The sequence below is a fragment of the Mus musculus genome, chromosome 3 (assembly GCF_000001635.26).
Source record: "Mus musculus strain C57BL/6J chromosome 3, GRCm38.p6 C57BL/6J".
Lineage (NCBI taxonomy): Eukaryota > Metazoa > Chordata > Mammalia > Rodentia > Muridae > Mus > Mus musculus.
In genome coordinates, this window is record NC_000069.6 from 95944409 (window position 1) to 96069284 (window position 124876).

The 124876-nt window shown below is 44.7% G+C and overlaps 3 protein-coding genes, 1 long non-coding RNA gene and 1 pseudogene across 9 annotated transcripts in view; 3 read left to right on the forward strand and 2 right to left on the reverse strand.

Annotated features, from left to right (window-relative positions):
* The window catches only part of Anp32e (acidic (leucine-rich) nuclear phosphoprotein 32 family, member E), an 18143-nt gene extending 15164 nt beyond the window's left edge, over nucleotides 1-2979 (forward strand). For all 3 annotated transcript variants that reach the window (NM_023210.4, NM_001253757.1, NM_001253758.1), the window contains one exon: nucleotides 772-2979. In NM_023210.4, the coding sequence (NP_075699.3) occupies nucleotides 772-842 (71 nt within the window). In that variant the 3' untranslated portion in view covers nucleotides 843-2979. The remainder of the gene's footprint in view (nucleotides 1-771) is intronic.
* Gm4097 (predicted gene 4097) lies at nucleotides 38402-39196 on the forward strand (annotated as a pseudogene).
* Gm9054 (predicted gene 9054) lies at nucleotides 41102-42559 on the forward strand. The gene is made up of 3 exons (NR_045872.1): nucleotides 41102-41180; nucleotides 41596-41672; nucleotides 42009-42559. It is a non-coding gene; the product is annotated as a predicted gene 9054 (long non-coding RNA).
* A 1841-nt stretch (nucleotides 42560-44400) lies between these two features.
* Nucleotides 44401-54947, reverse strand: Plekho1 (pleckstrin homology domain containing, family O member 1). 3 transcript variants are annotated; one of them, XM_006501930.3, is made up of 6 exons: nucleotides 51363-54947; nucleotides 51114-51236; nucleotides 47730-47870; nucleotides 47036-47140; nucleotides 46393-46494; nucleotides 44401-45225 (listed from the first exon to the last, which is right to left on the reverse strand). In XM_006501930.3, the coding sequence occupies exons 1-6, from the start codon at nucleotides 51387-51389 to the stop codon at nucleotides 44521-44523; spliced, it is 1203 nt and encodes a 400-aa protein (XP_006501993.1). In that variant the 5' UTR covers nucleotides 51390-54947; the 3' UTR covers nucleotides 44401-44520. The 3 variants fall into 3 exon arrangements, with proteins under 3 accessions (XP_006501993.1, XP_011238508.1, NP_075809.1); NM_023320.2 differs by having other exon boundaries at nucleotides 44420-45225; nucleotides 51114-51260; nucleotides 51363-51431; XM_011240206.2 differs by lacking the exon at nucleotides 51363-54947 and having other exon boundaries at nucleotides 46393-46507; nucleotides 51114-51260.
* Nucleotides 54948-55423: 476 nt separating this feature from the next.
* On the reverse strand, nucleotides 55424-115253 carry Vps45 (vacuolar protein sorting 45). Of its 2 annotated transcripts, NM_013841.3 has the most exons (15): nucleotides 113274-114047; nucleotides 112572-112706; nucleotides 108631-108691; nucleotides 103900-103979; nucleotides 102839-102907; nucleotides 102590-102727; nucleotides 101944-102054; nucleotides 98386-98520; nucleotides 97901-98014; nucleotides 96930-97097; nucleotides 89257-89415; nucleotides 88371-88478; nucleotides 86598-86719; nucleotides 75201-75332; nucleotides 55424-55743 (listed from the first exon to the last, which is right to left on the reverse strand). In NM_013841.3, the coding sequence occupies exons 1-15, from the start codon at nucleotides 113364-113366 to the stop codon at nucleotides 55656-55658; spliced, it is 1713 nt and encodes a 570-aa protein (NP_038869.1). In that variant the 5' UTR covers nucleotides 113367-114047; the 3' UTR covers nucleotides 55424-55655. The 2 variants fall into 2 exon arrangements, with proteins under 2 accessions (NP_038869.1, XP_011238376.1); XM_011240074.2 differs by lacking the exons at nucleotides 55424-55743; nucleotides 75201-75332; nucleotides 86598-86719; nucleotides 88371-88478; nucleotides 89257-89415 and adding an exon at nucleotides 92326-96539 and having other exon boundaries at nucleotides 113274-115253.
* Nucleotides 115254-124876: the final 9623 nt, after the last annotated feature.

The window sequence follows — 124876 nt, forward strand, 5'->3', positions numbered from 1 at the left end:
GTCTGTGGTGGGATCGCCCTGGCCCTGGAGCCTTTAATTTTGTTGTTTAGTATAATGCGCCTAGACACATAGTCAAGTGATTTGAAAGACTAGTTTAATTCTGCCAAAACAACAACAAAAACAATTTATAATCTGTACTTAAAGACAGAAATGAGGGGCTGGAGAGATGGCTAAGCGGTTTAGAGCACTAGCTGCTCTTCCAGAGGACCTAGATTTAATTCCCAGCAACCACATGGAAAGCCAGGCATGGTGGTAATTCATGCCTTTGATCTCAGCATTTGGGAGGCAGAGGCAGGGGCGTCTCTGATTTTGAGGATAGCCAGGGTTACACAGAGAAACCGTCTCTTGAAATACACACACACACACACACACACACACACACACAGAGAGAGAGAGAGAGAGAGAGAGAGAGAGAGAGAGAGAGAGAGAGAGAGATGAAGTAAACGCTTATTTGTATTTCCTTGCACTCTGGAATCTCATTTGTAAAGCGTAAAGCCTCTGTGCAGAGAGGACCTTTAGAATAGTGTTTACCTAAGAGTCACGTTGTCACGCACTTGGTCTGTTGATTGACCAGCGAGTTGTGGTTTGTCCGTGAGCATGTCTCTTCTGTAGAGTCTGGTTCTCTGAAGTCCTTTATATTCTCGAACAAATTTCAGAGTGGAAACAACTTATATTTTCTCTTGATACTCATTTTCTACTAAGATTAAAAGCTTTGTAAAATAAGAAAAACTCAGTTGTTAAAGTCAAGTATCTTACATCCTTCCATTTTAGAGGAAGAGGGTCTTCGGGGAGAGAAGAGAAAGCGAGATGCTGAGGATGACGGGGAGGAAGACGACGATTAGACCTCCAGGACCAGGCCACCTGACACTCCTGGGCGCTGGAGAGCGATCACATTGTCTTTGTTTCTTTATGTATGATAGCTGTCCCAGTAGGAGATGATGTGTAACTTTTTATAGGAAAAGTGTGGTTTTACTATTTTGGCCTTACCATTCCGGTTAAGATTTGCTAGTCTGTTAATCATAATGTTCTTAGAAAAGAATTCTCATTCATCTTCCCATAGTGAAATTCTCTAGCACTGTATTTAGATTCTGGATTTTTATAATTCATGCTTAATGTATTAGACATTTTTAGCCCATAATTAAAACATTGTTGCTTTTACACAGGTGTAGTTTGGTGCATTTCATTCATAGTGTTTTAAAGTTATTTATAAATTAACCAATTACACTCAGCTGTAATATGAAATGGCAGTAGTCTTTTGAATGATAAAGCTGGTTTTTTTGTTTTTGGTTGATTTAGAGACGATCCGGCTGTCATTAGCTTGAAGGCATTTTTGGGGGTGGGGTTAGGGTATCTGAAGGCTTTCCTATCATGGTTTGGGAAGTAGAAGCAGAGCGAGAGGGTTCTCTTCAGAGGCAGGTCATGGACTCAGTTCTGCTCAGTGACAGTTCAGGGCCCTTTAAGGAGCCTGTCCCTTTCTAAGGCCAGACTTGCCGTGGAGCGGTCTCTGGGTGGCCGTGCCAGCAGGCTGTCGGTCGGGTCAGCTGTGTGTCCCCTCCCAGCTGCTCCAGAAGGTTCTGTCACCTTCATTGCTTCATTCCTGTTCCCATCCAAAAGAAAGCTGGCAAAAGCTGTAATGCCCCAGAGACTTCATCTGCACCTCAGCCATCTGTCTCGGTTTCAAACAAGTGGCATGGAAGAGATGGAGCATTCAAGTTACAGTACCGAGGGCTTCGTGTCAGAGGCAGGCGTTGCTGACGGCCCGAGTCTGCTAGGATAAGCAGCAGCGTCCTCTCGCAGAGGTCAGACTGATTGCCAGCTGAGAACTGATGAGACGTTCAGGGCTAGTTTCTAAGTTTTCCTAGTGATTTGGATACCAACTCTGTGAAGTATTTATTATGTTTCTGAGAGCAACCTTTAATTCTTCCTGTAGTTTTGAAAGCGTGATCAGTTGTAGCCTTTGATTGGAACATAGTGGCAATAGGAGACTGTTTGAAAATCAATCTTGAAGTGTTGGTATTTATTTCAAATGAATGTCTGAAAAATAGAAAAAACATTTGGGGTACGGGTATGTGTTTTCTCGTGGCTTCAAACATGAGCGGACAGGCCCCTCTCTCTCTCTCCCTTTGTCCCGGAAGCTCCATGCACAAGGCACTTGCTTTTTAAGTCTTGGTTGCCAGTTTTTGTTTTCCTTTTGTTTTATATACTTCAGGTGGGTTTTTGTTTTGTTTTGTCTTTTTCTTTCTTTTTAAACTTAGCATCAGCATACGTATTTTGCCTCTCTTCTGGGACACATCGAAATTGCAACAGTGGGGCTGCTGCTCTTTCAACTTCACATGTCTGACCTGGTTTTTAACATAGCAAGTATGAACTTATTTGTAGAGAAGCTAATAAAAGTTGCATGCCTGACTGAGATAAATGTGTACTGAGTTCAGCGCAAGTGCAGGGATCGCCAAAGGATTGGCTTTGTTTCCTTGTTTCAGTAATTGGAACTCCTGCTGTCAGTCTCTAAAGAATTCTCTTTGCAAACTATGCCAGGTTCAAAATAAATGCTTATTTTTAAAAATGAAATCTATATATTGACTTTTTATCAATCATCTATTGTGCAATCAAAATTAGAGTTCTTGAGTTTAAAAACAACGCATAGGGCCTCCAGATAACTATTAAGACTTATTTAGCTTAGTGGGTGGTATTTTCATGCAAATAAGCAAGGGTGGGTTTTCTATTCTGTAGAAGTTCTGGGTTCTGTTCTAACCCTCTCTGTACTGTGCGTGTGTATACCATATGTGAAGTCCTTAGAGACTTTGAGGTTGATTGATACTTTTGTGCAGCTGTGCTTTGACTAACGCCATCACAGTGTTAAACACGAGGACGGGCAGCGCTGATCATGGGGTTCTGACTATTTTGTTTTTTTTCCCTTACTGCTGTAACTTAAGTTTTTGAAACTGCATTGCTTTGAATAAATTGAAGCGTTATTAATAATGACTAGCTTCAGTGTGTGATTGTTCACTCTTCAGAATTACCATCTACTGTTTCAAAGGTCTTTAGAAACAGAAATGACTTTTGAAGGGTAGTCAGACTTGTGACAATAATAGGCACTAGAAAACTCATACTCCAACAGCAGTGGTGGTACACACCTCTAATCCCAGCACCTGGAGGCAGAGGCAGATGGATCTCTTGAGTTTGAGTCCAGCCAGTGCTACACAAAGAAACCCTGTCTGGAAAAATAAAAACAAAATTCCTTTCCCTCACCAAAATTCTGGATTGGCTCAAATTTCCCTTTGGAGTTGCAGGTTGGGCCAGGACTTTATTGCCTATAGTTCAGCAGGTATTTATAAAACAATCACAGGATTATATGGTTTTTCTAGAATGAGCTCAACTTCTCAGCATAGTATGTTAGTTCCCTACATGTGTATCTTGAAACAATAGATTTTTATAAATCCCTAGTTTTGGGTTTATATGATTTATTTCTGAAATGTCTTTTGTCAAGTTATGCTAATGTTCTAATGATTACAGTATAGGGAAAATATTAATTACTAAATTCTTTTTGAGAGGTGGAAGCATTGAGCTATTTTTAACTACAGGTATTCACTGAAATCTGTGGTTTTGTCCTTTTTTGAGGGGATGGGGCATTGCCATTATATTCCTGGCTGTGTAGGAACTCAATGTTTAGACCAGGGTGGCCTTGAACTCAAGATTTGTCCTCATCAAATTCCAAGTTCTCAGATTAAAGGCACTGCGGCAGCCACGCCTTTGTCTTTTTATGCTTGGTGTGCTGCCCCACACCTGTGATCCCAGTGTTAAGAGGCTGAGGCTGGACAATTAGCACAGTTCAAGAGCAGCGTGAGGCTGTCTAAAGACAGACATTACATAGTTTTCTCCTTTAAGGAAAACGACAGGATCAGAAGTTTTGGGTAAAATTATTCAATAATGAGTCAATTTAATGAGGTGGTGTGACTCAAAAGTATTCTTAAGTATGGTTTATTCTTTGTTCTGTTGGGTTTTGAATTACATTTTTTTCCTAGTTGCTGGAGATTTGTTTCCAGTGCTGTTGTGTGATTCAGTGATAGTCTGCAGCTATCCCTCAGACAGCATCCTACCACTGACTGCCGCATGCCTCCCCACATTCTGATCAGCCTGAGAGGAGACCAGAGTATGTCCTGGCCGGACAGCTGCATGCGTTTCTGTTCTATTTAATTGGACAACTCGACTTGAAGGAAAACATCATGTCCCAAAATGGAAATTGCAAAATGAACTCTTATCTCGGGGGAACCTCTAATAAGAAGACTATGTATCTCTAATAAAAATACATTTATTTAGAGACAGGTTCTCGTGAAGCCCTGGCTGGCCTGGAAGTCAGCAGATCACTTGTTTCTGCCTCCAGTGTGCTTCAATAAGGCTGCAGTGCCCAGCCCTGGTAAAATACGTTACAAAGACTTACTGACTGACTTTTAACTTAAGAGTATGTGTGAGCCTTCAGATCCCTTGGAACAAAGATTTTTTGGCTGTGTAAGCTGGTAACTCACCTGAGCCTCTGTAAGAGCAGCAAGTGCTCCTAACTGCAGAGCCACCTTCAGCTCAAGTTCAAGTTGTTCAAGTCTTAGGGCTTCTTAACCTGCTAAGACCCTATAGTAGGGTAACCGTGACTAAGAAAGACGAAGGAAAGTATGTATTTCAGTTAAGTTCTTGAATATTTCCCTGTGTGTGTGTGTGTGTGTGTGTGTGTGTGAGAGAGAGAGAGAGAGAGAGAGAGAGAGCATCATTTGGATGCCTCCTTAGAGAAATGTGCATCCACCATTAAATACATAGACTGTAAGAGGGCCATAATCTCAACCCTACGCACTGCCTATGACTGACTTCCTGGGCAGGGTCACTCCACAGGGCGGAGTGGGTTCTCCACCCAGAGAAAAGAGCATACAATCTTTGATAGCGACATATGATCGGTGTTGGCTTTTACAAACTTCACACTAGAGAACATGAAATCGAGGTTTTGTTTTGTTTTAAGCAAAAACAACCCTCAATGTTAATAAGGTTGGGATTTTATATTAGGGCACACGCTTAGCTACTTTTGGAAGCACCACGCCCATGCAGAGAGCTGTCAGGATTATTAGAATGAATAAAGACCTGTAAATGAAACTGCTTTAAAAGTTTTTTTTTGGGGGGGGGCGTGGTGGCACACCCCTTTAATCCCAGCACTGGGGAGGCAGAGGCAGGCAGATTTCTGAGTCCGAGGCCAGCCTGGTCTACAAAGTGAGTTCCAGGACAGCCAGGGCTACACAGAGAAGCCCTGTCTTGAAAAAACAAAACAAAACAAAACAAAAAACAACAACAACAACAAACGTTTTGTGAGGTAGGATCTTAGTCTAGCCTAGGCTAACCTCAAACAGTTTTGCTTTACCAGAGTGCTGGTATTACATGGCCGAGGAGCCAATGGACACCGTCCCACCTGCGGGCAAGCCACTATCCCACCAACCCCCCCCCCCCTTTTCTGAGAATATTGAGTTAAATCCATCTTTGCAGCTCTGAGAATTATTTGTAGATTAGATTATTTTTCTGGATAAGATTAACAATGAGAATTTTAAAAAATTCGAATTCCAAGTGATTTTACAGATTTTTTATTAGATATTTTCTTTATATACATTTCAAATGCTATCCCGAAAGTTCCCTATACCCTCACCCCGCCCTGCTTCCCTACCCACCCACTTCCAATTCTTGGCCCTGACATTCCCCTGTACTGGGGCATATAAAGTTTGCAATACCAAGGGGCCTCTCTTCCCAGTGTTGGCCGACTAAGCCATCTTCTGCTACATATGCAGCTAGAGACACGAGCTCTGGGGATACTGGTTAGTTCATATTGTTGTTCCACCTATTGTTGCAGACCCCTTCAGCTCCTTGGGTGCTTTCTCTAGCTTCTCTATTGGGGGCACTCACTGATAAGTGGATATTAGCCCAGAAACATAGGACACCCAAGATACAATTTGCAAAACACAAGAAAATCAAGAAGAGGGAAGACCAATGGGTGGATACTTCACTCTTCCTTAGAGTAGGGAACAAAATACCCATGAAAGGAGTTACAGAGACAAAGTTTGGAGCTAAGATGAAAGGATGGACTATCCAGAGACTACCCCACCAGGGGATCCATCCCATAATCAGCCACCAAACCCAGGCACTATTGCATATGCCAGCAAGATTTTGCTGAAGGGACCCTGGTATAGCTGTATGAGGCTATGCCAGTGCCTGGCAAATACAGAAGTGGATGTTCACAGTCATCTATAAGATTTTACAGATTTTATTTTGTAATAAAGCTGTATATATCGGAATATGGGGTTCCCGGGCTGCAGTTCGCAGGAGGTGCTGCGCTAGACGCCAACTTTTAAGGAGACTCTTCTAAGGTCGCGTTTCCCACCGCGATCCCCGGGTCGAGCCAGCGTGCTGCCACGTATCGGGTCTTGATAGGCTTGAACAGGTCATGCCATTTATCTAAATGCTTTTGGAAGTCAGTCCTCTGCCGCAGTCCCTGGGCATATCCCGAGCTTCCAATCTTTATTTTCCGTTTTCTAATTGCTGCTACTACAGCAGAGCGCCCTGCTGGGGTCCGCCAAGAACAGGACTTAGGACAGAACTGCAAATCGAGCACTCGTTCCGGAGCTAGCGAAGGCGGATGTGACGTCAGATCGACTACGTCGGATGCACCTGCCAGGCCTGGGCTCCTGGGAGTGAGACACGGTTGCCCCAGGGGCTAAGGGACAGACTCGACCTGACCGAATCCCATCACAAGGACGCCTTTCTAAACTCCACTGGGCCGCAGCTCTGGTCACGAGGCTCGGCCTCACTCCACCACCCCCCCAACCCCCGCCCCATCCCTTGTCAGAGCTCCCGTGCATGCGCAGTCGCGCCGGAAGCACGGCTCTGGAGTTTCCGCATCACGGACCTCAGGGATCCTCTACGCTGTTCATTGTCCTTCGGGTCTCGCAACGTTTGCCTAATGATTCCCAATTTCAGTGTTGCATCATTCTAAAGCCTGATGTTGAAGACTATCGCCCAACCCTGGTTAGCCAGTAATCGGAAACAGCAACGTTATGTGTCTTCTAAAGAAATGAGGGCTAGTTTTGTTTTGTTGTTTTTGGTTTTTTTTCGAGACAGGGTTTCTCTGTGTAGCCCTGGCTGTCCTGAAACTCACTCTGTAGACCAGGCTGGCCTCGAACTCAGAAATCCGCCTGCCTCTGCCTCCCAAGTGCTAGGATTAAAGGCGTGCGCCACCACTGCCCGGTGAGGGCTAGTTTTTTTGTTTGTTTGTTTGTTTTAATTTAGATTTTATGTGTATGAATGTCTTGTGTGTGTGTGTGTGTGTGTGTGTATCACTCGTGTGCCTGGTGCCCTCGGAGGTATCAGATGCTTGGGAGCCTCTGGGGATTGGTCCTCTGTAAGAGCAGCCAGTGCTGGAACTCACGCTGTAGACCAGGCTAGCCTCGAACTCAGAAATCCGCCTGCCTCTGCCTCCTGAGTGCTGGGATTAAAGGCGTGCGCCACCACTGTCCAGCTTGTTTGTACACATTTTTCACTGACCTTGTCCTCAGGAGCTAACCCTCCTATCTATCCATCCCCTTTCCCTACTCCTGGAACTGCTGCTAATTGATAAAACTTAAAACTACATCAGTCAAGTTGAGCAGGTGCTGGGAGAAAGCACTGAAGAAAACCGACTCCGAGACTACACATAAAACAGGAAGACAGCAGGGCTTGGTGGCGCACGCCTTTAATCCCAGCACTTGGGAGGCAGAGGTAGGCGATTTTCTGAGTTCGAGGCCAGCCTGGTCTACAAAGTAAGTTCCAGGACAGAGAAATCCTGCTTCGAAAAAACAAACAAACAAAAAACACGAAGGCTCTTTCTTTACCGAACGAGTGATTCCAACAGAGAGACTTTGTAAAGGTCCATTACAGAGAGAGTTAGGACTTATTTTTCCGTCTTTTAGTCAATCACAGCTGAAGGTAGTTTGTCAAAAGTATCAAAGTAAAATCATCCTTAAATCCTTTTTATTAGAACCAACGAACCACTTTAGAATGTTTGCATCAGTTTGTTTTGTACAGTAGAAGTTTCTTTGGAGGTCTGAGAAACATGGAAAAGGTCTTGGACTGCAGGCCATCCTAGGCCACATAGCCAGTCCTATCCTCAAACAGACAAGGATGGAGCAGAGTGTAGCACAAAGCTAGTGGTTTGGTCCCTGCTATTTGAAGAAGGAGAGGTGGTAAAACACTTGGATTTTTGCCCACTTTGTGACATTGTATCTCTGTATCCTTGGCTGTTCTGGAATTCAATCTGTAGACCAGGCTGGCCTGGAACTGGGATAGCCACTTGCCTCCCCAGGTGCTGAGATAAAGGTGTGCACCATTGCTGCAAGTTTTTAAATGTCTCTTTTCTATTGACTAACACCTCACTATTGGTGGATAAAGGAGATGATCTGTGGTGCCTGCCAGTTTACAGGGGGAGAATGGGCCGTCACCGGTACCCAGTCACTTCCTCCAAACTACATACGTATATGGTCTGTTCCTATAGCTTATTTCTGTAGCTCTTGTTTTTCATAACCCAGACTTCAAAATGCTATATGAGAGGCACAACAGATGAATTCTGTTCTTGGTGAGCAGGATTCAAAAGCTGAGACAGACCTCTGTTATCTTTTCAGTGAGTTTGATCATAAACACTAATTAGTGTATCCTTTTCTTAAGTTAGGCTTCAGTGCACTGGCCCCAGGATTCAAGGAAGGCAACAGCAGTGGGGGTGGGGTAGTCACAGCTGTCACTCTAATTTGCTTTCCTTTTAGTCTTTGTGTGTTCAGTCTTTGGGAGTCATTTGTGGTTCACAGATTAAAAAATGCCAAATTATGCACAGATCCAGCTATTGTTAAAGGCATCTTGTTTAACAAACATGGATACCTGTGCTTGAGGCACCTGCACAGTAGACAGCAAAGTGAATAATTCATGACTCCAGCCTTGCCAAACAAAGTCTGAGCAGACCCTTTGTGCCAGAGAGAAAGAGCAAGCAGGGAAATGGCTGCACTGACAGCTTGGACCCAGGAGGCTGACAGGACGCTAGAACTTCATTTGCTCATTTCAGGGAAGGTCTGATCGTCTGTTTTGCACCTCACCATGTTCCTGCAATGCCCACCCACTGTGACTCATGGGATGTGCTGGGGAGAGTTACTGGGGTCTACACCTGTGTGTTGATGTACTCATTTGTAGGGAGGTTGTACGTTTGCAATAGTTCTTGGTCTGTGTTCTAGATCAGCACTCTTGAAATGACATACAATGCTGGCTAGAATTCAAGCCACAGATGTTTTTAACATTTCCTGGCAGTCCTATTAAAAAGGAGGAAACAGGGGCTGGAGAGATGGCTCAGTGGTTAAGAGCACTCTGACTGCTCTTCCGGAGGTCCTGAGTTCAAATCCCAGCAACCACATGGTGGCTCACAACCATCTGTAATGAAATGGGATGCCCTCTTCTGGTGTGTCTGAAGACAGCTACAGTGTACTTACATATAATAAGTTAAAAAAAAAAAAAAAAAGGAGGAAACAGGTGGTGCTGGTGAGCGCCTTTAATCCCAGCACTTGGGAGGCAGAGGCAGGCAGATATTTGTGAGTTTGTGGCCAGCCTGGTCTACAGAGCTAGTTCCAAGACAGCCAGGACTACACAGAGAGACCCTGTCTTCAAAAGAAAACAACCCTCACCACTGACCCCCACCCCCAAAAAGAGGAAGAACCAATTTTGACAGTATGTTTTACTTAACCCAACAAATCCAAATATAATTTCAACATGTAAGCAATGCAAAAAATATTACTAAAATTTAGTTTTCATATAAGTCTTTATAGTTTGGGGTAGGTAGAGTTTTATGTCTCAATTTTAATTAGCCACATTTCAAGCACTCGGAGACTGGGTAGAGATCTAGCATGCTGTATGTCTGGGAAAAGGGAACTGAGAAGCAGAAGAAATGGTCTCGTGGCTCTCTGGCCATCATGGAGTCAGAGTCCCAGCTGATCTTGAGGACACTTTCTAGATTAATCTGACAAACTTATGCGTCTTTGATCCATTTTCCTTTAAAATATATTTATAGCTGGGCAGTGGTTGCGCACGCCTTTAATCCCAGCACTTGGGAGGTAGAGACAGGCAGATTTCTGAGTTCGAGGCCAGCCTGATCTACAAAGTGAGTTCCAGGACAGCCAAGGCTGTGGGAAGCCACATGTGCCGTTGCAGAGTGGCGCTGGCTTCCGCTGGCCACTACGCATACATAGACAGTAAAGTTTTTTGCCAAGATGAAGTTTTGAGAATTAACCAATCAGATGAGAGATAAGTTAGCCAATCAGATGAGAGAGAAGTTAACCAATCAGATGTAGGCATGCAAATGAGGTGGTAAGCATAACCCAAGCACAACCAATTTGGGTGCGAGACACGCCTCTCCTAGGGCTATATAAGCAGCACCAGTTCTGGGCTTGGGGTCTCTCCGCCTCTGCAATCAAGCTCTCCCAATAAACGTGTGCAGAAGGATCCTGTTGTAGCGTTGTTCTTGTTCTTGCTGGCGAGTCGGCCACAAGACAAGGCTATACAGAGAAACTCTGTTTCGAAAAAAAAACCAAACAAACAAACAAAAAAAGAAAGGAAGAAAGGAAGTTTCCAATTTAAACCAGCAGTGGTCATTGCTCAGTGTATATTGAAGCCACATTGGAACTGAGAGCCGAACAAGTATGCTGGTCTAAAGACTCCCAAATGGAGCTTTTTAGATTAGACCACAGACAGGTTAAGGGTGTGTCCTTTCCCACAGATAATTTGTGACCCATGGTAGGTATGGACTCAAAGATAAAAAAACAAAACAAAAACAAAACAGGGTTCAAATCCAGTAAGCAGAGGTAGCCCTTGGGTTTTGGATTGATCAAATAGTCCTGGAAAGCAGGAAAGGCGTCTCCAGGCTTGTACATTTCCAGACTCACTGAGCTGTGGAAAGTTTGCACGGAGCAAGTCTCTCAGTGAGATGGGGGTGGGGGTGGCACTTGAGAGTCCTCAAGAACTACTGGGTGCCTCCAGTTACTTTGCCCTCATGTTTTTGGTTGTGGTAAATTCATGGAACAACTCTTATCTGGAGGTCAGACTGTGTCAGAGAAAGACAGAAGTGAGAGGAGAGGAGACTGAGAGTGAAAGAAACAGCTGCCTGAGAGGGATGGCTGCCTGGCCCTGCCAGGCCCACACAGGTCTAGTCTGGGGATGCGAACACGGGAGGTCCATGTGCAGGGCTCGGGCCTCCAGTGGACATGAGATGCCCTGCCCAGGTTCAGCACCAAACTTTAGATTTCTGAGTCAGTGCAAAGGCGCAGAGGTAGGGAGAGCCTGACCTTCAACAGATGGGCACACAGCGAGGGCAGCCCGCTCCCTTGGGAAGTTGAGAGGGTCTCCCAAGTGAAAAAGCTGGCTGCCACCCCTCACAGGGGCATCATGAGGGGCTTGGGAATGAGGAGATTGCTGCAGCCATAAGATGCCATGTGTGTCTCCTGCAGTCTTTCGTTTTGAAATTGTTTACACAAGGTGAGACAGAGCACCTTAGAAGACAGGCTGTCCCAACAGATATTCCTGAGATCACCAATCACAAACTGGCTGAGCGAAGGACACCTGTAATCTCATCAGAACCCTGATGTACAACCGACGTACAACTGGCAGGATGCATGGGCCATTCACTCGCCATCAGGAGAGAGCTGGAAGTGCCCGGGGTGCACTGTGTTCAAATGCAGGAGTGACCTTGGTAATGCTCCTGAACTTGGATCCCCTCTCTCTAGGGAACTCAGTGGGGACACCAGACACCCCTGGTTGCCTGCTAGCTGCCTGTCAGAAGCAGGGCCATTCCTTGAGTAATCTTGTTTCTGCATAACCTCAAATTGTGCATCACCCCACACTAACCTGTTCTGTTACCAATGATTGATTTGTGATGTTTCCTTTTTAAAAGCGTATAATTACATTTTTATGGATTCTGCTTTACTTTTGTCTAATTATTTTAAAATAGTAACAGAGGGCACAGAGGAAGCCTTGAGTGACTGTAAAGAGTGGATGGCATTCTCAGTGAATGTGTATGGTTGATAGGGGCTTGGTCATGCCAAGGACCCATGGGTGTGGCAAAGCCTTCCTCCGGGGAGGCTCAGAGAGTCTGCAAACTCTTCCTCTAGTCTAAGTGACAAAGTTGACAGTGTGCAAGTTCTAGTGTATGCAAAGACTAGCAACCCATCTTCCTCTTCCTGGATGTTCTCAGAGACTTTTTGTTTAGAGAGACTGCCTACCAAGATTAGCTGACCCCTCCCCGATGTGCTGTACCTAATAATAAACACTTTAAGATGCCAGGTAGTTGGTGCCATTCCATCAGAGTGCACACAGCCCACCTGACCCCAGCTTTTCCATCTGTGTATCTTTCATTTCTTGAGTGTCTGTCCTTTATTCTCTCATGGCTCCTCATCAGGTCAAGGCACCAAGCCATGCTGGCTGTAATATACTAATATTAATACCAGGCCTTCAGTTTTATGCAGTTAAAACTAAGGGTCTAATCAGATCTGTAGAGAATATAAATGATATCATTTAATATAGAACTACTTCTTCTTCTTCTTCTTCTTCTTCTTCTTCTTCTTCTTCTTCTTCTTCTTCTTCTTCTTCTTCTTTCCTCCTCCTCCTCTTCCTCATCCTCCTCCTTCTCCTCCTCCCCCTTCCCCCTCCTCCTCCTTCTCCTTCTCCTTCTCTTCTTTCTCACCTCTCCCTATCCCCTCCCCCCCCTCCTCTTCCTCTTCTTTTTCTTTCTTGCCTTGCTTATTTTTTTGGAGACAGGCCATTCCAGAACACACTATGTAGAGATCAGGTTGGCCTAAACTCACAAGAGATCTGCAGGCCTCTGACTCCCAAGCTCTGGGATCAAAGGCAGGCACCACTAGGCCCAGATCAGATTACTATTCTTATTTCTGAGTTTTAAGTCCTACTTCTAATGTTAGTAGTCATATTAATACTGCATTTTCAGAGTCTGTGGAATCTAAATACTGTTTCCAAGAAAGACCAAACTGTCATCTATGTAAATTAAACTGTGAAAGAGTACGGTGGGAACTTCCTTTTAAATGTCACTCCAGTCAGTTGGCAGCCTCCCAATTCCTAGTCAGTCAGTAGGAGCCGTTATTTGTACTAAAAATGGAACACACTTGGAAGTACACTCTGTCTGGGGAAAGTGTTGGTAATGGAGTGTAGTGTGCATTCCTGGAAGGGCCCGTTATTAAAAATTTAATGACTAAAGGCTGCTCTCTTTCCTCCCCCTCCCCGTTCTCCCTCCCTCTCTTCCTTTCTTCTCCTCTGTCCTTCCCTCTCCTCTTTGTAAAATAGTCTCTCACTGCAGCTCAGGCTGATAAGGAATTATGATATTCTTGCCTCAGGTTCCCAAGTACTTGAACCCCCGGCTTCACATTCATTCTCTTCTTTTTCTCCTTCTTGAGACAGGCCCTTACTTTGTTGAGCTGAAATCCTCTCACACTACCCTGAAGTCCCTCTCTGGACAGAGTTGATAAGTGTGTGTGCTCGCGATTGCGTGTGTGTGTGTGTGTGTGTGTGTGTGTGTGTGTGTGGCATTGTAGTCTCACCCACCCCCCAATCCTGCAGCTGTAAGCCCAGGACCAAGACAACCTTGAACCCTAATTTATTTTATTCCATGCCTTCTCCTGCCTCATGACATCTGGCAAATGTGTCAGATGGAAAACCTGTAAGACCAAGGAGTGAATTCTCTTTGTTACAGAAGGTCTGTCTGTCTGTCATTCTCCCCTCAGAAGCCCATCACACTATCCAGACGTCTGTTTTTCCTAATGGCCCTCTGTTTGAACCTCAGGCTTGCTCTCTCCCTTCAGACTCAGGTCATGGCTGCCTCTGATGTGACATCTAACATTCCTGATAGAGCATATTTGGTCTCAGCCTCCTGTCTATGAGCCTGTAACCACTTTTAATATTTATAACACAAGTGTTGCCATTTTCCAGGGGGGGGGGACACATTTACTTAAATGGCTATAAAGCTGAATACTGAAATTTGTTTGCTACAATATTTGATTTCTCTTTTTGACTCATATTCTAGTATTGATATTGAAAATTCACACACAGGTGAAAGTGGACAAGCTGCTGACATCTGATTTTTATTTTTTAATTGAGCATTTGTAGATTTATTTATTTTGTTTCTATGAGTGTTTTGCCTGCAAGTATGCATGTTCCCAGTGCCCGTCGGAGGTCAGAGGGCACTGGGGCCTTCAGAACTGCACTATGGACAGCAGGAGGTTGTGAGGACCATGTGGGTGGGAGGGGCTGAACTCAGGTCCTCCAGCAGTGCAATGTTTTAGTTACTGTGAAAAGACACCATGACCAGGGCAACTTACAAAGGAAAGCGTTTCATTTGGGGGCTCACAATTCTAGAGAGCTGGAGTCCATGGCCATCGTGGCAGGGTGGGGTGGAGAGGATGGGAGCAGGCAGGCAGGTCTGGGGTAGAGCAGTAGCTAAAAGCCTATACTTTATTCACAGGCATAGCACACAAACATGCACGCACACACAGAGAGAGACAGACAGAGGGACAGAGACAGAGAGAGACAGAGAGAATTCTAATTGAGAATGGTGTAGGTTTTTGAAACCTAAAAGTCCTCTCCCTCTGTGACACACATCTTCCAAGAAGGCCCCATGTCCTCATCCTTCCTAAACAGTTCTATCAACTGGGGACCAAGCATCAAATAGATGAGCCGCTGGGCAATTGTATTGCAAGCCATCACAGTGCTCCAAAGTGCCGACAAACAAGATTTTAAGTTCCATAACTAAGAACCATCTGTAACTCCAGCCTGAGTAGTTCTGATGCCCTCTTCTGGCTTCTACAGGTACTGCACACATTTGATACATAGCCATACATTTAGGCAAACTATTCATATCCATTCGTCTTAGAGTTACTATTGCTGTGGTGAAACGCCACGTCCAAGAGCACCTTTGGGGAGGAAAGGGTTTGTTTGGCTTATGTATCCCAAGTTACAGTCCACTAAGGGAAGCCAAGGCAGGAACTCAAACAGGGCAGGAACCTGGAGGCAGGAGCTGATGCAGAAGCCATGGAGGGCTGCTGCTTACTGGCTTGCTCCTCATGGCTTGCTCAGCCTGCTTTCGTATAGAACCAGATATAGCATTGCCCACAGTGAGCTGGTCTCTCCCACAACAATTGCTAATTAAGAAATGCCAGTCAAGCTTGCCTACAGGCCAATCTATTGGAGGTCTTTTCTCAGTTGAGGTTCCCTCTTCCCAGATGACTCTAGCTTGTGTCAAGTTGACCAAAAACAAAACAAAACAAAACAAAAACAAAAACAAACAAAACACAAAACAAAACAAACAAAACCCCAAAACAAGCAAAAACTTACTAAATTTCTATCATAGCTTGGTGTTGATCTTAAAAGCATAAGTTAAAGAAATGGACTTCAAATTCATCCTGCTGGACTAACAAAACAACTGGAAGGAAGCTTATTACTGGAATAGCCTTCCTAAGAGGATCATATATGAGCATGGGGGTGTTATTGCAGGAGCTTACAACCATCTATAATGTGATCTAATGCCCTCTTCTGGCATGTAGGTGTACATGCAGATTGAACACTCATATGCATTAAATAAATTTTTAGGAAAGAAATGTATAGTGGCGCACACCTTTAATCTCAGCACTTGGGAGGCAGAGACAGGTGGATTTCTGAGTTAGAGACCAGCCTGGTCTACAAAGTGAGTTCCAGGACAGCCAGGGCTACACAGAGAAACCCTGTCTTGAAAAACCAAAAAAAAAAAAAAAAAAAAAAAAAAAAAAAAAAAAGTAAAAAAGTAAGTGCAGTGAAGGCCTCTGTGGGTTCTGAGTTGTGTGGGTAAACTGCTGCATTTGGAACTGGCAGTTGGCTGGACAGAGGTATTGCCATACGTCTTGTAGTGGGTGTCTGAAGAGGGGACCGCTTGTGATGGGCTCTACCTTTACCCTGTAGATTCTGCCTTACACTGGGTAGTTAGTTGGTGTCACAGCATACACAATGATGGACAACAATGACAATAATTACTCTGTGTGTCCCCTGGTGCCTCATGCATCTCTTGTCTTGAAAGTCACATTTTATGCTTTAGGTAACAGATGCCATAAAGTCACACCATGTGTCAGATCTCACGCTGGAGAAGTACTAGGGTGAGTGGAGGCATTGCCCACCCCCCACAAAAGGGCTCAGACAGTCTCTGACCTCCCCGTCTGAGAGATCATCTCTCCATTTGGAATCCCAATCTCCCTCCAGTCCGACAATGGTCTTGAATTCACCTGCACATCTAAACCCTATCTAAAGTCCTCAACTTCCCTTGTTATTTTCATGTCCCATACGAACAGTCCTCGGGAAAGATAGAACAAGCTAATCGCTCTTTAAAAATCACTCTTGTGAAACGCACCAGGACTTCACCTCTATTGGATGAAGCTCCGCACACCAACTCCTGTCCACCCCTACCAACATTGGAGATCAAGTCCTTCTCTCCCCTCTGGACCAACATCCCTCAGCCCTTTCTCCTGAATGGCAGGCCCCCTTTAAAGTAATTCTTGGGACCCCCCTCCCCCACAGCCGCTAAGCTTGAGGGATCCCCTCACTGGATTCACCAATCTCACCTCAAAGCCCCTTATTCCCCCACCTCAGGGTAACTTCCCTTCTTACATATCAACCCCAACAGGACCCTGCTCCCTCAGGGTTTGGAGGACACCAAGATCAGCCACCTTGTCCCCAGAAGAATGAGGCCTCACTTTGGCTGCCCTGCTTGACTCTCCTGGAGTGGACACCGATGTTTCCTCCTTTTCCTCTTGTCTGCTTCTTTCCAGGGTAACTCTTACACACGGAGATTCGAGGTTCAGGAAACCTTCACTTACAACAAACAGTTCCTTCAAATAGGGTCGGGAAATCGTTTCATAGCAGTTTGTCCTGTGAAGATCTTGATTTCAGATGTCAAGCCTTCAGAAATTTCTGGTGCTTTATGTCTGTGCTGTTTGGCTGTAGCTGTCCAGGGAAGGGCATGCCCCTTCTTTGTGCTCTTGTTCCTTCTATTTTGAGTTATCGTCCATCACTATTCACCAAGTCCCCCAGGCGAGCTATTTTAAGGCCCCTTCCCCTTGGTGCCCCTCTGTGTTGTCTGTGGGTTTAGGACCCCCTCTTCCCTTGGCGCCTCTCCGGGTTGTCCTTGGGTTGCCTGCCTGTAACTCTCTTGGGGGCAGGCTGTTACTTAGGGATTTTTTTTTTTCCTTGCTATTCAGAGAAAATTCCTACAGGGGAGGAATCATTATGCCTGTTCATAAGAACAGGGGGGAAGTAAGTAACAAGGCTTAGAGCAGCGGTTCTCAGTCTGTGGGGCGCAACCCCTTTGGGGGTCAAAGGACCCTTTCACGGGGGCTGCATACCAGGTACCCTGCATATCATATTATTTTTGCATTACAATTCATAATTGTAACAAAGTTACAGTTATGAGGTTGCGACGAAATAATTTTCTGGTTGTGTGTGTGGGGTGTCACCACAACATGAGGAACTGTATTAAAGGACCGCAGCGTCAGGAAGGTCTAGTGTTTTCTTCAGAAAGTTCCACGGGCTGAATGCAGAACAATGACCATGGCGGGTGCAGCGGGGAGGCCAGGTGCTCACTGTGGAGCTCAGGCTATCAGCCCAGTTATTTGAGGTGCAGCTTAGGAGAGTGTGGGCCATACCTCGCTAGGAGAATGCTTGTGATCACAGGAATTTGGGGGGCTGATGGGTGCTTGGGTACCGTACAGAGACCCAACATCACAGCAGCTTCCACACTGGTGACACGGTGCTGAAAGAGAAGGCCATGCTGTCAGGCATTTGTCTATATTAAGGAGCAAGGTCTACTTTCTATCCTTTATCAAGCTCAGCTGTTGCTACAGACTGCTACAGCTGTTGCTAACTGTGCATAAGAAAGTCTGCTCTACGCTAAAGTCGCATTAAGAAGGACTGTTAGTCTGGCGGGCATGGTGACGCATGCCTTTAATCCCAGCACTTAGGAGGCAGAGACAGGTGAATTTCTGAGTTCGAGGCCAGCCTGGTCTACAGAGTGAGTTCCAGGATAGCCAGGGCTACACAGAGAAACCCTGTCTCGGAAAAAAAAACAAACAAAACAAAAACAAAAGAAGCACTGTTAACACTTTTGAAGTCTTTTGAAGTCAGATTCTCCGTTCTGAATCCAATTTTAGCCTTCCCAAAGCCAGTATGGTTGGGTCCATAGACCTGTATTATCTCTTGTGGCCAGTGGCTACTTAAAATTGGCCACATATTTAAATGCATGTATTATGTTTGTCTTTTGATGCCAGATTGAGGATTTACTTATACATGCATTGATCTCTGGCTTACACTCTTAGAATGTGTGTGTGTATATATATATATATGTTTTAGGGGAAATATGGCAGTAATTAGCACTCAGAAAATACAGCATTTAAAAAACTTATTTTGTATTTTATTTTATGTGGATGGTGTCTTGTCTACAGGTATGTGTGTGTGTGCACCGAATGCATGCCTGGTGCCCAAGGAAGCCAGAAGAAGACACCATAGCCCCTGGAACCGGAGCTAAAGATGGCTGTGAGCTGCCTTGTGGATGCTGGGAACTGAATTCTGGTCCTCTGGATGAGCAGACAAAAAGCCTCTCTCCAGCTCTACACACGGAGTTTTACAACATGCATTGTTCAAATGCAGAAATTCTAACAGGATAAGGTGCTGAACACATGCCCAGCTGCCCCTAAAGCCACCCCCCACTGTTGCCGGAACAGATTCCCACAAACATCCTTTACAAAAACATGGATCAGTTTTACAGTTTTGGAGTCAAGACTGTTTTGAAATGGGCATTAGACTCCTAAATGGCAGATGCCTGCAGGGTTGTATTGCTTCTGGAGGGTTTAGGAGTGAACCTTTCCCTGCCTTTTCTAGGCACAGCTCACATTTCTAAGAGGACTGACCCCTGAGCCCCTGACCCCTGACCCCGTCCTCTTTGAAAGTAGCCATCTTACCCCTCTGGCCTTGGCTCCATCCCCTTGTTTCCTTTTCTGCCCTGACTTCCTGTCTCCCTCTGTCTCTCAAAAAGAGACCTGTGACGGCATTGGCCCCAGACTTAGCCCACCTTGAGCTCCTTAACCCCACCTGCAATCCTTTCAGTCCAGTATGGTAACACAGGGTCTGGGAGACTGTTCCTTAAGAGAGAGACCAAAGGAAAAGTGCTATGGAATTAGCAATGAATATATCAGCTGATTTCTAGTTATGTGCTTAAGACATCTTCCAGATGTTTTATGATAACATTTAAGAATAAGTTGAACAATAAATTGTTCTGTTTTGGATTGAGAGACAAGGTTTCTCTGTGTAGCCCTCCCTGAAACTTGCTAGGTAGACCAGGCTGGCCTTGCGTTTACATAGCTCCACCTGCTGGAAGCCCGGGATTAAAGGTGTGCACCATCACAGGCCAGCAGCTTCGACTTTTATTTTATTTTATTTTTTTACTGCTCCAGTCAATGGAAGGGGACTTTATTTAGTCCAGGTCACTGGCCTGGAACAGGCTCCAGCTTTATTTGACCTTCTCTTGGGGCTCAGGTTGTTGGTATGGCCATACTTCTTGCGGCAGTTGACTGGGGGTGGGAGGTACAGGCATGCATAGCACCTATTGCAGATCATCTTGTCTTTTTTGTACTTCTGGGCAAGCTGATGGACAGCTAAATGATGCCACCGCACAGGCGCAGCATCAGGTGCAAGGTTCTGGAAGGTTTCTGGAAGTTGGACAGGGTGCGACCATCCTCTAGCTGTTATCAGCCCCTGCAGGTCAGGTGGAATGCCTTCCTTGTCTTGGATCTTGGCCTTGACATTCTCGGTGGCGTCACTGGGCTCGACCTCAAGAGTGATGGTCTTGGCCGTCGGGGTCTTCATGAAGATCTGCACGTTGGCGTCTGCTGCTCAGCCACCTCATTGAAGACAGAGAAGACAGCCCAGCTTGGACTTTAACATAGCTGGGAAAAGGTCCCGATGTCTCCAGTCAGAGCATGGCCTTCCACATTTCATTTTTGTTTATTTTTTTTATTTTTCCTTTTTAATGTGTTTGGGTGTTTTGCCTACGTGTTTGTCTGGAGAGGGCATTGGATCCCCAGGGACTGGAGTTACAAATGGTTGTAAGCCACTATGTGGCTACTGGCAGTCAAACCCAGGTCCTCGGTAAGAGCAGCCGCAGTGTTCTTAATAGCCTAGCCACAGTGGGGTGGTGGTGGCGCATGCCTTTAATCCTAGTAGCACTTGGGAGGCAAAGGCAGGGAGATCTCCGAGTTCAAGGCCAGCCTGGTCTACAGAGTGAGTTCCAGGACAGCCAGAGCTACACAAGAAACCTTGTCTCAGATGCCCCCCGCCAAAACAAAAACAAACAAACAAACAAACAAACACCCCCAAAAAACCAAAAAAACAGTCATCTTTCCAGTCCCCTTCTTCTTTTTTTTTTTACTCTAGCCAAGCCACGCACATTTCTAAGTTTGAGTTTTAAATGTATGTCCTAAACCAGCCCTTTAAAAGATAAAAGTCTAAAGACTGTGATTTGCTCTATAGTGTGTTCAGAAGATTGTCTAGTTGCATTTAATTAGAGAGAGAGAGAGAGGTAAGGCCAATAGAGACAGCCAGTAAAGCAACAGCTTCCGAAGTGGAGGCAGGGGGTGATCACAGCTGCTGGCCTGGCTAACTGACTCCATTTCAAGGTCCTGTGAACAGGAGCTTGCACCTGTACAACCACACCACTGAGTGACAGAGCACAAAATAGCGTTACATATGTGCACAGGGCACATAGCCTGTAATCCCAGCAAAGGAAGGCAGACAGGGAGATGAAGAATTTAAGGGTAGCCTTGGCTACATAGTGAGTCTGAGGCCAGCCTGAGCTACACGGGACCCTGCTTTAAAAAAAAAGAAGAGGTGGACGGTGCTGGAGAGATGTTCCTCCCAAAGGTTAAGAGCTTTGATGGCTCTTGCAGAGGATCCATGGTCAGTTTCTAGGACCTGTGCTAGAGCTCACAGCCGGCTGTAATTCCATTTTCAGAAGATTCAGCACTCCCTTCTTGTACACAGACACACATGCAGGCCATACACCTATATACATAAAAAAATTTAAAAACAAAAGAAGCCATGTATCTGCATAACATACATGAGTCACCCCTTCCCCATCTCTGCTACTCATATTTGGCCAGAAGAGCAAGCCACTTCCTAACCAGTGGTTTCCCAGGGTGACTTACTCCCTGGGGACCGTTAGTGATATGTCTCTTGATATTTTGGTTGTCACACCTGGCCTCAGTGGCACTGCACCTGGGAGGTAGATACCAGAGTTGCTGCTAAACATCCCACAACGGACAAGACTGCCTGTGGCATCATCAAGTCCTAAATGTCAGCTCTGTGAAGCTGGGGTGGGGGTGGGGGATGGGTTAGGAAGATGTGATTTGATTTTGGCAGACTTTCTCTTTGCTTTGATATTAGATAAAGGCGGGGGGGGGGGTAGCATTTAAGTTTTTATTATTAAAGTACAACACTAGAGGGCACTGCCTGCTCAAAAGTTGCAATTTTCTGTGCTGGTGGTGGGGTCTTAGCAGAAAACATGACTGACCCACCGGGAAATGGTTAAAGAGCTATGAAAAAGATGTAACTCCACAACAGTCTTAACAGGTACTGCATCTGAAGCCAGGAGGGGCAGAGCACCTTGTTTTTTGTTTTTGTTTTTTCTTTTTCCCTTTCTTCCTCTAATGATATCTTGGGAGCTTTTGCCAAAGGAAGGGGGAGGATCTCGCTGGATTTCACACACAGGAACACCCACGTCATTGGCACCTCCTCTGAGCAGGTGGTGGGAGGCACTGTTCCTGGGCTATCTGCATCCCTGGCAAAACTGCGAAGTCACATCTGGAGCAGGAGCCAGTTGGGCAGGCAGAGCTCAAGGCTGGTGAATAAAAACCTTTTTCAGAGGATCCAAGTTTGGTTTCCAGCAAGCAGACTGTCTCACAATTATCTGTTAACTCCAGCTCCAGGGCATCCCATGCAGTCTTCTGACCTCTGTGGTTTCTTCTAAGCACACATGCAGTGCACACAGACATACAGGCAGGCAAAACACTCATACACATAAAAAGTTAAAATCAATCTAAACCAGTTTGTCGCTTGAAGCCCTTCACTGTAAGAGGGTGCCCAGCAGGTCCTCTTGAGGTTCCGTCCAACTTTAAAAAATAAAACAATTGCTTTTTCTTTTCTTTCTTTCTTTTTTTTTTTTTGGTTTTTCGAGACAGGGTTTCTCTGTGTAGCCCTGGCTGTCCTGGAACTCCCTTTGTAGACCAGGCTGGCCTCGAACTCAGAAATCCGCCTGCCTCTGCCTCCCAAGTGCTAGGATTAAAGGCGTGCGCCACCACCGCCCGGCACACAGCTTTTTCTTTTAGTATCAGGTCCATAACTGAACAGGAAAGATTTTTCTTTTTCTCTTTTGAGACAGGATAGGCTTGGATTTATAAATTACAAATCAGTCTCTCGGGTTGACAAGATAGCTCAGCAGGTAAAGATGCTGGCTGATGAGCCTGACCACCTGAGCTCAATCCTAGGACCACAATGGAAGGAGAGATGGAGGGTCCCCCTGCAGGTTGTCCTCTGACCTTCTCAAGGGCACTGAAGCACAAGGCATCCATCCCAAATTAATAAACACAAAAACCCGTTCTTCCTCACATTAACTATATATTTCCTTTTATTTATTATTAAATACTTAAGACGTGGTACCAGATTCTGAGGATGGATTCCCATAAGTTGACATTCAACTTAACCTCTCAGCAACCCGATGGAAGCCCCTTATCTCCTAACCTCTGTGCCTCAGTTTCCCCTTCTCCGGTAGCATGGCACTTTTCTTGTCACCTGCTGCTGTGGTCCGCAGATTGACGGGTTTGGTGTGGAACATTTCCATGTGAGTTTTTCTACGTGTAGTTTGTATGTTAAATATACACAGTAGCAAAGAATTTGTGCATATTTTAAAACCTTACATAAGTGGCCTCATACTTGTTCTGTAATGTGAGTCCCCTTAGTCTTTGGCTTGTAAGATTTACCTGTGTTGATACACATAGCTTTGCTAATTGCATACCACCATTTTTGGTATTTGCATAATTGCTACTATGCAAATATGTCTAGGCCTAGGTGTCTTTTACATTTCTGAATAGCTTTTAAAAAAACAGTATTTTTTTGTGTGTGTGATATAAAACTAGTATTGGAGCAGAGACTGAAGGAAGGACCATCCAGAGACTCCCCCACTTGGGGATCTATCCCATAAACAACCACCAAACCCAGACACTATGGCAGATGCCAACAAGAGCTTGCTGACAGGAGCCTGATATAGCTGTCTCCTGAGAGGCTCTGCCAGTGCTTGGAAAATACAGAAGAGGATGCTCACAGTCATCCATTGGACTGAGCACAAGGTCCCCAATGAAGGAGCTAGAGAAAGTACCCAAGGAGCTGAAGGGGTTTGCAGCCTTATAGGAGGAACAGCAATATGAACTAGCCAGTACCCCTAGAGCTCCCTGGGACTAAACCACCAAAGAAAACACGTGGTAGGACTGGTGGCTCTAGCTTTATATGTAGCAGAGGATGGCCTTGTCGGTCATCAATGGAAGGAGAGGCCCTTGGTCCTGTGAAGGTTCTATGCCCCAATACAGGGGAATGCCAAGACCAAGAATGGGAGTGGGTGGGTTGGAGAGCAAGGGGAGGGGGATAGGGGATTTTTGGAGGGGAAACTAGGAAAGGGGATAACATTTTAAATATAAATAAAGAAAAAATCTAATAAAAAACTAGTATTGGGGCATGAAATACTATTCTTAATATTTTGATACAAAAATTCAAATTTCAGTGTCCAAATAAACAAGATGCTGCTGGGTGGGTAGTTCCACGGGTGTTTGGGCCTTGTGGGTTATTGCCACAGAGCAGGTGACCCATAGGACCCTTCAGAGCTCAGGCTAGCTCTCCTGATCTACACATAGGAATGTGATTGCTGGATTGCCCATTTTTTTTATTCCTGTCTTATCAACTGAGTCTGAATTTAAAAATACAAAGTCCTGGGCTAGAGAGACTAGAGATGGCTCAGCAGTTAAGAGCACAGACTGCTCTTCCAGAGGTCCCGAGTTCAATTCCCAGCAACTATATGGTGGCTCACAACTATCTGTAATGGGGATCTGATGCCCCCTTCTGGTGTGTCTGAAGATAGCAACAGTGTACTAAAATAAAAATAAATAAATCTTTAAAAAACTATTTTCAAAAAATGCAAAATCCTATAATCTACAGCATCAAAGGTTTTTTTTTTATTTAAAAACTATTGAACACACGTAAAAATAATCTTCTGAATCTTAGCTTAAATCTTGAATCATTTGATTCAAGAGATGAGCATTAAAAGTCTTTGATGTGGCTCCCCTGTGCCCCTAGGTGGGCATTGGTTGCTGCAGTACCAACAGAGATGTGTTAGGCGTGTTAGGCTTCTCTCTTCTGGAAAGAATGCCTGGAGTGGGAGAGACAGCGGGCAAAGAATGGGCTACCATGAATCCTTGTCTTACTTTAAAGGCCATGCATGCCTGCAATCAGCAGAGGCTGGCCCGAGAGCTCCAGGGTAGCCTCTGGGCACACTGAACTGCAGGCTAGCGTGCCAGGGCTTCGTAGAAACTGATAACTATGTTGACCACTGTCTTTCTTTCTCCTAGAACATGGCACAGAGGATGGTATATTCTAACTTCTCTTTATACAGTGCCTGTCTCTAGCATGTAATGGAAGCTCAAGGTCGAATGCTTAGAACATTATTAGATGTTCTGTAGGTGCTTAGATGCTCACTAGGGTGAAAGTTTGAAATTCACTGAACTTCTTGGATATTGACATAATTTCATAGTAAGTAATGCTATACATAACATGTGCTGTTTTTGTCTAAGCATTTTATACAATAAACAGTCAGTGGCTTTGCTGGCATGCTTGGTGATAATGAAACTGTCATGACTTCACAGGCAGGCGCTAGGCAGTAAGTGGCCTGTGTAGACTCATTTACTCATGTGACTCTCACTGAGGGCAGTCCTGGTATTCATTCCATTTTCACCAAAGGGAAAACTTGTTTAAGTGAGTTGCCAAGGCCACAAGACTAGTCATGGCAGAGCAGAGATTTAAACCCAAGCTGTTTGGAAGGAATCTGTTCTTTAAACCTATGAGTTCTTCCAGTCTGACCTTTTTAAAATGCACATTTCTAGCCTGGTGGTGTTCATGCATGCATTTAATCCCAACACTAGGGAAGCAGAGAATATGTGGATCTCTGTGAGGTTGAGGCCAGCCTGGCCTATAGAAAGAATTCTGTGACAGGCAAGGCTAAACAGAGAAACTGTGTCTTGAAAAAAAAAAAAAAACTTGCCTCCACCCCATCCCCGTGTGTGTGCATGTGTGTGTTCGTGTTTGTGTGGGTGTGCACATCTATGGAAACCACAGGACAACTTTTGGGAGCTGGCCTTCTCCTTCCAGTATGACAGTCTGGAGCTTGGGCTTAGATGTTAGGCATGGTGAGTGACACCTTTTCCAGCTGACCCAGCTTGCTGGCCCCAGTCAGGTGGGCTTCTCTCCACTTTGCTCTTCAGTTCCTTCCTTCCTTCCTTCCTTCCTTCCTTCCTTCCTTCCTTCCTTCCTCCTCCTCCTCCTCCTCCTCCTCCTTTTTCAGTTCTGTACTCATTGAGCTGAACAGCCATTGAGCCCCAGGGACCTGCCTGTCTGCACCTCCCTAGTGCTGGGATTACAGCAGGCTTCTATACTGGGTGTTTTCTTTTCATTTCACTTTTATGTGTAAGGGTGTTTTGTTGCATGTATGTATGTATGCATGCATGCATGCATGTATGTGTGTGTGTGTATGTATGTATGTATGTATGTATGTATGTATATGCACCCACATACATGTTTGGTGCCCACAGAGGTTAGAAGACAGCATTGAATGCCCTGGAACTGGAGTTCCAAATGGTTGTGAATCACCATGTATGTGTTGGAAATCAAATCTGGATCCTCTGCAAGAGCAACAAGTATTCTTAGCCAGGGAGCCATCTCTCCAGCTGCCCATACTGGGTTTTTTATGGAGGTGCTGGGGATTCAAACTTTGATCCACATGTTTGCACTACAAACACTTTGCTAATTAAGCCATCTTTTTTTTTTTTTAAAAGATTTATTTATTTATTTATTATATGTAAGTACACTGTAGCTGTCCTCAGACACTCCAGAAGAGGGCGTCAGATCTCGTTACGGATGGTTGTGAGCCACCATGTGGTTGCTGGGATTTGAACTTCGGACCTTTGGAAGAGCAGTCGGGTGCTCTTACCCACTGAGCCATCTCACCAGCCCTAATTAAGCCATCTTGCCAGCCCCATGTAAAAAAATTTAATAGCCACATGTAAGAAATGTTTTAGAAGAGCCGGTAGTTTGGCTCAGTAGGTAAATGTACTCCTGTCCAGGTAATTCTGTAATCTGAATTTGACCTTCAAGACCCTCGTGGTGGAAGGTGAGACTGACTCCTGCACACCTCTAACCCAGCACTCCTTCACTTGCAGGAATCAGACCTGAGGAGGAAACTCTTGAATATGAAATAGTTTTTGAAGAAAGACAGGTACTGAAGCAGCAGATATGAGGAAATGGATGGTATAAAGTTGGGGAATATTAAACAAATTACGACACCATTATGGCCATGTAGGCATTTTAAGTAATTGTGAGCATTTAAAACAAATGCCCATTGTTTTAAGAGAAAAAAAATCAAAGTAAATAACTATATTCCACGATCACAAATATATTTTAAGTGATTTTGAAAGAATTGGAAGGAGATACACAGGAAGGGTTGTCTTAGTCTGAGGGTATAGCACGGTGGGTAGAGTGCTTACCTCAGATCTGTGAGGCTTCAGGTTTCCTCCTCAGCTCCGAGAGCAATAGTTGTCTTTAGGATTGTGGATCAAGTTTTGCTGTTGTTGTGTTGCTTTGCTTTGCTTGGTTTTTGGAGACAGGGTTTCTCTGTGTAGCCCTGGCTGTCCTGGAACTCACTCTGCAGACCAGACTGGCCTTGAACTCACAGAGTTCACCTGCCTCTGCCTCCCGAGTGCTGGAGTAAGGGCAGGCACCACCACACGCAAGGATGCTGTTTTTCTTTTTAAAGATTAATCTTTATTTAGGTGTCTGTGCCTGTATGTGTCTGTGCATGTAAGAGCTCTCTCCCTAGGAGGCCAGAAGAAGGTGTTGGGTCCCCAGGTCACTGTGAGGCTCTCTGTGGGTGCTGGGAACTCAACCTGAGTCCTCCGAAAAGGTAGTATATGCTCTTAACCACTGAACCATCCTTCTAGCCTCAATACAGTTTTTAATGTGTCTTAGTAAATTGCTTGATAGAAGATTGTACATTCTTATTTAAACTCTTACCACAGTGCATAGCCAAGTCCATTTCCTGGTTGTCACACTTAGTTAGAAAGCTAAATTGAATGCAAAAGATATTGTTTTATGATAAAGTATGTGGTTATTATAATTATTATTAAGGATGAGCACGTTCTCATTTTATGATAATCTATTTGATTATTTTTATATCACATTTTAGGACTAAGCTTAATTTTTTTTTTCACTAAATCATTAGAATTCATCAAACTATTACTTTTTTCTTCTTTCTTAAAGGAACAGTGCTAGCCAGAACTGGTATTGTGTGCCTGTGACTCCCGAGGGTCGTGGGTTCCGACCATCCTCAGTTACAAAGTAAGGTAGAGCCAGCTTGGGTTACATGAACGTGACTGTCATACCGCACCGCCCCCATCTCCCCAAACAAACAAACAAACAAACAAACAAAAAACCAACGTTGGCATGCTTTTAAAATAACATCCCCTAAGGTGCTTATTTTCAACAGTCAAGTCTAATTTTTGAAACTTGTTGTTTGTGGAAAACATTGAGTTTCAGTTCTTCTTAGGCGTGCTGACGTCTTCCGGGTGTGCTCGCCCGGGCCAAGCTGTTCTTACCAAGCCGTTAAAGGAAGCATGGAGATACATTCTCTGTAAAAACTATGTGGGGTACGCTCAAGAAGTGTAGTAAAACAAGAAAAAAAAAGACCCTCAAAAAACAAACAAACAACAACAACAACAAAACAAATTTTGGGGAAACTGCATGTAGAGATATTTGTCAGTCTGGATCATTTTGGGTAGTAATGTCAACAGACTTGGTTAAAGGTGAAAAGATTTAAAGAAATTAAGTTGTTGAGGTGAAATTCACCCTCTAAAAGATTCCTATTTTTAAATTTTGGAAAGGGCGGGTAGACCACAGGCGCTTCTTATTTGGTTTTGAAGTTTTTGGTGCTTCTAGGCTCTGGGGAGCATCCTACTGATTTCCAGTGCTGAGACCTGGCTTAGCTTTTCCTTTCTCCCTCTTAATTAGTCCTGGTTTCTCTGAGGGGCGAGGCTTTCTCCAACAGCCGCAAGCGGGAACCTGGGGCACTTTAGACTTTTTCTTTCCTTGCGGTTTTACAGGGCCCCTCATTTGCCGCCGCCTCCGTCTGTCACCGCGAGCATCCAAGCGCAGAAAGGAAATGCGAAGCGAGACAGCTGTACGGGAGGCTTCGCCTTCTAAAGAAGTTGACAGACAAATGGCACAGGGGTCCCTGCTCTTGCCAGCTGAGGGCTTAGCTTCCAGAAAGCGCCCCTCTAGGGGAACAAGCGAGGCAGTGTGGGGCTGCTGAAAGGCCTCATTGAGGCCACAGCCCGAGGCTCTTGTAGCTCATTGTCTGGTATGCGGCGCCCTTCCGAAACCGCTCTCCACAGTTCTGCACCCCCCCAACACCCCCTAATCTCAGAAATCATCCCCCGCCCTCCGTTACACTTGGTGCTTCAAACGAAATTCTCAAAAGGTATTTGCTTTTGTTTGTTTCTGTTTTCTTGCGCCTTTGGGGGTCAAGCGATGGTTCCCACGCTCACTGGACTTAACTGCATGGAAGCTGGGGTCCCCGACGCTGCGCTTGTGAGAACCGATGTCTGGGCCGAGGCAGCAGTGGAGGGGAAGGCAACGCTTTAAAACCAATTCTGCTGGTTCCTTGGTTTTCTTGAAGATTCGTCTGGAGAGATTTAAATCTACACCAAAGACCAGCTTTCCCAAGATTTAAAGTTATTAACTTGGCATCAGTGCAGTGCTGAGCCATCCAGAGGCTCCGAGACTGTCTTCCTAGGGAATACACAGTGATCTGATAAAGGCTGGGGAAGCACAGTTACCTCTCGGGCATTAGTAGAGATTTTAGGATGTGTCAGACTTGAGAAACAATGTGGCCTGAGGCCCTGTGCTTTGAATTCAGAGCCTGGGAACACACTGACGAGTACTGAGCCTTACGCTAAAGCACAGGTTCTCAACCTGTGGGTCGCAGGGAAGACAGAGTAGTCAAACCTCCGAAAACCAAACTTTCCTATCTTCTCTGTCCTCTAGACTCTTTATCTTCTGATCTCCAGGTCTTCTCTCTCTCAGAACCCAGTCGCTGAAAAATGGCCTTCGGGGTTGAGACACTACTCAGCCGCAAAATTACAGTTAAGGGGTAGCAAGGAAAATAAGGTTATGGTTGGGGGTCACAGCAGCACGAGGAGCTGTGTTAAAGGGTCGCAGCAGTAGGAAGGCTGAGAACCACTGCTCTAAAGGGAGCTCCAAGTCCGGGAAGAGCACTTACTCCAGGTTACATAGAGCATTAGACTCTAAAAGGAGAGCCAGTCATTGGTGGTATTTGACTGGTTGAAGTTGCCTTGTGGCTGATAGAGGAAAATTCAAGCAAATACGTATGTGTTATGACCTGGACCAGCAAGCCTTCCTTCAGTGACACAGTTCTGAGAGAGAGGATCAGGAGATCAGAGGACAGAGGAGATAGAAAGCTTGGGACTGGGAGGTCTCGCACAAGTTGTCTTACACCAAACACGTTCCTGGTTTTAGATAGGGAGCTTCCTTCCCTCTCCATAAATCAGGGCATCGGGGAGCCTCATTTGTCAGTCCAGCTCTCAACAGTGTTAAATGAATAGTCAGTAGCCACTGCTCATGGGGAGAGCTCATTTGCCGGCAAGTACGGCAGAGTTTCAAGAGAGGATGGTTTGGACATTACAAGATAACTTGATCTCTGGTCTTTATTATTTGTGGATATATATATATATATTAGCATCCTTCAGTCCAGGTATGAAGAAGGCTTTAAATGAGATGCATCAGATCAGAGCGTGTGTCTGGGGTGTATCACTGTCAAGCATCCTAGGCTGTGAATGAGGGACATTGTCATACGGGTTCATTGCTGTGAAGAAACATTATGAGCATGGCAACATTTTTGTTTGTTTTCCAAGACAGGGTTTGTCTGTGTAGCCCTGGCTGTCCTGGAACTCCCTTTGCAAACCATGCTGTCCTTAAACTCAGAGATTCACCTGCCTTTGCCTCCTGGGATTAAAGGTGTGCGCCACCACTGCCTGGCTACCATGGCAACTGTTACAAAGGAAAACATTTAATTTGGGTTGGCTTATAGTTCAGAGGTTTAGTCCATTATTATCTTGGCATTGCAGCTCGCAGGTAGATGTGGTGCTGTAGTGGTAGTTGAGAGTTTTACATCTGGATCCGTAGGCAGCAGGAAGAGAGAGAGAGAGAGAGAGAGATCCTGGGCCTGGCTTGAGCTTCTGAAACCACCATGCTCGCTCCCAGTAACACATTTCCTCCAACAAAGCCATATGTACCTACTCCAACAAGGCCACTTCTCCGAATACTGCCACTCCCTATGGGCCTATCGGGACATTTTTGTTCAAACTAAGACAGGCACATCATGCTGAAAAGCCTACTCTTTCCTATTTACAACGAAAGCCACCAGTGCTAGGGATTTAGGGTGGGAGAAGCGGAGCACAAATGTTCCAAGGTTTCTCATTTTGGGGTGTGTGTGTGTGCATGAGAGCATGCACACATGCACAGGCTTGTGTGGGGCCCACAGAGGCCAGGAGGGGCATTGGATCCCTTGGAAATGGAGTTACAGGAGCCATCAACTGAAGACTGTCTAGGAGAGGAAGCTGTCTCAGATGGGGAGACCACACAGCCCTCAGTAGAAATGCATTCTTTCTTATGCCTGGACATCGCTGTGTCATATCCAAAGTTGACCTGTTAGCTCTGTTTCTGTGCGTAGCCTTGCCATAAAATGAAACATGAAGTATGGGGCTGGAGAAATAGCTCAGCACTGGCTGCTCTTCCAAAAGACTCGGGTTCAAATCCCAGCACCCACATGGTAACTCCTGACTGTCTGTAACTCCAATTCCAGGGATCTGACCCCCTTGTACAGACATATATGAAGGCAGAACATAGCATCAGTGTAAATAAAATTTAAAAAAAACATGAAAAAAAAAGAAAAAAAAACAAAAAGAAAAAAAGAAAAAAAACATGAAGTATTTTTAAAACACACATATACATACAAAATAGATTTGGGAACACAAGCCCTTTGTTTGAGGACATCTCCCAGGAGTTTCCAGGATGTACACGTGACCTATGTACATAACGTCTCTCCCTGTTAATGACGGAAGGATTGGTTTTAGATGTAGCAGTTGGGTAATCTTGGGTACCATCGACAAGTAATTCCCAGTTGGCTCAAGTGTTAGAGAGACTTAATGAGTCAATGGATGGGAAAGGACCTGTTTCATTTTACTTTCTTGGAAAGCCTTGCCAGAATGGAATTTAGAAAGGCACATGCTATTAAGCCAAAGATGGTAGATGCAAACGCATCCTATTCTTTCCCAGAGTGTGGCTCCTGCATCAGCCTCTCGCTGAACATCCCTGAAAAGGGATATCCTTTAGGGAGTTCATGTTGTTTCTGTTTTTGAAAAAATGATGTGTGTGTGTGTGTGTGTGTGTGTGTGTGTGTGTGTGTATTTGGAAGCCAGAGGTCAACCTTGGTCACCTCAAAATGATGCTGTTTTTCAGTCACTGTCCACCTTATCAAATGAAACAGGGACTTTCATTGGCTTAGAGCTGCAGAATAAGCTAGGCCAGGCTGGCCAGTGAGCTCCCGGGCATCCACCCACGTCATTGGCTTCTGCTTCATCAGTATGCCAATCATTTAACAACTGACCTATCTCCTTTTCCCCAGATTTCTGTATATTATACAGCTCTTCATGGTTGGCAAACAAACCTTAGCCACATTTTATTCTCATGTAAGACAACAGAGACCAGTACAAGGGATCAAGTCTCAGGGGAGACAAACATTAAGTAGCAGAGGCCACAGATCTGTCATGTCTAGAACCTAGATGGCCCCAATATCTGTACTAGGCTGAGAACACATTGAGGTCACATAACCTTCCACATCTTATGTCTTTGTTCCCAGTAGAGCCCGTGTCATGGGGCTGACTGGGAGCTGTAGCCACTGCCCAGCTTTGAGATTGCATATCCAATGCACAGCCCCAGAAAAGACCCAAACTCAAAGTCAAGTTTGGTGAATGCAGATTGCTTTTGCACCATTATACAGTTGAAAAAAAAAAATATAAACCTGGCGGTTGTGTCTGATATACCTGGCTGTCGTGGCTCAGGATTGCCGAGGCGAGACACACCCTCCCTGCCCTCAGCCTGCTCTGCTCTGGCTTGGAATTCCAAGTCTGTTCTCCAATCGTCCTTTAAGATGCACACCATCTCTGAGAAGTTCACATGTGCCTGTCAGCACAGTGCTCTGGAGGCACAGTAGGGAGGGTCTCGAGCCAGGAGCTTAAGACCAGCCGTGGGGTAGGAGGGGGACATACAGTGTTTGCAAGATGGCAGCTGTAGGAGGCAAGGGAAGTGGACAAGAGAGAGTCCTAATTCCTTTTTTTTTTTTTTTTTTTTGTAAATGAGGAAGTAGATTTAGGAATTGAGAATTGTCCAATGTCAAACCACCACTAAGAAACAGCCCAGTGGGAGGGAGCACAGCCTTCCAGACAGCAAAGCTTCTGCTAATACACTTGATGGCTTTAATGTGCTGTGTGAGTCTCCTTTTTAAAGTGTCAGGATGGCTAACTGCTTGCAGGCAGTCACTGAGCCCCTTCCCCAGCACCTGTTGGAGGTGCTCTCTATCTGGTTGGGAGAAAGGAGATAGACAAATGGCAACACTCTAGGGCGGGAGTGAATGCCTTTCTATTTAGAGACATTTTCCCCCTCTGCGTATGTGGTACTGGGGATGGAGCCAGGGCCCTGTGTGTGCTAGCCACTGACCTGTACCCCCTCACACTTCTTAAGTTGATTTTGAGACAGGTTATCACTATGTTGCCCAGGCTGACCTCCAACATGAGAGTCTCCTGCCTTGTTCAGCTTCCTAATTAGCTGGGATTTTAAACTGCATGGCATGGCTGGGCGTGGCTTTTTTTTTTTTTTTTTGGTTTTTTTTTTTTTTTTTTTTGGTTTTTCAAGACAGGGTTTCTCTGTATAGCCCTGGCTGTCCTGGAGCTCACTTTGTAGACCAGGCTGGCCTCGAACTCAGAAATCCGCCTGCCTCTGCCTCCCGAGTGCTGGGATTAAAGGCGTGCGCCACCACGCCCGGCTTTGGGCGTGGCTTTTAATAAAAAAAAAGACATTTATTTGTATATAAAAAATAATAAAATAATATAAATAAAAATATATAAATATAATATAAATATAAATTAAAAATATATAAATTTATTTGCGTGTGTGCTTATGAGTGCACATGGAGGTGGTAAATGACGGTTATGTGGAGTTCAGAGGTCAGCCATCTAAAGTTGCTTCTTTCCCTCCACCATGTTGGTAGCAAGAGCCTCTACCCCTCGAGCCATCCCTCTGGCCCCTAACACCATGCTTTGGTGGCAGCATGAAGGCAATGTTTACTCCAAAGTTACTGACCACACTAAGTTCTATTAAGAGTGGGAGAAAGAAGCCACACACGTCTATTCACACACACACACACACACACACACACACACACACTCTCGTGTGTAATCCGCCCCCTCCCAGTGGAGGGCATCGCAGCTCCACAGTTTAACAAATAACTGGCATTTTCTTGGCATGTTAATCTGCAGGAAATTACAGGCTGTCATGCTGTAGTTCCTCCTCAGAGAATGCCACGCAGATTACAGTGGTAAGCTACGCCGATGGCACTGCCCGGCACCCCGGTGGCCTTTTCCTTACCAGATACATTTACTAAAGCTTACTTCAGTATCATGTGGGAAGAAAAGAATTCATAGTGACTTACTTAAACAGCTACTCTCCGCCTCCAGCCCGAAATCAGAGCTCTGCACAAGCTAGCCATAGCTCTTCCACAGAGCTCTAGGCCCAGCCTAACAGTAAACTGAAAATCAAGTTATTTTGCTGTGTTCTTAGTGTAGTCCTGGCTGGTCTGCAATTCACTATGTAGACCAGGCTGGCCCAGAGCTCACAGAGACCTATCTGCCTCTGGGATTCAGTACACTCTTGTTTGATAGAAAAGTCATTTGCTGTCCCTGCTTTTTCCCAGCTGCTTGTTGGTATCTTTATCCTTGGGGTTCTCCACAGCAACAGGAAACTTAAATCAGATGCTAAAAGAGAAATGGGGCAAACCGATCAAAAATTAAACAGGGCACTGTGTAAAAGACACTAAATTTAGAATTTTACAGCAGTAAGATGCCTCTTTTAAATGAGGACTTAATTTTTACCCATTGAGAAGTCTGGCCTTGGTCTCCACCTACTGGGAGTGCATCCTCTAGGAACCAGAACCAGGAGTCAGGCGCCTGGCTGGAAAACCGAGGTTGATCCGACATGAGAACTCTCCTACCACGTACAAGATTCTGGATTTGATCCCCAGTGCTGAAAAAAAAAAAGGTTATTCTATTTTTAAGTGAGGTAAACAAACAACTCCCCGAATTATCATCTCCATTGCTCATGGTTCTGTGGCGCCACGCATAGTCATGACTGTGTGCAGTGGAACCCCAGGACTTCTTCACTTTGCAATAGTGAAATTAAACCGATTAATAAGCAAGTCCATGCACTACTGTTCTATTTTCTGTCCTCCAAATCTGGCTACGCTAGATACATCATAGAAGTGGAATCGTGAGTATCTGCCTGTTCGTGACCTGTGTATCTCACTTAATGATAGTTCATCCGTGCTGTAGCGCGTGGCAGGATTTCTCCCTCAAGTGTTCATATCACATTTTGTGTGGGTGTACACGTATGGTATGTGTGGACACGCATGTTCGCCCATGTGGGTGGAGGCGGAGGTCAGCCTTGGGTGTTGTTCCTCATCAGCCATCCATCCACCTTGTGTTTTAAGATAAGGATCCTCAGCCATGCTGGCTGGCACTATCTGCCTTCTTGGGGCTGAGATTACACGCATCAGACACTAAGCCTGCCTTTTACATGGGTTCTGGGGACTGGGGCCAGGTCCCCAAGCTTCTATGGCAAGTACTTTACCTAATGAGCCATCTCCAGCCCTGTCATACAGTATTACACATCTGCTCATCCCTGATCACTGGAATATCTCCTCCACCCACCCTTCTTGTTTTTTTTCAGACAGAGTTTCTCTGTGTCCTGGAACTCGCTCTGTAGATCAAGCTGGGTTCAAACCCAGAGATATGCCTGCCTCTACGTTCTGGGATTAAAGGTGTGCGCCACCACTACCCAGCGGATTCTTTCTCTTTTAAAAATTATTTATTTAAGTGGGCACCTTGTCTGCATGTATATATGTTCACCACTTACATGTCTACTCTCTGAGGGCATCAGATCATCTGGACTGGGTTACAGAGAGTTGTGAGCTGTCATGTGGGTCCTGGGAATTGAACCCTGGTCCTCCAGAAGAGCAGCCAGTATTCTTAACCATTGAACCATCTCCCAGGCCCTGGCGATGCCCTTTTTAACTTTCAAGGACCTATCACACACTTATTCTTCATTGTTACCAACGACACACAAGGGTCCAATTTCTTGAGAGTTTGTGGTTTCTTATGGGGGGCTGTGAGCAGTCTCTGTGTGCCTGCTTGTGCTGGGGTCGATTACACACTCAGCCTGTGCTCTCATCTGTTTGCCCCTGGGGATATCATGTGCCATTAGTCAGCTGAACTCTGCCTATGAGTCAAGCCCTTGGCTGGTCCTTCAATTTTTCTAGCCATTAAAATAATTGTGATGTCCTGACTGGTCTTGTAGCTCTTGGTCCCTAACAGAGCTGGGAGTGGGATGTCAATAGCCTTTATCAATAATCATGTTACTACCTCTGTCTCTGGACTGCAGATACCACCAGGAGTTTAGCGATGCTGTAGCCCTCAATAGCACGGTCCTCACCGCTGTGGTAGAGTGCATGGTGTGTGTGTCTTCTATGAATCATAATCCATGGTTAGCACCCTCACCCCACCCCCTTAAGTGTCTCACGTATCCAGACCAACCACAAATTCCCTAAGTAGTTGAGGATGACCTTGAACTTCCGACCCTCTCACTTCTACCCTTTGAGTGCTAGGACTACAATTCAGGCTTGTACCGCCACGCTGATTTTATGTGGTGCTGGAGACGGAACTGAAGGTCTTAGCTACGTTAGGCAAGCGTTCTATCATCTAAGGGTTCAGAGAATACTGGAAGTCAGAAATCTTCAGAGGCCAATATGGTGGCACATACCTATGATTCCAGCCATTTAAGGGGTGAAGCAGAAATATCAGACCTAGGCAATTTATTGAGACATTGTCTTAAAATGGGAAAATTAGTTCTCAGTTACAAATCAGACTCAGCTACCACTCAGGACAATACAGATGGCTTTCCTGGTCATGTTACAGAAGAGCTTCCTCAGACCTGCCCCATCTTGTCCCCTGACTGCCGGAATAACAACTAAGTCACAGCATAATTCAGCAGGAAGGCAAGGAGGGACACACAGCGTGCTAACACACAGCGTGCTCCATCAGGAGCCAGGGAGGTCCCCAAATCGTCTAGATTTCTATGGTATTGGGCTAGAAGACTATGTGAGGCAGCACTGTGTTGGGATTCCAGATTCACACACCAGCAAGGGCAGCAAGAGGTGCTTTACTATGATGGGAGCATTACAGAACATCTAGAATCCTGGAAGAGGGATGGTCTGCACTAGCAAAGTCCAAATGTCTGACTGTCAGCACAGGACGGGAGGATTCCAGGCTTGAAGAAGTAGATTCTGGGAGTGTGGCTCATAGGCTGAGAGCTTGCCAAGAATGGGAGAGGCCCTGGGTTCAATCCCAGGACTACAAAATAATGAAATAAAACAAAATTCAGGGCCTTCAACCAACTGAAGTGCCATACGGGCCACTTTCCTGTGGAGTTACAGTAGCGGCCTGACCGTGCCTGACCATGCCTGACTGTGCCTGACCATGCCTGAGTGTGCCTGACCATGCCTGACTGTGCCCTGACAGGTCTCCTTTACTTTGAACTCTGCCTCCTGCCTCAGTGACAGGTCAGCCTCTCTGCTTTCCTGTCAGGCTCAGAAGAGGCAGGTCTGTACATCGGCTTACTCCACTGTACTCTTGGGCACCGCTCCTGGCCAAGTGGTCCCCTCCAGCAGCTCGCTCTTCTTAACTACCGCCGGGGAATGCTGGGAATGCTTTCTCCACTGGACCTTCCCAGGGCTCCTTGGAGTTTCTCTTCAGGTTTGCTTATAAACTGGAAGGTTGCCTTTACCATTCCCGTTTGTGATATCTTACCAACACACAGCAAGAGAACCCATTGGTGTTTGCAGTCTCCCCTCAGAAGACTCTTCCAGTCTATTTGGTCTATTTGCTGTCTGCCAAGTTACCACAGACAACAGTTTTATCCATCATTCTGCCCATTTGCACCATGGGAACCTCTCTCCAGTCTCCAATGTTTCCTCCCTGCCTGCCCCAGCCTCACTAACTGTCCTCACGGCCCATCTTGCTTGCATCTGCAGCTGGTCACAGTGGCAACCACTCCTGTTTTAGGTTTTGATGATGGCGGCCTTCTACTTCCCCAAACCAGTTTCTTGTTTTACTATGCATTGCGGATCTTGGCCCTTCGGGATCAAGCATTGCTAATTCCTCAGGTCTTGTCCTGGAATTCACTCTGTAGATCAGGGTGGCCTTGAACTCACAGAGACCTGCCTGCCTCTTCTTCCTGCCTGCTGGATCTAAAGGTGTGTGCCACCTTCCATCCTGCCAGCTTTCTCCATCTTTTGGGCTTCACTAGTTTGGCTGCTCTGCTTTCGGCTGTCGGGTTTAGATGAAGCTATGGGGGTTCAGGGTCTCTTTTATAAAATGGTCTCTCACTTAGGATGCTAGCTGTGGCTTCTTACATGCAGCTGAATTTTAAGAGAGAAACTATAAGATCCCTTATGGACTAAGTAAGGTCTGCAACTTCCACAGATAAACTCACATCAAGCAACAGCCCTGCCTTGAAAATGGGGAGAGCAAGAGCGGTGCCCTGGAGGTCCCGTGGATCTGTGTCTTGTTTCAACAGTGTTTGGACTAAACAGACCCGGGGACTCCCACTTAGCTTCCAGCCGCCTTACAAGTCTCTCCAGTCGCAGCCTCCGGGACCATCTCCTCCCTCCCTTGGCTCCTAGGACCAGTCTGCACCTTCTTCGCGGTTAGCTTATACTCCGGATCAGTCATGACCTCTCAGATTCGTCAGAATTATTCCACTGAAGTGGAAGCTGCTGTGAACCGCCTGGTCAACTTGCACCTGCGGGCCTCCTACACCTACCTCTCTATGGGCTTCTTTTTTGGTCGGGATGACGTGGCTCTGAAGGTCGTAGGTCACTTCTTCTGCGAATTGGTCAAGTTGTAGAAAGATCGCGGGGGGGGGGGTGCGGGGGGGAGTGTTGTGCACTCCTTCAGGATGTGCAGAAGCCGGCTCAAGATGAATGGGGTAAAACCCAGGAGGCCTTGGAAGCTGCCTTGGCCCTGGAGAAGAACCTGAACAAGGCACTCTTGGACCTGCATGCCCTGGGTTCTGCCCGCGCAGACCCTCATCTCTGCTACTTCTTGGAAAGCCACTTCCTGGATAAGGAGGTGAAGCTCATCAAGAAGATGGGCAACCACCTGACCAACCTCCATAGGGTGGCAGGGTTACAACCGGGCACAGACTGGCGTGCCCCAAGCATCTCTGGGCGAGTATCTCTTTGAGCGGTCACTCTCTAGCATGACTAGGAGGCCTCTGTGCCTTCCAAGGGGCTCCCTGCTCTGCTCTGCACCAGCCCGCTCTGAAAGAACCTCTCAAACCACTAGGCAGCTTTGTAAGCGCTCCGGAGCCTCTCCCAATTCTTGGACCAAGTTAAAATAAAGCTATTTGAAACAGGAAAAAAAAAAAAAGCTTTTTGAAACAGGAGAGCATCGAATCCACCCTGTGAAGGCGCTTGGAGCAGGTCCACCAAGAACTTCAGTTGGTAACCTCTCGGTACAAGGAGTGGCAGTTTACGATTCCTTTTTTTTTTTAAAGATTTATTTATTATTATAATTAAGTACACTGTAGCTGTCTTCAGACACACCAGAAGAGAGTGTCAGATCTCATTACGGATGGTTGTGAGCCACCATGTGGTTGCTGGGATTTGAACTCAGGACCTTCGGAAGAGCAGTCAGTGCTCTTAACGGCTGAGCCATCTCTCCAGCCCCAGTTTAAGATTCCTGTTGGTCATCCAGGTAGAGGTGCTGATAGCTGCTCAGGTAAGAGGGAGAGTGAGTTCCCTCCCTGTCTCTGTATCAGGGCGGTACAGGCTGCACGCATGGCATTGCAGAGTAATGCCCTTTGCCACCTCAGCCGGTAGAAGCTGGGAAGAGACTGAGTCCACTTCAGCATCTGCACATAGGATCCTCTCTCTGGTCCTTTCTGCCTCCTTCCCACCTCCACAGACACTCAGCCTAGCATGGGAGAGGAGAGCCCTTCCATTGCCCTGTCTTGCCACCTGAAGGATTTGACGAGGAGAGGGCTTTTGAGACCATTTTTAATTACATCTTTTGATGTATCTGTGCATGGATATATGCACGTGAGTGCAGATGCTGAGGGAGGCCAGAAGAGGGCGTCGAATCTCCCAGAGCTGTAGTAACAGATGGTTGTGAGCTGCCTGGATGAGGATGCAGGGAACTGAACTCAGGTTCTCTGCAAGAGCAGTGGGTGTTCTTTACCGCTGAGCCATCTCTCCAGCACTAAGGAGGAAGGACTTTTTGTTCTCAGAGTTTTAATATCTTGAAGAATGAAAAGCAAGAATGAGATTAAGTAGAGTAATTCTGAGAGAAAGGAGGGACTTCTGCGTTCTTCCTGGCTTGCAGCAGGGAGGATAGGGACTGAGGTTGAGGGGCCAGTGGTCACTACTGAGGCCATGCTGCAGACCCAGGCTCTGGGGCTACTTTTCTGAGTCCCTCTTCTTCATAAAGGTGCACCAGCCCTTGTGCTGATGGCATAGGGGAAGTCTGTAATCCTCTAGCCCAGGCATGGCTCGAATGTACCATTCTCCTGCCTCAGACTTCTAATGCACCACCATGCCTGCCTGGGAACCTAAATTCTCCAACTGCTCCCCAACTTAAATGTTCTTCTCACACTGGTTAACTCTCAAAAATCCCATTTTAAACCCGGACCTACTAATTTTTACATTCCTCTCATCTTTGCTTCAACCAAGGAGTTCCGCTGTAGTTGGACTGGGGCATACACATGACTTCCTGACCCCAGCCCCTGTTTCCCAAGTGGAACTGGACTGCACTAATTGACCTCGAGGGTCTCAGCTGTGCTAAGTTGGGTGTTTGTTAGATCTCGTTAGGGTTGTAATTAGTGCAGGGAATCTAGGTCAGAGGCAACCAGTTGGAGTGATGGTCTCTTGGGGCGTGAATAAAGGTGGGGAGGGACAGACACATTCCTCTGGTTTTTTTCGTGGGTGGGGGAGAGGGGACAGTGGGGCTCATGCTATACACAGAGAGACACAGGGTCATGTGCAGAAAAGCACTCAACCCTGTGTGTGTGTGTGTGTGTGTGTGTTCACTCCCGCTTTTACTCGGGTTTCCTTCCAACCTCTCCATATATGGTGTGGCTCTAGAGCAGGCTGGGGATTGGCTGCTGTTGTTGGGAGACTGGGAGGTAGGAGAAATGCAGAAAAGGAAACCCAGGGTAGGGAGGGAGGCGAGAGAATGATAGCCAGGCTGCAAGGGCTGCAGAAGGGCCGCGTGCCTGGGAGGCTTAGAGAGAGACTTCCGGGATGAAAGGTTTCTAGGGAGAAGTGGGGCACAGCTCCTGTTGGCAGGGGGCTTAGGGCAGTAGGTGGGGATGGGACATGGGGTATTGCCCTGGGACCACCACCCTAGGTTTACCAGTTTGTTTAGGGCTGGAGCAGAGAGGGAGGGTCAGAGACACTTGTGCTCGGCCCCTCCCCTGTCTTTTCACCCTAGACAACTTCCAGCTATGCTGTGAAAATCATATGCAAATTAACTCATTAGCTTGCCTGGCTAACACCTCAGACGTCTTCCTAATGGAGGGAGCGGTGGACTGTACTTTCACAGGCTCCCTCAAACCCTCCTGAACAGCTTAAGGAGAGAAACAGGCAGAGCTGAGGGGCTATTACTGAAATAAGAGCCAAGCATCCCGTGCTTAAATGTACCTGTCTCTACTTATCACCCCTAGTTGAACTCCGTGTCCTGGACTCCCCCTCTCCCCATCCTGGGGCCTCCCAGAGGAGTTTCCCTCTTCTGTTCTTTTGGGTAAGAAGACAGAGCCAGGCTGTCGGGAGGGAGGGTGAATCTAAACATCCTGGAAATGTCTGTCAGCAGCTTCGCAGGAGAAAGTCACCCCAGTGCAACCACGGAGCGTAAGAGTGTGGAGTGGTAGAGAAAGAGGGGCCAGGAGGAAGCTAGCATGGCTTGCTGTGATCCCGTCGTGGTGGCTAGGTTCAAAACATTTTTACATGACCAAAAATCTTGCTGGCAGCCGCCCACCACTAGCGTAGAATTTAGGTTGCTTTTCTGGTGTGAAGCATGGCGTTGTGTTAAGTTCCCAAATGGTTGCAGACCAGGAATCACGCTTTTCCCTCTTTGCAGCTGTCTTCAGCGCTGTGCCTGGAGGTACCTCGAATGCCCTCTTCAGAAGAGAGCGACGGGCGTGGCTTGTGGCCCATTCAAGGATGTGAAGTAGAGCGGCAGCAATGGATCGATCCATCAATCTATCGATCGGCCCTGTGGTCTGTGCCTCATTCAAGCTGTGCTCTGGCCTCCTGAGTAGTCCCAGCAGCCTTCGAAGCCACTGTGGACACCACTGTGGACCACGGGCTGCGTTTACAGTCAACAACTCTAGTTTACTGAGGAGAAAACAAGACTTTTATTAAGCCAGTTTTGCCCAGGGCCTCTTAACCAAGAAGTGAGAGTTGGAACTTGAATCCAGATCCCTGTGGTTTCAAAGCCAGGCTCATTTATCACTCGCAAAGGCTGGTGCTGGGACACCTGCCGGGGAGCTGGTCTGCTGGCTGAGGGGTCCAGCATCGGCTTTTCTTGGTCTCTCTAGAGCCCTGAGCTTTAATTCTGTAGTTCACCTGTCGTGTTCCTCCAATGTCTGCTGCACATATCCCTTCCCTGGAGATGTTTGGCATGTTAGGACACATGTGTCATTATTGTTGTCTTTTACTTCACTTTGTGGGGGCGACAAGGAAGAGAAAATGGAAAATGCTGATAAAGGAGAAGACAGGAAGGCAGGAAGTGTGTAATTTTAACCCAACTTTCAGTATCTGTGGCAATGGGTGGCTCTGAAGACCAGGGCTAGAGTTGTGGAAAGTGGAGCTTGTGAGGGGGACAGGAAACCTGGTTCCCTTACTTTGTCATGAGAGCCTGGGGACCCCAGTGAGGTGGCACTTTGTGCACTTTACATGGTTCAAGTACAGAACTTGTGTCTACGGGCTAGACCTAGGGAAAATACTGGTGACAACATTAGTGACAGTGAGAGGCGGGGGCTACAAGTGTCCCTCTGCTGGCAGGCTGGGGAGATGGCTCAGTGGTTAGAGAACGTGCTGAGGTCATATCCCCAGTACTCATGTGTGCCTGAAAACCAGAATCCCTTCCCTCAAGATGCTTTAATTTGGAGGGACTCCCCTCCCCAACTCATTTACAAGGTGGTGATGTCCTAACAGGTTGGAGGTCACAGGGGTCCCCCAAGCCCTTACTCTCCCCAGCCTGGGCCCCTGGAGCCTGTCTGTCCTTACCCTTCTCTTTCCACCAGGGAGCTCTGGACCCTGGCAGCAAGGGTAAGACCTCAGGAGGATCAAGGACAGGGGACATAACCCTGTATTTTAACCCCTTGTTTGCCTGATGCAAGAGGCTCTATGACCCTTTATCTCCCGAATCATTCAGATCTTGCCTGCCTTCCTTCCTATCACCACCAATAAACTTAATCTTAGAAAATAAGCTCAGTCTGCCACGGAGCCTGCGGGGAAGCCAGGCAGGCCAGACGGTGTGGGGAGAGCTCTTCTGAAGCTGTGCTGTGTCGGGAGGGCCGAGGGAGGTGGGCAGGGTAGAAGGAGCCCTTGCTTGACAGAAAGAGGAAGCTGGGCCCAGGTCTGGTTTCCCCTCCTTCCCACACAGCCTCCATCACAAGCCAGTTTCATTCTTAGTTCAGTCCTTCCACAGGGTCAGCTGCTCCCCAGTCTGTGTGTTACTCCACCCCAGTCAGAGGACCTTCCACAGGGTCAGCTGCTCCCCAGTCTGTGTGTTACTCCACCCCAGTCAGAGGACCTTCCACAGGGTCAGCTGCTCCCCAGTCTGTGTGTTACTCCACCCCAGTCAGAGGACCTTCCACAGGGTCAGCTGCTCCCCAGTCTGTGTGTTACTCCACCCCAGTCAGAGGACCAAGCTGGTCCCATCTATTCAAGTCTGTATCTTGGGATCCTTGGTGGGAGGGGAAGGGAGCCCTTGCATAAGAAAGCCAAGGTGCTGCTCAGCCTTCTGGATAAGTCAAGAGGGCCTCACACTGCTGGGTAGCCACCACACACTGAGCCTCAGCCTTAGGGAGTGGGATCTTAGTGGCCCTCTCCTGACTGTGCACACACCTTGGTGAGAAGCCGGTGTCTGGTTGGGAGGCTTTAATTCCACATATCCTTCTCAGGGCTCAGGTAAATTTCACTTCTCTAATGGCATGGACAGGTGGCACTGGCCCCTGTGTCCCTAGAACTCAAGTTGCAGAGCTGAAATTTCAGCCTCAGAGTGAGAACCTGGGACATCTGAGGAAACCTTGTCCCCAGCCCATTCTAACCCAGACGCCCGCCTGTGTGCATCCGGGACGATCCCTACTGTGCCTGGGGGCAGGTGGCCTATGCATAGCAAAAGGTCTGCTTATATTATTCTTTGTACAGGTGAGAGCTCTCTATACTTGGGCCTCAAGGCTCAATCTGACTAGGGAGTTGACATGGGAAGTCGGTCGGAAAAAGCCACAGTGGTTGAGGCGGCAGCAAAAGCAATGAATTTGATTTTTTTTTTTTTTGGATTGAGGTAAATAAAAAAGCTTTATCCTGCAACATTTGGAGATAAAGAGTCTGTGCCCCCCCAAATTTCAGACCTGCCCCCCCTTTCACATCAGGCTCTTCCGGTATTGACTGTGCTGGGAGGTCTGTCTGAGGTGGGAGTCCGGGGTCTGCAGGTCCATCTGCCTGTACAGGTCTCTCAGCTCCCGGACTTCCTGCAGCACTCTCTTTGCCTGGCTCCAGTTGGAGGAAGCCTCTCCCAGCAGCCTCTCTGTCTCCAGCAGCAGCTGCTCCGACTCCGAGTCGGGTGGAGACTGTGGGGGGTCCTTGGCCTTCCGCTTGCCGTCACCCAGTCCCTGAACCTCTGCCAGCAGCTCCTGAGTCTTCTCCAGTTTCCTTGCTACCAGGTCCTGGATCCGGGACAGCTGCCCTGGCTGGGCAGGGACAGGGGGTAGGGATTCCTCAGCTTGAAGGTGAAGGGGGCGGGCTGGGGCAGTGTCCCTCTGGGATAGGATCTCCTCCAGGGAGGCACATCGGCTCTTCTCTGTACTGGGGAACTTCTTCAGTGCTTGTGGGGTGTAGGGGGCTCCCTTGTCTGGTTTTTCCCAAGGCCGAGAAAGGCTGCTTGCCCGCTGCGAAGAGGGCTGGATCCTGTCTGAGTCCGCTCTCCGTCGACTGCCAGCCAGCTGGGCCACAGACTTGTCCAGATCGACCCGGAAGCTCTCAGCACAAGAGGCTGGCTCCTCAGGGGAAGGGTCTTCCTCTTGGATCAGGTCTAATGTTAGCATCCCATCTGAGGTAGAGGTCGAAGCCTGGGAAAGAGATGTGAACAAAGGCAGTGAACGGATAACGCAAGCTGTGGTCCCTTCCCTGAAGGGGACGCCTCCACTCCAACCGAGACCCTCTCCCCCTCTCCGCTGTGTTTGACCCCTGTGATGACGATTTGAGTTCCTCTGCTTCTCTGTAACTTATCCTTTCCTGCACATTGTCTGTGTTCTGCTCCTCTACAAGCTTCGCAGGGCATGGCTACTTCTTAAGCATCATAGGGGCGGCCCACGTGCCACAGTAAGATCCACAGACAGACGGACAGAGGAGGAGGCTCCTCTGCCTACATTTTCTCAGCCACACACCTTAGCTCCGCTCTGATATCTGAACTCTGAATCCTTGCCTTGTAATGAACCTTGTTGTCTTCTTTTTTATATTTATTTTTATTTTATGTATATTGGTGTTTTGCCTGCAGCTATGTCTGTATGAGGGTGTTGGATCTTGGAGTTACAGACAGTTGGTAGCTGCCAAGTGGGTGCTGGGAATTGAACCCTGGACCTCTAGAAGAGCAGCCACTGCTCCCAACCGCTGAGCCACCTCTCCAACCTGTTGTTCCCTTATTTCTTAAGTACTGTAATCGAACAGAAGTGGTAAAGGGAATGCAGTATTTTCTGTGCTGTCACGTGTGTGCTGTTGTGACCATTTCCCTCAGAACCGCTTTCCTAAAGGACTCGCCACTGCCCCATGTTTCAGGCAGCCCAGAGACCATGGATGTTCCTCAGGTCTGCTCACTCCAAGGCCTGTGCTCTTCCACCTCCAATGGACAGCCTCTCCCTAGACTTGGAGCAAGGCTGGACGTGAGAAACCACTACTTCATTTGGTAGAGGGTTAGCCGTGGGGTGTGTGGCACTTACTGTCACCCCTCAGAGTGGCCGGCCACCACACAGCAGCACACATCATTCTGAACACAACACTTCTGCTTTTCACTGTCCTAGGGGTATTTCTCATTTCCTCAGAAGTTTTTGAGAACAGAGATGTCTGACTTGTGCTACGTGCTGACTAAGTAATTTTGGTTTAGAGGCATCAGACAGGGACGCAGGGTGGAGAGGTCTCCCGAGCCTTTGATCCCAACAGTGCTCCTGCTCATACACAGCTGACGGACCAGCCCAGAACTGGCCCCTGGGCAGTGCTTACTCTCTTGCAGTTTTACATACCACAGCCATGAGGTGTCCCCGGGTTGGAGGACGGCGGGAGTGTTGGATTTTTGCTCTGTCTCGAGTAGGGTGGGCAAGATAGCTGTCCTCCTCAACGGTGACCTGAAGAGATGCACTGTGAGTCACAGGGCTTCTTTAGGACTTTGTCCCAACTGAGTTTGGCAAACCCTAACTCGCCTGGACTGGGAAGCAGGCCATTCCACCACTTGCTTCTGAGCAGGGTATAGGCACAAGGATTTACTGACCCAACTGACCCAGGACTAGATTAAGCGTTGTGAAGTGGGTGTGGGGTTCGAATCAGCAGAGAAAAGGCTTAAGAGAGAAAAGGGGTGGGGGTGGGGGAATGACACAACAGGGCCTTTAAAGAAGCTGAGAACAGTCAGGACTTAGTGGCACACTCCTATAATTCCAACACTTGGGAGGCAGAGGCAGTTGGATCTGCTAGTCTGGTCTACAGAGTGAGTTCCAGGACAGCCAGGGCTACACAAAGAAACCCTGTCTCAAAAAAACTGGGAAAAAAAAGGCCAAGAAACTGATCTGGGTGAAACTAAAGGGACCCCACAAAGCACCCCTCCTCATCTAGTGAGCCACAGCCTGCTTTCCGCCCTAGTACCCCATCGCTGCCCCACAGCAAGCCCCTGACCTCATCCAAGATACGGTTTTTAGCTCTGGTAATGGCAGAACTCAGGGCGTTGATCCATGACTCCTTCTCTTCAGGACTCACGGCCAGGAAGATGAGGTTGGGTGCCTGTGAGGGGAATGTTCTTGTCTTAGCTAGGGCATTACAAATACATTATACCCACCCCCTGAAATAATCCTCTCACTCCCTCACACCCCGCTCCCGGAAGGGAGACCCTGCTTCTGGGATGATCAGTGACGGAAGGAACCCAGAGTCTGTTCCTGCAGAACGCACGGGTTGTTTTAGCAAAGATGGGTGTGGAGGTGGGGCTAAGAAAGTGACACTGGGGACAACTAGGGGAGGTGTGAATGCACTTAGATCTTTAAACGTCTGAGGACACGGGGTGTGACAACCATGGCTTCCCTTGAACTTCAGACACCCATCAGGGAAGAAGCACCAATAATGTTTCTCCCAAGAGAATATGTACATACACACAGTAGGGATGTGTGTGTGTGTGTGTGTGTGTGTGTGTGTGTGTGAGTGGGGGAGGGGAGAGGAAGGGGTGGGGAGAGAGAGACTTCTTTATGGCTAAATAGGTTATAGGCTGGCCTGCCCAGAGGAAGGGAAATGGTCAGAATATTTTCCAGTTAAATAATAAAAGCCAGAGGGAAAATAATTATGGCCCCTGCAGCTAGGGCCACAGCGAGGGCGAGCCTACCGTGGTGCCCGGCTGTCTGCACCGGGCCAGGGTGAACTTGCTGTGATTTTTCTTGCTCCTGCTCTTGGATTTCCGGAGCTCTTCGCACTTCTCATAGTCACTCAGGTCAAACACCTCCTGACTGTTTTTCTCATCTTTTACCTATGAGAGGGTGGGGTGTCATGAGGATAAAATTACTCTTTCTCTCCTCCAGAAGAAAGTGGAGCAAGAAGGACAGCAGGAAGCCAGCCCACCTAAGGTGTGTACTGGGGGGTGGGACTGAGACCTGAGTCCCTGTATGGTGGTCTGTTTAACCCACTCCCCCCAAGCTACCGTCCCCGTGCCTCCCTCTGCCCATGACCCTCTGTCTCTGAAGGACGCAGCTTACAAGTCCTTAAAGGGGCATGTCCTTAAAGGGACATGGTGAATGGACTGCTCTGATCATTCCAAGTAAGGAAGACAAGAGTGACCACTAACGTCCAGGGGAAGGGGAAAGGCAGCCAACATCTGGAAGGGACAAAGGGCAACATCTGGAAGGGACAAAGGGCTGCCTCTGGCCTCAGGGAGTGAGTACGATGGTTCCGAGTGTTCTTTCCACCTGCTCTCTTCTATCGTAGGATGTTACAGGAGACTACTTCCTGACAGCAGGCTATCCCTCTCTTCCACCTGGTTGGGGATATCCCAGGAATGAGCTGGTCATGTCTCCCTGGGAAACAGTTGAAACCAAGCGAACGTGTATAAGAAGGCTCAGCCCGTGGCCGATCTGCCCATCCTTCTGAATTGCTGAGCACATGTGCTGAGGAGGAACGTGGGGAAAATTCATCTATTGCCATTTGCCTGGCAAGGTTTGGCTCCCCAGGGCTCTCCCCTTTCTAGGGCTCCCTGCTTTTTGACTGGGAAGAGGGCCTTAAACACTCTGGAGAATCACTCCAGAGAGATTCACAGCAACACAGTCTGGAATGTGGGATGATACAGCAACCTCCTCTCCTGTGCCTTTCCCAGAGAAACTATCAGCAGAGGCCAGAAAGCTCGGAGGGCAGGAGGCGAGGGAAGAGCTGGGTGTGTGCAGCCAGGGGAAGGGACTCACTTGTTCTGTTTTCCCAGGGGAAGGGAAGGGAAGGGGAGGGGAGGGGAGGGAAGGGAAGGGAAGGGAAGGGAAGGGAAGGGAAGGGAAGGGGAGGGAAGGGAAGGGAGCTCTCCTGGCGTGGACAAGGCTGATAAGGCACTCTGGGAGTGGGATGCATTGACAGAGGTCAGGAAGGGCAAGGGTGGGAGGCTGGGTGAGGTAGGCAGCAGGATAAGTAGATGCCAGTGCCCAGAAAAGACAGATACCCTGGCACCTTGCTCTCTATTGTATTCTGTCTCTTCCTCACACCGAATTCCCAAAGTCTCATTTATGACTACATCTTCCAAATTAACCCTCTGTCTCTCGGCCCACAGTTGTACCAAGCATTCAACCTAACTTCCTCTACTGTGAAGTCTCCCTAAGGTATGGATCAGTTCCTACCTCTGGTCCTTGATCAGGTCAGTGAAGGGATGCCCTTGGAGAGTTAGGAATGACCCTACAACATCCACGGAAGGGCTTCTCTAGAGAAAGGAGTTGTGGGAGACCTTGCTTTCCCCAGAAAGGAGGACTGAGACAGAATGCTTAGCAGGGTTCCCTTCCTCTTTTGTTTTTGCATGTAAATTGCAAATACACTCTGCTTTTGGGTCTCACATCTTCAGTGCGTTGCTTTGCTACTGCTTTTGTTTACAGGCTGAATAAACAGTGTCTTGTGGCAGCTTTGCCCTTAGCCCAGGCCCACTGGACCATGGAACTGGTTCTGAAGAAGGGTCAGTATAAGGTGCCGTTCCCTCTTTTCCACTGCCCTTCCCAGCAGGGGGCATCTGGCCCCAGGTCTAGTCAGATGCTCCTGAGTCAGAGGACAGCGGACACTCTAGGCTGAGGTCATCCTATCTTCTCTCTGCTCTGCATCTCTCCCTCTCACACCAGGTTCTGCCTTTTAGACAAACATAAGAAGGGGAAAAGGCCTTGTTTTGTTTCTGTAGCCCTTCACTGTCCTCTGGTTTCCCCTCGGACCTGTAGGAAGCCCTTCCTGATTGCTAACTACATTTCCTGGCATTATGAAGTTCGGGGAAGACAGGAGATATGAGGTGACACCCACTGCTGCTTTTAAAATAAACAAAAATAGAAAGCAAGAGAATCGTTGGGGGAGCTCTCTGTAGGATTCGAGAGCAGGTAGCAGTGGCCCTCGAGAGCACACTCGGTCAAGGCTTCCCTTAGCTTGCTCTGAGGCCTCTCCAACCGTTATGTTTTGGCCCCTTCAAGAGGGGCCTGGGGGCTCAACACTAGTTCTCTGCTTGTCTCAGTAGACTGCTTTGAGATGAGTACAGCTCTCCAGCTGCAAGTGTATCTGCTTCGACACCATAAAAGGCTTTATTTACCCAAATACAAGGGCAGAAAACAAGTGTCTAGTGACAAAAGCAGAACAGGTTAGAGCTAAGGGAGGGCTTCCCACTCGGTTGGTTTTGGGTGAGGGCAGGCAAGGGAGGAAGGGCCAGTCTGAAAGGGACAGGAACAGGCCACCATGATCAGACAGTCACAGGGAAGCAAGTTCAGTTTCTCAGCATTCTTGTTATTGAGTCAAGAGTTGGGGCTTCACAAAGGGGGAAGGGATCTGGATTCCACGACCTGGCTTTATATTCTGACCCCATGTGCCGGGCTGTGGTTTCCTGTAAAACTACAGAGCCAAAGCCATGGAGACACACACACAGGCGCTCACAGTCCTAACTCCATTCCCCCTGTCTACAAATAAAGATGGGCAGAATATGAGTTCCTTGAATTTTTTTTTTCTTTTTTCTTTTTACCCTTTAAGTGGAGTGGACGGTGAGGAACAAGCCTGGTTCAGGATGCTAGCTCCTACAAGAATCCGGCATTCACCGCTGCTCTACCCCTGGTCCCAGAGACTGCCTCCAAGTTGTGTTTTCTATGATTTAGGGAGACTGTGCTACTCAGGGGACCTACATATGCCCTCCTCCCTCCCAACCCCCGCAGGAACGGAGAGAGTGGTGGGCTGGGGTGGGGAAGACAGGAAGGATCGAGGGATACGAATACCAGTGTGTAACAAAAACAAACCCCACCAAAACCCCCAACCGTATTTTAGGGGGCCAGAATAGAGGGAGAGGCGGCGGATGTCAGAACTTCTGAGAAAGGTGTCCGCAAAGGCACATCAAATAAGTAAACTCCTAAACCCCACTCAGGTTCTCTCACTCGGGGGTGACTTTTTTCTGCAGACACAGGACTTTTGCGACCCCTGAACTTGCAGAGATGGAGGCGGGGCAAGCCGGAGAACTAGCCGCCGTGGGGACAGGGTCCCGACGGCTCGCGCAAGGGCGGGCGCCTACCTCCTTCTCGGAGACGTAGAGCTGGTCGCCTTTCAGCACCACATAGCGGTTTTTCCAAATCTCCCTGAAAATCCCTTTCCCGCAGAATTTCCGGACCCAGCCGACCTTCTCGGGCGCCGCAGACTGATGGTTTCCATCCGGAGGCCCCTGCCCGGGGCGAGACGAGGAGCGGCGGCTCAGACTGGTCTCTGCGCCCTCCCCGCCCCCCCCGCCAGCCCCAGCCCCATTGTCCGCGCGCCGCGCACTCACCCGCTTGCCGGAGCCGCTCTTCTTCATGGCGGGATCGGGCGGCCGCGCCCGCTGCTCGCTCGGCGGCTCGTGCTAGCCGCAGGCCGGGCCCCCGCTGCCCCCGCCGCCCCCGTCGCCCATGCCCGCCCCCGCCGCACCGGCCCCGGCCACCGCCGCTGACGTCGCGGGCTCCGAATGAAGGGCGGACCGCGGCGCCGCCGCCGTGCGCTCCCCGCCCCCCGCCTTTGTTTCCGACCCGGCACCCGGCGGAGGCGCGAGCGGATAACCGGGAGGCGCGGCGGTGGGGGCGGGCCCGAGGCGTGGCGAGCGGGATGGAGCGGAGGCGCCGTGGGAGAGCGGCCGCCTCGGACCCGCAGACTCCGGCTGGCGGAGCCCCGGGAGTCTCCACTCTCGACCTACTGCCGGGCGGACGTGAGCGCCCCGCGAGGCCTGCGGTAAACACGCGTGCAGCGGCGGGGAGGCCCGGAGGACGCTCGGACCGCGAGCTCTTCTGAGTCCTGTGTTTCTGATGTGGCTTGGAGGGAGCCCAAGTTTGAGCGCGGCTTTCCTCACCACTCCTGGGTCTCTGTTCCCCTACCTGGTAAAAGGAGGATCAGCTGACCCATGAAAGCCCGCGAGGACCCAACTGTGTCTTTTAGGTTCAATTACTACCAGACAGTAAGCTAATAAACCTGGTGTATGGTAAACACAACCACCACGAATGAGTAAAGCCCAGAGCAGGGGAATTATTTTTTCCCAGAGACGTCCAAGATGAAGTGTTGGTAAGTTTGTGGTTTGAGGAGTGGAGGATGTTTGGGCTTTTTGGGAGAGAATTTATCAAGAAAGATACCTCTTCTTAGACCCACCGTGCTTCCCAGTCCTGCAATCTCACTAGCCATATAATTGACTTCTATTTCAGGTGGATACAGAACTTTATGCTTTCAAAATGCTCTTATATTGGCACTTTAGAATGTCGAGTACCATTTTGTAAGGCATATAAGAGTGAGGATATTATCCCTTGGGAAAAGATCAGTCCAGCACAGGGAACCATTTGTCATGCTCAAACTGACACACTGCTGTTACATGAGTTAGCATAGAGGTTTTCTAACCCGGGTCTGCCTTTTAGACTTTGTACACGTGTACACAGCACACTTTGCAGACTACCCCCTACACACACAGCACACTTTACAGACTATCTCCTCCTCATCTCTGTTTGGTACTGGCCTGTTTAAAGGGCAAAGAAATGACTGAGAAAGGCTTTAGGAGGGAGCCTATGTACTAGCATGAGGGCACAGCTGAGGGAATGAGCTTTTGGGAACTTGTTGGCTGAGCAGGTAAGAATGCTTTGGATTATTTTGTCTTTATTTTTTAATAAGACAAGGTCTTTTTTGTTTGTTTGTTTGTTTTGGTTTTGGTTTTTTTCCTAGACAGGGTTTCTCTGTGTAGCCATGACTGTCCTGGAACTCACTCTGTAGGCCAGGCCATCACTGCTGGGCTTATGACAAGGTCTTACACAGCCTACCTATGCTGCTTTCAGACTTGTTACATAGCCAAGGCTGGTCTTGGTCTACCGAGCCTCCTGTCTCCACGTGATTTACCAAGTTTAAATAGGGGCTGAGGGCGTGGCTTGTGGTAGAGTTCTTTGCCTAGCACTCAGCAGGGCGTCTAGCATAATCACCCGCAAATCACCCGCACTCACTCCAAGGAGGAAAAGGAAAGATAGATTTGGCTCAAGGCAGAAGGAATTCATGTCTGCCTCATCTCCCTCTTCTCTGCAGCTTTCATTTAGTCAACAGCTACTAGAGTCTGTCTCTCCAGTGTGCAAGACCCTGGGCTCCGCACAGCACCAGGCAGGAGCTAGTGCTCTGTGAAACATCAGGCGGAGGGACTCGTAAAAAATAACCAAAGTAATTTTCAGATTCTGGAGCAGATGCTTGTGGGCTGCAGCACCTTCTCTGCCTGTCTGTGTCTTGAGATGTTACATAAATCTCTGGCTGGTCCCCATCCCTCCCGGCCCCTCCCTCCCAGTAACCTGAAATATTAACCTTATAGCCCTGGCCTTCTCCCTCACCGTTGCTTCGTTGCCTTGACACTGCATGCTCCTATAAGCCAGCTGGTTTGCTTTAAAGCTGGCCTTTCTCACCGAGTGAACCTCATGGCACCTGCATTTGGATCTAAGTGGGACTGTTTTTAGAGACCAGTGCTTAAGTGAGAAATTGGAATAGCACTTCTGGTTTCCTTTACACATTGTTATAGCACTCAGTGAGCATCTCTCTCTCTCTCTCTCTCTCTCTCTCTCTCTCTCTCACACACACACACACACACACACACACACACACACACACACACAACTTGAGCTAATCTCTCTAGGGAGATAAGATCCTGCAGGGACTCATGTGGCTTAGCATGCCCACCTGTAAGAGCATCACCAATAGCTCTACTGAGCAGTTAGGGGGATAAGCAAAAACTCTCAGAGGTAACATCTTGTGAATTGCTGTTTATAAGTTTACTGGGCAGAAATATCTGAGCTGACATTTAAAAACAAATATCCTTGACTTTAAAATCCTATTTTAAAAATAGGATTGGTGTTTTGACCAGGACATTTTAACCTATGGGAGAGAGGAAGAGTTATTAAAAACATAGCTCCTTAACTAAAATGTTTTTTAATAAAATGAGACCAGTAATACTGGAATGGTCTGTAAATATTATACTGGATCATTGTATTTAGTCCTTACTGTCACATGAGGAAGGCACTAATTATCTTCACTTTATGGAGGAGGAAACTGAGCCAGCCACAAAAGACGATTATGTCCAGTATTGGTTATATAAATGTGACAAATCTGAAGGATGCTAAGGAATACTTATCAACATATAAGTTAAGGGGTTCAGCAGTCAAGTGTGCTTGCGGCTCTTGCAGAGCCCCTGAGTTCAGTTGCCAGCACCCACACTGGACAGGCTCTAACTCCAGCCCAGGGAGATCAGATGTCCTTTTCTGGTTTCAAGGACAATCACACCAGCATGTGCACACATACATACATGAACATGAGCATGATTATCTGAGGACACTGATTTCTATCACTGCTTCAGGAGAGGCAGACCAGAGCTTTCATCTGCCCGCATAATTAAACATGTCCAGATACAGGCTGTGCCTTCATTGTTTGTCTGACATCATCTCGAGTCTTCACCTTATGAATTCCCATGAATGAGCCTCAAAGAAACCAAACAATATCCCTTACATCTCTGCAGATAGATTCTTATTGCAACCCCACATGGGTTCTCAATGCTACAGCAAATGGCTCTAAAAAGAAATGAGCATGAGGGATGAGGTAAGGGGACAGGGGGCTGTGTCCCCCGAGTCTTGGTCCTGGAACCCTGACTGGGACAGAGGAAAGAACAGACACAAATACCGGTCTAGAAAAGCCAGGGCCAAGCCAGGCTGTGGTGGTGCATGTCTTTAATCCCACTTGGGAGGCCAAGGCAGGCGGATTTCTGAGTTCGAGGCCACTACTATAAAGTGAGTTTTAGGACAGCCAGGGCTATATAGAGAAAACTTGTCTTGAAAAACCAAAAGAAAAAAAAAAAAGAAAGAAAAAAGAAAAGAAAAGACAGGGCCAGATGGGCTGTCTGTACTCTGATGGGCAACCTGGGGCCTCTGTGCACTTATGTACAGCCCAGGGGGGGGAAGTTAGTTGGTCTTGGTAGGTGGTGTCTGTCTGTAGGGGGGCAGTCTCAGGCTGGTCTTGGTAGGTGGTGTCTGTAGGGGGGCAGTCTCAGGCTGGTCTTGGTAGGTGGTGTCTGTAGGGGGGCAGTCTCAGGCTGGTCTCGGTAGGTGGTGTCTGTCTGTAGGGGGGCAGTCTGAACCTGATCTGGGAGAAAGGCTTTGCCAACTTTACAAAGGTCTGATACCATGGTCCTTAACATGGCTGGCTCATGTCAGAACTTCACTTGTTTAGGATATCAAGAGAAGTCAGGACCTAAGTGATGGTACCGCGTGCATCACATGGCTTTCTGAATCCCTCTTATCTCTGACAACACATTTCTCATATACTACCTCAACAGAGCCCATCAAACACTGAAGCCTGTGCTGTCAAATACACAAAGAGTGTGTTTATTCCATACACAATCACAAGTGGGTCGGGGTGGGCTCATCGTCGGCTCGCAGTCCCGGGGTCTGTTCCAGCAGTCCAGGAATCGGGGTTACCTGGAGTGAGTCAGAGCAAACACAAGGGCCAGCCCCAAAGCCCCTGGTCAGCAGGGAAGGGCCGAGGCAGGTAAGAGGAGGCCATGACATTCTCGCCGCTCTCCACTGCCATCTCATCTTCTGTTTGCTGACCTTGAGGTGGCCTGCGAGCTCTCCCTGCTGCGGCTGTGCAGCCCAGAAGCCAGGACTTCCTCTAGGAAGCTGACAAAGAGACTTCAGGTTATTTGGCAGAAAAGCAAAAGCCTCACCAAAGCAGAGCAGCCCTCACGGCTGTGACCTGGTAAGAAACATGAATAGAGCTGGAGAAGTCCTGGTCGATACCATGTGCCGAGTCCGACTGGCGGATAGAACGTCCTGCCCAGGAGGACAACGCCTTTGTGCACATTAGTGCGTTTTCCTTTTCTGGGCCTGGCGCTCACTGTGTGATGCAGGCCGGTGTCACACAGCCTTTTCTCTAAGTGACAAGATCCTAAGTGCAGCTGCTATGCTAGGCCATGTGCCAGAGTGTTTGTGTAGAGGTCAGAGGTACAGCTCAGGTCATCAGGCTTCGCAGCAGGTGTCCCTACCCACTGAAACTGTAGAAAGAAGGTATGGGACCCCAGATCTTTTAAAGGCAAGGTTTTATATAGTACCTTAGGACAGTGGTTCTCAACTTTCCTAAGGCCGTGACCCTTTAATACAGTTTGTTGCTACTTTATAACTAATTTTGCCACTGTTATGACTCACAATGCACATATCTGGTATGTAGGTTATCTGATATGTGCACGCCCCCCAGGCTGAGAACCACTACCTTAGGACCATGTTACATTAGTACAAATTACATATATTTTCTTAAAATGCAGATCTTATCCTATTGGGTATGCTTTCCTCTTTAAAATCTTTCTAAAAAGCCTTTGTGTGTGTATGATGTGTGTCACAGCATGCTGGATAAATGAATTAGTTAAAGTTGCTGCTCCCTGGCGACAGGGGCTTCTGGCTAACATTAGGGTTATTTTGATGGCATTTGTAAGCATGCTCTGTGGTGACGAAGGATGGGAAGTACCTCACCCTGCTTCATAGGTCAGAGCTGGGAGACGCAGGGGCGTGGAGGATTTAAACTCTAAACTCCATTAGAGACAAAAAATGGGAAGGAGGAGAGGCCATGGCATTGCCTTCTACTGAAACACAGCTGCCTCCTTTCCGTGTGGCCCCCTTTCTTTCACCCATCAGACTGGCAATGCTGGAGGGGCTGAGTCAGGGTCAGGAGGATGCAACACTGCCATCTGGGAAGGAAACAGTCCCCAGCAGTGGTTTCCAGCAAGGAGGAAGCGGCTGGCTGCCCCATTGGAGCTCGTCAGGTGATCTCTGCTCATTTTCAACTCTAGTACGAAGGGAAAAGAACTCGCTAAAATTATACAGAATGTTCCTCCCATGTAGATCAGTAAGACCACACATTCCTGACTGCAAAGAGAAAACACGGTATTTGCCAAACCTAATTTTGTTTCCCAGAGCTATTGTGACTTTTCAAATATCTATTTAGGGACTTTGATGACTCACAGCTCAGAGTACTTAAAAATTATGGGCAACGAACATATTGGTAGCTGCATCCTAAATTTAGACTGTGTTTAAAAACAATGAGACAAAAAGAATGGCTTGTCTAGATTTCTAAAAAATCAATCTCACCTAAAAACAAACTAAAATATCTCTTGTGGAGCTAGGATCCAATCCAGTTCAGTTAAATTTATTTTAACAAACATTTACTGTGCATGACTGGACTGCACTGAACTACATGTGCGCAGGACCACAGCTATGAGTCCTACCTTAAGAGAGAGCCAGATGCACAGCACATCTGGGCAGGGTGTAGCACAGACACTAGGATTGGAGTCAACATGCTGGCTGCTTGGAGTGGGTTGGCCAGGGTGCTGCCCAGCTCTAAAAATGGATAGACTGAGAGGGCCTCACTCTTAACTCAGAAAAGCAAACCCTGAAAATTCTTGAGTCTACACAAAAAAGTAGGTGCTGGGCCAGAGAGGTGGCTCAGCGGTTAAGAGCACTTCCAGAAGACCTGCTCAGTTCCCAGCACCCCCACGTGGCTCACAAACATTTGTAATTCCAGTTCCAGGGCATCTGATGGCCTCTGCAGGCACCAGGGATACATATGCACACATGCACGCATGGAGGCAAACTCTCATAAAGTAAAAAGAATTCTTTTTAAAATGCTTGTATCATCTTTAGTTTTTAGTCTCTGGTGACAAACCAGAAACCAACACTCACAGCATTAGTGTTGTGTTAATTATTAAGGTAATTGCTTTGAATAACTGTTCCCAGACTATACTTCAACAATGCGCATATGTATGTCCATATCTAATTCATCGTCCTATAGTCCACAGGCAGACGTTTACACGTGAGGCAGGATGGACGGAGGGAAGCTGGTTTGTGGGGCCTGACTGCTAAGACGCATGCACTGACGGCTGGTGAGGTGGCTTTGTGGGAGAAGGTGTGTGATGCCAAGCCTGATGCCCTGAGTCCGAGCATTGGATGCCCGTGGTGGCAAGGGAGAACCAGTGCCCACAAGTTGTCATCTAATGTCCATTAGTGTCCATGGTATGCACACCCCTTCCATATATACACTAAATATGTGCAATATAAAAACAGAATATGTAGTTTTTATGTCTTTTTGTACCATGTAAGAAGAAATAGCCTTAAGCCAAGTGTGGTACACACTGGATTCCAGCACTTGGGAATTCTCTATTTTCCTGGAAGCCTTTGTACTTTCCTGCCTCCAAGTTCATATTATTTTATTAACTTAATTCTTTGCATATCTCCCAAATTATATGAAAATAAATACTCCAAAAGACATGTTACATTTATTTTGTATTCTTGCATGTTCCTAGGAATTATAATCATATTCTAATTTGAGAGATACAGGCTTCTTTAATTCCCTGGGTGGAGCCTGGGATCATTGAAGAAAGGCGCATCCTCCCCCTTTTCTCTCCTGCATCAAGCGCTAGCTCACAGTCACTGTAAGCATCACTTATGCTCACAAACAATAGAATCATGTGCCAATAAATACTCTTGCCTCATATTTCTTTCTCCTTGAAAGAAACAATAGCAAAATAGGTAAAACAACAACAACAACAACAACAACAACAACAACAGCAACAACAGCAAACCTGTTGAAATTACTGGGTGGCCAGGAAATGTGACATAGCACTGAGAGCCGAGTGAGCAGGGTCAATGATGCAGATAAATCACAGAGGCAAGGCTCACAAGGAAAGTATAACATCACTTTTGTCGTGACTCAAACTGAGCAAAACTGAACATGTTGTTTAGAAGTCCATGGCCAACGGATAGAGATGCACTGTTCTGTGTTAAAGCAAGGGAAAGACGAGCGTTGTAACCAGAGAGAAGCACGTGGGTGCTGGGCAGCACTTCATCCTTGAGTTAGGCCAACAGTTCGAGTGGTCACTGCAGCGTGCTTTCTATTTCCTTTTCTAAATATCTAGTGAAAAACCCCAAATCTGAGCGGTTTCTCTGTACAGTTCCTCGGCATCTTTAGCATGCTATGGTGACGTGTGACTTTCCCAGACAGCATGCAGTCCTTTACCACTTTGTTGTCTGCACACTCTTTAATAAAAACGCATCTATCTGTGTCTCCTCAAACACACTTCCTGTAGGACACACTGTGAGACACTGAGTTAACTAGAGAACATTGTCTTAATAACCACCAATCCTCCCAAGGTTCCTCATACATTCCTATGAATGCTACAACTGTCTGTTACAAACAAAGTAACTCCTTAATTCCTGTCTTTTACTGATACCCAACTTAGGAGAAAAAGAAAAACAAAGCAAAGGAAAACAAACAGGAGCTCTTGGCCCAGTTTCTTCTCTCAGAAGGAACAGGTCGGATGCAAACATGGGGACTCTGGGAGAAGCCAGCGCTGGGTGTGATTTGCTGGAGTGCAGCGGAAGGAAGGAGAAAGGCCCTCGTGTCTGCGAGGGAGATGACTCCAGGGGAAAGAAATGCGTCTGTATCCATCATGCAAGTCCAAGAGAGAATCAATGACGGGCAGACAGACCCACAGATATGCTTCCTCACCCAGGCGGACACCCAACACCACAGCAGTTTGTCAGAGCAACCATAACTATAAGAATAGAATGAAAATCCTAGCACTCAGGAGGTGGAGGCAGGAAGATGAGTTCGAGGCCAGCCTTGTCTACACACTGAGTTTAGGGCCAGCCAAGGCTATATAAGACCCTGACTTAAAACAACAACACCACCCTCTCTGGCTGGAAATTTAGCATATGGACAATGCTTATACCCTTCTATGCGGTCATTTCTTCACTTTGCTGCTAGCTCATGGGTTTGAACTTGAACACTAGCTCTGTACTTCCCAGACGTGATCCAAGCAAATCATCCAATGGCTCCTGGTTTTCACCTGGACGTTGGGATCACAATGACCTTACTTCCTGGATTAGGAAAGTTAAACGAGATGCTATCTGCAGTGAAGAGAGCTTCCTGGTGTGTGGTTCCTGCTCAGTTGCTATCCTGCGTGAGTAGTGCATAATGATGCATAGAGATAGTTACGACACTGCTTCTAAGGGTGAACAGTTACATAGACTATCAGCCAGGGGCTGAGACTATCAGCCAGGTACTTTGTTAGCACGCATGGAGCCCTGGGTTCAATCCCCAGCACTGCATATGGCACACATGCAATCTGTGTGCTCAGGAAGTGGAAACAGGAGGATCACTTAAAGCCACCCTTAAGTATATAGCAACTTGGATGTCAACTTGGGCTATGTGAGATCCTGCATCCAAAATAAAAGCCTGGCCACAGTGACAGTCTTTAATCCCAGCACTCAGGAGGCAGAGGTAGGTGGATGTCTGAGAATTCAAGGCTAGCCTGATCTACAGCGCTATACAGTGAAACCCTGTCTCAAAAAAAGGATTTCAATAATCATCTATATATGGTGTTTGTTGTCAAAGACAGCTCCAGAATAGGTGCACACTAAATATTGTTAGTGAAGAAAAAACTGATGATTGGTTAATCAAACAACAGAATACAATTCCATGGATGAAAATGACATAGACATGTTTTTGCTGAAAGCACACTGTCTTTTATCTAAAATTGCTTATGTGGAACCACACACCTTTAATCTCAGCATTCAAGAGGTAAAGGCAGGAGAACTGAAAGTTTGAGGCCAGTCCAGGCTGCAAGGAAAGGGCCAGACTGGAAAACCAAAGGCCAGGGAAAGGAGTGCACACTCACTGGAGGCTCTGCACTAGGCCAGGGGCAGCAGCCCTAACAGGGGAGTTTGATATTTTATTTAGTACCTTATTTTGGTCTAGTTGTGTTTATTATTAAAAATTTTAATATTTATTTGTTTATTTATTTATGTGTGTGCAGTGCTTGCAGAGGCCAGAAGAGGGGTCCTCGGGAACTGGAATTCTAGATGGTTGTGAGATGCCAGGTGGGTCTAGGAGCCGAACCTGGGTTCTTGCAAGCGCAGCAGTGCTCTTACTGCTCGGCTGTCTCCCGAGGCCTTAACTGTTTCATTTGTTTCCTATAAGAATTCTATATTGTTCTTATGATGAAAAGTTGTCTTTAGTTTAAAGATGTTCTAGTGTACACAGAGTCAGGAGACATCCTTGGGCTGAGTCCTGGTTAAAGTCGACTTCATCCTCATAAGCGTCTACTTTTGCGTTAGGCACAAGCCCTCACAGGCACAGCGCACGCTAACAGAACTTCACACAGTCAGTACTAAGGAAAAGCTGGCCAGTGGCAGGAAGAAAACAAACTTTTGCACAAAGAAAATCTCTACAAAGCCAACGTGATCCTGATGCTTTCAAAGGGATCCTGAACCGACCCAAGTTGCAGGAGACTGGTGTATGGGTTCCTTTCTCTTTGACATGCAAATTACGTCATAGTATCCTAATTTTTCTGTAAATAATTCAGGGATTGAACCCACTTGTGGTTAGAGGAGAAGGGCCAAGTGTCTAGTGTTACTTGTTAAGGTAAGAGCTATGATGCTCTTGCTGGCAACACGCAGCAGCCCTCCTGCCTTCAAGTCTTCCCAGCGTCTCCACTAATTAATCAGTTTAATTATTTTGACTTAAATTTTATTTGGGATGCCAAAAGCCCCCAAATGAAATGACTCTGGTTCCTCCTTTTATGTTATTTTCTCCCTGGGCAGAAGGCTGCGTGGCTTGCCAACCTTACACGAACCGTTTGAAAGCAAAGCATCTGAAAAGCACAGCAAGTAAATCTTCTCAAAATAGTTGTGGGACACACACACAGAAACGGGGAGAGGAAGGGAGAGACAGACAGACAGACAGACAGACAGACAGACAGACACTGGGCTCAGCTCTAGCTCTACTACTGGGTTTATGGTCTTTTACTGCCCCAGCTTTTTCACCTGAGCAATTAGATCTCATTGGCTTATTATAGAAATTAAGCAAAATTGAATGGGGTCAGGCATGGTGGCATGCCTTTAATTCTAGCGCTCGGGAGATGGAGGGAGACAGGTTTCTAAATATGAGGACAGCTTGGTCTACAGAGTGAGTTCCAGGACAGCCTGGGCTATGTAGAGAGATCCTGTCTCAAAAACGAACAAAACCAAAATTGAAAATATTTACAAGTTTCAAATGTGTGCTGCATAGGCAATTTAAAATGTTTGGTAGTCATTAAAAAACTAAAATAAAGAGAAATTTAATTATAATAGTTCATTCATATACCCAAAGATTATCATTTTAGCATATAATTACCTTAAATTATTAGTGAGATATTTTACGTTTTTGTGTGTGTTTTCTTTGAAATCCACAATGTCTTTTATGCTTGGAATGCACCTCAGAGCCGACTAGCCAGTCGAGAGCTCCCTAGCTCCCTGTGGCTGGGGACCGCTGTTTAGAGAGCAGAGGTGTAAGGTGCTAAAGCAATGTGTAGTGCGTAGTAGATGTACATTACAATTTAGTCCTTAGCGCTAGACTCTTTTTTACAAAAGTATTTACTTTTATTATTTGTAAAGTGACGCATGCATCTGTGTGTATCTATGTGCCTGTGAGAGCCGGCGCCCGTGGTGGTCAGGAGGGACACTGGGCTCCCTGAGCTGGAGTTACAGGTCATTGTAAGCCATCTGATGTGGGTGCTGGGCACTGAACTTGGGTCTTCTGTAAGAGTAGTATTCATTTTTAACAACTGGGCAGTCTTTCCAGGCCTATAATGTCCTCCTTAGGACCTGCTATAGAGTGTCTTTCTCAGTGTGCCCCCCAGAGCCAGATGACATCAAGTGGGTCTGGGATATGACATTCAGCCACACGGGACTACACGTGAGAAAACAAATCCTGATGAGTATATCAAGAAAACCTATCAGTCCGGTGCTGCAGAGCCTTGCCTTTCCATATTTTAATTTTGTTGTGTGTGGTGCTGGAGGTTGACCTTGTAGATCCCAGGCGGGTACTCCATCCTAGGATATATCTCCCTAGCCATACTCTTTAACTTTAAAATGGAGATATAATTCATAGATGATAACAGATTTTAAGGGTATCATTTGATGAGTCTGACTGAGTGCAGTTGGATAGCTACTTTATCAGTCCACACAGGACGGACACTCCATGATCTGCACAGGGGCTTCATAAACCAAGAGACAAAACGCAGCATGAGCTACCAAGCTGATCCCACACTTTTGAGTACATGATGCTAAGCTGCTTTCCAGAAATGTCAAGCAAATTAACATTTCCACTCCAGCCATACTTGAAATTGCCTAACCATACAGTTAAAAATAGTCAAGCCTAGGGGCATGAATTTATTAATATAGATGATATTTAGTTTAGCATTATGTATTTTAAAATGTAAACAGTCTAAATGCCTGATTACAATGATTAAAGACATACCCTTTATATTTTCATTAAATTAAAATTATTGTGAAGAATATCTGATATCATAGGAAAATGTTTTCAATATAACAAAAATAACAAAACCAAGTATGACCTGGAAGTGGTAGCTCATACTTACAATCTGGGAGGCTGAGGCAGGAGGAAAGCTGTGAGTCCATGGCCAGCCTGGACTACGGAGCCACTGTGCACTGCTGCAGACTCTCTACTTTCCCAAAGTAAACCTGGCGTGGGACACTCTCCACAGTACTATTCCTATCCTAATTGTGTCAAACACAAAACAAAAACAAAACCCAAAAGCCTTTATGTGGGCTGCTGAGATGGCTCAGTGGGTATAGGGATGATGAGGGTTCACTTTAGGGAACTCACAAGAAAAGCAACTCCTGTGAGTTGGCCTCTACACCCCACGTCATGTCCCCCAGTCCCCCACACCCCATGGAATGTCCCCCAGTCCCCCACACCCTACGGCATGTCCCCCAATACATGTTTTTGTTTGTTTGTTTCATTTTAACTTTTGGGCAAAGGAACACCTTAAAGGAAGAAAGAGCACAGAATCTCGGTGTTACCTCACTGTCCATGGTTTTCACTTTCATATGGATCTATACTGAGCGTGCATGAAAGACTTGGTGGAAGGGGAATGCCTGCCTATCTGCTGCTGAGACTACATGCCTTTGCTAGTTAGAGGAAGATAACTGGAATATGAGATCTTTAATTGATTTGTAGACTTAGAGCCACTGAGGGTTTAACTGAATCCAATTCAGACTTAACACAGAGCACCCACTGTGTCATAATTATGTCCGACTTCAAGGGGAACCTGGCAGGACGCATCCTTGGCAAGAGTCTTGAGAGGAAATGAACGGATGGTTCTGGAGGCTGACTGAGCTTCCTGCAGTGCTTTGCAGGCCGGCTGGCTAACACACCCCTCTCCGTCCCCTTCACTTCTATCCTGAATCTCGGGAAAACTGGGATTCTATTCCATTAGAACAGTTATGTCCATACTGATTGGGGTCTTGGCCTCTTGACTCACACAGCTAACTCAGTAGCTACCAGCAATGACTGGAACTCTCTAGTATTGACTGCTTGTGAGGTGGTATTAAGGCTTAATGTCCAAACCAAGATTCCCCTTCATTTGCAAGGAAGAATCAATCTCTCCCGAAATACAAAAAGATGAAGACTCAATTTACTGCGGGGAATAAATCCTGACTACAGTTCACTGCACTAGGATTCTGCACTTTCATAATAAGGAAATGTTCACCTGGGGGATAATGCTTTTAGTTCACGTTAGCGTCTAAAAGGTCTTCTAAATATTGATTTACTTCTTTATGAGGATGTGTGTGCCTGAACGAGATTATGTGCACTAATCCATGCAAGTGTCCATGGAGACCAGAAGAGGGAGTTACAGGGAGCTGCCTAGTGTGGGTGTTGGGACCTGAACTTGGGTCTTACACAGAGCATAGCATTCTTTTTTTTTTTAATTAGGCATTTTCCTCGTTTACATTTTCAATGCTATCCCAAAGGTCCCCCATACCCACCCCCCAATCCCCTACCCACCCACTCCCCCTTTTTGGCCCTTGCGTTCCCCTGTACTGGGGCATCTAAAGTTGGCAAGTCCAATGGGCCTCTCTTTGCAGTGATGGCCGACTAGGCCATCTTTTGATGCATAGAGCATAGCATTCTTTACTAAGCAGTACCTCCAGCACCTCCCCCAACCCCACATTAGCTTTGGTAACTCAGATGACGCTCATATCATAAGTCTGATGTTATGACTCTTCTTAAACCCACAATACACAAAAGCCCATACAGATATCTTCTGAGTAACACTGTTCATAGGAGCCAAAAGAGGGAAACTATTCAGATATCAAGAAAATGTGGTACATGCATACAGTGAAATATTCAGTCATAAAGAATGATGAAGTCTGCTATTACAACCTGGGTGATCTTGGAAGATTATGTTAGGGAAAAAAGCTACTCAAAAGAAAACATGTAGTTCCACTCATAAACTGCCCAGGGAAGAGACACCTATGTGACAGAAAACAGCCTAGGGCTAGAGAAGGAGATTCTTTTAGTGATGATGAGAATGTTCTAGACTATGATTAAGTTCTAACATATTTGTAAATATGCTAAAGATCAATATGCTCTAGTGTCAATACACTTTGAGTCAATTGTGTGATATGTGAACCATATCTTAATAGCACCATTAAAAAAAAAAAAAACCCAAGGCTGGAGAGATGCTTATTGGTTAAAAGTACTTGCTGCTCTCTCCGAGGAGCTGAGTTCAGTTCCCAGCATCCACAGTGGGTGGCTCACAACTGCTGGCATCCATCTCCAGAGGATAGACTGCTCTCTTCTGGCTGCCATTGGTACCCCTCATAACTGGCATACAGACAGACAGACAGACAGAGACACACACACACACACACACAAACACACATCCCAACTAATATACCTACCCTGTTTTCTAACTTGTAGTGAAAATCACTAAATATCTGAGCAAATGATCTGCTGACTTATATCACGCTCATGTGATTGAGAGTTATCTTAAAACTCTTGGGTGAAATGGCTGTTGACTGCTCTATGTAGTTGTGGTGGCAATGAGTCATGTCATACAGATTTCATAGAAACTGAAATTTGACATTTCCACCCCCTACCTGAAGACATAGTAGGCTAATATAATTAGAGAAATGAAGAGTTAATCCTGTAAGAAGAGTACTGCTAGGATAGGAGGCAGCAGGCAGTGGGATGGCTCACGTCTTTAATCCTAGTGCTTGGGAGGCAGAGGCAGGTGGATCTCTGTGAGTTCAAGGCCAGCCTGGTCTACACAGGGCAAGCTCCAGGACAGCCAGAGCTACACAGAGAGATCCTGTTTCAAAACAAACAAACAAACAAATAAACAAACCCCAAAAAACAAAAAAACAAAACACCACCACCACCACCACCAACAACAAAAACCTATGGAAACAGGAGGCAACAACCTCCATTCTGTATGCCTGCACAGATCCTACAGACATACCGCTGGGCCAGACAGCTGCACAGGCTCAGGCCACTGCTGGATCTAACAATTATGAAATAAGTCTTACTGTATCTAGAAAGCAATTTTATTAGAAATTTGCCTTCAGAGATAATTATCTCCTGTGAAAATACTGGTCTCTGTATTAGACACTTTTCTATTGCTGTGATAAAACACCATGACCAAGGCAACTTATAAAGCAAAGTGTTTATTAGGCTTATAGCTTCAGAGGGTCAGAGTCCATGATGGTGGGGAGAAGGTATGGAGGCACAAAGGCAGGAACAACAGAGTTCATATCTCAAACTCCAAACTGGAGGAACAGAGAACCAGCTGGAAATGGTGAGTCTTCAGAAACCTCAAAGCCTGCTTTCAAAAACTCTCCTTCCTCAACAGGGCTACACTTTCTAACCCTTCCCAAACAGTTTCACCAGCTGGGGACCAAGTTTTGACATATATGAGCCTATGTGTGTGTGTGTGGGGGGGCATTCTTATTTAAACCACCATAGTACCCAGCAGCAGATATCCCCCTTCTGTTTTAACTGCTGTTTAAATCTAAGTAAAGTCAATCACAACTACACCTAACCAGAGAAGCCCCTAACAAAACCTGTGATGTGACGACCATGGAAGGAGACCTGCTCATCAAAACCCTGCTACATTATAACCAGAGATTTGCTATAAAAAATAACACTGGATAATGGTACACATCTTTTAATCCCAGCACTCAGGAGGCAGAAGCAGGCAGATTTCTGAGTTTGAGGCCAATCTGGTCTACAGAGTGAGTTCTAGGACAGCCAGGGCTACACAGAGAAACCCTGTCTCAACAAACAAACAGCATGTTGTCTTAAGGAAATTGCTTAAGAAAGAGACACTTGATTGGGTGTGGTGGTGCACATCTGTGACCCCAGCAGCTGAGAGGCTGAGTGAGGCAGGAGCATTGCTGTAAATTTGAGGTTAGCTTAGGGAACACAATGAGACCCTGCCTCAAAAAGACAAAATAAATACACAATCAAACAAAATGTTTTTTGTTAAAATATATAGTGGGTCCCTGTTAATTTTGCTGTGCTAATTAACTATTATTTTGATATGGTTCATTATTGGTTATTTGTGTTTAAGTTGCCATGGTAGCAACAGCCAATGGCTCCTGTCTGAAAAACTAAGGAAAAGTGAAAAAGGAGACAAAGGCAGCTTGAATCCCACCTTTGAATGGCACATGACTTTTAAATTGAACTACTATATACTTCTCTTTAAGTTCTAGTTGGAGAAAGCCAGGCACAATGACACACATCTGTCATCTCTGTACTGGGGAGGCAGGGTTTGGAGACCATTCTCAGGCTACACAGTGACTCCCGGGCCCTGCTTCAGAATGAAGATGGGGTTGGGGTATACACTTCCAAGTACCTCTGGCTTAAAATGAAGAAACTTAACTTAAGGTGCTATGGCAAAACTCAAACCAAACTACCACCAAACTCCACCAAAGGGCAGAGATCCAGCACAGGGCTGACAGTTCTCTTGAATGTACAGGTGCGAGTGAGTTCAGTTCTCGGCACCGCCCATGCCCCAAAAAACTGCAAAACAAAAACAAAAAAAGACTCCCATCACCCAACTTAACGTTAATCCCAGAAGTGTCCTAGGAAGGAAGGAAAGACTTGTTTTCCACTCTGTTTTCCTGAGATGGGGCTCAAATGTGAAGTTCTCTGCCTCTGCCACCTGAGGGGCCGGGGCTGCAGGTGTGCCCGACATTTCTATTCTTCATTTGCCAGTGTTGTTTACAAGTAAGATTTAATTTCAATTTACAGAGGACAGTTACTAAATTTACCATGGGAGGGTAAAGGAGCCTGTAGTGTTTTGGAAAGCAGATCAATTTTGACACATTTATTCTGCACAGTAAGTAACTTCCTCCACATCATAAGCGGGTGATTTATGCATGTTGTAGTAAGTGCTGTTTCTAAGATTCGGCTGCAGAATAAATCTGTGGTAGGCTCAGAATTTTATTTAAGATTGCAAAGATCATGGAAAGCAAGTGGCCCAAATCCACAGCAGTTCCACAAGAAGCATCTCCCGGTCTGTAAAGGCAGCGGCTCTGTCTTGGCACAGTCAGGACACAGGATGTGACTTTCCTGTCTATAGGCCTCTCATTATCTCAAATCCCCGTGACGCAGTCCATACCATCTCTTACACAATTCTAAGCACAACAGGAGGGCATTCATTATGGCACATCTAAAAGTAGACTGCTTTCTAATCTCCATAGTTTCCCAAAATAATACTGACTGCAGAGCTCTTTCGAGCAGGAGAGCCTGTGTCATTAGCCCTTAGGGCATCACACACTGGAAAACAACAATCCCTACATTGAACCTAACAATTTACAGAGACAAATTACTCAACATATTCTCCACATATTAAAGTCTAAATTGCAAGCTCACAAGTGGCCTACTGTATCTTCAACATTTTCTCTTTTTTTTTTTCACAGAATATTAACATTCTCCCACTGAGTGTCCCCAGGGCCTGGGATGCTGTGCACTCGCTCCTCTGCTGGCCTGCATCCCAGCTCTAGGATCTCAAGGGTTTAAGAGGTGGGAAGTCACTGGGGTATACACTTCGCTATTCAGGAGGCTGAGGCAGGAGGATTGCCTGAGCTCAGGATTTATGGGCCAACCTGAGCAAAACAGTAAAACCCTGACTCAAAACAAAACAGTAAGAAAAGAAGCAGTGGCTTACCTAACAACTTAGTGATAGCACAAGTAGTGTACTCAGCATGAAAATTGGCCCTTTCCACTGAAAGTTGAAGTTTTTGTGTCATTTCCAATTATTTAAGGCTTTGTAATGAATAGCAAGTCCCTCTTCCTAAAAGCTGCATTGGTCAGGAGCTAGGAAACAGTCCTGTCAAGACGCTATCACCGTCTGCTGTCAAGTCTCACACTCAGTGTAAGGATTTAGCATGCTATCCATCAGACAGGATACCACAGTCAGCTGCCGTCAGGATACCTGGAGACTTTTTAAGGGCTGTCTATGTTTTTCTTTTATCAGTCCTTTGAGAATATCATACAAAGTGTTTTAGTAATATTCACCTTCCCTCCCCCATCTTGTCCCAGATCTCTCTCCTTCCCTTCCCATTCAACTTCCAGTCCTCCCCCATCACTTTCACAGCAAGGCCAAGTCGAGTTACCCAAATATTCTGGGATGCATGGCTATCCTCTGAATGCAGCTAACTTATCCTGGGCTACCCTCTTAAAAACCCGACTCTTCTCCCAGCAGCCAAAAACGACCTGAAATGACCGCTGGTGTAAGAGTGGTATAAATGTTACAGAGTAGCAACCATTCCTGATTGGCTTTAAGGCCTGCTCCACAGGACGAAACCTGTACCTGACATCATTTGGGGGCTTTTACTACTTAATTTCACACAAAACATCATTTGCTTAGTGACTTTGACAATTTATTTACTTATTTATTTATTTATTTATTTATTTATTTATTTATTTATTTATTTTGAGACAGGGTTTCTCTGTGTAGCCCTGGCTGGCCTTGAACTCAGAAATTCGCCTATCTCTGCCTCCCAAGTGCTGGGATTAAAGGCATGCGCCACCACACCTGGCAAATAATTTATTTTTAAAAATTAGGTTTTTTCCTGTTTTTAAAACAGTGAAGTGAAAATTTAGTCAGAGTACTATTAATTAGTCAAACATGAAAATATGCATTTTTATTTACATGTGTTGAGACTATTTTACAAGGAAGTATACATATACATATCTTTGTAATTCTACTTATTTTTAAAATGAGATATAGATGTTTAATTTTACACTTCTGATATTTCAAGTTAAAGGGAAAATTCTACTTTCTTAGGCCATAAAGCTACAAAGACTTAGAAAATAAATCTCAGAAGGTGTAAATATTTAAAGTGTTTGAAGGCCAATTAATTGTTTCGAACGCTGATATTAGAGGCTAGTCAAAGCAAAAGACTCTCTAAATGTACTTGAGAGAACTCATTTAGATCAAGAAGATAACGATACGGCTACCAGCAAGCACTAACCAAACCTCTGACTCTGGACTGTGAGTGTTAGAGAACAGTACAGGATCAGAGATGTGAGATAATACTAATGAAAGAATTGCATACTGGCCTCTGCCTTCCAGTCTCAATCTCTCTGCCTGTTTCTCTTTCTCTTGTTAATTAATGCTCTGATGATGGTATACACCAGGATTAAATGAATATAGGTATAATATTTAGTACTGTCCTTAGCACACAGTATATGCTCAGTAACTATTAAAAGTTACCACCTTTTTTTTTTTTTTGTCAGCAGCAAGGGGAAAAACCTGAACAAAATGTGAATTAGTCACTTCTATGACAAAAATACTCAGTAGCCACTGAATTAGGTATAAAACTTCTAGTTGATCATTTTAGGATGTAAGGCTACCTTTTGAAATATGTAAAAATCTGAGAATATAATGTCATAACCATTTTACATGCTCCCCCCCAAGTCCTAATGATTTACTCACTGACATTTCTATGTTTGGGTTTCAGGCAGATTATATAAAGGTTCTCTTATAACAAGACATATAGAAAGGCAAGAGAGAGTTACAAACGTGCTTAAACATGTATCTATGTTTAAAAGGCAAGAGGAAGCAGGGTGGCCATGGCTCATCTCTGTAATTCCAGCACTCAGGAGGCAGAAACAGGGAGACCTCTGAGTTTGAGGCCAGCCAGGGATACATGGTGAGACTCTGTTTCAGTCAGTCAGTCAGTCAGTCAGTCAGTCAGCCAGTCATTCAATCAATCAATCAATCAATAGAAGGAAACTGGAAAGGAATCAGAAATTAGATGGAGAGAATCTGAGCCAGACTATTAGATAGTCTGTATTAGATAAAAAACACTAGAAGGTTGCCTTCAAATAACAAACAATTATAGTGAGAAAAGACCTTTTCTGGATTAGAGGCAGAGTCTCTCTCTATGATGACCAAACTGGCCTGAAACTGGCTGTGTAGACCAGGCTGGCCTCAAACTCACAGAAATCCACCTGCCTCCTGCCACCTGCCTCCACCTGCCTCCTGCCACCTGCCACCTGCCTCCACCTCAGGAGTGCTGGAATTAAAGGCGTGCACCACCACACCCAGCCTCAAAGAACACTTGTCAAAAGTAACAAGTGAAAATAATCTCACTGGCTCTTAAGTGCCGAACAGAAATTATCAGCCAAATTATTTTTATAAGGATTTCCCCTCCCTCCTTCTCTGTTTCTAAAAAAATTCATTTTATTTATTTATTTATTTATTTATTTATTTATTTATTTATTTATTTATTTATTTATTTATTTAATTTAAGATTGGGTCCTCTGGAAGAAGAATAGCAAGTACTCTTAACTGCTAAGCCATCTCTCCAGTCCTCAGCACAGAATTCTGAACTTAGCAGGAGTTTTACACATGTCAAAGTGACTAACAGCGGGAAGAAGGGTGTTCTTTGGTAAAAGTAAAATTGTACCAAAGAGAAGACCAGAATGAAAGAAAGAAACTGGACAGAGAAGACGGACAAGCGGAGGTGATCTATTTGGGAGGGAAAGTTGAGTCAAACTGAGTTTAGTCTCTATGGAGCAGGTGTGGCTCTGTGGGGTGTGGTGTAGTTCTGTGGGGATGGGGTGTAGTTCTATGGGGTGGGGTGTGGTTCTAAGGAGTGGGGTGTAGTTCTATGGGGGTGTAGTATAGTACTGTGGGGATGGGGTATAGTTCTGTGGGGGTGTAGTGTAGTTCAGTGGGGGGGTGTAGTAATATGGGGTGTGGTATAGTTCTAAGGGGTGTATTTTAGTTCTGTAGGGGTGGGGTGTGGTTCTATGGATTGTGGTGTAGTTCTATGGGGTGTGGTGTAGTTCTATGGGGTGTGGTGTAGTTCTATGGGGTATGGTGTAGTTCTGTGGGGGTGGGGGGTGGTTCTATGGGGTGTGGTGTAGTTCTATGGGGGTGTGGTGTAGTTCTATGGCATGGGGTATAGTTCTGTGGGGGTGGGGTGTAGTTCTATGGGTGGTTAGGGATAGAATGCTTGTAGCTCCAGACCTATAAAGTTTAGTCTCTATATCTATTTATTTATTCATTTATCTTCTTTTAAAATCTTTTGTTTTTGATACAAAGTCTTACCCTGTAGCCCTTTTGGTTTGAACTTGGTTGGCTATGAACTCAGACATTTGCCTGCCTCTGCTTCCCAAGTGCTGTGATTAAAAGAATGGACCACCATATCTGGCTAACAAATATCTTTTAAAATTAGATAAAATCAATTTATGGCAACAGAAATCCCATAAGCAGTGATGGCCTAGGGGTGACAAGCAGGCATACAAGGGGCATTTTTGAGGACACTGTTTACAGAGGTGAATCAGTGTGACATTTCACTGAGATGACTCTTCTATATGTAATGGCATGTATGTGGTACTACAGAAAGATGTCTTTGTCTCCATTCTTGGCACAGAGCTCCTAAAACCCTGGCATTTCCTGAGTGCCCTTTGTTTTAATGAAGCTACTCTTGTGGGCTTCAGGATTCAGAAAAGACCAAACCATGGTCAGAGTTTGGAACTTTTAGCCTGTGCCCTAACCTTTGAGAAAAGTGTCTAGAGTCTAAGTCACTAATGGCTAATGATTTATTCAGTCATATCCACATAATGGAACCCCGAGAACGTCATTAAATGAGAAAGTTCAAACATCTCTTTGGCTGGTGTGTGAAGCCTCCTCACTCTGTCCACTAAACCCTGCTCTCTCTGCACTTCCTTCTTGACGTTTCCTGAGTCATGTCCCTCTTAACACATTAGTAAATGTAGATAAAGTGGCTTCCTGGGTTCTGCACATGGTTCTAACATGTTTCCAAACCTAGAGAATGAGTCATGGCAATCCCAACTTGCAGCTGGTAAATCAGAAGGCTGGCATCTGAAGTGGGGCCCTCTAGGGGGGGTCTACCGCTAACTCTAGGTAGACACAGCAGAACCAAGTGAACTGTTTAGCATCCAGACAGACAGCGTCCAGAGAAGCCAAAGCATGGGGTTGAAGTGGTACCAGGCACTTGGTGTCAGGAGGAAAAAAAAAACCTATCTATATAACATCTATAAAAGCTATAAATCTCCATCACACAGTTTAAACCAAAATGAAATTCTGATAGATTGCTAAGATGCAAGTTTAAATATGAGCCCTAAAAGTAATAGTAAAAATGTTAGCATTTATAAGTTTGATTGGGAAAGAACTTTTTCTAAGTATAACATCAAAGGCAGAAATCACTAGTAGCTTAACTAATAAAAAATTGAAAATAATAGCAACAACAATGCAGTTTTTAATACTAGAACATAGAATAATATGTAGCAAAACCTCTGGGGCTGGAGAGACAGCTCAGCGGTTAAGAGCATTTGTCCTTGTAGAGGCCCCAGGTTCGGTCCCCAAAACCCACAGGACAGCTCACAACCACTCTTACGCAGTTCCAGGGGATTTGGAACCTTCCTCTGACTTCTTTGGGCACCAGGTACACACATACTAAGCATATTTAGAAACAAAACATTCATTCACAAAAATTAAATAAATAAATATTAAAGAAGATCAAATAGTAGAAAAATTGTGAAATAGAAGATTCATGGTTAATATTCTTAGTTATACATATAGACATATAAAAACAAGAAAAACAGAAGAATACCTTAATTATAAAGTGGGCAAGGACATTACCCAGCAAGTCACACACACTATAAACTTGTATGTGCTAGCACATTCTGGACACTGGCAAAGGGGCTAATTCACAAGAAGGGTTCAGGGAAGCTGGGGTTAAGCCCAGGCAGCCCTGCTGCTCCAAGGTCTGTCAGCGGACACTGATGATCTACTCAGCACTAACAATCTCTCAGTGCTGGGGCTGGGGGCTCTTCCTTCTCTGTATACTTCCTGAACTAAAAAAATGAAACCCTTTACAAAAGCTGCACGCCACTTCCATAATGAAGGTAAAATTATGTTTATAAATCACAATGGTATGCAATGAAAGAACATGGAAATCCTGTCACGACTCCCAGTTACCCAAAGCCACATATGTCAGCACAGACCCTCGGAGCAGACACTGAATTCAAGTGTCTGACCTGCCTCTTTAGTCTAGGCGGCTCCTTACCCCTCACTGCCACATTAACATTCCTAAAACAACATACATTTCCTGTCACTTTCCTGATCAAAAACTTCAATTTTTTTCTATTTTCTTATAAAAAATAAAAATTCCCTAGCACCCCCCTCCCAGGTTTTCCATACTTCTGGTGTTAAACTGTTTACTGGGCTACACACAATCCTGACAGTGGGCCCTGTGTGGAGCTGGCTCTACAGAGAGCGTGCGGAGCCTCCCTTCGTGTACATATGCTTTATGTGAGGCTCTCCTTGTGTGTTTGCTCCTCATGAACACTTGCCAGTTCTCTCTCTCTCTCCTCTCTCTCTCTCTCTCTCTCACCCCCCCCTCCAGCGTCTTATTTCCTTGCTTCTGTTCTACAGTTCCTGGTCATAGCACTTGAGATGGACTCTTTGGCTAAGTACATATTGAACATGGCTAATCAACAGAGACACCCAGGGCCATCAGTGGGCTTTGTTCATCTGTTTTCAAAGGGCCTGTCTGGTTATCAGAGGCTCTCTTTCTCTGAGCACAGAACCCACAGCTTGCTAGCAATTCGCCATGGCCATGCCTCAGACTCTCAGACCCTCAGCTCACGGTCTTGGAGCTCTGCCGGTGCTAGAGCACACACTTTACTGTGGTTTGGTCATTAGTCTTTCCAAGTCACAGGGGAGGACTGGAGGACCGAGGGGGTCTTTTACCTTTTTGTGTTGTGTATTGTTGTTCCTCCCAGAACGATCCTCACTCCAGGAGTGGTGCGGTTCAGGTTATAGACTGTCAGAGCCTCTTCATAGGTGGCTCCTCCAATAATAAACACGATGATATCCTGAGGCCTGTGATAATGAAGACAGAGACAGAATGTCACAGGCTAAGCCATGAAAGGGGGCTTTTAGCGACAAATAAAAGATTGTTATTATTATACACACAGTTTCAATTTCTCAGGTCCCCCACCCCGTTTTTGGTGAAGGAAGCAGAATCAAAGCAGAATAAAGGGTTTAAAAAAAGTTTTAATGATCTCAAATTGGCAGGAAACAGAAGGAAATGCTGAATAGCGCTTTGCTTTCTGCTTATGAGCGGATGTCTTATTTCTGTGCTGGGGATTTCAGAATAGCACAATGGTGTTTGCTGGAACCAAATGCAAAAATATTCTTTTATATTCAAGAGGCTGAGAATGCTGTACAGCAACACGCTATCAATAAGGCAGTGATTTATGCTTGTATCATACATCTCCCTTCATATACAGCCCTGTGTCAAATGCTTTCTTATAGTGGTATTTGCTGTGGCCCCCGCCCAGGGGCTCCAAGCATTTTGCAGAATACTAGTATACTGTATGTCCCTATGTTGTGGGGCCAACATCACTAAATATGATGATTACATAAAAAGAATGGCACATATAAGTTATCAGTGTAATCCCATGTCTGCATTCTTTCATAATAACCAATTTGACACTGGTCTCTGACAAATCACCTTGGCCACTGGTCTCATCATGGTGGCAGACACTATGTTGTTTCCTGTGTTTCTGTCTTATCAAAATGGCTTCATAATAAAGGAAAAGACACCTCCTATCAGCTCCTTCTGCAGGTGGAACAAGGTCATGTTTTCAGTTATTCAAGTGTGTCTTCCTTTTCTTTTTTCTTTTTTCTTTCTTTCTTTCTTTCTTTTTTTTTTTTTTTTGTGCCATCAGAAGAAGGGAAAATAGGCCAGATAAACAATTTTGTCACAACACATTTTTTAAAAATGACATCAAACAGAAGCATCAGTTTTGGAAATTGGGGCCCAAAACTAAAATCAGAATAGATATACTTACATGCAGATTATGGGAAAACACAAGTGCACATTTCCTCTTTGTATTTCCATATATCTTTCTAAATTACCTTGAAGCAATTAAACCAAGATAGTGCTTGCTCTTATAGGACTTTATGGAGACAGAATCAGATATCATAGCCATTTGAGTAAGTTCAGATGGTCTCTGAACTGCAGCTACTCTTCAGTGGAGCACATGCACACTTGAGAAGATAAAGAGGTAGTTATTCTGCAATTCGCTAGTTAGAGGACCAATTATGACAGGTCTCTGGGAGCTGGGAGAAAAATCTTGTCTTTAAAACACTAGATGTACTTAAATTTTTTTACAAATTTATTTATATTTCTTTTATGTGCATGGATATTTTGTCTGCATGGATGTCTGTGCCCATGAGGCCAGAAAGGAAGTGTCAGATCCCCTGACTTACAGATAGTTGTGAGCTTCCACGTGGGTGCTGGCACTTGAACCCAGGTCCTCTGGAAGAGCAGCTGGTGCTTTTAACTACTGTGTTATCTCTCCAGGCCCTAAATTTACCTTTTAAAATAAACTTCATTTAAAACTCCCACCACAGGCTGGGGAATATCCTGGCATGTGCAGGGCCTGGAGTTCCATTCTTAATACCATAAAAAAAAAACCATCCAGACAAACAATGTATCTAACCACAGTGCTCTAAGAGTTACCTATTGTTACATACTCAAAAAGATTTTATAAACTTTTATTTATAAGATACAGCTTTGAAGTTGTCTGTGGTGGTGCATGTGGGTCACACCTGCACTTCGGAGGCATAGGAATCTGGAGGCTTGAGTTTAATCTGGTTATGTAGTGAGTTTGAGGCCAGCCAGGGCTCTATAGTGAGATGGTATAAAAAGATAAATAAGTCAGAGCCACGAAGATTAGGCCATTGTTGGGTAAAAGTGCCTATCACTAAGCGCCTGATGGCCTAAGTTTAATACCTAGAACCTACATGGTAGGAGGGAGCACACTCCTGCAAGATGTCCTCTGGACCCCATATATATGCTCACACACATATAAATCAATAAGTGTAATTAAATGCCAACGAACCAGCTAAGCAATAACAGTTAAAGACAATTGTTCTGAAGTAGATAAAGGCAAGTACACAGCATGACACTCAAAACCTGCTGAAGATGTTTCTTTTTTACTGTGGCTCTTTTGCTGTGTCATCCCTGTCCCCTGTCCCCACCCCAACCCACCCCAGCACTCGTGTAGAGGTGGCACTGTTGCTCATCTTGTGTGTCCTCCTGTGTGGCACTTTGAAACACAAGCACAAAGCATCCTGTACACACTGCTCTGTCCTCACCCTTCTCTTGGATATACAGTACCCTTAAATTTGTGTGTATTTGGTGGGGGGGGCACATGCACTCCTGTACACACCAAGTGTGTGTGGATGTCAAAGGATAACTTGTGGGAATTGGTTCTCTCCTTTCACGATGTGGGATCTTGGGAAGTCCACTCAGGCCATCAGGTCTGGCAGCAGGTTCCTTTGCTGTCTGGCCAGCCTCCATATTATACGTTTAAAAACGTGGGAGAGGGAGCTGGAAAGATGGCCCGGGGGCTAAGAGCAGTTGCTGCTTTTGTGGAAGACCATGGTTCAGTTCCCAGAACCCTTATGGTGGCTCACAATCATCTGCAACTCCAATTTCATATGATCCAGCATCCTCTCTGGCCCTGTGGGCACCAGACACTCATGTGATATATTTATACATAGGCAAACATGCATACATATAAACACATCAGATCGTTTTTAAATTGGGCATGGTGGTGCATGCCTTTAATGCTGGCCCTGGGGAGGTAGAGACAAGTGCTCCAGGCCGATCGAGTCCACATAGCAAGTTCTAGGCTAGTTAAGGCTCACAGTGAGCCCCTGTCATTTTTGTGAGAGGACTCTCCTAGCTGATTTGCATATGCCATCACACCAGCAATCCAGCAGAGTGCCTGCTCCCCACGTCAGGTCCATGCACTTAAAAGCTATTGATCCCTTTAAATGTGTAGGTGACAAAGCAGTCTCATTGTGATTTATTATTTTGATCTGGTCATTCCATCTTAAGCTAATCTTAGGTAGTTTGGCTCTGGACTCCACTAAGTAACTTCTGTTGTCAGAGTTGAACCACGTTATTAACTCTAAATAACTGTCCTTTAGTCTCTGTCTTCCTTGATCTGCTAGCAGCATTTGACAAGTTGACTACCTGCTTCTCCTGGATACACTCTCCATCCAGTTTCTAGGACATTGTGTTCTTGGCTTTTCCCTACTCTATCAGTGGCCATTTCCTCAGCTCCCCAGGCAGCTTTATTTCATCTCCCTAACCGTTCACTGACATGTTCAGAGTCTAGCCACTGAGCCACTCTGTAATCTACGCACATCCTCTAGAGCGCCTTCAAAGGTGATGATTTAAATTGACGTAATTAAAAATTTCAACTCCAGGAACATTAGCCACATGTAGGTAGTAGCTGCCCATTATGGTTTGAGGGTGTCCCCAAGGGTTGACAGACACACTGAAATGCAGTCCCCATTGTGAGGTGTTAGGAGGAGAGCAGCTTACTCTGGCTATGGAGTTTAGAGGAGGGGCTCTCGGAGTGAGTAGGACTAGCTAAGGTAATCAGGTGAGAGCCCTCAGGACTGGGGCTGATGCAAAAGGACACAGGACAGAGGACAGACACATCATATTCTCAGAAAATGAGTGGTTTTTTTACCCTAAGATTTCATGTGCCTCTACTCTGAGGTCCATCAAGCAGTTTGAGTTTGAATAAACAAATACTGATGAATTGCACCGATTATTAACGACAGGGCTCCCCGCCTTCCAGGGAATACAGTGACTAATGAGGGGAGTCAGACCCGAATACTTGTATTCTGAGTTCCTGATCTGGTAAATCAGAAAAGATGCCAGGCAGGTAAAGAAAGCATGCTGAAAAACAGTGCTGGTGTCTGTAGCCACCCTCTGATGTAGGCTATGCAAACTGTAAGCACAGCACCTAGCTGTGGGGCTGGACAGATGGCTCAGCAGTTAAAAGTGCTTGCTGCTCAATCACAAGGACCAGAGTTTGGATCTCAGCACACACATAACAATCTGGGTGCCTAATCCATGCATTGTAACCTCAGTTCTGAAACAGGTTGAGACAGGAGGAGCCCTAGGTTCAAGAGAGATCCTGTCTCAAAAGGATAGGCAGACAATAATAGAAGAGGAACCCACCATTCCTTTCTGGCCTCTACATGTATGCACAGGTGTACCTGGACACACATGTGCAATACACTCAAGACACATGCATGCACACATAAACCTTTAAAACAAATAAAACAATTAAAAAAAGCCTAGATAAAGAGATAGGGGTCTTAGAATTTGATTCACTTATATACCTAACAAAGATGACTATGTCATATTTGACTATGACATAATTAATACAAGTTTTTCTGAGTCTCCTGACATTGATTCAATCTTTTTAAAGATTTCTTTTCTGGTATATGTATAAATGTTTTGCCAGGAAGTATGTGTGCCGCGTCTGTGCCCGGTGCCGGTGACGTTGGAAGAAAGCTTCCGATGCTCTGGACTTGAGTTCTGGGTGGTTATGAGCCGCCATGCGGGGGCTGAGAATTAGATCTGTGTTCTCTGTAAGAGCAACACATGCTTAACCCCTGAGCCATTTCTCCACTTCTAAAAGATTTATGTATATGTGTGTTTGCCTGCATGCTATCTGTGCACCATGTGCATACCTGGTACATATGGAGGCCAAAAGAAGTCATCATATCCTCTGACTTGAGTTAACAGACACTTATGAGGTGCAATGTGGGTGCTGGGAATTGAACCTGGGTCCTCTGCATGAACAATTATCCTTAACTGCTGAGCCATCTCTTCAGCTCCTGAAAAAACTAGGTGTGGTGACTCACACATAAAATCTAAGCACTTGTGAGTCTGGGGCAGTTGCTGAGATCTGGAGGCTAGCCTGAGCTACAGAGTGAGACCTTGTCTCAAATAGAAAACAAACAAACTTAAAAATCTCATAACATTTTCCTTTCTATTCTTTTATTCAATGAATTTTAAAAGATGTTCCTATGAGACCAGTGGTAAAAATACATAGAAAATCTTTTTTACATGATGAAATACACAGTTCAATTCTATGTGCATCTTTTCGTGCACTGTAATTCACCATAACAACCCAATTAAGCAGTCAGAAAATGTTAGAAAACAGCAGCCAGTCCATGCTGTCTCCTGCTACACCAGGGCATCCGAAGAGCCTAGCTTATGTCTTATTTTGTTAGAAAAATAAAAAGTCAAATATAGTATTTCTAGAAATTATTTCTATATATGAGCTAGTCAGGAAAAACTTTCAAATGTAGCCCTTAACCTACTTTGTGGATTACTGCACTTCTGCCTAAAGTTTACATTTTTGATAGTAAGTTCTTTTGATTTTTTTCTCCAGGGAAAAAAGGCTTTTATAGGAACAAAAGCAGTGATTGCAACAAGAGTCTATGAGATGTGTGCATATCAGAAATAAGCAGTGATTGTGGGGAAAGACTAGTCAGAATGGAGGATGAATAATTCCACCTGAAGGATGAAGACTACCATCCTTTATGTCCTTACTCACAGACAGTGCACACAAACTACACAGCTAAGGATGAGGATACAAGTGCTCTGGTTTTGCACATCTGCATGACTGCCACAGTCCTGTGATGCTTCCTAATCCTGCAGCACTGTGCATGCAGGTGCTGGGGAAGGCCAGTTGTGTCGAGCACCTTGATAAAACCGATCTATGTTCTAGCAACAGACCTGAGCCGTTATAAAGATGACCCAAATTAACATCTTCTCAATGTGATGGACCAGGGCCAAGAAACTGTGGGGCTAAGCAGGAGTAGAGCCAGAATTCATATTCAGTGAATGACAACCAATAAAAAGTTAAATTATCTACTAAATTTATTCTTATGTTTGAATTTTGGCATATTTACTCCTATTTACATAATTTAATGGCTATTGAAGTCTTACTCTTTGCAAAGTACTGTTGGATAATGTGAAAAGCTTAAAGACTAATTAATTCTTACTTAAATATGACAATACATAATACAATAACTAATGAGAAGGCTAGGCATGACTATATTGAACCACTATCTCAATATACAGAGGCAGTAATTAAGCAGTTTCCCACACCTTGTTTCATAAATCATGCTATATACACATATGTATTATATACATGCTTGTATATATGAATAGTTAATATACACTTAGATAGAGTTATATTTATGCTTACATATTTTTTCCACAAAATGGGGACTGACACCATCCTGGTTTTCTATGACTCCATCTTAGATGGTTCCACATATGCTCCAGAAGGAATTGTGCCATTGTCTGTGAGTGTGCCTGAAGGGCATGTGCAGCCTGTGAGTGTGCCTGAAGGGCATGTGCAGCCTGTGAGTGTGCCTGAAGGGCATGTGTAGCCTGTGAGTGTGCCTGAAGGGCATGTGCAGCCTGTGAGTGTGCCTGAAGGGCATGTGCAGCCTGTGAGTGTGCCTGAAGGGCATGTGTAGCCTGTGAGTGTGCCTGAAGGGCATGTGCAGCATGTGAGTGTGCCTGAAGGGCATGTGTAGCCTGTGAGTGTGCCTGAAGGGCATGTGTAGCCTGTGAGTGTGCCTGAAGGGCATGTGTAGCCTGTGAGTGTGCCTGAAGGGCATGTGTAGCCTGTGAGTGTGCCTGAAGGGCATGTGCAGCCTGTGAGTGTGCCTGAAGGGCATGTGCAGCATGTGGATGTAGGTGCTGGGGAAGCCAGCTGTGCCAGGCACCTTGGAACTGGAGTTACAGACAGTTGCGAGTGACCTTAAGTAGATGATGGGAACCAAACCTGAGTCCTCTACAAAGGGAATAAGTAAGTGCTCTTAACCACTGATTCACCTCTTCAGCTCTGAGACCTTTTATAGTTATAGCCTTAGTACACACCTTTAACCTCAAACAGTGAAGGTAAAGTTAGGTTGTAGAAGGAAGCACCCATGTTTAAAAGTGATGTCTAGTTGAGAGGCAGCCAAAGTGATGAATCAGAGAAAGATCTGACAGAATAGGGTGTGCCCAACTCTCAGAAGAGCGGAGAGGAGAGGCAGCATAAGAGGGGTGGTACAGAAGACTGGCTGTGCTCCACCTCATTGACTCCACAGCCTCTAGTTTTTCTTCTATTGTTTTGGTTCCTGTTCTTACTGCTGGCTCAGCCTCTACTCAGTGATGGATTCTGCGCAATCTTTTATTTCCTCCTTCAGTGGTCCTGTCTGGTCTACAAGATCTGGCTCATCAACTTCCAACTTAATACAGAATATTTTTGAAATAAGGTCCTATTATAGGATCTTGGCAAGCCTTTAACTTTCTGTCTCAGGCTCTTCAGTGCTGCGATTGCAGAGGTGGGGCACCACACATAGGCACCTCTTAACTTCTCAAAACCTGAGAGTTTTCCTCGACTTCTGTTACTCTTGCTCTCTCTATCCATGTGCCTTCTCAAATAGACTGATTTTTCTCCCTCACCTTCTAGTCAAATCTTGTTTACTCCTTACATGGACCATAAGCAATCTCCTCCAGGGGGCTCCTTGCTTGTTGTTCTCCATTAGCAATGCAGTGTCTCACAGTTATCATTTAAAACACAGTTTGGGGCTAGGTGTGACACAGTCTTTAATCTCAACACTAGGGAGGCAGAAGCTGGCAGAGATCCACTGTGAGTCTGAGGCCAGCCTGGTCTATATAGTAAGTTACAGACCAGCCAGGGCTATAAAGTGAAACTAGCTAAAACAAAACAAAACAAAACAAAACAAAACAAAACAAAACAAAACAGTAGCTGTAGTTTGGCTCAGTGTGTTATTATTGACTTCCTATATTTATAAAACCAAACAGAAAGGAAAGAAAAGCAAACCTTACCAGAGCCTACAGGATCCATGTGACCCAGTCCCCATCTATCTGTTCACCTGTTCCCCCAACATGGCCCCACTGTGTACTTCTTTCTGGCTCACGGGCAAGTTCTCCATTCTTAAGTCCTGCACTCTGGTGTTCCCTCTGTTTGAGGTACCTTTCTTCTAATCATTACATGATTCTTAAATTTAGGATCCATTCTAAATACCACATCCTCAGAGAGGTTCTGTCTAACTGAAGTGGCCTCCCCTGGCCCCACGGTGACTTGCAGTGTGACTCTTTCTTCTACCACACTTTTGTTTGCTTCTTCATTCTAAAAGGGCAAGTCCCATGTCTTTCCTGCTGCTGCTACAGCCCTAGTGCCTACAGCAATTCTTAACATTCCAAAAGCATTTAATAAACATCTGTTGTATCACAGAATGAATTAGCTGCACACATGTTTAGATCACAGTGACATTGCAGGCAGCACCAGCTGATGAGCATTTGGGGGAGGGAGCGTCACTTTCAGCTTTGCTTGGCAATGACTCATAAGATGGAGGGCTTGCTGATGTGCACTATACACTCATTGGGCCCATGGCTTCCTTTTATCAATAAGTAGCTATTTTTTTCATTCAGCAGTTCTTTAATTTTTTAAAGCTAAACATTTTTTAATATATGTGTCTCTATGAGCATATACTATGCATGTGTGGGACCCCATAGAAGTCAGAAGAAAGCACGGGCTCCCTGGAGTTGGAGCTGGAAGTGGTTGTGAGCTGAGCAGGGGGAGTGCTGGGCACCCGGCTTGGGTCCTCTAGAAGAACAGCATGTGATCTTACCTGCATCCAGCAGGTCTCTTATGACATCTACAAACACATTAATGCCTTAGCAAACCAACTGCCAGCCTCAAGAGCAAGGTTTTTTTGAGGCCAGCCTGGTCTACAGAGTGAGTTCCAAAAAAACAAAACAAAACAAAAAACCCAAAAAACAAAAAAACAAGGTTTTTCAAAAGCTTCTCAAACAGAGTAATTTGGACTGCTTTTTAATTTTCTTATCAGTTGGCATCTCTTGATCTAAATGCATGGTCTTTAGACATTTTATTCGAGTGACTGGACTGTAGTTCCACAATTTAATACCAGATGTTCAGCCATAGCATCTGGTGTTAACCTCGGATTTAAAAAAAAAACAAAACAAAACTGGACAAAATAGCACTTTCTTTTCTTTCCTTTCCTTTCCTTTCCTTTCCTTTCCTTTCCTTTCCTTTCCTTTCCTTTTCTTTTCTTTTTTTTTTTTTTCCCAAGACAGGGTTTCTCTGTGTAGCCCTGGCTGTCCTGGAACTCACTCTGTAGACCAGGCTGGCCTCGAACTCAGAAATCCGCCTGCCTCTGCCTCCCAAGTGCTGGGATCAAAGGCATGTGCCACCACTGCCCAGCTGCAGTTTTCTTTTTAAGGGACTCATTAAAAAAAAAAAAAAAAATCACACACTGTACAAGAGTCGCTTACCTATAAATCTCCAAACATTTTCTGAATTTCATTATATCTATACAATAAACTGCTAATGCTATTAGATAATTACTGGTTGAAATAATGGGTGATTTATAATCAATAGTAAAATTCTCACATTCAATTACCCAACTGATACCAACTGTATATGTTGGGCACTTTATATAATGTAATCTTCAAAAAACTATAAGATTATAATTCTTAACTAGGTAGAATTTGCATATATTTAAATTTAAGGTTGGCTTAAGTAACCTGATCTGGACAAGTTGTTTTCATTAAAATTAACTAACCTCTAATTAGTTTTAACTAAAGAAAGTCAACCTTTTCTCCTGGGACACAAATGGCCTCTGCTAATCAGGTCTCTCAGCTGGTGTGCTGGCCACACTTGGCCAAGTCCAATCCTACCCAGACCAGTAATAACCTGTTCTGGCTGGCAGTCAGAGAGCAAATTTATTTTGGGCATTAATGTTGGAAACGCCAAAAGACAGATGCCACAGAACACATAAGGAAACTGATATGCTGCTAAAATACAGAATATAGGAGAGGATCTGGGCCCCTCCACAACACCTGCTTCTTTAACCCAAAGCAAGTAAATGATTCAGGACTAGCAGGGGGCGCATATGTAAGGCGGACACATGCAACACCAAAAGACTCTTCACCCTGAAATGGCCAAGGGGGCAGCGATCAGCATCTCAGTGTGACCAGGAGCAGGTCTTGACACCCGCTTCTCAGTGACTGTCACCTAGTATCATTACATTCATTTGTTTGTTTGTGTGTGTGAAAGTGTGTGTGTGTGTGTGTGTGTGTGTGAGAGAGAGAGAGAGAGAGAGAGAGCGCGAGCTTGAGCGAGCGAGCACCCGAACCGTGGAGTGTATGTAGGTCAGAGGACAACTTCAGGACTTGGCTCCTTCACCGTGGAGATCCTGGAGCTGGAACTCGGGCCGCTAGGCTTGGCGGTAAGCACCATTACCTGCTGAGCATCTTTGCTGCCTCCTCTAGTTTTTGTCTTTTTTTTATTTTTTTATTTTTATTGTTATATAACAAATTACCAGAAAGTTGGTAGAATAATAAGACTGCATATTTGTATGCTAGAAATAAAGAAATCGTCAGAGTTTGGAGAAAATTTTTGTTAACTCCTCTCAGAAAGGACATAAATAAATTGAAATCTTCCTTTAGTAAATGGTTAGCTTTGGTCTTGAGTCTGGTGGAAGGCAAAGTCTTACACAGGTTGTTACAGTCTCAAAAACCTGCTTTTGGGGTGCATGCCTGTGCTGTGTGTTCTCAACAGTGGACATAGGAGTATTTCATTCAGACTAAGTATGGACTTCAGTTCTTTTGAGTGTGGAGAATAACCCTGAGCCCACGCCTGGAGGCAGGCAGAGTGCCCCTAAGTTATTTCTCAGCTCCTTCCCCTTAAAGCCCTCTTCTGCCCACATGTTTAAAAACTGAAACAGGGTCTAAGTCATCCAGGCTTTGGCCTTGAACTCACTCTCTAGCTTCAGCAGGCCTTGAATTTGCCATCCTACTGTTTCAGTTGCTGCACTACCTAGGAGTTCAGCCTGCAATGCCAGACCAAGCTTGAACTCTGATAATTAAGACTGGACAGTTTGTAACACGTAAAGACACACAGTCTGTAGATCTGTAGTTTCTGTAGGTCCCAAGTTCATGCATAGATTAGATCTCAGTTCACTGCTCACAGATTTACCAACTGAGAATCAGGCTAAGTCCAGGACCCCATCTTAAGCATAAGTCAGTTGGCAGAATTCAGATGTTTTTACAATCACAGGACTTCGGAACCCAGCTCTTAGTAGTGCCCACTGTCCCTACATGGCAGGTTGTTTCTCTAAGGCCAAGATCTGGATGTCTTGGGCACTTCCAGTTTCTCTGGCTTGTTCTGTGATCCTAGTTTTTATTTCTAATCTTTGTTACCTTACCTGTCTCTGAGTGTGCTGGGGCCTAAATAAGGATAGAGGTTTTCCTTAAGCCTTCCTTTGATGAGATGATCCAGGGTCTCATGCAGGAAAGGCTGGTGCTGTGTATACACATTTTCCACTCCCTAAAATATGGAAATGGTTCTCATGTTATTTGGGGAAGCTAGCAATATGACAGTAATGATACATCAGAAAAGGAACATATACTCAATGGAAGCCTTATGGGATAGAATCAAACTGGAACTGGATAGAAATCAAACAGACCCCAACAGGACATTTGTGTCTGTGTGTAAGTAAAGGTGTGGATGTGTGTGCACGCACATGGACGTCAGAGGTCAGCACTGGCTGCTCTCCTCAGTGCCTCTTCACCATCATCTCCGAGACAGGCTCTATTCTTGAACCCAGAGCTCTCAGGTTTGGTTAGACTGGCTGGCCAGAGAGCTTGAGGGGGTCCCCTCCCCCTTCTATGCACACACTTCAGCACTGTGGGGTACAGTTACACACCACTGTATTTGACTTTTATGTATTTGATGGGGATCTAAACTCCAGTTTGAGCAGCAATCACTTCACTGAGTGAACCATCTCCCCAGTCTAGAACTTTAGAATATGTAAAAATTATTTTAATTAGACAGAATTGTTCCAATCTTACAAAAGTACTAATTTTTTAAAAAAGTACTAAATTAAGGCTAGTTATTTTCAATATGGCTTCAATAAACTTTTCAAGGAATTTAAAAATCTGGAATCTTTTATCTTGTCTGAATCTCATTCTTTGTGAAACAAAAAGAAAGGCCTGTAGCAGAGTTGGTAAGCCATAGGGTAGAAGAACACCAGGAAACTCATGGAAAGCTAAGAACAGGCCAGGGGCCAGAGAAGCGGTGCCGCTGGTACAGTGCCCCCCACCCCACGAACACGGGGGGGCCGTCAGAAAAGCTTCCTACCAAGTAAAAAGCTGGCCTACGAGAGCCCCGTGAAGGCACTGTCAGCCTGGCAGACTCTAGAATTACCTGGTCCATGGACTTCTAGGCATGCCTGTAAGGAATTGCCTTGATTATGTTACCTCACATGGAAAGACCATCTTAACTGTGGCCAAGACTTCACTAGTGAGTGGAGAAAGTGAGCCACACTTATTGTTGTCCTCTGTCTGTGTGACTGACTTCCCAGCAACGGATGGTTGTGCTTTCTCTTGAATTTCCTTCAAAGAGAAGCTTGTGGGCTTGAGGTGCAGCTCAGTTGGCAGACTTTGTTTATCATGCATAGACCCTTGAATTCTATTCCCAGCACAGCATAAACTTGCTGTAGTGGTGTATACCCAGAACTTGGGAGCTGGACAAATTCAAGGTCATCCTTGGCTACATAGTGAGTTTGAAACCAGCCTGCCCTACATGAGACTCCTCAAAAACAAAACCAACCAACCAACCAAAAAACAGAAAAACCACAAACCACCAACACACACACACACACACACACACACACACACACAGAGAGAGAGAGAGAGAGAGAGAGAGAGAGAGAGAGAGTGAGCGCAAGCACTAGCTTAATACAGTTTAAATTACAAACACGGGAAAAAGAGCTGTGACTGGCAGAACTGTGCACACTTCCTGGAAGTGACCCGTCACTGCATCAGTCCCGCTCGGCTCCCTGGCAGTGCAGGCACACTACAGCACAGAGGCAGCGTTTCAAGAAATTGTCCTTTGTGGATTCACTGGGCGGACATAGCTCTACAATTCAGAATATACTGTTAGAATCATATCAGCCACACTCAGACTAAAGCTATACCTTCAGTCCTTTGAGAAACTGCTTGGTAATAGCCACAGCATCTTTGGGACTGAAGAGGTCACTTCCTCTAACCCGTTTACCACCATATTCAACAACTGCCGACACAAGCTATAAAAGAAAAAAAGAAGAAACAACTTTTTATTGCTTAGGTATCAGGAAGCTCATTTCATAAAAAATAACTTTATTAGGGCAATGAAGACACGAGAGGACGGAACTGTGCACCTTGTAAATAAACAGTATATGATGTATTTTTTGTTGGGGCTGAGACTATAACAGACGTGGCTTCTGTGGTTTGGGCTTACTATATAAATTTGGGATTGGGTTTTGTGCTATGCTGTGAGTGAGTGTTCTCTGAGCCAAGCAACTGCCATTAGGGAGCTCAGCTGTGCCCTTGCTAAAGACTCCTCTCTGCGGGCCTCTGTGACTGCGTGTGCCCCACCCACCAGATTATCCAGCTGCTCCTAACCACCTGTTGTATGCAACTCTGCCTTAATGGCATATGGCTTCAGGAAGGGGACACAGGGAGGGGGAACTAGAGAAGGGGAACACTATCTCTGCAGGATTGGGGGGGGCACGCATCCCTGCTGGGTAAAGGCTTTCCCAGGGAGAGGAGCACCCACACCCCTCACCTGTGCTTTGTCAGGAACTCCAATAAACTGTGGCAGAACCATGACTGGTTTTGTTCTTGGGATCATAGGAGGAGGGGGTAGACATTGCCTAAATCTCCCCCTGGGAAAGAATTTTAGCAACAGAGTAAGCACATGGCAGTAATCGTAGCATCTGGGAGGCTGAGTCAGGAGGACCTAAGGGTGAGGTTTCCCTAGGGCTGCAGAGTGAGACCATCTCTAGTACAATAAAATACACATAAGCACACTCATCAGGTTACCTTCCGATACTTCTCAGCAACACCTTTACTCCTGAGGTCCACTATGAGTCCTGGCAGGCTGTTGCTGCTGTGGCGCTCGTAATGTAGAGCATAAAGCATCACCAGGCGAACTGCATCAAATTCTGTGACTTTCGGATTCTGCAGGAGTCTCTTCACATTCTGAAGAAAGACAGAACCAATGTTAGTGCTTTCACTTGAATGGCCTCCTGTGTAAGAGTGGTAGAGACACAGCTCAGCGGACACACACGCCATCATGTTTCAACTACAGAATGGCAATTGCTTCTTATTTAGTGGAAGGACTAAATAATTCCCCATGTAATAGCCGTAGGAAAGATGGAGTCAGCCACCGTTTCTCTTGCCTTTCCCAAGTCATCTCCTTGGTGGCATAAGGAGTGCAGACTACTTCAACTTCAGTCAGTACAGAGCACAGAAATGACCAGTTTCTGGTTAAAGACGTCTTTCTTTTAGTGTTGCTCATCCCATTGTATCCAAATAGACATGACCTGGCAGAGTTACACAGGCCGGATTTAATCCCCAAGAAACACCAGAGGTCACAACACATCTCAAGATGGCTGAGAGAAACAAGTGTATGTGACAGCATGCAATCTCTAAATGGGAGAACTTCGGATCTAAGAGGCAGATGCTGGAAGCAAAGGGACAGGCCAAGTCATGCCTGGACTCTCTCAGCCTCACATTAAGGGCCTTCTTGCATGGCACATATATATATTTATTATTTATTATATTAAATAATATAATAACTATTATATTAAATAACATAATAATTATTATATCCTGTATTTATTATATAGCAGAGCACATAATTTAAGCCAAGAACACATTTTAGGCCCCGGAAGGCATCACGCCAGGCACTGTCGGGAAAATGCTGATGTCTGAGTCAACCTCTGTCTTCACTGAGGGATGTCTTCACAGCCTCATTGAGGGATGAAACGAACAGAAGCCACTCTGGCACGAAGCATGTTGTTTCAAAGTACTTTAGCTTTGTAAGACTGAGACATGTGAGCATGTATCGGCTAACACAGAAGACATTGGCTCATACGTCAAATTTCAGCATGGACAGGCTTCCGCGGGATTAAAGAGGACACGGTGCCAACATGTCCACAAAAGAAGAGGCAGAAGTTCTACACAGAGGCTTTCTGCAAGAAGTCTACAGTTTTCTACCTTAGGATCTGGCCCACTTCCCACCATGCTAAGTGCCTGGGAAATTCGGAGGATGCAAAGATATTTCATTGCAATCAAACAAAAACAAAACAAAATACAAAACCCCAAACTGACTGAGGAAGACAGCCTTAGCTGCTATCTTCAGTTCTGAAAAAATTAATCTCCGTAAAACACAAACATCTTTAAGACGTTAGAGCCTAAAGAAAAACATGATCTCCAAGCTTCAGGCTGCAGAGCTGGGCTGATTTCTTTCCAAGTGCAAACACTGGGGAGCTACCTCTGACGGTGGTACTTAATTTAGAATGCTGGCTTTCTGTGACAGGGTCCCGCTCTGTCATCAGATTGTCTGGGTACTTGCTAGCACTTGCTATGTGGACTTGTGGGGTTCCTCATGTGTGTGTCTTCAAGTGTTGGAACTCCAGGTGAGCTGCCACATCCGACTAGGACTGTTGTTATTATCAGTGTTCTGATGACAAAGTTAGACAGCTTTCTGCTTTTTGTTTTTTTTAATAAGTTTGACTTTAAACAGTAAGCTTATAACCCTTTCCCCATAGCTTCCACCTGTGCTCAGCACATGGTTTTGTAGGATGCAGGCTTTTCAAGAACAATGCGAGGTGCTATATAAGCATTTTATCGTCATCAACAAATCCCAAAAGTTGAAAGGTCACTCACTGTAAGTGGTGGGAGGAGCAGGGGCAGAAGGAGAGAATGTACATTTGGTGCAGAGGAGTCAGGGAAGCCTTCACAAAGAGGCTGAGGCAGGGCTGCTATTAGTAGGGACTTGAGAACCACAGGGAGAAATGGGACATGGTTGCAAGACACCTAAAGGCACTGGTCCTGGGCAGAAGAGTTAGGACCTGCACCACTGTTGCGCCACCATTGCGCTGCCGTACTTTACAGCGTGACCTTCTCTAAGACCTTCTCACACCCCGAGGCAGCATGAGCCCAAGAACCTGCTCTCCAGCACCTCTCAGCAGCCATGCCCAATGTGCAGACTTCCTCTCTACACGGGCACAGGGACTAGGATTACACAGGGGAAGCTCTTCTAGAAAGTTCTCTGAGAGGGATCACCACTGCTGTTATCCTGAATTAATGTTCATCATCATCCTTAAGGGATCAAAAAGGGAGAGAAAATTCACTTAGATATCATATTCATAAGAATTTTCAGCCGGGCGTGGTGGCGCACACCTTTGGTTCCAGCACTTGGGAGGGAGAGGCAAGCGGATTTCTGAGTTCGAGGCCAGCCTGGTCAACTACAGAATGGGTTCCAGGACAGCCAGGGCTATACAGAGAAATCCTGTCTTGAAATACAAAACAAAACAAAAAACAACAACAACAAAAAGAATTTCCTTATTTTTTTCTTTTGTGGTAACTTTTCTACAGAATAGCCACAGAATGCAGCCCTCTGAGGACATTTGTAGCTGAAAATGCTCTTGACCGCCTGATCTCCCTGCCTCCATCTCTCAGGTGCTTGGATTGCAGGCAGGGGCCATCAAGCATGGCTGCATGGCTGCATGGCTGCATGGCTGCACAGGATGGTCCGATCTCATAATCCAGCACCTTCAAGGCTGAGAAAGGAGGACTGCCATAAACTAAAGACCAGTCTGGACTGTTGAGTGAGAACTTGTCTCAAAAAACCAAAAACAAAAACACCTCAAAAACAAAAACTAACCAACCAACCAACCAACCAACCAACCAAAAACCCAAACATGGGCCAACGAGATGGCTTAGTAGGTAAAGGTGTTTGCTGCCATGTCTGATGACCTGAGTTCAATTCCCAGGACCTACATGATGGAAGGAGAACAAACTCCCACTGACTTCCACATGTATGATGGCATGTACACACATGCACACAATAAATAAGTGTAAAAACATAAAAACAAGCAAAAATGAAAGAAAAAACAAGTATTATTAAGTATTACAGCACATACTGGTGATAGTCCCTATATGTAATAATACTAGTATTTTCTCGAGTTTTAGAGACAAAGTACTGGTGTTTAGAGCAGGTAACAACCATTTCCAAATTCAAGTCACTAAAGGCGCAAGTTCTCCGAGGCTCCAGACAGGACTCTTCTCTTCACTTCCCTATACGCCACTAACAGTGTGAGTGGAGGTTTTGTCCAAAGTCAGGGCACAGCTGTAAACAGGCCAGCTCCTTCTTCCAATGAAGAGAATGCTGTAATAACACAGGGCAGGCGGGGACTGCTTTCTTTCTGAAGATATTTCTCTTCACAACATGTAGATCTTCATCCCTAATCCAACCTCTCCCTCTGAGGTCATGCGTGTGCTTCAGTGATAGCACACTACACTTTGTTTCTAATGACATTCTTCCTCATCAAATTCCTGGTAGTTTGTATATAATTGGTTAGAAGTGGAAGGGATTTATACTTAATTTTTAAATGGGATATATGAGCTTTTTTTCTTGCCATGGTACACTTACTATTCAGTAAAGCAAATTCTATTTCTATTCAGAACCTTAGCTCATTTCTTCATGGCACATTCTATCTAATATCGAGTCATCTAGGAGTCAGGGCCCTGGCATCCACTCATTATCAAACAACAGTTCCCTTTATGGACTATTTAAATCACATTGCAAAGAATTCCTTTGTGGCCAGGAAAGCCCAAACTATCGCTGACTGTAAAACACTAACACCCTACACAAGAAATCTTAAAAATATAGGTCCCAAAATAGTGATCAGATCATAGAGTTCTTTTCCATTTGTTTGTTTTTGAGACAAGGTCTCATCCTTAGCCCAGGCTGGCCTCAAACTCATGGCAATCCCTTTGCCTTATATTCCTGAGTACTGGGATCACAGCTTACAGCCATGCCTAGGCAGGAGTTCACAGTTTTTTAAAGTATGCATTATCTTTTCTTTTAAACAGTAGCAAAACTAAAGCTTCATGTAAAAAGGATTGTGATAACTTTTCTAACTGATTTCCATATGGCAAAGAGATGTAAATAAAAACAGTAAAGTTGACTAGTGATTAACTTTGAGTCTATCTTTATGAAGGAAAATGTCAGCCACTAAACTTACACTAAACATGTAAATTTAAATTTAGTTAAATATAAAATTTTGTTTTTATTTAGAAAGGGGCAGAACACCAAGTTCATTGAAATAACACAGGGATACTTTTAACAGGCTAACAAAACAACGATAAACTATTACTGATGGGAATATTTAAAGTAAGTTGGCTAAGTTAAATGTTTTATATCTTTGCAAAAGATAACTTACAGTGATTAAAAATAAACCCCAAGGTGGCTAATGCAAAGACTCACAACCTGTCAAAGTGCTGCGAGTTAAGTATCTGTTGAGTGCTTACTCCTGAAGAAGATATCTCTAACACCCTTCAAGGTTCAGAGCTCTGGACACTGGAAGGGGTGGGAAGAATGTAAGAGCTGGGGTCTGACAAGGTGACTCGTCAGGCAAAGGCACTTGCTGTATAGGCCGGGTGACCTGAGTTTGATCCCAAGGAACCACGAAAAAGTAGGAAAGAACCAACTCCACAAACTTGTCCTCTGATTTCCACATGCATACTGTGGCATGTGCACCCACAGACACATCAGACATGGACACAGACACATACAGACAGACACACAGACAGACAGATACACACACTGCACAAGACCTATTCAAGATGGAGCCCTTTAGCATTTCGCCTTGGATAGAGGGGCTCTCAGGAGACTTTATCATTCCTCGGGGAGCTATTGGTAATTAAGGGTTGCTGGAGGTTGGGGGTAGGGAGCCGTTTTCTTCAGTTGTGTAGCTATTGCTAAATTGCTCAAGCCCCAGTGAAGACCTCATGAGCTATGCTCATGCAAGAACACTTAATTTAGCGGTTTACTAAACCCAGCAAAACAGGACAAAAGCCATGAAAGTGGGAGAGGGGTTGTCTGGAAGAAGAAAGGAAATGGTGAGGGTAGGAGGAGGATGAAAGGGTAAAGAGGGGAGTAAAATTCATTATATGCAAGTATGATCTTGTCAAAGAATAAACAAATTATTAAGAAAATAAAATCATAAGACTGAAGGTTCTCATCTGAAACAGTCTTAGATATATGGTTAAGTGAGAAAACAGATGCAGCTCTCTGTAGAGTATGGTACCACTTGAATTAAAAAAGAGATATACCCAGCATGTGGGAGGCAGAAGCAAGTGGATCTTTGTGAGTTCAAGGCCGGCTCGGCCTATATAGCAAGTTCCAGGCCAGCCATGGTTATCTAGTGAGAACCTGTCTCAAACATACAAGAGATGTGCACACATGGCTTGGGAGAACCTGTAAGGGTACACGGCATTGTTAGCAGACTCGGGTTTTACTGTACACCTTGTTCAACCTATATTTACAATCTGCCTGCAAATTAAGAAATGCCAGTCTCAAGAACAGAATTCTTTGTAAAGATTTGGGAGCCATGGACAATATTAAAATGATGATGAATCACTTCATATAAATATAAAGCAAACAGCATTGTTATGATTTTTAAAATGTTGGTGTTTTCAGAAAATCCTAATAAATGTTTAAAACTTAAAAGCAAGACTTGTAGATGCCAATAAAAACTGTGGTGGACCGGAGCACCCACATGCACTGCTCCCATTTGATTCTAATGTATATAAAATGTCTTTCGGTAAGGAACCAATGTCACCAAGCATCCTATGTGTCGCATCAAATCCTCATTGCAACATAGAAACTTGAGGTTGCTATTCCTGCCACTTGGGCAAACTTTTCCCAAACGTTGGTGAAAAGGATATTCACCAAAGCTAGGGCAGTATAATCCCACAGCCTGGCTGTGTCCAGTGTCCCTAGGTGGCTTACTGAATTCGGTAGAAGAAGAGAAGGTAAGTTTTAGAATATGGAGCCCTATCAAAGAGGAATGTGATTCTTGTAAGTGGCTTTACCTCTCAAAGGACTTATTCCTAAATTATCGTTCTTCAATGGCATCCGGTACAGATGAGTCATTTTTATTTTCTGTCATTTTGACAGAATCATTCCGGCATTTATTGGGAACCCTGGAGTTACCTCTGACCTGTTCTTCCTGTCTCACTTGTATGTGTCATTGTCACTGACTGTCTCCTCTGTGCTCCCTGACTCCTAGGCTTGCCCCTAACTATCGATTATGGTCGCTGTGAGTCTACAGGCTCCCTGACATCAGTCTTTTCCCCTCTGATGCATGCTGAACAGGCTCCGTCTACAGTCCTGCCTTGCACCACCGACTTTCATCTAAGACCCACCCCAGGTCTCTGCCTAGCTCAGTGAGTAGACTACCCTGACATGGTTCATAAGGAAATTCCTACTCGGCAACTCAATTTTACCTCCTATTTCTCTTCCACACCCACTCTCGATGGGCCACACGGTTTATTATTTCCTGCATACCAATGTGCCCTTGCTTTGTTGTTGTTCCTGACAGAAATCCTCCTCCCGATTCTAGTCATTCCTTGCAGCTCATCCTAACACTGCCTTCTCTGAGGGAGGGAACCAGAGAACCTTGTCTATTTATGGTCAGAGTCACAGTTCTGACTTAAGCAGGATCCAGAAACACTATGTAATTTCTCTCTTGTGGTTTTTTTGTCTGTTCAACCAGAATATATATTTCTTGAGGTTAGGATTTGATTATATAATATTTCTCTTAAGATCCTCTGGTGACTCCCATCATTTTTAAAACTGAAGCTCAACTTCCTTTCAATAGCACAACCTGGCTGGTTTCCTGTCTCTCTCTTTAGTGTGTGGTGTGTGTGTGGGGGCGGGGGGGAGAGGGAGAGAAAGAAAGAGAGAAAGAGAGAAAGAGTGAAAGAGAGGAAGAGAGGAAGAGAACAGAGTAGACTGGCTGGCCATTAAGCCTCATCCATGATCTGTTTGTCTGTCTGTTTCCCAGTGCAGGGCTTACAAGTATACCCCACCACACCCAGCCTTTCATGTGGGTGCTGGTGATCTGAACTTAGACCTCATACTTGAACATTAATACTTTACCTCCTGAGCCATCTCTGCAACCCACAATTCTTTCAGATTGCTTTCTTCCTTCTTACAGTGTGAGCACACTGAGGAGATGACGGTGTCTTATTTATCTCTCTCCCTCTACATCCTCATCACAGCATTTATACGTAGCATGTTAGCATGTCTGTGAAATGAAAAGTGATGTCTAGTGACTATCTAGTGACTAAGTCCTCTTCAGTGGTACTGGGAATTGAACATAGGGCTATGTCACCATCTATCTTTTACTTATTTTGAGACAGGTCACTAAGTTGCATATTCAGGTTTAACTTGTGATCCTCCGGCCTCAGCTCACAAGTGCTGGGATTATAGTTGGGGGTTGTCACACCTGGCTTATATCCACCTTAAATGTGTTCCTAACTCTGAGGTAAGCTGAGTTCCATGTTGGTAAAGAAGGGTTATTCGCCTTTGCAGCTTCCTCTGCCCAGCACAGTGCCCCCACCAGTAGGTGCACACACAGTAGGTGCCCACACACAGTAGGTGCTCACACAGCAGGTGCTCACACAGTTACACTGACCTGAAGAGCACTAGAATGGTCATTCTGACAGGCCAGTTCTTGCTCAACTTCTGAAACCTCCAGCAGATTCCGCTCACTGACCAACCGAGACAGTTCCCCGACCACTGTCACGTGCTTTGAGACAGTCCCAGACATCTTTTTGAACTGTGGATAATTTTCAACAAAGGCCTGCCATGGAAGAAACATTAATGGAAGATGTTGTTACATTCTGACTAAGACTAGCCATTCGTAAAAAAGACTGTAAGCTGGGCATGATGGCACATGCTTTTGATCCCAGCACTCACAGGCAGAGAGGCAGGTGGATCTCTGAGTTCAAGGCCAGCCTAGTCTACAAAGCAAGTTCCAGGACAGCCTGGGCTATGCAAATAAACTCGGTCTCAAAAAAAAGGAAAAGATGGGCCATACCCTTATGGTCTTTATAGAGGCCAGTCCTAGCTGAGAATGGAAAGAGATTTAACATGATTTATGATGGATGTGTCACCATGCTATTTATTAAAGAAAAGGCTCACAGAAAATGTCTCAACTTAAGCAAAGTGACTTCCAGCACTTGGTAGGGCTGAGGTACAGTTCTGCCATGGGTTCCAGACTAGTCAGGCCTACACAGATACAGTACAGTCTACAGTAATAAGTACTGTATCAAAACCAAAATAGAAGGATGCAAACCAAACACAAACAAGCAGCTAGCTGGGCATGATAACCCCCATCTGGAATTCCATCACTTGGGAGGTGAAGGCAGGACCTCCTAAGCTCCAGCATGAGTTACATAGCAGTTACCAGCCAGTTCCACAAAACTCAAAAACAAGCAAAGAATCACGGTAGAAATTAGATCTGGACTATTCCAGAAGTTATGCCTCCATCAACAGTCTAAAGTGTCATATATAAAGAGTCCTGGTAGAAATGAGACCTGGAATATTGCAGAGATGATGCCTACATCAATAGTCATAGGTCAGTCATCCACGCGTATGATGTACCTTCATGTCTGCTATGGATTCCAGCTTTTGCTGCTCTTTTGGTCTCTTCTTCTGGAAGTCTTCCATGAGATTCTTTATATTGCTACCAATCTCGGCAAAGTTCAGGTACATGTTCTGTGAAAATGGAAGTCAGATAAAGTTCAAAACTAGTCTTTTTTTTTAATATCATGAGAGAAATGAAGAATTTTAAACAGACTTGAAAGATAAATTCCATTTTAATTACCAAGTCTGATATTAGCCAGGACACTTGTGATGAATACCATTAGTATTCTCACTGAGCTACCAGAATGGAGTCAGCTGCTATGACCAGAAGTCAGTATCTATGTGATCATATGTCCAAGGCCAGCACTAAATCTTTGCCACTCTGAGATGCAGCCTAGCTGCAGGATCCTGCTGTCCTTTCACACAAAGACCCAATGTGTCCCATTCTCACACGCCAGTACTGACACTTTACATAAGAACAACTGAAAAATTAAAGCACCTACATTAGCATAGAATTCATCATTTTCAGCGGACAGGACCACCTCTCTTAAGTCTTTGCTGATTCCTGGCACTCTGGAAAGATCAATCCGGTTGTTGTTTATGCCCAGTAGTTCATGGACCATGGCCTGATATGTCCACTAAAGAAGCAAAACAAAAAGAATTGTCAAGTGACAAAACATGGAAATATCAAGTGTTTAGGAAACCAAGAACAATGGCATATTTAGTAAGTAGCCTGCTTCACACCAAGTTCCTCTAGTTAGTTTGTATTTTTATTAATACTTTGCTCTCTAGTAAGTATTCAGATTGTCACTTTAATTGCTTAAACACTCAAACAGTCAAAATACTTTTACATTTCACACTTTAGAGAAAATGCAACAAGATTAATACTCCTGATAGAAAGAAAGTGACTGCAGCTATCATTAGCTCTGATTTTTGCCTGTGAATTAAGAGCATATTTTTGGCTTGCCAGCTAGGGCTATATTGGTAGTGCAGTTACAAGCTGCACCAGTTCCTGCACGCTTCTGTGGTTCTCTGCTGCCTGAGAAGTGTGTTCTTGCAGATCTGAGTGGTGCTATATTTATCCAGAGAACACTAATATTATCAGAAAAACCCTTGTGAGTTAATCAAAACACTGGCATAATCAGACACTTGCCTTGGATCCATTTTGTCTTATGTTTTTAACTGAGTATGAATTGTGAAGGATTGATTTATTACAGCCTTCAAAAATGTATTTTGTTTGGTTAAAAACCAGAAAGGTAAAATGCCAAAAATTTGCCTTCTCACCATTATAGAGACTGTATTTTTACAAAACTAAGAATCTTTTAGCAAGTTACTACTACATCTAGAATACAACCTAGGTGTGTTTATACATATATTTACAATTAAATTTATTAAGAAGTAATTTAAGGGGCTGGAGAGATGGCTCAGTGGTTAAGAACGCTGGCTGTTCTTCTGAGGACCAGGTTCCATTCCCAGCACCCCGTGGCAGCTCCCAACTGTCTGCAGCTCCAGCCCCAGGAGTTCAGCTCCCTCCCTGGCCTCCATGAGCACCAGGCATACTCTTTTTGCACAAACATACATTTAGGTAAAGCATCCACATTTTTTAAAAAAGAAAGAATTTAAGATGTAATAAAGGAGAGTACTTTAAATTTTGTTATTTTGTGTATATGTGTGTGTGCCACATGTGTGTAGATGTCTTTGGAAGGAAGAGGGCATCAGGTCCTACAGGAACTGAACTTGGGCCATCTGGAAGAGCAATCAGTACTCTTAACACTGAGCTGCCTCTAGCCCAGAAGAAGGTGCTTTATTGCCTGAGAGATTCGTCAAAGGATGGGAAAGATTGTTAGGTGGTTAAGAACACTGGCTGGTCTTCCAAAGGACCTGAGGTTCAGATCCTAGCACCCATACGGTGGTTCACAGCTGTCTATGAATCCAGCTCCAGGGGAACCCAGTGCCTTTCTGGCCTCCAATGACAACAGGCATACAGGTGGCGCAAAGACACATACACAGGCAAAACACCCAAAGACATAAAAGAAAAAAGGAAAAGAAAGGGGTTTTTCAACTTCTAGAACAAATTAAAACAAACAACAACAAAAATACAGATTTGCCAAGAGGACCCTGAGGAAGCCCGCTCTACTGGGCTGTACAAGTAAAAGCTAGTTTCTCCTCCTTTTAGGACACAGGGGGTTTTGTTTTGTTTAGAACAAGAGGCTCTCTCTTTTAACTCTTACATACAATACTAGATCAGTACACACAGTTATAGGTTCTCAGGGAAATCTGGTTTTCTTTTAACTCTTACATACAATACTAGATCAGTACACACAGTTATAGGTTCTCAGGGAAATCTGGTTTTCTTTTAACTCTTACATACAATACTAGATCAGTACGCACAGTTATAGGTTCTCAGGGAAATCTGGTTTTCTTTGAACTCTTACATACAATACTAGATCAGTACGCACAGTTATAGGTTCTCAGGGAAATCTGGTTTTCTTTGAACTCTTACATACAATACTAGATCAGTACGCACAGTTATAGGTTCTCAGGGAAATCTGGTTTTCTTTGAACTCTTACATACAATACTAGATCAGTACACACAGTTATAGGTTCTCAGGGAAATCTGGTTTTCTTTTAACTCTTACATACAATACTAGATCAGTACACACAGTTATAGGTTCTCAGGGAAATCTGGTTTTCTTTTAACTCTTACATACAATACTAGATCAGTACACACAGTTATAGGTTCTCAGGGAAATCTGGTTTTCTTTGGGATACAGAATTACAGATGATTACTTTTCTTTCTACTACTTAAAACAAAATTTTAATTTTATTTTTAATTATTTAAGTTTGAATGTGGGTTTGTGGATGAGTATCCTGCCTGCAAAGGCCAGGCGGGGTGTTGGACTCCTTGGAACAGGAGTTAAAAGTGGCTGTGAGCTGCCCAGTGTCGGGCTGGGCCACAGAACTCAAGCCCCCTGCAAGAGCAGTATGTACTCTTATCCACTCAGCCATTTCTCCAAATTTCTCTCTCCCCCTTTTGTTTGTCTCTGCTATCAAGTTCCTTTGGTGGCCAGATGTTACCTTATTCTACAGAGGGGCTTCCTTCCACAGTGGGTTACCCTTGGCACTGCCATTACTATCTGCTGAGAGAAACTGACGTGGAGGAGACAGCTTTCCCTCTAGATCCAAAATCACCACACACAGTGCAGAGCTACATACAAGGAACCACTTGCTTAACTTGCAGAAGAACAAGCATGAGGGGCACAGGCTACCCCGGGAGTGTTGTCCCAGACTGTCAAAACAACCAAAGATGCACCTTGGCAGGTGCAGCATGAGGCAGAAGAGACAGATTCTCCACATCCTGAGGGAGGAAGCGCACCCTGTCTGCTGAAGCTGTCTTTAGAAGGCTGCTCTTTGGTTTCCCCATGGTTTCCAGAGAGAGAAACTGTGCTAGGTGAAGTGGGGAGGAGAAGGCATCCGGACACCTTCCCTTAGACAGCAGTCACACTGAAAGCACAACGGCAAGAAACCAGGCAGCACCTCTGCTGCAGGAAGCGGGAGACTTTCTGTGAAGACGGGTACACACCCTGCACGTGCTTGGGTGTCACAATCAGGAGACTGTCTCTAACCCAGTGGGTAAATGGGAACAACAAAGGTTTTAGGCCAGGAGCTGTAAGCTGAGAGTTGTCCCTAACAACCTTGGTTTTGTAGAATGCAGGTTGAAGAAAAATCAAAGAAGGAACTGAATGGATGCCTGTTTCACTGTTACGACAAGAGACTGAGGTTAGACCGACGCTCAAGCAGGAAGGCCAGAGAAGGAGACCCTGGGACGTGGAGTCCAGAGCTTAGAAGCTGCCTTGATGACAGAGGGACAGCGGCAGGAGGAACAGGAGGAGAGGCAGAAGCCAGCATGAATGACAGGACACCAACACACCACAGAATGTACAGCACAACCAAGAACAGCTGAAAGCAAGGGGGTGGGTAGAGTGGATGGGGTTCCCATATTTGCGTGTTAATGAGAGCCACACAAAACCATTCTTCTTTCTGCTAACAAAGGTTCTGACCTGGTTGAGCAGCGGGGTAATGGCGTCATCGCAGCGATCCAGAATGAGAAGTAGCGGAGGAACCTCTGTCCGCCGGAATTCAAAGAGTTCGTACTCTTTACTTATCACTTGCTGAGGATGAAAGAGAGGAGAGGTCTGGTTAGGTGAATAAAAACACATTGCACAGTTTTCCCTCCCGCATGGGCCTCCTGTAAAAGGACCCAAAACCTTCATGGAGTTGTAGCACGCTAATTAAGAAGTCAGGCCTTGAAACCCTACTTTACAAGTGATTCACTGAAGTTAAATAGCTATGCATATTTCTTAGGTTAAACCTAAGGGTTTTGGTGCTAGTTTGTTCCTTTTTATTATTTTTAATTATATAGCCATACTTCTTTGCCAATAAAACTAACATATCACATCTTTTGCTTTCTTCCTTTCTTCTTCCTCTCATCTTTTTATCTATTTATTTTATTTATTTTGAGTCAGGGTCTTACTGTGTAGCCACGTCTGGCCTGGAACTTGCTTTGTAGACCAGGCTGGCCTTGAACTCACAGAGATCTTCTTACCAAGGCATGCACCACCATGCCTGGCATTTCAGATATCGCCTAACTATTACGGGCAAATGACTAGCCTTGAGGTTTTAGAACTGGGGACAGGGAATGTGTACCTTAACACATTCTCCCAGTCTCTTTGCAGCCTCTGATGAAAGCTGATAACGAATCATGGGGCACTTCTTCAGAGACAAAAGGAGAGCTGTCAGCCCTTGAGTCGTTCTTGATAGCTGGGCTGGATCCCAATTTCGACCCTTTTGGTTAAAAATATTAAAAGAAAATATTTTCTTTTTTCTTTTAATTCATTACTTGTTGAATTAATTTCCACTTGATTAACTTATTTTGAAAATCTTTGCCTTCCATACCTGACAGCAACCCAAAATATTGAGAGAAAACAAATGTGGATTCACCGCAATGTAATCACCATAAAATTCCTGCAGATGAAAAGCATAAGGGTTAGTCAGTCCATGGACTCCAACTGCATCAAGCACTAGGACAACAGCTGAACTGGGTGCTATGGACTGCAGCTGCATCAAGTACCACAGTCAAACGGGAACATATAAGGTGAAGAGGTACAAGATGTTCAAGTGAGTAGCAATGGTCAATATGGTGGAATTGAACTAACTATAAAATACAGCAATGATAAATGTTCTTTTAAAAAGTTGAAGTATACACATCAAAGTAAATTTTCAATTAGCAAAAAGCAAAACACTGCTGTAGGAAATACCATATTAAGTGCCAAGTGTATTCTTGTGTGGGAGAATGATTTAAAATAAATCATTCTTTTCATATATTCTATCACTTAGAACATCTTTTTGAAAAACTCAAAATTACTTAATTTGTTGCCTATGAATACAGTACTTTTCATGTAAGTGATAACTATATCAAATATTTATGATAAATGTGTTCAAGAACACTGAACTATTCAAGTAGGAAAACTAACAGTATACATGCTAATGTTATATATCATATAGCAAATAAAATAAATGATTAGGAGATTCCAAGTTTTACCTTAGTGACAAAGGCTGGCTATTAGTTCCCAAATTTATAATATCTCAACCAGAGCATGGGGAACCCTCACTCAGCCTTTGATCCCTCTTCTCTCCCAGTCATGCAGTCTTACTGATGAAGGCCCAGGAATTATCGTGAACTGACAAAGAACACACCCGACTCTTCCCCAACTGTGAAAATGTCCCCCGTGAATCAGCCCCTCTGCTCCCCCCGTGAATCAGCCCTCTGCTCCCCCTGCTTATCCCATGACTTCTCTTTCTGGTCAACTTAGAACCTCCTGCACAGTTCCTAAATGTAAGCCTGGTCTGGTGTGTGCACATTGATTTTGTCTGACCAGACAGCACCTTCCTTATTTTTAGACTAAAATCTTTTAATAGGGACAACTCAAGGGATGCTCCAGGACCCACACCTTTACCTGAACTTCAGCCACAACTTCCTGCTCGTCAGCTTCAGCCAGTGACTTCACGTCACTCTTGCTGATCACATTACTGAAATCTGAAACAGATACATCACATTGGACTCAAATGGCATCAGTTTTGCTGCAATTAGACTTAAACAGGCCAGTGGTAAAGCCTAAAGAACCGGTGACGGCTAGCACATAGTGTGGCACATGGCACAGTCATATACCTTTAGGCTGGAATAAGGAGCACAAATATGTTTAAATTCCCAAATTAATATTTTAAAAAAAGACCATCAATGAAGACATCGGAAGACACTACAAACTCAAATAGCTGCCTTAGATGATAATTATAGGGAATAAAACAAACTTTTCTCCTCTCTTTTATATGTAAGTTGTATTAAATAAAAGATGAGGGAAGTTTTTTTTTTTTAATAGAAACATTTTCATCTAAAAACCCCATGGAATGTGAATGATAGAATACGTCACCCCCCAATTCCTCACTGAATAACCTGTAAACACTAATTTCACTAAAAATATCACCAGAGAAACTATATAGAATCACCTATTTTGTATTCTTGCCAAAAAGAAATCCAGACTTAATCCATTTCAGGTTCTTTATCTACTCACAGACTCACTGGATAAAGAGAGATTTTTCACTTGGCATATGCAGAACTAACCCACACTGATGAAATCAAGAAGATGGAGTCTGTAGAAAACCTAAGTGCTTCCTCAGTAAAGCAGCTGCTTGGAAGAAGAGGTCCTACAGGAAACCAGGGAAACGCAGCACACTGACAGATAAGATTCAGTAAGTGAGCCTTACTTTGGTCCAGACTCAAACAATGAAGAGACGGATGGATGGATGGATGGATGGATGGATGGATGGATGGGTGGGTGGGTGGGTGGGTGGGTGGATGGATGGATGGATGGATGGATGGATAGATAGATAGATAGATAGATAGACAGACAGACAGACAGATGGGTAGGTGGATGGATGGATGGACAGACAGACAGATAGGAAAGAATTTAAAATCTGACAACTGAGTTAAGATCCTGAAAATAGGAGTTACTTTTCATTTCTAGCCACATGAATCTATCTCTATTAAAGATGCATAATAAAATACTGGCAAATAAATCTTATATGACATTTTAGATTCATTTTTTAAAATATTGGTGGATTGAAGATGGGAACATATTAAAACAAGACCGTGTGTGGCTGGGCACCCTGGGATTTATCATAATCATACTGTTTTATGTATATGCAGTTGACATTTTCTATAGTGTTTTAAAAATAGTTTTCTTTAATAAAAAGGGCCTGTTGAGTAAGAGATTTAGCAGCCCTCAAATTATTAACTGTAAAGCAAGCAGCAGGCCAGTTTAGTGTTAACTTAGATTGTGCTAAAAGTCTATAGTGAATAAAATTACTAAATAGTAACTTACTTGGTTTACTTTAACCAAATAAAATCCTGAGCTCGGTAGTTATACCCTACACATTTCATTGATATTTTGTAGAATTTAGTACTAATGTAATTTTCTTCTGCTTTGTAGATTTCTAGCCCAAATCATACAATCTTTAGAAATATTAGACTTACTATTCTTTGTTGTGGAGGGACACTGTATGGAGGAAGTGAGGTCTTTTACTACATGACCCCATCCCATTTTCAGCAAAGAAACTCAGAAAAAGAATGCTTCTATTATATATTGACTTAAAGACAGAACTCAAAGAAACATTTTATATACATACATATGCATATATGAGGCTGTAGCTTGTAATTTGATTTAAAAAATATTAAAATGACTACACTTGGGCAAGACCACATTAAGGACCAATGCCTCAGAAATTAGGAAATTAGCAAATTGGGAAATTAGCAAAACCTTGCCCCATGGCTCAGATGGATGGCAAAGTCTTCCTCTAGTGGGAGTTAGACTGTTAGCCGTTTGTGTGAACACTAGCAACTGCAGCTTGCTCCTCCTGGTATTTGCAGCTAGAGACTGCTCTCTCTCCTACAGAGATGTCCTGGAAAACTAGCTAACCAGTGGTTCTCAACTGTCCAAATGCTGTGACATTTTAGTACAGTTCTTTAGGTTGTGCTGACCCCAGCCACAAAATTATTTTCATTATTACCTCATAACTATAATTTTGCTATTATTATGAATTATAATATAAATATCTGATATGTGACTCCTGTGAAAGGGTCATTTGTTTCCCAAAGGGGTCATAAGGTTGAGAAACACTGAGCTAAACCAATCCCCCATCCTCCTTCCCCGTTCATAATACACTCGCTGAGGTTCCTGGTTAGTGTAGAGTTGGTGCTGCTCTGTCAGTGTACACGCCCACCTAAGCCCAGCTTTTCTCCACATATGTCTGTGTGTATGTCCTTTCTTCATTCCCTCACTGCTGCTGGGTAGAGGCTCACACCTACCACACTGGCTAAAATGACAGCAAGTGTGCAGATATCATGGACTACCCTGACAGTGGGGACACAAAAACGGTGTGGTTCCTCAGGAAAACACTAAACACGCCACGACCATACGGCCCAGCATCTGTCATCCATCCCAAAGAAATGAGGCCATGTTCATGCAGAAACCCATTCAGAGGTTTATAACAGCTGCATCTCAGGCGGCCCCACTGGAACATGTCAGCTGTCCTTCAGTGGTGAGTTAATGAACACAGTGGGATACTACTCAGGAGGAAAGAGAAAGTAACTCATGCATACAACAACTGTGCTGAAGGAAAGAAGCCGCCCCCAGGCAATGCTCTCTTCTCCCTACCAGCATCTTAGAATAACAAATGCTACAGGAAGAACAGAGAGGCAGTTGCCAGGGGTAAGGATGGAGTTGGGGTAGAAGTGAATACGGTTAATAAAAGGGCAACACAAGGATCCTTGTAGGGACAGAAAGGCGGTGCTGCTTGACTGTGTCGCGTTAATATGCCAGATGTGACACTGCACCACTGTTATGTCAGATGCCACATTAGGGGAGACTGGCACACAGGATCTCTGATGTCATTTTTATAACTAGTATCACTTTAGTTTGTTTTCTGTGCCAATAGCACAACATCACTGTCTGGGTAAGTTAAAAGAAAAGAGCTTCATATTGGTTCACAGTTCTAGTGCAATGTTTAGAGGCCACATGTCGTGAAAGTGCAGGGCCCCAGATGGTAAGAGACAGAGACACCTGGCCAAGCTGGCCTCACAGCTGACCCATTCCTAGGAGGAGAAACTATTAAACATAGTTTTACCTGGTAGATGATAGATGCTATAAAGGCTCAAGTGAAATAAAATATGAAACAGCTCTTTATAAAGTTTAAAATATTATTTAAAGTTAATTTTGGCATTATTAATTCCTTTGTTTTTGTTTTTCTGAGACAGGGTTTCTCTGTGTAGCCCTGGCTGTCCTAGAACTTGCTCTGTAGACCAGGCTGGCCTCAAACTCAGAAATCCACCTTCCTCTGCCTCCAGGATGCTTGGGTTAAAGGTGTGTGCTGCCATTGGCATCATTAAATAGTAATATATGGTGAAAGAAGTGTGTATATCTTAGACAACAATCTAAACCCCCAAAGTTTGAAAACCTCTTAAATGTTCTACTTTCTTTTCTCTGTTTTTGAGACAAGGTTTCTACGTAGCTTTGGCTAGTCTGGGACTCACTATGTAGACCAGTGTGGTGGAGATCTGTCTGCCTCTGCTCCTGAGTGCTGGGATTCCAGGCGTGCACCACCACACCAGGCTAAGTGTCCTACTTTCTGGGTGCTAGATTTGCTACCTAGTTTTGGAACCAGTGCCAGACTTTACTAATTCTACAAAGAGCAATGGTGACCCCTAGAGGAGAACAACTGTAACTTCCACAGCAGAATGGAAGAAAATCCAAATGTAGATGTGAACAGAGTTCATTTCCAGGCTTCCCCTCTTGCACATCCCCAAGAGATAACTGCTTGGTGATGTATTCTTTCATGACTCACATAAAACAACAAATACAGAAAGTTCCTGTATATCCTTACCCCAGAATAAATTCCTTTCTATACCTCAATTTAGAGGTGAAACACAGGAGTAAGGAAACACTTTGAGGAAAGAAAAACATGCTGTTTGACTACTTATAACTTTTGGCTTATAAATCAGCCTTTTAAAATGCAAAGTGAGGGATGGAGAGATGGCTCAGCGGTTAAGAGCACTGACTATTTTTCCAGAGGTCCTAAGTTCAATTCCCAGCAACCACATGGTCACTCACAACCGTCTGTAATGGGATCTGATGCCCGTTACAGCCATCTGAAGACAGCTTCAATGTACTCAGATACATAAAATATATGAATAAATAAGTCTTTAAAATGCAAAGTGAAATAAAACTTTTATCTAAGCAATGAATGGAAATTGTTATTTTGATTTCAGAAAGAGGGATGATGGCAATTACCTAATTTTCAAAGGTTTATTCAATTTTATTTTATGTATATTTTGCCTGCATGTATGTTTGTGCTCCATGTGTATGCAGTATCTGTGGAGGCCAGAGATGGCACTGGATCTCTGAAACTGGAGTTCCAGGTGGTTGTGAGCCACTACGTGGGTGCTGGGCATTCAACTCTGGTTTCTTGAAGAACAGCCAGTTTCCTTAACAGCTGAGTTATCAGTCCATTTCCAGAATACTTTTAATACTTGGAACACACAAGCTTTTAGGTGATGAGTTCAATGAACTTGATGATACAAGTTACTCAGTATCACAGACACATCCATGATTTGAAAAGTGAACTACAGTACTTACAAATAAAATATATGCTGTACTTGGGTCTTCGGAGCTCCTGGATCAGATATTCCACATTCTCCTAGAAAACAAAGAATAAACAAAGCATGAGCAGAGGTGCTTCAGTGAAAGGGATAAGGAAGGGCTGGCAAGATGGCTCAGCAGAGAAGAGCATTTGCCGCCCTGTCCGATGTCCTGAGCTGAGTCCCTGCAATGCACTCGGTGGGAGGAGAGAACCGGCTCCCGAAAACTGTCCTGCAACCTCCATAATAAATGTAACTTTAAAAATTAGTAAGTACCGTGCCTAACAGTATGCTGAGGTCAAGATTGTACATGCAGTGGGCAATGAAGGCTGCAAACAAAAGAGCACACTAATCAGAATCTTGAACACTTTCATATATATAAGTATGCTAAATACAAGTTGTCAGTATTTTCTTGGTTAAATTAATGTAAAACTAAAGGACATATGTTGAAATATAACATAAAATTGCTACTAACTGCAAATCTACCTCAAGCTGTTTACCAATAAATTGTATTCCTCTAATCCAATTTCTTACTTACCAAAATGTGTGTAGTTCTTTAAAAACAAGAGAAAATATAGTTAAGTGTATTTACTTTGGCTTTTAACTTACTGAAGTCTCAGAGTCCACAACTACAGTGCTCATGAAGTATGTGTAAGTATCAGCCTGAGAGCCCTTCTATAATTACATTTTAAATTAAATTTTAAAAAATGATAATGCTGGGCATGGTGGCGCACGCCTTTAATCCCAGCACTTGGGAGGCAGAGGCAGGTGGATTTCTGAGTTTGAGGCCAGCCTGGTCTACAAAGTGAGTTCCAGGACAGCCAGGGCTACACAGAGAAACCCTGCCTTGAAAACAAAACAAAACAAAACAAAATGATAGAAGTTAAAAAAAAAATCAGTCCATTTAAGATTTAATTTTTTAATTGTGTGAATGTGTGTCTGTGTGCACACACAGCTGCCAGTGGAGGACAGAGGCATCAGATTCCACTTGGGCTCCAGTTACAGGTGGTTGTGAGCTGCCCAACACAAGGTGCTGGGAATCACACTGGAGTCCTCTGTAAGAGCAGTAGACAGTCTTATCTACTGAGACATCTCTTCTGCTCAGTTCTTTTTATACAGTCAAAACGTGAGAATTCTATCCACAGACCATTCTAACAGTTGGTCTGTTTTTTCATACCAGAATACATGATTAAAGTTCAAATTAAATCAGGTCTTTAAACTAAAATTTCTAAGGACAAAAAGGCTCGACTGCTTGATTGTATCCCTGTTAATATATTTTAAACTAAACACTTCAAAATTTGTTTAAATCATGCCAATAGTGTTAAAAATAATTTTAAGCAATGCACACTGCTACTGGGGGTGGTGCTGTACACAAACCCCAGCACTCACAAGGCAGAAACCAAGAGGATGTGGGTGTGAAATCAGCCTGGATGACACAGTCAGACCCTGTCTTGATAGCAAGCAAACAGGAATGTACCACGTCTACCCAATAGAGGAGGGGGAGTCACTATGTTATTGCTTACATTTAAACTACAGAAAAGTTATCTTCATAAACATGTATATCATGCCATTAAGAAATGTAGTTATTTGCATGTGTATCTGTGCAGGCATGTGTGTGTGTGTGTGTGTGTGTGTGTGTGTGTGTGTGTGTGTGTGTGCGCGCGCATGTACTGGGAGGCCAGAGAAGGGTTCTGGGTGTCCTTCTCTAGCACTTTCTGCCTATTCATTTGAGGCAGAGTCTCTCCCTAGGCTGAAAGCCAGCAAATTCCAGAGATCTGGTCTCTGCTCCCCTTGAACCTGGGGTTTAAGGTATATGGGGGATGCCCAGCTAGTTATGTGAGACTGGGATCTAAACTTTGGTTCACATAATTATGCAGCAAGTGACCCTGACTGCTGAGCCATTCTCCAGCCCCCTTTTGTTGCTGTGTGAGAGAGAATCTCATGCAGCCTGAGTGGGCCTTAAATGCGTATGTAGCTAAGGTTGGCTCTGAGCTTCAAGCGGCTCCTGCCTCTACTTCCCAAGTGTTGGAATCGTAGGCATGCGCTACCATGTCAAACTCACTTTATAATATTAAGGACTGTTTTTAACAATTAATCCAAGTCTAGTATTACTTCTTTATAAGGCCAGATAAAAAGGTCAAAATATGATAATGAACTAAGTCATCTCTAAGACCCCTCTTGATGACCAAAATTTCATGTCTGAAAGCTACAAATGTGAAAAAACAAAATCCCCACATTAATTTAGCAACTATTTCTTAAAACATCTTTTGTGTAGCAAGCACTGTGGGAACACAGTGGGATGGACAACCAGATACAACTGCTGCTATCATGGGGCGTATTGTGGTAGGTGGGCTCGGTATCAATCACAAAAACCATGGAACTTGGCCAAATGAGTATCACATGCCTGCGATCCTAGAATTCAGGAGGCAGAGGTGGGGGTGCTGGGGAAATACCACAAAACTGCAGCCAGCTAGGACTACACAGTGAAACCCTGTGGAAGGACAAACACCTTCAACTGAGACCAGTGACAGAGAGGAAGGCGGGGCTGTTCCTAAGAGAGATGGCTGAATGTCCGTCCAGTAAGCCCAGGGAAGACTTGCTTGAGGAAGTAAAGAAGTTCCAGGCAGAGGGTGGAGTCTGTGCAAAGGCCACGTGGCACAGTAAAACATGAGACTGTAAGTGGATTGAAGGCTAGTGTAGCGGTGAAGAGGGGCAAAAAGGCTCAAAAAATGATAGGAACTGGACCACGATGTACTCTGCAGTCAACAAGGAAGGGATCTGTTTTTACCATGGAAGTGAGCAGTCATTCGGTGATTTTGTGACAAAATCTGGTTTGCATCTGGCAAAGTGCCCAATACACACGCATGATGAAGGCACACTGGAGTTGACAAACATGAAGGTGGGACAAGAGGAAATAAAGCCAGACATGGTAGCAGACACTTACAACACTAGCACTCCGTGTCAGAGGCAGGATTGCCACAAACTTATGGACAGCTTGATTTTTAGCATGAGTCCCAGGTCAGCTAGGCCTGTTTCAAACCAAAAAGATAGAATACTAAAAAAATAAGAAATAGAAAAGGTTTTTGTTGTTTGTTCGTTTGTTTAAAACAAACAAGGGTGTCAGAGAGAGGAGATGGCTCAGTGGGTAAACCTGATGGGACTCAAAAGGGAGGCAAGAACCAGCTCCTGCAAGGTGCTCTCCATCCTCCACACGGCGCAGCCTTTGGCACACCCCACCCCCACCTCAGCTACACAGTTTTCGTGTAAAGAGGGCACTGAAGCCAGATTTGCAAGTTGATGTACAAAAGCTAAAAAATGGCATATGAATTTTTAGAGGAAGTAAACAGATAAAGGACAGGAATAAATATGTAGAGGAATGATAACAAAAGGCCCAGTTGGCTATAATACAGGACGAGAATTGGAACACAGGAATGTTAAATATGTAAAGAAAGACCAAACTGGCCAAAAGAGGGCCTTTTCATGCTAGACCACTGGGATTAACGGAAGGAGTCAGACTGAGCCACTATAGCAATCACGGAGTGACCGCTCACTGACTTTTATGATAAAGACAGATTTGTTCCTGAGGACAGGTGGAACTAAAATGAGAAAGGCTCACGACAGTAAGAGCTGTAGGAAAGAGATGTGACGGTGGTGTTCAGCACGAGGTACCAGGTCAAGCCAGCACTAAAGTGACTTAGGTTCCCAGAGTTAGTGGCTTTGGGAATAGCTATTATTCTAAAAGATCTCTAGAAGGAAAACCTGGCTGTGAGGGGGTGAACTGAGGCATGGAAAGGAGAGAAGAAAGGTCACAACTCTGACAAAACAGGATAATTATGATGCCACAAATGATGGTAACACAAATTTATTTTGCCTTCTTAACGCTTTCGGATCAGTACTCTGCATTTGCCCACAGAGACGGCAGCTCAGTGTGTGTAGTACCTTTGTGGGTCGAAGGAAACAAATTGCTTTTAGGTGTTTCATGATCTCTCGATTTTGAGAATCAATTCGTTCGAAGAGGTATACTTCCTTCTGAAGAATCTCTGACTGTGTGTAGACCATACTCACTATACCAGTCTGTAAAGCAAAAGAACGAACTAAGATTATACTAGTCCGGACTAGTAAAAACATGCATCAATAGTTAAGCCTTTTGCCACTAATATTTGAGTAGGTAATTTAAATTCTAATATACAGAATAATATTTACCTAATATCCAAAACAGGCTGTAATGTGTTAGAATGAAAACCTACCACTCTCTCTGAACATGAACAACTCAGAAACTTCTAAAGAGGATCTTCACCATTCCTTTACAATTCCTTTTTTAAAGTTGTGGTCAACAAATAGCCTGTTATTTCAGCTGAACCCCAACAATTTACTTTTAAAAACAACGTTGAGTAAAGTCTTCCCTGTGTCGCCAGTAACAATTTCTTTGCAGACACTCTTTCAGGTGTAAGAAGTCTCTTGGCACCAGTTAGAGCTGGTTAGACTGCACACCCACTGGGAAAGCATTCTACAACTTTCCCAGTGCCAGACAGACTTGATCATCGTCATCAGTGAAATGCTAAGTTCTACAGCGGAACGGGGCCAGCAATTCTAAAGGAAGGGAGAGCTTCCTTTATAAATACTGAGCAAAAGCAAACTCACCGTTTCTTTATCCATGAGAAGTACCTTCATGCCCGGCCCGCTGTCCTCTATCATTTTGGAAATATACTGCTTCACAGCAAAGACCACATTCATGGTGGCGAATTGACAGGTGCCCCACAGCCCTTCCCACCCACTTTCCTGGCTGAATTAACCTCAGGCCTGTTGGGTCTCAGCTGCTTCCGGTCGCCAAAGCCTCGGCTTCCGGGAGTCCGGGTAGCTCCGATACTGGGAATTGTAGTTCCTCCGTGGAGTCCGGGACTCAGACTCAGCAGCTAAGCGACGGTGCCATTCCCGACGCTTCTCGGTAGGGAGTGGAAGGCAGCCTGTTTCCCCGAACCCGCGCTGTGCTGGCTTCTGGTCCTGAGTAGGGAAGCGCTTGGCGCACCGCGGGATACAGCTCTCTCGGACACTGTTTGCTGAGCATCTTTTCTGAAGCCCTCGCACGTCATCGTAGCACTGGGCAGGCTGGGGCAGCGGGGTCCCAGGTCTGTACTGCATAGCAAGTTCTCTGATAGCCCAGGCTAGGTTACAGAGGCAGCCCCGGTTTTCTAAAGTATCCAAACAAAGTAGCATCAAGAGACGGCATTTTGTATTTGGTAGGTCATAGAATGAGACTCAACTGGGTTTCCTAAAGAGAGAAGGGGAGCTGAAATTCATCACGTTTGTTGAATGAAGAAACAATGGGAACGCTATTTAGAGATGTTGTAGACCTTAGAGACCCCAGGAAGGCGCGGAGCTTCCACCCGCCCCCTACTCAGGACCGCTGGGACTGCGAGCTCGCGGCGCCCAAAGTACTGAATTTGGTTGGCTTTCAGGGACGCCGGGTTTCCAGGGCCCCTGCAATGGGCGGGGACAGTTAATTCATTGGGGCCGGAACAAAACCAACTTGAGAATTTAAAGGTAAACACATTTTTAATCTAAGAAGCAAGAACAATTAGCAATCAACTGGATCTTAAAGCTTCAGTTTCCAAAAAATTCAACAGATGACACACTATTATCACACTTCGGATCAAGGTGTTTTGTTCCTCACCTTCTTACAATAGAGAACTGTACAACCAGGAAGACAAATAACTGCAACAAATCATTGGCTATTAGTGCTTCAAATATTTACACCAAAATAATGACGTGTGTGAGATGTGAAACTGCAAAGGATCACCAGAGGTGAGAAGGAGATTTTAAGAGAGGGAGACCCGGATAGACATAGTATTGGAATACAAGGGAATGAATACAAGGAGCACAAAACAGACAGACTATTTAGTAGAGGAAGGGGACCAGGGAGCTTTAGGAACCGCGGGGTTAGGGGTAGAGGGGCTGGAGGCAGGAAAAAAAGGAAACACATTAGAATGAGATATTATTGTCATGTGTATAAATGCCATTATGAGACTCATTGAGAATGCTAATTTAAAAAATTAATTTAAAATCAACACAGCACCACTAAATACTAGTTTTTTCAACATACTGTAAGAAATATGCGGTTAAATAGAATAGAAGAACTTAATCGGGTTATGCAAATTATGCGAAGTTTCCAAATCCCTTGAGGAAGACTAGAAGTCACTTGAAATACAGGTATTTGTCACTTCTAAAATTGTGAAAATGTGTTCTTTTCAGTTTTCCAGTCAATAAATAAACCAGTAAATAAAACTTCCCATTGGGCACAGTACAGGTTTTGAGACTTTCTTTCTTCTTCCTTTTTGTTTGAATAAGGCTTTGCAATGTAACACGGGCTGACTTTGAACGCGTGACCCCTCAGTGTCTGCAGTGCTGGAGTTACTGGTGTGCATATGTTTTGACAGAAGCCTTAAAGCTTTATATTAAACGAGTCAGTGGGATATTAACTACACACAAATGAGATCTAATGTTATATACAATCCTGTTTTATCAGCAAAAAAGTTCATATATTATAGAAAACTGACTCATCAAAGAAAATAAAATTTACCCACAAATCTAGCAAGTTACTGGTATCTGAAAAATCACCATCACCCATGTTGCTTGGATTCTATTTCCTTACCTGGACTGTAATATAGTATGTCATATTTTTTCAACTTTCTGTATCTTAAAAAGAACAAGCCAGCAGTGGTGTCACACACCTTTAATCCCAGCACTCAGGAGGCAGAGACAGGCAGATCTCTGAGTTTGAGGCCAGCGGGGTCTACAGAGTGAGTTCCAGGACAGCAAGGGCTCTGTTACAGAGAGAAACCCTGTCTCAAAAAATAAAACAAACTGAACAAGAGACGAGGAGTAGAACAATGATTGTCCTTGAAATGGTGCCTTGTCAGATTACAATTGTAAGAAATGAGTGGAGAGAGTCCTTTTAGTTATTTGTATTCAGACAGATATGACTTTTTGAAAAAGAAAATACCTACTTTGACAAGCTTAAAATGTCTGACAATACCAAGTGTTGGAGACAGTGTGAGACAAGAATTCACAGGTTACCAACGCAAGAATCAAAGAGCCTTTTTTTTTAATAGAAATGTGGAATTATCTTTAAAAGCTAGTGAAACATAAAACCCTTATGCTTGTGGGTTCAAATTTCCTGCCCCTTGGTATTCTTGTACAGTAGAGCATCATTCCCACACTTTTAACCCAGAAGTGGCCATGCAGGGCCACTGGGCCCCCATTGCCTCTGAGCTGCTTCAGTTGTCAGCTTTCCCAGTGTCCCCTGTGTGTGGCCATGAGAGAAATTTCATGCTCTAAAAAACTCTCACATGTTTATGAAGCATGCACACAGATGCTCTAACAGAGTCACTGAGAGTCGTAAGATAAAGTTGTAAACAATCTGAGTGTCCATCACTCAAAGAATGAATACATAATATCTACAATAAGTAATAACTTTGAAATTAACTACTGTATTTGGTGTGGGATGAGTTAGAACTTAAAGCTTCCTTGGATAAAAACAGAGTACTGGGAATAAAAGCAGCTCATGCCTTTTTAAATAGTGTACTACCAGACTGTAAAAATAGCATATTGCTAAAACCTCAGGCCAGAAAGATGCATAAACAAATGCTTCATGATTCAGTCAGAGAGGGAGCAAGGGGCACACAACTGAAGGCCAGAACATAGCTGCATGCTGAGGCTTTACAATGTGTCAGGGAAGTAGAGGGCACTTGGCTATTCTGTATCTTTTCTCAGCTTTGGGAGACTTAGTAGCTGGATAAAATGTAGCATTTACAAATTCTCTTCAACAAGTACCCATCAAGTATATTCTGTGTTGGATGCTGTATTAATGTGCCGAGGACATCATAACGGTGCCAACAGACAAAGAGGCTAAACCAACAGAATGGCATTTTCTCATATTTCTGGAGGGTGAACATCCAAGGTCAAGGTGTCCAGGGTTGACTTCTTCTTGGGTCTTCTGCAGAAGGTCTTGTCCTGTGATAGCACATGATCTCTCTGAGCCTCTGTATTCTAATTTCCTCATACAAACCAAATGTATTGGGTTAGAGGCTCTCTGATGACTGCATTTGGATTTAGTTGTCTCCTTTAAAGACCCCAACTCTAAATACAGCTACCTTCTAAGCATTGACATTTCATTAGGATGCTCCTTTAGGACTTCAATATTTAAATTCTAAGGAAATGTAAGTTATCCCATAATGGACACTAACTGTTGATTAACCCCTTCAGCCCTGATCCAACTGTGAAAAAACAAGGAAGGGAAGGTATCAAAAGTCTGAGACCCGGCTGATAGACTGTTTCATTTTCTAGACCCTAAATTTAAATAAGAATTCATGGACACACATCTGTCCTTTGATGATGATGATGATGATGTTATTGTTGTTGTTGTTTGAGAAAAGCTTTCTCCATGTAGCCCTGGCTATGCTGGCCTTGAACTCAAGCTACCTGCCTCTGTCTCCCAAGTGCTAGGATTAAAGCTGTGCACCACATCAGGCTGATCTGTTTTTCCTCTTTGAAATGATCTTCTATTTCAAGAAATGTTTAAAAATCAAAAGACTGCTCAGTTTGGTGTGTGTGTGTGTGTGTGTGTGTGTGTGTTGCTTGGTGTGTCTATTGGTGTACATGTATGCATGTGTGTGTGTAGAGCAGAGGTTGACCCTGAGTGCCATTTCTCAGGAGCTGTTCACCTTGTTTTCTTTGAGACAGATTCTCTCAGTGGGACCTAGGAGCCCACTGCTTAGGCTAGGCTGGCTGCCCAAGCGTCCCCAGGGATGCATCTGTCTCTGCCTCGCTAGTACTGGATTACAAGCGCATGCTACCATGTCTGAGCTTTTGCATGAGTGTGGATCAAACTCAGATCTTCCTGCTTACACAGAAAGCACGTTACTGAGTTGTTTATGCAACTTTGACTCCCTCTTTTTCAAGTGGTAAATAGATGTGATAAATAATGGAATCTGTATCGATACCTAGATCTCAATTTAGCTAAACAATATGTAATTGTATGTATACTTTTGTGTTTATTTTGATAAACACACTAGTGAATATGTATTCCCTTTTCTAAATTAGACTTTAACGAGAACATGAAATGTAGGCATGAGCTTGCAGTAAAAATGGGCTTAGGTTTGTCAGGGTTCTGTTTCTCTTTTACTTATTCTTTGACAATTTCATACATGTTACATTGATCAGATTATCTACCACCAATTGCCAGTATTCCTAAAGAATGTGTAACAGATGTGGGGACGGTTCAGCATCTGCCTGGCATGCCTGGGACTTTGGGTTCCAGCCCCAGCACTGAAAGCAAAAGTCTAGTTAAAAGCAAAAAAAACAAAAAACAAACAAACAAACAAACAAACACCATTAAGTAATTTTACATTTACTCAAAACAACAACCGTTTTGGTACCTCTCAGAAGAAACAATAAAATAAGAAATATATTATATATAAAGGCTCTTCCTAAGTAGGCATCAATAGATAAGCACAAAGGACGTTAGAGCTGGAGTGTAGCTCTGAGTTAGTGATTGTCTAACGTGAAAGCCGTGAGTTCAAGCCCTAGCACCAATCAAAAAGCCATAAAAGCTACCTTAAATACCTTTGCAATGTGTCTGAGATTAAGAGGATGTTTAATGACTCATCAGTCATTCAAATACCACCAATTTGGAGAGGAATCTATTTCCTGTAGTTAAACTTCAGTGTGTTTGAATAGTTCCTCAAACGCTCATGTACCTAGGAATCACCTGGAGACCGTGTTAAAACGAAGATTCAGTGGCTCTGCAAGCTCGTGTATTTTTAATTGGCTCCCAGGGATTCTGGCCCCTGTGTTCCAGGAACTACATTTGGGGCAGCCGAGATCATCTGGGTGAGATAACTCCGTGGCAATGAATGAAGTTCTGTTCTCTTCTTTACTGGCTCTGACACTGTTGCCGTCTTCTTCCAACACCTTCCTCACCATCCATTTCTGCGGCCAGCTGCTCTGGGAAATGGGCGGATTGTGTTGTGCAGGTGTGTGTGGGGCTTTCAAAGCTCCCACCTGCGTTCGGACAGTTGGGTCTAGCTGCACTGCTAGCTGGCTGCAAATCTCCGGCTTAGTCAAATTTGTGGCCTTTGCAGGGGTTTTTCATTCTTATAGCTAGGACTAGTTCATTCAAAGTATAAAACAGCATGAAAATGAAAAGTGTTGCCTCCCTGTATGATATCTTGTAACATCAATCACTAAGTTAGCAAAATGGCCCAGTGGGTAAAGGCATTTGCTGCCAAACCTGATAATTGAGTTCCATTTCCAGGATCCAAAAGGTGGGAAGAGAGAACTGACTACTCACAAGTTGTTCTGTGACCTACACACACACCCCATGCACACACAAGTACACACTTACCCATACACACACAAATGCACACACAAGCACGTGTGCATGCACACACTAAAAAACAGTTTTAAAAGATACAGAGTTTTTGGGCTGGAGAGATGGCTCAGTGGGTAAGAGCACTGACTGCTCTTCCAGAGGACCTGAGTTCAATTCCCAGCAACCACATGGTGGCTCACAACCATCTGTAATGGGATTCGATGCACTCTATAAGAAAAAGGATGGGGGGTTGGGTATGGGGGACCTTTGGGATAGTATTGAAAATGTAAACGAGGAAAATACCTAATTAAAAAAAAAAGAAAAAGGAAAAAAAGGAGAAAAAAAGATACAGTTTTTGAAATCATAAGCAAGAGATGTATTTATGGTTAAAGACCATGCAGATGGTCTTTATATAGTACTGAATATATATTCTCTGTAAAAGAAATGATTCTAGCCAGGCGTGGTGGAGCACACCTTCAATCCCAGCACTTGGGAAGCAGAGGCAGGCAAATCTCCCAGCCTGATCTACTTGGTATATAGATACCAAGACCCTGTCTCAAAATAAGACAAAAATGAAGACTCTAGAATCAGGCAACCTAGATTAAATCTGCTGCCTACCAGCTGTGTGGATTTGACAAGTTACACAGCCTCTCAGTTCTTCAGTTTCCTCATCTGTAAACGGAAAAAATAACAGCTTCCTTTGGTTAGTGGGAGAATTAAATAATACAATCATTAGCCAAGCTTTAATTATCTTCTGTGCCATGATTAGTTTTACTATTTGCAAACAAAATGTGATTGTTGCATTTTGCTTCCCTGAAAAGTTAATAAAGTGTATAAGATAAATTTTTAATTTTTATTTCATGAGAATGGGTGTTTTCACTGCATGCATGTCTTGAGCCACTTTCGTGTCTCGTGTCCATGGAGGCCAGAAGAGGGTGTCAGGTCTGCTGGGACTGGAGTTACAGTCATGGGTTTGGTTTTGAGCTGCTACATGGGTACCAGGAATCCAAGAAGAGAAGTTGGTACTCTAAACAGCTGAGTCATCTTTCCAGGCCCTCACAAGACAAGTTTTTAAATATGTTCCAATGTTAAGGCCTGTAAAACAAGTTCCATCTTTTTAAATATATCTTATTTATTCTTTGAGCGTTTCAAACTGTAAGTTCTTATTTCTTATATATATTATTATATATAATGAAATTATATTACTTCTGAGATCTCTTTTATAAATATGATTTTTTTTTCCTTGGGCTGCTCATAGTATTAGATTTGTAGATGACCATAAATATGGCTAAAATATTTTTAGTATTTTATACAATGCATCACAAAAATTGGCAAGCCATATGACATGTCAGAAAATTCATAGTCTTATAGCTCCTTAAATCTTATTAGATGTAAAAGAGTCTAGACTATATTATTTTTATGTTGATAATAACTTCTTTAGGATGGCACATTAGTGATTTTATCAATCATTTGATGACAATCAGGTTTTCTTTACGAGGAAAAATATTTCATATTGTAAAATTAAGATGCAAAATATTTTACTTATACTTAAGCAAATGAAATGTCTTTACTCTCAGATATTATTATCTGATATTTCCTTCATAATAATCACCATTAACGAACTGAGTGGTGGTGCACACCTTTAATCCCTGCACTCAGAAGGCAGAGGCAGATAGATCTCTGAGAATCTGAGGGCAGCCTGATCTACAGAGTGAGTTCCAGGACAGTCAGGGTTACACAAAAAGCAAAAAAACCCAAAGCAAACAAACAAACAAAACAAATCAAGAACAGCTGCCTTGGAAACTTTGTTTGCTCTGTATTATTCTTCAAGGCAGACTTTCTCTATGTAGTCCTGCTGGCCTCGAACTCAGAGATCTGCTGTCTTTGCCTCCCAAGTGTGGAGCTAAAAGCATGCACCACCCAGAGCCTGGCCTGCCTTGGGATCTTTAGGAAGATTTCACCCTTTGCAAGCTTTTTGTGAGGTGGATGCAGATCCTCTGAGGCTGGGAGAGGTCGAATTACCTTCCCTGAAGTAGAAGAAATCCGAAAACTGCAAGAAGCTACTCTGTCAGTGGGTGACTTACTGCCTGTTTCTTTGTGTTGTCTCCTTTTACACTTCCTATTTTACACACGACATCATTTCTTTAAGGATAGAAAAAGGGTTTTTTTCCATACTTTTCGCTTAGAACTGTGTCCTGCCCTGAAAAAATAGCCAATAAATATTTGATATCCGTGAAACTCATTACTGGACACCGGCTTCAGTGGCATGTGAAACAGAGTATCGTTTTACACAGGCAGGACAGACAGAGATCAGTGTGATTAGCTGGGCGGCTCATGCCGATAATTTTATTGGATAATATGGAATACATTCTGAGGAAAATATAAAACTTCTCTCCAAATCCCCAGATAAACAGCGGGGATGTTGATTTCATTGTTGGGGGAGGGGCTTGTAATAAACAAATGACGCACTGCATTTTTTTTTCCAACATCCTCTGGCAGCGATTAAAGATAGGACTGATTCCAGAAACTGTTTAGTAAGAGTTTCCGTGAGGGCTGGTGAGATGGCTCCTCTAGTGAAGGTCTTGCTGCCAAGAATGATGACCTGAGTTCAATCCCAGGGTCCCACACGGTAGGTGAGAACCAATTCCTTTAAGGTCTACGTGTGTGTGATGGCACAAATGCAAAAATACTCACACCCACATCCCCAATAAATAAAGTGTGTGTGTGTGTGTGTGTGTGTGTGTGTGTGTGTGTCTGTGCGCGCGCGCGCGCGCGCGCGTGTGTGTAATTGAGAGAGCATCAATTCTCGTTAGCTTTGGATATTTAGTATTCAGACAGAGGGCGCCCTTGGACTGTCAAGAAGGTTCTAGGGAAAACATGGGCTTCTAAAACTGGGAGCTGTCCTGTGACCAGTGCTCACACGAATGAGGGAAAGGCATTGTTTTAGCTAGAATACATTACGTAAAGCTTGTAGTATAATCTGTTTCTTGTCTCACTCTTGCTCTCAGCCTTTACTATATTGTTCCACCTGGACTTCAACTACTGAGTTCAAATGATCTAATGGCCTCAGTCTGAGATGGGATTATCATGTGAAACCACTCTGTCCCGCTCATCTGTCATCTATTTGGAGCTTTGAATTCCACTGCTTTTGTTGTTGTTCTTTTATTGCATTTGTCACTATATATGTGTATGTATATATCATTTCTAAAGGTTAAATAAAAATAAGTTCTATGAGATTCTACCTAATCAAGAAGTATACTAGTTGGGAGGGTCTGGTAAGTGTGAGGTCCCATCTGAGATTCAGCATGCTGGAGTCTGGTAGAATGTCTGCTTTTGCTGCCAGTGCCTACCTCTCAGGGTGATCTGTTGTGTTTTTTATTAACTCAACACAAACTAGAGTGGTGTGGGAAGAGGGACTCTCAATCTAGAAACTGTTTCTATCACATTGGCTTATAGGCAGTCTGTGGGGCTTGCTCTTGATTGATGATTGAGGTAGGAGAGCTCGGTCCACTGTGGGCGGGGCCATCCCCTTTGCAGGTGGTCCTAGGTTGTATAGAAAAGCAGTGGAGTGAGCTGGGGGAGTAAGTCAGTAACCAACTTTCCTCAATGGCCTTTGCCTCCGTTTCTGCCTCCAGGTTCCTGCGTTGAGTTCCTGCACTGCTGTCCCTTAACGATGGAGCTGTAAAATAAAACAAGCCCTTTCCCTTTGGTCATGGTGTTTAATCACAGCAATAGAAATAAAACAAGATGACACCAATCTTGGGCTCTTTTCTAAGTGGCTGCTATTTCTGCTTCTTAGAACAACTCAGTGATGTAAATGGTACTTTGTTCATCTCCCTTCTCCTCTTTTTATGTTGGAGACAGTCTCACTATGTAGCCGGGGCTAGACTGGAACTTCTTATGTAGACCAAGCTGGCCTTGAACTCACAAACATCTACCTGTCTCTGCCTTCTTAATGCTGGTATATTGAAGATGTGCCCCACTATACACAGCCTCCCTTTTGTTTTTATAAATATTTATTTATTTATTTTTGGTTTTTCAATACAGGGTCTCTCTGTGTAGCCCTGGCTGTCCTGTAACTTGCTCTGTAGACCAGGCTGGCCTTGAACTCGCAGAGATTCACCTACCTCTGTCTCCGGAGTGCTGCCGCCTGACTTTATTTATTTTTAATTGACAAAGTTGTATGTATTTATTGCATATACATCACTTTGAAATACATAGTATTGTCTTTTTAAAAATAAAAAACAGGGGAACTGGGAGAATATGATCAAAATATATTGTATGAAATTTTCAAAGCATTAATAAAAATGGTATATTAAAAATGAGAATAGGTGGCCGGGTGTGGTGGCGCACGCCTTTAATCCCAGCACTTGGGAGGCAGAGGGAGGTGGATTTCTGAGTTCGAGGCCAGCCTGATCTACAAAGTGAGTTCCAGGACAGCCAGGGCTATACAGAGAAACCCTGTCTCAAAAAAAAAAAAATTGAGAATAGGTGGTTAGATAGTTATAGTTAAGCTTACTTCTTCTAAGGGATGAAACTGGATTTTAAACCTGAAGATGAATAACATAATTCCTGGTACTATCTGAAAATTTTTAATGCAAATAGCAGTTTCCTCTGTTACCACAAATTGCACAAAATGTACAAATACATTTTCTGAGTTTCTTTCATTTTAAGTTTTCAGTTATTGTGGAAAGTACATAGCAACATTCAAGTTCACCATGCCTGAGCGTATGAATGCTATTGGGAAACCAGATTTTTTAATTCCCTGATGACACAAGCCCAGTTCTCTGCTTTGGAGAACACTCACATTTATAGAGTGAAAGGAAGGTCGAGCTGGGAACGGGGAACGGGTGGGTGGGGGGTAGAGGGGTGGGCGGGGAGTGGGGGGGAAAACAGTACATTCTACTGTTAATGTCTGTATGTGCTTTAGGAGTGATTTATCTCAGTGGGCCTCTGCTACTGTTTATTATTTGTCTTAAAGTTTGGGATGTGTGTGTGCGTGTGTTGAGGGCTACACTATGCATTGTAATGCTAAATTCTGTACTCCAATGCGGGGCATAGGTGTAGGGGAAAGAGGGGGTAGTAAGAGAGCCCGTGTCTGACCAGAGTTCCTGTGCTCTGGGCAGGCAGACACGGGAGCACTGCTGGATGCTTTCCACACAGCCCGGGTGGGCATCTGGCTGTGTGAAGCCACTGACCCCACACGGCGGAGGGTGGACAAGGGGCAGGCCCCGTACCAGGTTCTCAGTCTCCGGCATCCCATGCTGGATATGGCAGAGAAGCTGAGAACAGAATAGGGGCCCCGGGGCAACACTCTCCGCCCCAGAGATACGGGAAGAGGGCAGAGGGAGAGAGGTTCCCATGCAGGTGAGAGTCCTTACTCTGGTTCGTGGCTGGAACATAGGAAGGCCTTCTGACGGGAGGTTAGAAGTGGCTCCTTAGAAGAAAGCCTATCCCATCGTCCAAGCATGGCGGGCCTTGATGAACAGAGACAGTCTATGGTTTTAGACCTTTATTGTAGAAAGACAGGGGGAAAGAGAGAAGGTAAAAGAAAGATAGACTGGCCATGGCCATGTGGAGAGAGGGAGAAAGGGAAAGAGAGAAAAGAGCTAGAGAATAAGAAAGGTGAAAGCTTAGAGAGAGGTAAAAGCTTAGAGAGTAAGAGGGAGAGAGCTAGGTGGGGCCAAGCAGCCCCTCTTATAGTGGGTTTGTTATCTTGCTGTTGCTAAGTAACTGGGAGGAGTCTAGCCTGAAGGTCAGAAGCTTAGAACATAGCCTACATGGTCAGAAGCTTGGAACAAGCCATAGCTTGGACCGTTAGCCACATGCTTCTCCTGTGGTGCCGCGGACTGGCCTCAGTCGGACCCCCTCAATC

Bases quoted from the DNA above. Each gene is read 5' to 3' on its own strand.
- Plekho1 (NM_023320.2), bottom strand. From the start codon at position 51,389: ATGAAGAAGAGCGGCTCCGGCAAGCGG. The intron at 47,871-51,113 runs GTAGGCGCCCGC...ACCCTCTCATAG, and splicing joins TCTACGTCTCCGAGAAGGAG to GTAAAAGATGAGAAAAACAG. The intron at 47,141-47,729 runs GTAGGCTCGCCC...TTCCCCTCACAG, and splicing joins GCAGACAGCCGGGCACCACG to GCACCCAACCTCATCTTCCT.
- Vps45 (NM_013841.3), bottom strand. From the start codon at position 113,366: ATGAATGTGGTCTTTGCTGTGAAGCAGTATATTTCCAAAATGATAGAG. The intron at 112,707-113,273 runs GTGAGTTTGCTT...TTTGCTTTACAG, and splicing joins TTCTCATGGATAAAGAAACG to ACTGGTATAGTGAGTATGGT. The intron at 55,744-75,200 runs GTAAAAGACCCC...TCTCTTTGTCAG, and splicing joins ACAATACACAACACAAAAAG to CTTCCTAGAGGAAGTCCTGG.